This window comes from Cornus florida, unplaced genomic scaffold, assembly GCF_030987335.1.
Source record: "Cornus florida cultivar Cherokee Brave unplaced genomic scaffold, ASM3098733v1 CherokeeBrave_3.0.0_Hap2_Chr11, whole genome shotgun sequence".
Classification (NCBI taxonomy): Eukaryota; Viridiplantae; Streptophyta; class Magnoliopsida; order Cornales; family Cornaceae; genus Cornus; species Cornus florida.
In genome coordinates this window covers 119531326-119660628 of record NW_026775581.1, presented here as the reverse complement: position 1 = coordinate 119660628, position 129303 = coordinate 119531326, and the positions used below count along the sequence as shown (strand labels likewise).

Below are 129303 nucleotides of genomic sequence, written 5' to 3'. Positions count from 1 at the left end.
AGGCCGTGTAATTAATACTTTGGCTGATATCATTAACTGCGCTAACCTTGGTATGGAAGTTATGCACGAATGTAACGCTCATAACTTCCCTCTAGACCTAGCTGCTATTGAAGCTCCATCTACAAATGGATTAGACTTAGGAAGGAGGGGACCTAAAGGAAGAAATAGAACAAATAGATGAATAGCGAACTGCTGTTTAAGTGCAATGAATGTGAATCCTCAGTTCCAAATGAGATGCCTGCCTAAGAGCAGGAAATGAAAATCTAGTTCTTCTCGAAAAGATAAAGTCAACGATGAAGGGGCACGCTCTTGCTCCTGAGGGTCATATTTTTGAATTTCTCCGTGAGGCTAGTAAATGGATTCCTGAACCAGCTGCTGCTTGTGAGGTGTACCTTATTAGAAGATCTAAAATCATGCTTTTCATTCCAAGTGAGATGCCCAATAGAAAAGGAACGAGGGGAAGAATCGACGAGGAATCCAGAACATCAAACGGGGAATTGGAATTGAGAAAGAGACCTCTCTCTCGGAGCCCATAAGTCAAGAAGGATGACCATCTTCTTCACTGTTAGGCCATCGCTCAGGGGGGGAGACAGTCAGTGGTCTTTGCAACATTTCTCCCGTTTTGGGAACTCGACATACATGGAAGAAATGGAACCGGTAATTCGATACATTAATAGTAAGCAGAAAAAATTCCTCAGATAAGGGGGGAGAAAGCTCTCTTTTCAATCGGTCTTGAAGGCATAGAGACAGAAGATCTCAGGTAAAGCACTAGCTCGGCTAGAAGAGTAGAGCGGTTTATGAATGTCTACGCGGTGGACTTGATTTTACCAAAGATGATGAGAATGTGAACCTCCAACCATTTATGCGTTGGAGAGGTGGTTCTTCCTCATTGTTCATATATAATTCTGATAAGAACCCATTTATTGAATTATTGAAATAGAAAATTTAGGAAGAATTAGGTTTGAAGTCCTCTTCTTTCTCCCCCCCCCCCCCCCCCCCCCCCCCTCTTCTCTGGATTTCAAGCTGCTCGTTCTGGTCTTTACGTGGAAGCCTCGTTCCCTCTTTTGCCCTACCATTGCCTTCAGAAGTTCGGACCGAAAACAGACCTTGATTCGACCTGTAGCTTGTGGGATTGACCCTTACCTCGCAACAACTAGTAGTTGCTTCTGATCGTTTCACTCAAACAGATGTTGACTCAAACCTATGTTGTGATTCGCTATCTATTACTCTGTCCTGTTCGTCTCCTCCGTGGAAACTTTGACCAATCGATTTTTTGGGGTGGACTACAGATTAGGCAGATGCAAAGCCCCGCACCTCATTAAGATCATATTGGCATACTCTCCCAAAAAAGAAAGAGCAGACCCCATTGAAGACGGGAGTGATTAGGCAGCAACTTCTAGTCTTTCTTGATTGGCCAGGGTTTAGAATTCTTCCACCTCGAGGGAGGAGGATAGAAGAAACCGCCTCTGAGTTTGTTCACAGTAAAGCGCGTCGTGTTTGAATTCTGATCGCTTTTACGCGAGAAAGGGGTCAATCAAAAGGTAGGGGAATGCGGAAGACGCTATCTACAGAAAGAAATGCCTTAGCAACATACACCTATTTGGCACTAGCGAGGGAGGGTCAGATACCTTGCAGGTGATTTGTTAACAACGACTCTTGTGCCAGGATTGATAGCAAACAGTCCAAGAATTTGTTGGCTACGGGAACCTTGTTCAAGGGAAGCTTGGAAAAGACACAGTGAGGAAATTTCCTATCCTCCGTATCCCCCTTCCTTTCAAAATACAAAGATGGAAATCGTTGAAATATTTCATTGATTGAAAGAGTCCCTGAGGCTTTAGGTATCGACACACTCCTCCTATGCCTTTATTTCCATATCAATACTTCTTCGCGAGGTCAATCAAAAGGTAGGGGAATGCGGAAGACGCTATGAGAAAGCTCCGGAAGATCCGTTCCAATTATGAGAAAGTCGTTTTTCTTGCTCGTTAGCTAGGCCGTTTTCTTGCAGGACCCCTATTCCACTGTTTTCTGTGCAAGATTCTACATCCCTTCAGATTGTCTGGTGAGTTATCCCAGCACATGAACCTCATAACTGGCATCACAGAAGGCTCAGAACAATAGCATCAAAAACACTTCACCCGGGGAAACTTTTTTAGCTAATCAGCATTTCCTCGATAGCCGTCATCTCATCCTGGTCGACCTCTGCCCCTCCTTTTGTTGGTGCTGCAGGCAAGGCATTAGATTCTACCTCGACCGATCAACAATTCTTTGCAAGCGAAAAGCTAAAGAAGTAGTAGTTGGTGGCCTTACCTTTACAGAGCAAGCCTTGGCTGGTGGTCCGGTCGTATTTATCAAATGGAATTTCGAAGAAGAGGTTAAAATCTCATACAAATGCAGTTTAAAATTAAAATCAACTTAGATAAACATCCATTGGTCCTGGCCTTCCCTTTGTCTGATAAATGCTTTCTAAATTCATCTTCGTATATTTTCTGCTTAAACCTGTTTTTTTTGCGCTTTATTATACTTTTTCATAATACATTTACCATCCTAAAACCATATTAGTATAATAAATGCTGTAATACGAGAGAAATTATTCATTGCAACTGTTGCAACGATGACTTCTGTTGCAACGATGACTTGATACGATGGTAATGCTCCATTACACATATTAATTTTGCAAATACTCCACTAAAACAAATATATTAGTAATTTTTTTTGTTCTATTATAGGTCCGTTTTACTTTGGTGGAGTGTTTGTAACCGTCCGTTCATAAAGGCAAAGACTGAAAATTGGTAGCTGGAGATTGGTTCCTCTTGTTTAAAAATAAGTCTCCTCTACTTGTATTTTGTCAAAACTATTGATCCTATTTTTAATCTTGAATTAAATTCAAATCATCATGATGAATAGAAATTGCGTTGACAAATATTTGGTGGTTTATAAATTTATAGTGGCACCAATCAGGAGGGAATCAAGAAATGATAGGCAAACTAAATCATTGTTGATCCTGTGTAGCAAATAATGTTGCAAAAATCCCGGGACATTCATTTGCATATAAACTTCATTTCAAGACATTCAGCTGGAACTCCTCTGGTATCTCGGAACCGAGGTTTCACACATTTGTGATCTTGGTTAGACCAGTAGTGTCTTAACCAGATTGAATTTAACACGTATACATTAGACAAATAACTTCGGCAATTTCTGAAAACCAGTCAATATAAATAATACAAATGTACAGAGATTACAGGTGGTAGCAATTAAATTATTAGAGCTTTATGTTAGCTGAAAATATAATTGTGACCAAGGCTTCACAGTAACCGTGTCTTCTCCTCAAGTATGGATGGATGTATTCTCCAAAAGTTCATATCAATTACATTACAGTATTCCACAACAACTTTCTTCCTAGATTTTTCGCCAGCATCTCCATCTTTATGAAACACCATCTTTTCTTCCTGTGTACAAGAGTTAATATCTCAGCTTTGACAGTTTTTTAAGGCAGGATGCAAGAAATCATGCACGTTAGTAGCTGAAGCCCGCTAATGGGGTCGTCCTCACAAAATCTTAGCCAGAGTGCACATCTTTTAAGCTTGAAACCATTATTATTTATGAACTTAGCTCTATAGGGACAAGAAAGCACATCACAAAAAAGAGAAGGGGCAGTGCAAGATTCAGCAGAGCCAAACATGCCCCAGATAATAGGATTGGATGAGACAAATTACTAAATTAGCTAAAGGGCTTGAGTCGGCTCGACACCTTAGCTGACCCCAATGAGGCTTTGTTGAGTGGATGTCCGGTGGGCTTTTCTTCATCATAATACATTTTCTACATCATAACTTGTTGGTCGATTACCCAGAACATTAGAAGAATAACAGGAATTGCAGGCTAGCATAAAAGAAAGTGAAGCAAGCAACTCGAACAACAAAACCACGGAAATGCATGTACTCAGTAGATAAGAATGGTTTCAGGATCATATAGTGAAAAGCAACATAAACCATCTAATAAATACCATAGATTAAATGATTATTTTGCATGGTTATATGCAAATGGTAAAATAATATAATTTATCTGGTTAGACAGGTAAGGTTCCAACTCCCAGCTAGCATAACAATTTGCCAAGTCCAGGGGAGCAAGCGCTAAATAGCAAAAAATGTTCAGTGCAATTGTTGAAGTCGATGGTAATGATGATGTGATCTGGTTCGATTTTGCCATATGGCATGTCCTTAAAGTGGAGTCTAATTGCTAGCAATGTCCATGACCTGAGCTAATCCAGTGGGCTTGTATATTAAGTGCTGGAGCAAGATCCTGAATCCAGGTAGGCTTGGGAAATCAGACCCGTCAGGCTGCAGACTAATGGTTTAAAAGTCTGGATCAACCCATTTAAAGGCCAGAGTAGGATGATCGGTCAGGTGATCAGGCGGTTGTTTTACACATTCAAATTGGTGTTGGATTAAATAGTAAATAAAAGTCAAAACCTCAAGTCTTGTATATGTGCTATCCCCAACAAGGATAAAAAAAATAACATGATCAAATGAGAGCAAGGAACAAATAATAATATGATCACTTGTGTGTGTGTACGCGCGCGCGAGAGAGAGAGAGAGACCTTGTCCCAGAAAACAGAGGATCCCTGGCGGAACATGATTGGTAATGTGTTGTAGTCAATGCCAAATTGCTGCTTAAGCAGTTCATTTTTCTCTCGTGTTTGAGTACCCTGCATGAAGAATAAAACAGCAAAACAGAGGGCTGAGAACCACACTTATAAGGATTCTTAGTCTCACTAAATCATTCAATTTGCAATTACAAATTTATGGCTCATACATAAGCCAAATGTGTAGAAGAAGGGGATATTCTCCAGTCCTAGCCTAATGTTGTCTGCATTAATGAATTCAAATATTAAGGTTCTGAAGTCTAATAGTGTAATTTAATATCCATAACATAAGATTGCCCCTAGCATGATATCCAAGGACAAGGTTTTAGTAAGTATTGAAAAGTGTACAAGTTCTTGTTTCCACAGTCAACTTCATCATGTCGAATATTTTGGTCTTTTGAACTCTTGATGTATTTATTTTGAAAAGGATTAAGTTTAAGATTGAAGGGCCCGAGAGCCACCCCATATAATACTGGTATATACATCATTGATATCAAAGAAACTTCCTATCGTGTACCATGCTTTCTTTGCATGATAGTCACAATTATCAGACCCCGACTTTAAACCAACTTGGCAACTTTATCAAGATGGTTGGTCAAAGTCACTATATCAACTGTTGGGTCAACTCACTGAACCAATTGAAACTAGTACAAATATTTTAAATGTATAATTAATTCATGCATATAATAAATATAATAATGGGAAAATTAAAATTTCTTTTATTTTTTTTCATGACGTGACATCTTGAGATTGTGCCACATCAGCAGTAAGGAGGTTTCTTCTCACCGGTGAGGACCCAAGTATTGTTCGAAAAAACAACTCCGAAATCAACACAATAATGATCACATCTATACATAATATGATAGTGATTTGTTCACAGATGAGGTAGCCCGTGGACTTGCGCCTCCAAGCTTACAAAACCAATTTTCAATTCCTTGGTGGGCATTCCTTTGAAAGAGAACGATTAAAACCAATTTTCTACTTCCATGGAGTGAAGAATTCAATGGAAACAACATTATACGTATCGCATGGAAAGGACAAATATATAGAGATAATTTGGAAAGTGAAAGGACAAAAATGAAATTCTGTTGAAACATGTACATGAGAGGAATTAAATTCACGCTTTGGTATTAAAAACAATAACATTCCTTAGACAAGATAAATTCTTGTAATCAAGTCAGAGAATTTAGCACCTTTAAATAGTCTTGAGCTTCGCTTTTGCTCTTTCCAGACTTCACAAGCATCCAGAAACAAGTGTTATACTGATTGTTAATGTGGCCTGCAAATTCACAAAGATAAAGTACCGAGCTTACAAGGATGTCCTGGAAATGAACAGATTTTAGCACACCACAGAGATAGAAATTAAAACTTTAAAGGAATACTTAATGAATTACTTGGTCCTCCTTTACAAAAGATAATATAAAGAAATCTCAATATTCAAAATTAACCCTTTTTTTTTTTCTTTGGACAAAAAAAAAAAAAAAAAAGGTTGAGAAGATAGAACTAACAATCCACTTGTCTCCATGCTATATAATCTCGAACAATCACAGCTGATGGGTAGCATACAGCTCGTCCATCAAAATATGGCGGGTACCTCAACTGTTTATGTGGAAAGAATTCTTTCCATTTGAGTACATATGTGGAAGAGAAGAATGATACAATGAGGGACACTATTTCACTGCAGAAGTGATTATAAGAGTAAGTCCAACATAGAATAAGCAGTCAGATTGATCATTTAAACAAAGTTTCCCAAAATAGTACTGGGACCAGTGAGGTCATGTTTGACACGGCATCCAGAATGTGCAGAAAGTACTTCTAGGGTAAAAGTCATTTTATGCCCCCCCACCCCACCCCACCCCCCGGGCTCACATGCGCACACCAAATCATCCCCAAAGATCAGTTTGTTGGAGGAGGGAGACCTTTAATCATGATTGTAGGTGGCTCCTAAATATCAGCATGTTCTCAACCTACAATTTCAAAATTCTACTAAAAAGATGCCGTAATTGTTAGTCTAATCCTATAAGAAATGTTTTGAGATTATCATGCTAAACTCAAACCATTATCTGTGTAAAAGAGACTACTTTAAAACCACGTAAGGAATAAGGTCAAAAAGCACCTATCACCATCTGCAGTGATTACATGGAAGTGTTTCACCACTTATCACTTCTGTCATTCAAAAACAGATACACCACAGAAAGTTCCCATCAAGGGAATCAAATGTCGACTTTGACAAATAAGCATAATCTTCTTATCCTTGGGACAATATGTAAAGTGCTCTCAGATCTTCTCAGATTGAAAGGGATTTGGCCAAAAATCAACTAACAAAATGTATGCCTAAAGTGAGGTATCCCGTGTGGAAGATATATTGGCATCCAAACTGCGGTACATATATGCTATGAATACCTTGCATATATTCCTTGTGGAAGATGGATTTCTCCAGATCTCCCATCTTAACTTGAGTGTTACCTGACAAACAGTATAATACGGAGAGTACGAAAATTTTAGGAACTAGAAGGGAAATTCTGGAATAGAAACCTGGCGCGCCTTTGATAGAACTGAGTATCCTTCTTCAAGATGAAACTGACGTCACAAATATAACAATTTAAGTACATAAATGCGTAGAATCAACGGGTTGAAGCTGACACAATAACTTAAGTACCTGTACTCATCACTGACCCCATATGAGAAAACTATATCCTGAAACTCTTCCACCACAGCCACTGCACATGAATTCATAAGGTTCAAGGCTTGCTCATCGTTCGGCTTCTCAAATTCATGAACTTCAGAAAATCTACCAAAAGTCATAAAACTGAATTACTGAGTTCCAATTGCAACATCTTAGCAGACTAACCAAGCAACAAACCTTGCATCACATAAAATAGCAACATGGTCTAGGAATAAACTAATTTCCATAGTTGGAATAGCCCTTTTTCTTCTCCTGTAAGAACTCACACACCCAATTAAATACATGCACCCACTGTGCCCCCAAAGTGGACTTGAACCCTCAACCTCCCATAAAATAATGAGGAGACATTAATCCCGCAGTAATCTCATGGCTATTTTTTATTTTAACATTTGATTGTAAAAAAAGTGGTCATTCAATATGGTCATTCTTAACTTTAAAATTTCAATGCTCAACAATCTAAAACTCTGGCGTCATATTCCAAGATATAGTAACAGAGAAAATTAAACGGAGCAAACACATCTTCCTGCACCATAAATTTGATACGGCCTATAGCAACCATTTTACATATGGAACATCACCGCTGAAATATACCAAATAAGAGCGATTCAATTTCAATTTGGAAATCTTTAGGACCATATACCATAGATATTTTTCTGACATTTCAGAAAAAAAGAAGGAAAAAACTAATAGAGAATTGGTCAGGGTTATCATATGTTCTTAAAAAGGAACTCAATAGGTCCAATATTGATAGACTATCAACACGGATAACATCATTTGAGGCACTTGAAGCAACAAGAATTATACTTTTAAGCATATAGGGAGTTTACCTGTGAAAATGGCAGCCATCAATTCGAACCACAATCCAAGTAGATGGCATCAACTTGCTCTCGAATTGGAAAGACTTAACATATTCAGGTTTAATTTTGTTGATGTCTTCTCCAAAATATCCAAGTTCTTTAATGAGACATGAGTGCTCACTCCAAAAGCTTCTTGCGGCTATATTTTCTGAATGGACAACAATCACCTTTTTTCGCAGTCTTCTAACAGGAGTTCCATTATCCTTGTACTTTACAATATCTTCTGCCTGAATAACAAGATAAAAAAAAAAAGGGTTTCAGCTTGCCAAGTTAGAAGTCATACACAAGGTCATGTGAAGAAGAGCATTAAAGGAATTTTAAGATGCAACATATTTTATGTTTCTGGTCATATCAAATGATATTTCCAAGAAACGAAACGGACTCCAGTTTTTGTAGTTAAAAGTAAATTGTTGATAAAGCCAAGTTCTCTAAAATCCCAAACCAGCATTAAGATCTTGGTCTTGCATTCTGGATTCCAAACCTGGGTGGAGTATTAATGTGTTGCCAAGTAAGTATATAATTTTGCCAGATGTTATCAACTTATCGTAGATTCTTGTCAAGCTCCAGATATGACCGAACAGCAAAACATTTTAACAGGATAATTTCACCCAATCTGGACTTGTCCTGTAAAAATCTTCGCAAAGTTGATTAAATAGATCTAAATATATTGATTTATTTATATATATATATATATATATATATATATATATATAGTTTGTAATGAGAACTTTATGAATTTTAAAAGGGATATAAAGGAAAGATCATTGCAGAAGAGATCACTAGGGATGGTAAGGGGCCGGTTTGGGATGAGGAACGCACCACCCTGTAAGAGGAAAACGTTTCCCAACCCATCCTAAGCCTGAGACATGGTATAACTTTGTCACTTCCAAAATCCATGCTCTAATGCGGCATGGAGAACACTAGGTGCAGGGTGCAGTTAAAACTGATCTCGGTCTGTACCAAATACAGGTTTATGATGATTCCTGAACCTACCTCTAATCTGGAAAATTGCCTCTCAAACCCATCTCAATGCATAGTTACTCTTACTCAATTAAGCGAACCCGTTACATCCTCAATTCCTTTATCCATGCACACACACAAATGGTTCACTATGAAGTACTACAGAGTTAACATTCAGATCTGCCAACATGATGTCTAAAATAGGCCATGTTAGTTGCCACTATTTGTCTAGAAGTAACTTCTGAACTTTAGTTAATGAGTTATGTTGTTACTTTTAGAAACCAAATTATATTCCTATTAATCAAGCAATTCATAACTTTAATGCAAACAAAAGAAGGATAACAAAAAGAAAAAATGAAAAAGCAAGTACACTAAAGCCTTGGAGAACTTGTGTATAAAAGAGGGATCCTAGACTACTCTTTGTGCAACTCCTAAATTGTAAACTATTTCCAATGTATAATATTTGAGTTTTCTAATCTGAACTTGTTCCAACACAGCCAGGAGTTAAATCATGTCGCGATTGTGGTTGTCACCAAGATTATATGAAGACACACAGAATTGCAGTTTCAGAGAATAGGCATCACTTGTTCAAAATTTTGCAACTAAATCACATCAACTATGAATCTTCTGGAGAGAGAGAGAGAGAGAGAGAGTACGCATGTTAGGCACTCCACTATGGGAGCACAAGCATCATTGTTCATGCATAGAATTTGTTCACTTCATGGTGCTTACACCACATAATTAAAAGCCACGGGGTAAAGTGGATAAAGATGGAGAACAAAGGGAGATGGCATGCAGCGCAGGGGAAAGTGGAAGAAAGGAAACATGTTCAGAATTTAGGATTGACTCTTAAAGGGTAACATAGGAGAAGCTGACTCTAACAAGTGGTCCTTATACTTGAGGCGTAGAGGTACTGGTCACCTGGAATCAAGGAAACTATGAGCTAGTCATTTGTATATAAATCTTGGTCAAGAGCAGGATTCTCTATCCAGGGATACTCTAACTCAGAAGTTCTAGTAATTGTCATTAGTTGCAATTTTTCTGTTGCTTGCAATTGAAATATACATAACATGGTGTTTCCCTTCTCAAAACCAATGGGAACAGGATATGCCACTAGAGCTGAAGCATTTAGAAGGCCTTTAAGAGGCCTCAAATTTGGGATTCTAGTAGTATTTGATTGAGGATAATTCTAAGATGGCAGTCAGATGTGCTACAGTTCACTGGATGTTGGCAGCACTGACTAATGCATGGGATTGTGGATTTCTTGATTTCCTTGGAAGCTGAGATAGAAGTGGAACCTTCTTTCAACAAGATGGTTGATGTTCTGGCCAAACAGGAACCTATTAAAATGGAGGGTTTTAGAGGTCATTTCCACCCTCCTTGAGGGGTTTAGATCATTTTGTTTCGGCAGGGGTTGTATCTTAAAATTGCATTGAGTGGTTTTCTGTCTTCTTTTTCTTTGCAGATCCTTTTTCATTCCCCTTTCCCCTTTTTCAATGAAGAATGATTTCTTATCCGTTACGCTTTGTTAAGTCCTTATATTTTAATAATTTTGAGTTATTCCTATCCAGAAAAGAATAAATGAGTCTGTTTTAATTTAAGGCATAAGTTATATTGCTTCAGTAGGCTCTTTTGGGATCCGCTCCCCTTTTGAGCGCTTTTATAAAATTTTACTTATCAAAAGAAAATATATATATATATATATATTGCTTCAGTAGGCTATATTCACACATTGGCTGACATGTTTTTTTTTGGGTTACATAACTTCATTTTCAGCATTAGGCTCAGTTCTTAGAAATTGAAGTCCTCGGGGCGAGGCAAAAACCCAATTACGGGAACTGCCATCCCTTTGCCTGACCATGGAAATTAATTAGTTCGGCTTATAGGACATACTTGGGGCCAAAACTAGGGTGAGAAAAAAATGGTCCGGTATCTGACATGAGAGAACAACAGGATTTGAGCAATAGCACATCGGACTAAGGAGATAACAAGGACCATCTTCAATGAGCAAATTGGAATGGAGGTCCCAAGACCAAGGCATGGGGATTTTATCACTCAAGGCACACACCTGATATTTCAATTATACCTTGGTTCAAAATTTTATTTTTCTAAAATAAAAATCTAAAATCATATTTAGTTGCAACACTAGAAGAAGTAATTAAATCCAATAATAATTCATGGAAATTTCTAACAAGCAGTAACTAAATGTCTGAATCAATATGCTTGTATCTACGATAACCTCAAAAAAGAGTTGTAACAGAGAGAAGAAAGAGAAGGGTGTAAATGATAAATATTTTCAAGACCAAAAACTAGATTTGAAAAAATGGAACTAAAAAGGTAAAATTATTTACCACTGATTGCATATGGGTAAGAACATTTGATAGTTTGTATTCTATATGTTCCAAAAGTTGCTATTTATGTCCTAAGAGAGTATCATAACCATATATGCCAATTAAGATGTAATTTCAACTCAAATTTGACTTACTAGATGATTGTAGTCGAGATATGAGAATGTAGTATGGAGTAAACATCTCTTTTTCAACACCTTCTTCTAAATAAACTACAATTGGATTGTTGAACAATTTTCGCACTTTCAATTTTCAAAAACTATGTCAATTCAAAATCTTTATCCATAATTAAAATTTTGATGATTTAAAATCTATTAGAGACGAAGTGCAAATCCTGGCCACATTTAGATAAATAAATTGAAATGACTTACAAGAATGGATATTTATCGAAACCAAAAAAAAAAAAAAAAAAGGGAAAAGAAAAAAGAATGGATGTAACCTGTGTCTTGAGAACACAAGACCCTTGGCGGAACATGCTAGGGAGCTTTTTGTAGTTGATACCAAACTGTTGGAAAAGCAGCTCATTTTTCTCTTGTTTCTGTGTGCCCTGCAGAAATGACAGATACAACATATATATATATATATATATAGAAGGCTTAGAAACAAAACATGGTGATCAGTTTACTGGTTAAAGAGGAAACTTCAAAAGATGAACAAAATGTATCAAAATTGTCATCTCTTGGGATATAGACTAAAGAAAGCATGACAGAGTTGCCTTCTCTAATTGTCTTTTCCTATAGATGTTCATCCAACAGATCATTGTTAACGACAAAGTTGCAAAGTTTGAAATTGAATTATGCTTTGACTACAACTCTATCTATTTTGAAATCATTTTAACAGTTGAAGAGAAACAATGTGCTTGTCAAGTTTGATTCATCGACCTATCAATCAAAACTCACTGGAGTAGGTTCGAGTATGTTCGAACAATCGATGCTTCACTCAACGTTTACTGTTTTCTAAGTTGTTTTCCTATTCAAATTTTGATCAATTGATGAGCTTAATTTTTTAAAACATGTTTAGACATTACTTTGAGCCTTTTAGATATCAAACATAGATCATAGGAGGTTCATCCATCAATTCAATAATCTAACTAGATTCCTATTCTGCTAAGGTCTCTTCTTACCTTTACCTAAATATGTGATTTTGCTAGACAAAAATATAGGCATGTTCTTCATTCTTCATCTTTGTCATTTTTTTCGGTTGTAAACATGACTCAAGACATTTTGCTCAACTTACAACCCTAGTTTTGCATAGGAAATTGCCAACTCCTGACTCAATATCCTAATACATATTTTATATATATATATAAAAGTGCTCCCTAAACTTGTCTCTTGAAAAGATTGAAATGTACAAGATCACAAACTTAACCAAATCGCATTTACACAAGATGCCAAAAAGTTGAGCACCCTCAAACAAACCTTCTTAACCTCTTCCATTTAAACGCACCATAGAATATAAATTGAGTTATATGTTTTGCTTTTGGTCATATGATAAAGGAAACAAATTACTATCCTTATTTCTGAAGATCAAAATAGATCCTCTCTGAAAGTACATATACAGAATTTTCCTAGGAAATCAACGAGAACAATTATATAACCCATGCAGTGCTACCCATTATAGAGAAGTAAAACTACATAAAGGGGAGCTAACATGAAAGAATTGCTAAATTGACTACATATAAACTATATGTCAGCACCTTCAGTATCTCTTGTGCTTCTTTCTCAGCCTTTCCACATCTAATCAGCATCCAAAGACAAGTACCATACTGGTTTTTTGTATGACCTGTTAAAAGAACATATGAGTGATAGGTTTAAATCCATCAAAATAAATAAATGTTATCATCATTTTCATGTTTTTGTTAGAGTTTAGGCACCTAAATATTTTTAACGAAACAGAGTGCATAAGACATGATCATTGCTTGGTATAATGGTAAAAGCTCAACTGAGGACATGAGTTCGAGTCTGAGAGCAACCACTTTATACAAAGTAATGCCAGAGAGAAGGTTTGTTTCTAGTTCAATCCTAACACCTCACATGGATTGGATCAACACTGGTAAATGGTCCTTTTAGAGTTTATAAAACATGAAATCCAAATTTAGATGACAAGTTTGTTACAGATATACTTAAAGTTGTGTAATTAGTTTGTTAAACTAGCTATTACTTACACTCGTTTTGTCTCCATGCAAGATATACTTGAAGAACCTCCATTGATGCACAAGTTATGACCCTCGATTGAAATGAAGGGGGAAACTTCAACTCCTTTTGAGGAAAGAAATATTTCCATTTTGTGACGTATACAGAAGTGAAGAATGATACAATGAGCGATAGCATTTTGCTGCAAATTCAATTCAAATAATGAGCTAATAATTGATATTTCACCCAAAAAAAGAAGAAAAAGAAAAGATAGATCTAGAAGAATCTCATTAAGACGAGCTGTGTTTTAAGGGGAAGCAATACACCAAGATGTGGGCCTAGGAAAAGTCTAAAAATAAGCCTTTAGAATGGCTTGTGCTCATGTATGGAAATAAAAATTATAATTTAACGATTAGGCTAGTTATGTTTTATAAAACAAAATCTTCGGTAGTAAGAAGATATATTCAATAAGTGAATCTAAGAAAAATGAGGATGTGTGAAATAAATTGAGGTAGTACAAAAAACAACAGAACAAAAAGAATAAATGTGTGAGAATAGAAGCACCTCTAACAGTCTAACCATAGATGAGATGATGGAAAGTTCTCTAACGTGGTTTTACCATGTGTATTATACAAAGATGAATGCCCTTATGACTTGGTATGGTGCAGTAACTTGATCCAAGTTCACGGCATGAAAAGGATGAAAGGCCTAAAGAACACAGGTCAAGGCTGTGAGAAGACAAAACTGCTTAAGATCTTTTTTTGGTAAGGCATAACTGCTAAGATTGAACATAAATGGTAAAAACAATTCATGTAGCGAACCCCAAGTACGTGGGCTTTATTGACTGAGTTGAGTTAAACTTTGTGAAATTGGAAACAAAGAAAAGGAAGGAAAAAAAGAAGAAGGAACTTTTCCAACAAAGCTCCAACTAGGAGAAGAGTTGCCTCAATCGAGGGGAAGAGCTGAAGCCTCCTCCCTTCCTCTCTCAACCTGTTTTTGAAGGTTAAGTTCAAAAATTGATGCAGTCGTTACCACTTATTAAGTAGATAGATATATTTTATTTTTTGAAAATCTCATACCTTTAGGCTGGGATCAAACTTCTGATACCTATAATTGCTTTTCTACATAAAGTTGCTTTTCAGCTGTAAGCTGCAAATAATTCCATAATATGGCAGTACACAATGTAAGAAGTGTTATGGTCAAGCCATCTCCTAATCTTTGGGACAACAACAGTCCTAACAGCTACCCGCATCACACCCATAAATGAGACTCTACATTTCTATATTTGATATTAAGATCTTACTTTACTGAGCCAATAAATCAGAACAGCCATTTGACACTAACCAAGCATCTATAAATATAGCTGCTAAACCAGATGATTGCACAGAGTTCATGTCATACATGATAAGCAATATATAGTTTTGTCACATTTGTTTTAAATCAACGAAAAATTATACATCTATAAACGATAAACAGAGTAATGTAAACTTTAAGAGTATGATTGGGAAAAAAAAAAAAAAAAAGAGGAGAAAAAGAAATAAATTCAAATGAACAGCCTTGACATTATCTATATCTAGCACATAAGATAAATAACTTCCACAGGAATACGCATTTTAGAATTTAGTCCACAAGGCACATGGAAATTTTAGAATTTAGTCCACAAGCAACAAAAACAATTGTTATTGAGTTCTATCAACCTAAATGTTAAAAGATTAGAATAAAACCTGGCACGTCTCTGGTAAAACTTGGATTCCTTCTTGAAGACAAAACTGCAAGTCATATGACAAAAAAAATATACAAGGCCTCACATAACAAAGTTAATGGTCTGTGAAAGAATCATAAAGTTATATAATTTGAGATAAAATGATGAATAAAAATGTGTCAAACCTATACTCATCACTGAATCCATACGAGAAGACTACATCTGGATACTCCTCTAAGACAGCAGTTGCACAAGAATTCATCAGATTCAAAGCTTTTTCATCATTTGGTTTCTCAAAATCATGAATTTCAGAAAATCTGCAACCCAGCATCATTGCATTTAATACTTACAATTAGGTACCAACTCAATGCAGGTTTGACACACGCACATGAGAGAGAGAGAGAGAGATCTATGAAATAAAATATCAAATGTTTGGGGCTACATTAGGCACCTAGGGTGGCGTAGAAGAAGTAGAGATAAAAACAAAAGCTGCACTGTGGATGAACAATCACTCCGCAATTCCAACAATATTAGGCATTTCATATCAAAATATTCATCGATGAGTAATAAAAGAATATCTTACGCCTAAACTATTAAAATTCACCAAAGAATCATAAAAAGTAAACTATTTCAAGTTCCTCAACACCGCTACCCCTTTTCACCACTGTATATTTACAATACAAATGTCAATAGAATTTTTATTCTTTATATACCTTTTACAAAAATAAAATAAAATATATTTATTTATTCAAAAAGTTAGATCTTTTGGTAAATTTTAAAAACTCACATCTAATCCCAAAAAGAATGTTTATTGATGGCGTCGCAAAAATCATATATCATCCCAAATAGTTACTGCTTTCTCTATTTATACAAAAAAATAATAATTGTTCTGGGCATTTAATATCTAACAAAAAAATGTGATGTGCATCTCTCTTACAAAAGTCTTCTTAAAGAGAGACTTTTCTAAATATTTTGAATATATTAGAACTTAGAAGGAGTACTTTTCCCTATTTCTTCATATTATGTTTATTTTTCTACTAACTGTGTTTTTTGTAAGTAGGTAGATCATTTAGAAAATTGCCAAATTTTGAAGATACAATAACGTGGTGGCATTTGGGATACATTTTCAATTGAAAGACTTATTTTAATCAAATCTACTTATACTTTGATGGTTGTTTGTATAGTATAAAAACATGCTTACTGCATACAATTTTTTTTTATTATTGTTGTTCAGTTGGACTGAAATTCATTATCATGTGAAGTTTATAAAATTTTTGATACACTTCTAAGTTTGATACACTTGTATACTTAGACTTTTGAAAACACAATTGAGACATAACTCAAAATGATTAATTTTAGATTTGTTGCAAATAGATTTTATAATTGCATGCATTGCATGTGCATTTTTAGTATGTGTGGGTCCACATAAAATTTCAGAGCTTTAAATGTTAAATTTTTTTAAGGAGAATCCAACCACTAATACCAAATTTTTGCAGGAGCCCGATATGGGTAATCAAAAAAGGGATAGATCGTTCCCATATATCACATCTTAGAGTTCACATGCTCACATTGTGGCTCAAGGAGAAAAACCACACCTCCACCACTCACACCAACATCATCAATCAAATATGTTACTGACCTTTTAGTGTTTCCATAACCAATTTCTAACTCTTCTTGTCGAACATAGGACTTGTTTTAAGTAACAGTTAATTCTCTAAATAATTAAAAGAAAGAAAAAAAACAGCCAACACGAATCACATCCACTAAACTCCCTATAAATCAATGCAACAACCTTTTCTCAACCACTAAGTACATACATATATATAGTCAGAAGATTTGCTTCACGAAAACAAAGTAAACTACTGTTTTGATCAAGACAGTGGTTTTTACCTGCCAAAATTGCAACCGTCGACTCGAATAACGATCAAGTTGGGCAACATCACTTCGTCTTCAATTTCGAATGACTTCACGTACTCGTACTTGCTGTTTGCCATCTCAACAAACAGAGGTCTCTACTTTTGCTCTTCTCAGAGAACAACGAACAAACACTTGGAGGGCAATGCCGTTAAGCTATATATAATAGTAAAACATATCCATATTATTATTGGCATAAGTTGCAGCAGTTCTATTTCTCCCGCCTCTCCTCACTCTCTCTCTGACTGTGCGTGTATACGTACATAGATTCTATATATATATATATATAAGCCTCCCTGCGTTGCAAGCAGAAGCAGGCCTCCCAGGAGTGTGTTAAGATCTGATCCTCGATGGGATTAAAAATTTAAAAGTCCATTATTAAATCTCTACCCGAATAGTTGCGATAAACCCACGTTATCAGATCTGCTAAATACCCTACCCGCAATATGAATCCAATAATGTTCGGGCTTTTTCTTTTCGTTTCTTTTCTTTTTTTCTTTTTTTTTTTCAAAATTTACTACTTTAAACATTGAATTATGACAATGAAAATTCGAAGTAAATATAGAAAGTTGCACAATGAAATAGTATAAAAATGTGCTTTTGATTTTATTAGTAATTTAGGACCTTGGAAATTTCAAAGTAAATATAGTACAAAAGTGTACTTTTGATTTATTAGAATTCCCGATTTATTAGAATTCCTCTTTGCCTATAGTAGAGACCAATGAACCAAATTAGACAAATTTAAGCCGTTTTCCAAAAATGAAATTTTCATATAATTTGAAATATCTAATCAAATAAATTTTATAAATTATTATTTTATAAAATTTATTTTTGAAATATGCTAAAACCCATACTGTTGAAAAAATATTTACAGAGGGGAGAGATTAGGGGTGGGCAAAAAATCAACGAATCCGTGAATCCGATCCGATTGGGCAAAAAATCTGTGAATTCATGAATCCGATCCGATCCAATCCGATCCGTACGAATCAGATCGGATTGCCAGTCCCACGGATTGATGGCGGATTCAAAAAATTGAATCCGTTGTCCCACGGATCAGTGGTCAATTAGGCTGTCAAAAATCCGATCTGATCCTGAATCCGTAATATATATATATATATATAATATTAATATTATAGTAATATCTTTACTCTTTGGTAACTAGCATATATATATATATATATATATATATATACACTAGTAAAAGGCATGTGCGATGCACATGATGAATGTTTTGTAATTTATGAAATTTTTCTTTTCATATATTTTTTAATTATTTTATATAAATTATTTTATTTTATTTATATATATCCTTATCTAATTAGATTTTTTTATTAAAAAACTTATAATAAATAGATAAATACATAGGTTATATGTGATAGAGTTCTATTTTAAAATTAATTAATAATTTTTTTATATTAAAAAATAAATACTGAAATGCTAAAATCTTTACACTTTTATACTTTATTTATATGTATTATTATACTATTATATATTTTCTTTAAATATATCATTGTCTAATGTGATAGAGTTTTATAGAAAATAAAATAGATAATTTGTAGTAGAGTTTTATAAAGTAGAGTTTTATAGAAATTATTTTATTTTCTTTAAATATATCCATATATAGCTTGTTTTTATTTTCTTTTATTAAAAAACTCATACTAAAAGGTAATTTGAGGTGGAGTTTTAGAAAAATTATTTTATTTTTTATATCAATTATTAAATATTTTTTATATTAATAATTCTTGTCCAGTTATTATATTTTCTTTTATTAAAAAACTCATAATAAATACATAAATAGGTTATTTATATTAGAGTTTTATATAAACTCTTTTAAAAAAATATTTTATTTTCTTTAAATATAAATAAATAAATAGGTAATTTGTGTTAGAGTTTTATAGAAACTCTTTAAATACATCTTTGTCTAATATGATAGAGTTTTATTGAAAATAAAATATGTAATTTGTGATAGAGTTTTATATAAATTATTTTATTTTCTTTGAATATTTCTTTCTCCAATTAGATTTAATTTTATTAAGAATAATAAAAATAAAATATGTAATTGGTGATAGAGTTTAATAGAAATTATTTTATTTTTTTTAAATATATCCTTATCTAATTAGATTTCATTTTATTAAGAAACTCATCAAAAAAGCTAATTTGCGGTAGAGTTTTAGAAAACAATTATTTTATTTTATATATCAATTAATAAATATTTTTATATTAATAATTCTTGTCTAATTATATTTTATTTTATTTAAAAATTCATAATAATAAATAGATAAATAGATTAATTCGAATTTTATTAAATAGATTTTAGAGTTTTATAAAGTTCTTTTTAATAAAAAAAATAATAATAATAACTCTTTTCATATCAATAAATAAATATTTTTTTATATAAATAAATAAGTTCTGAAATACTGAAACTCTTTGCACATTTAATAATAAAACTCTTTTCTGCAATAGCTTCTCTATTTTATTTTATAGATAAAAACTATTTTTATATCAATTAATAAATTTTTTTTTATATAAATAAATAAATATTGAAACTTTTTGGCAGAACTTCTATAATTCTTGGTCTATGCCCCCAATGAATCTCTAGAATTCTAAATTTTTTTTAGGAAAAACTATTTATAACTATTTAAAATATTTTTACATTAATAATTCTAGTCTAAATTGATTTTCTTTTATTAAAAAACTTATAATAAATAAATAAATAGGTAATTTGTTTTAGAGTTTAATAGAAACTCTTTTAAAAACACTTTTTATACCAATTAATAAATATTTTTTATATTAATAATTCTAAATGAATATTTTTTATATTAATAATTCTTGTCTAATTAAATTTTCATTAAAAAAACTCATAATAAATAGGTAAATTGTGTTAGAGTTTTATAGAAACTCTTTTAAAACCACTTTTTAGATCAATTAATAAATAATTTTTTATATTAATAATACTTCTCTAATTAGATTTCCTTTTATTAAAAAAACTCATAATAAATATATAAATATGTAATTTGTGTTAGAATTTCATAGAAACTCTTTAAATATTATATCTTTATCTAATGTGAAAGAGTTTTATTCAAAATAAAATATGTAATTTGTGATAGAGTTTTTTATAAATTATTTTATTTTCTTTAAATATATCATTATCTAATTCGATTTAATCTTATTAAGAAACTCATAATAAAAGTTAATTTGTAGTAGAGTTTTTGAAAAATTATTTTATAATATACCAATTAATAAATATTTTTTATATTAATATTTTTTGTCTAATTAGATTTTCTTTTATTAAACAATTCAAAATAATAAATAGATAAATAGGTTAATTTAAATTTTATCAGATAGATTTTAGAGTTTGATAGACTTTTTTTTTATTTTCTAAAAAAACTTTTTGCATATCAATTAATAAATATTTTTTTCATATAAATAGACACTTAAATACTAAAACTCTTTACACATTTAATAATAGTATAGATAAAAGCTTTTTTTATTTTAATTAATAAATATTTTTTTATATAAATAAATAAATACTGAAATACCTTGGCAGAGTTTCTGTATTTTACTGTGAAAATTAGATTTTCTTTTATTAAAAAATTCATAATAATAAATAGGTTAATTTGAATTTTATTAAGAAGATTTTAGAGTTTTATAGAGTTTATATATATATATATATAAACTCTTTTCATACCAATTAATAAATATTTTTTTTATATAAATTCATAAATACTGAAACTCTTTACATATTGAATAAATATTTTTAAAATAAATAAATAAATACTGAAACTTTATATTCACTTTTATTAAAAAATTGATAAAAATAAATAGATAAATAGGTTAATTTTAATTTTATTAGGTAGATTTTAGAGTTTTATAGAGTATTTTTTTCTTCTATTTATTTTTTTATATATAAAAATGCTTTTCATATCAATTAACAAATACTTTTTATATAAATAAATAAATATTGAAATACTGAAACATTTTACAAATTTAATATTTTATTTTCTTTAAATATATCCTTATCTAATTAGATTTAATTTTATTAAGAAACTCATAATAAAAGTTAATTTGTGGCATTTTAGAAAAAATATTTTATTTTATATATCAATTAATAAATATTTTTTATATTAATAATTCTTGTCTAATTAGATTTTCTTTTATTAAAAAAATCATAATAATAAAAAGATAAATAGGTTAATTTAAATTTTATTACATAGATTTTGGAGTTTGATAGAGTTTTTTTTTTTTTTTTGGAAAAACACTTTTCATATCAATTAATAAATATATTTTAATATAAATAGATACTTAAATACTGAAACTCTTTGAATATTTAATAGTAGTACAGATAAAAACTCTTTTTATATCAATTAATAAATATTTTTTATATAAATAAATAAATCCTGAAACACTTTGGTAGAGCTTCTATATTTTACTCTGAAAATTAGATTTTTTTTACTAAAAAATTGTAATATGTAATACGTGTTAGAGTGTTATAGAAAAAAATTTTAAAACTCTTTTTATATGAATTAATAAATATTTTTATATTTTAATAATTCCTGTCTAATTAGATTAGCTTTTATTAAAAAAAAAACTCATAATAAAAGGTAATTTGTGGTAGAGTTTTAGAAAAATTATTTTATTTTTTATATCAATTAAAAAATATTTTTTATAATAATAATTCTTGTCTTGTTAGATTTTATTTTGCTAAAAACTTATAATAAAGAAATAAATAAATAGGTAATTTTTGTTAGAGTTTAATATAAACTCTTTTAAAAACTCTTTTTCTATCAATTAATAAATATTTTTTATTTTAATAATTCTTGTCTAATTAGGTTTCCATTTATTAAAAAACTTATAATAAATAGATAAATAGGTAATTTGTGTTAGAATTTATAGAATCTCTTTAAATATATCTTTGTTGATAGAGTTTTATTGAAAATAAAATAAGTAATTTGTAATAGAGTCTTATAGAAATTATTTTATTTTCTTTAAATATATCATTGTCTAATTAGATTTAATGTTATTAAGAAACTCATAATAAAAGCTAATTTGTGGTAGAGTTTTATAAAAATTATTTTATTTTATATATCAATTAATAAATATTTTTTATATTAATAATTTTTGTCGAATTAGATTTTCTTTTATTAAAAAATTCACAATAATAAATAGATAAATAGGTTAATTTCAATTTTGTTATGTAGATTTTATATCAATTAATAAATAAATACTGAAACTCTTTGCACAAAGGCCGAGAAAGTAGTACTACACTTGATCTTAGCCAAAAGACTAAGAAAAGTTAGCTAAAAGGCCGACTCAAAAAAGATTAATACTACACTTGATGTTAACCAAAATGCCGAGAATGTATGATTATTATTTCTTTAACTCTGTAGTTTTATAAGAGGCTTTTATGTAATCTTTTTTACTTAAAACCAATGTGGGACTTTGTAATTTGAATTAAACTCTTTTTATATTTTGTTAATTTGAATTAATTTTAATTTTATTAGGCAATTTAAATACTGAAATACTATTCTATATATCATGGGATATAATAATTAATGAGAGCTCTTTATTGTGAAATAAAATTTTTTTATATTTTGTTAATTTGAATTAATTTGAATTTTATTAGGTAATTTTGAGTTTTATAAAATTTATATCAATTAATAAATAAATACTAAAACTTTTTTTACAAAGGTCAAGAAAGTAGTACTACACTTGATCTTAGCCAAAAGACCAAGAAAGGTTAGCCAAAAGGCCGACCCAAAAAAATTTAGTATTACACTTGATCTTGGCCAAAAGGCTAAGAAGGTGTGATTATTATTTCTTTAACTCTATAGTTTTATAAGAGGCTTTCATGTAATTTTTTTTACTTAAAACCAATGTGGGACTTTGTAATTTGAATTAAACTATTTTTATATTTTGTTAATTTGATTTAATTTTAATTTTATTAGGTAATTTTGAGTTTTATAGAATTTATATCAATTAATAAATAAATACTGAAATACTGAACTTGATCTTAGCCAAAAGACCAAGAAAGGTTAGCCAAAAGGCCGACCCAATAATTTTCATCAAAGAGAAATTCTATTTAAATAATAATAACTACAGGATTCTAGTTGTGCGGCAAATGGATTGAAAACATGATTCAAGTAAATTGTTTTCTTGTATGTATATATCAAATATGGTGAACTTTTTGTCCATAGATTTTTCCCAAAGATCTTAGTTAGTTAACTGCGTTAGGTACGAGGCTGCGCCATATATAACAGAACAATATTTTAAACAAAATATCTACTTTTACAGATTTTATTCCAACGATCCTGAGAAGATTGTAGGCTTGAATTATTAGAGTCTAGTTTTTGTTTGCTTTAATTATTGGAGTCTAGTTTTTATTGAGATATTTGAAAGAAATACAATCTTATAGTTGTCTCTTCTTCACCAATGAGCATCTTTCAACAAGGGTACACTTGATCTTAGCCAAAAGGTCGAGAAGGTGTGAATATTATTTCTTTAGTTCTATAATTTTATAAGAGACTTTCATGTAATCTTTTTTTACTTTAAACCAATGTGGGACTTTGTAATTTGAATTAAACTCTTTTTATATTTTGTTAATTTGAATTAATTTTAATTTTATTAGGTAATTTAAATACTGAAATACTATTATATATATCGTGGGATATAATAATTAATGAGAGCTCTTTATTGTGAATTAAACTCTTTTTATATTTTGTTAATTTGAATTAATTTGAATTTTATTAGGTAATTTTGAGTTTTATATAATTTATATCAATTAATAAATAAATACTAAAACTCTTTGCACAAAGGCCAATAAAGTAGTACTACACTCGATCTTAGCCAAAAGGCTGACCCAAAAAAATTTAGTACTACACTTGATCTTAGCCAAAAGGCCGAGAAGGTGTGATTATTATTTCTTTAGTAATATAGTTTTATAAGAGGTTTTCATGTAATCCTTTCTACTTAAAACCAATGTGGGACTTTGTAATTTAAATTAAACTATTTTTATATTTTGTTAATATGAGTTAATTTTAAATTTTATTAGGTAATTTTGAGTTTCATAGAATTTATATCAATTAATAAATAAATACTGAAATACTGAACTTGATCTTATCCAAAAGACCAAGAAAGGTTAGCCAAAAGGCCGACCCAAAAAAATTTAGTATTACACTTGATCTTAGCCAAAAGACCGAGAAGGTGTGAATATTATTTCTTTAGCTCTATAGTTTTATAAAAGGCTTTCATGTAATATTTTTTACTTTAAATCAATGTGGGACTTTGTAATTTGAATTAAACTCTTTTTATATTTTGTTAATTTGAATTAATTTTAATTTTATTAGGTAATTTTGAGTTTTATAGAATTTATATCAATTAATAAATAAATACTGAAATACTGAAACATTTTGCACATTTAATAATTTCATGTAATCATTTTTACTTAAAACCAATGTGGGACTTTGTAATTTGAATTAAATTATTTTTATATTTTGTTAATTTAAGTTAATTTTAATTTTATTGGGTAATTTTGAGTTTTATAGAATTTATATCAATTAATAAATAAATATTGAAATACTGAACTTGATCTTAACCAAAAGACCAAGAAAGATTAGCCAAAAAGGCCGACCCAAAAAAATTTAGTATTACACTTGATCTTAGCCAAAAGGCCGAGAAGGTGTGAATATTATTTCTTTAGCTCTATAGTTTTATAAAAAGTTTTCATGCAATCTTTTTTAAATCAATGTGAGACTTTGTAATTTGAATTAAACTCTTTTTATATTTTGTTAATTTGAATTAATTTTAATTTTATTAGGTAATTTTGAGTTTTATAGAATTTATATCAATTAATAAATAAATACTGAAACATTTTGCACATTTAATAATTTCATGTAATCCTTTTTAGTTAATTTTAATTTTATTAGGTAATTTTGAGTTTTATAGAATTTATATCAATTATCAATTAATAAATAAATACTGAACTTGATCTTAGCCAAAAGACCAAGAAAGGTTAGCCAAAAGGCCCCCAAAAAAATTTAGTATTACACTAGATCTTAGCCAAAAGGCCGAGAAGGTGTGAATATTATTTTTTTAGCTCTATAGTTTTATAAGAGGCTTTCATGTAATCTTTTTTACTTTAAATCAATGTGGGACTTTGTAATTTGAATTAAACTCTTTTTATATTTTGTTAATTTGAATTAATTTTAATTTTATTAAGTAATTTTGAGTTTTATAGAATTTATATCAATTGATAAATAAATACTGAAACACCGAAACACTTTGCACATTTAATAATAGTATAGATATAGATAGATATGAACTCCCAACATACCGTTATTTTTGTGTTTTCTTTTTTTAATAAGTATTATACAATTAGTTTTATAATAATTATTACTCAATCAATAGTAATGGACCACAAAGTATTAAAGAAGAGTATAGAGAAAAGCGGTCGCCTCACCTATTATGCATTTAAATTGGTTTTATCTATGTTCTGTTATACAGCTTTGTAAGTGAATATGTACGCGGATTGGATCCGATCCGATCCGTTATTTCACGAATCCGATCCGATCCGTTAGCTAATGAATTGGTGGCGGATTCAAAATCTCCTAATCCGTTGCGAGTTGATCGGATCAAGATTGATGCCTAATCTGATTCGATCTATGGCCACCCCCAAGAGAGATACACCATGAGACTATAAATTAGGAAAGCATAAAAGCCTTCTTTCTCAATTTCTTATGCTAGCTAGCTTGAAACTTTACTTGACCTCTTAACTCAACAATCTTGACAGATATGAAACGATGTTTTCAATTTATCAAAATTTCAAAAATCCGTCTATTTTACATTGGAACACAACAATATTCTCTTCTTCTTCTTCTTCTTCTTCTTCTTTTTTTTTTTTTTTTTTTGTACCAACAATAGTATTCATTTATTATTATTTGTTTCTTTCTCTTTTGTATAATGTATCACCATTAGAATATGGACGAACTTGCTATGTACATTTGACTATCATTAATTTAGAAAAAAAAAATGCAAATGACAACAAGACCTAACAAGATAGGTTGAGGGCACAGTAAGCATCAGTGAACTTCTTCTCCCTCCAACCCATCATCATCCTGCTTAATTTCCAGGATGGTTCAAACTTATACAGTCACTATATATAATTACAATACATTGTCAACTTTTATTTGTTCCAACATAAAAAGAAAAAAAATGTAGTACACAACAAACAAACTAGTGTTCAAACGTTGAACCCCATCTCCATTCATATCATTATATGTATGTATATATTATCATACTAAAACAATATTGCAAACAACATCAACAGTCCTGCAACAATGCTCGCTGCTGCTGCAGACACCACCTCGAGCCTCTTTCCCGCGCTCTCTATCATGACCGGGAAGAGACAATTCCCACGCGATGCATTCTGCTTGACTATCTTGGCCAACCCATTGAAATTGCAAGACTGCACATCTTGATCATTCATCTGGAAGAACATGTTGAAAGCATAGGAAATGTTCTCATTCTGATCCAAGGAATTGCATGATGATCCATATCCCAATCTGGTGCAATCCGACAATGAGCAGGCATAGCCAATTTCTTGAGGCCAGGAATTGAACTCCTTAGAATCCTTATCAACCACACACCATTGTGATGGCAGGTACTTGACTCCCTTTGCGGCTACAGGGTATACTTCGCGGCCTTGTCCCGTGAAGTCCAGAGGAAACTTGGGCAGCCCATCATACCGGAAAATCCCCCAGTGACGCTCAAAGTTACCAGGTTCAATGCTCTTCTGGTCCTCATCCAACAGACTGAACAGATAGGTCTCAATTCGCCCAGGGCGTAGTGGTGTTCCTTTGTTGGCAGCCTGTCTCTTGAGGAACCCACTGTAGAACCTCTTGGCAAGCTTGACATTGGCATTTTTATCGCCATCCGTGGGCCATCCAATCTCCCCAACAATGATCTTCAAGTTTGGGACACCAGCCTTCTTGAGTGAATGAACAAGTGTGTCGAAATTCGCCTCAAACACACTGTTGTATGTGTAACCATTGTCATTAATTGTTTTTCCGCCGCCATCAAAGAAGGCGTAATCAGTAGGGAAATCCTGGTTTAGGTAGAGGCTGAGGAAGGGGTATATGTTGACTAGAAATGGTATGTTGTTGGAGTTGAAAAAACGGACCATCTTCACCATGGTGTCTCTAATGTCCTTGCGAAAATTGCCTCCCGATGGACCATCTTTTCCGGAGTCATAGACATCCGCATTCAGAGGGGTGGTTGCTTTGATTTTGTCTCCGAGCCCAGCATCATTAAGTGCTTTTTGGATGTTTTGAATTGCTGGGAATGTTGTTTTTGTGTATTCTCCTTTGTAAGCTGTCAAAAATGGCTCATTACCCACAGCTATATACCTACAAAAACACCCAATTTTTTTATTTATTTAAAAAACACATAAATATTTAAGAAGCTGACATTCAAACATATATAAATATTTACTACTTGACAATGAATTAGGAAGAAAAGAGGTCCTTCATTCCTCACCTACAAAACCAACCAAACAAATTGAAAAACACACACATAGAGGACTCAAACATGTGTGTGTATAACCTATTATGTTGACTCCTCACCTACAAAAACACCCAATCATATGAAAAACAAACATACATACTCATAACACCTGGATCCTCTACTGTAAATTACTATAGTGACGATGTAGTGATTTTCAATACCATTACATATATTTTCAACACATTTACATCTACGTTTTCAGTCAGATGTAATGTGTTGAAAAACAGATGTAATGTTTTGAAAATCACTATATTGAAAAATAGGTATATTTATATTATGAGTATAAGTTGGGGAAAATAAATCCTTTTATGTTGACTCCTTATGAACATATAAAAGCACCCAAACATATGGAAAAAAATATATACATCCTTGTATATGATGGAAAATGATTTTTTGAGCATGAGCTAGGAAAAAGTTGCTCACTTAATAATGATTTTTTTGTCTAACTGTCTGGTGACATTCTCTTTCACCCATTTCTTGGCATTGTCAAGACTGTCGCTAAATCGAGATAGCTCGTTGTTTGGGATCCCAAGCATGACCTCAATGCCGGTATTAGCGAAGGCCCTGACAGTATAATCATCAGCGTCGAAAAGCTTGACCTTGGCAATGCCATTGTCTTTAAGCAACTGAGCCACAACCGAAGGGGCCAGATTGTGAGAGGTTTGCGAGCCCCAGTTCACGCCTATATTTAGACCAGAAGACTCGGCTATATTGGCCGTGACCAGAAGCACCGAACAGGCCCATAACAGGACCTCGGCGCGAGCCATGGTTCAGGCTGGTTCGATGGGGGGAGTAAGTGTATATTAAGGAACCAGTACTTTTCTAATGGAGATTGAATTGGGAGGTTTTGTAATAACCCTTTTGAGAGAAATATGAGAATTAATGGGGATTGCGAGATTTAGAGAGAGAGAGTGAGAGAGAGGTGGATGATCACAGGTTTTCGTTGGTTTTGTAGGGAGGAGAAGAGTCCACTTGTGGCTCTTTTTTACCCGCCAAAGAAGCATTGATTCAGAAAGTCGTTAGTCCACCAAACACATTTCTAATTTTAGTTGGTTCACAAATCACACAAATTGACATATAGACCCCATTTCTTTTATTTAAATTACGGTTATGGCAAATAACAAATAACAATGAGGGTAAGAAATATTGCAGGAATTGGGAATGATGCTAATAATAGGTATAGCAAATAACAATATGGTAAATGTGACTGAGAGTGTGCTGGGTTGCATGTCATTAGAGTCTTAAAATTAGAATTAGTGGAATTTGAGAAAAACAACTAAGAAAATTGAGCCAAAATTTTATCAAACTCTAATTTCGTACCGCCGAACACACCTGAATTAATTTCCTATGGACTTACAGCTTGCATGAATGTCATGGAATAATTTTTTATTTTTTTTAACTTGAGTTGATGAACCATGATCTTATGGGTTGTACTGCTGTCCATGAATAAGTATGCTCCGGTGTGTCGGGTGAATTTTCAAAGCTTATATGACAGAAACTAAATTGTATATTTTGTAATTTTTATGAACAAAAGTTCAAACTGAGTTTGAATATGAACATGAGATTGAATTCCGCTCATTTTATTAAACAAGTTGAGCCTGAGCTTTTCAATTTTTTAGCAAAATTGAGCTTGAACACAAACATGAGATTGAATTCAGCTCATTTTATTAAATAAGTCGAGCCCAGGCTTCTCAAATTCGTAGCAAGGCAAGCTCGAGCCCAACTCCTTGAGCTCGACGCTATCCCAAGTTGAGCTTTTTGAGCTCATCACAATCATGAACAAACTGTTTTGGTTTGTAACTCGGAAACAGTTTATTTTTTGAATTCTTGAGAATTATTCTCTTTTTAAACAGAGTTTTCAAAAAACTGTTCTAAAAAAAGAGTCAATCAAGCAGGTTTTTTTATTTTATTTTTTATAATTTTATAATTTTTAGTTCTCAGAAAATTAAACTAAGGATCATTTGCCTATTTTCGATCTGTGGTATGATACTCTCCCATGAGTTATAATGGTGTGTTAGAAAGGAAAAAAAAACAATGGAAGTACATGTGCCTTTCTAAAAAAAGGAAATGTATTTGCCTTTTCATTTTGACAAAGAAGCTAGATTAGTCTTTGAATGCACTAGGCTTGCAAACAAAACTGTTATATTATTGCTGTGTTAAAAAAGAAACCAAGATTTTATACAACTAGAGCACTATACAAAAGTTTTCAACAAAAAGTCAAATGATTAAAAGCTTAATTGTTGTCATTACTCCCAATAGTTCACAATCCCAAGTTATTTAAAGCGCAGCTTTTCATTGTTGGAATATTCTTAATTATCATTGTCAAAAAAACAAAACGACCAATGGACATAATATATTCTGTGAGCTTCACAATTCAAAATTTCACCGTAAAAAGAAAATAATGATACAAAAAAACCCAAAGTGTACGTTTTGTGCCCTCATGACATTTTTTAGAGATTTAATTTTGGTTCTCAACTAATGATACCTACACTTTTATAAAGTTCATCTAAATTTCTCACTGGACATGAGATATTTTGAGTGCCGACATAGAAGATTAGGAGGTCTGGAAATGACTTCTATAAAACATCATACACAACACAACACACACACACACACACACACACACACATATATTTATACAAGTATTTTAGGACCTCAACAGTCAACAATATGAAATTGTATAATACATCAACAGTAGCAATAAATGAGCTGCTTAACAATAAAAATAAAAATAAAAATTGAACTGTTTCCAGTTTTCCCAATTAAACGGATTTTGAAATTCAAAAAACTGAAAATTGTTTTCTATTCTGATTTTCGGAAAATTGATCCACAATAGTCCTAATCTTTCCACTTCTTTCTCGCCTTGAACCCATATAAGCACACGCTGCTTCCAATACGATATTTGGTTCTTCAACCAGAAATAAAAGATATTGATTCGGACTTTGACAATAACCTCAATATATCAGTTTGGGACTATAATACCTTACCCTAAAAAAATGTGGACAAGCTAGACAAAGACCAACAATAATGCCCTAGAATTGCTGCTCCGGTACTCTGTCTCAGGCATTACCTATATTGGTAATTGGGAAAACACATTCACCCTTGGAGGGGTCATCTAAGACTACCACGCCGCCTAGCTTTTCCGTACAAAGGTTCTGCCCATGCATTTGATAAAACATATTAAAAGCATACGAAACATTCCCTTGAAAATCCAAATTATTGCATGAAGATCCATATCCCAAGCTTGTGCAATCCGACTTTGAGCATGCAAGTTTGAACTTCTCTTCCAGATCTTTACGGTCCTTAGTCTCATTGTTAACCACGCACCACCGGCTTGGCATGAACACGACGCCCTTTATAGCCTCCGGCTCACGCCCTTTTCCCGTGAAATCAAATGAGAACTTAGGCTTACCATCATAGGTAAAAAGGCCCCAGTGCTTCTCGAATGGTCCCCTAGCTATACTCCTATTGTTCTCATCAAGTATAGTGTAGGCATAGGCGTCGATAGTGCCAGGACGAAGTGGAGTCCCTGCTTTGTTGCCAGACACCTTCTTTACCAAGCCGTCGTAGAACCTTTTAGCATTCTTGACATTGGCATTTATGTCGCCATCAGTTGGCCATCCAATCTCCGCAACCACTAATTTCAAGTCCGGGACACCGGCCTTAGATAGAGCCGAGACAACGGTGTCATAAACTACATCAAACGCATTTGTGTAGGTGGTCTTATTGTCTGTAATTGCACTCGCATTCCCATCAAAAAAGGAAAAATTTAGAAAGGAAACAGGATTTTCATACACACTAAGGAAGGGAGACATGTTGAGGAAAAATGGGGAATTGTTGTTGTTGAGGAAATGTACTATTTGGACCATGAGGTCCTTAATGTCCGGGCGAAAAACACCCCCCGACGGACCTTTTGTTTCGGACTTGCATACTTCTGCATCAAATGGTATGGTTGCTTTGATCTTGTCTCCAACACCAGCCTCGTTAAGAGCTTTTTGGATGCCTTCCAATGCCGGGAGAGCATTTTGTATGAATGTATTATTATTGAATCTCTTCGAGAATGGATCATTCCCAACAGAAACATACCTATAAAAACATCCCAAATCATACATCAAGAAAAAGGCATAGGAAATAATAAAATCTAAGTTTTAATACACCCCTAATTTCTTACTTTATATTGACAGATCCTTCCTTTACAGGTTTTGCGACATACTGTCTCACCCATTCTCTGGCATTTTCGGCCTTGCCATTGAATTTTGGTAGCTCTGCATTTTGGAGCGAGACCATGACCTCAATGCCGGTCCCTGCTAAGGAAGCAACCACTGCAGGATTGGCGTCGGAAAGCTTAACCTTATCGATGCCATTCTCCAAAAGCATCGAAACTACAGCAGATGGGACTATGTAGTTTGTTGTTTGAGCCCCCCAATTTACTCCTATACCGTTGGTAAGATTGGCCACCACCAAGAGAACCAAACATGCCCATAATAAGACCTCGACTTGGACCATGATTCGAGCTGATTCAATTGTAATAGAGGACTAGGGTCTTGAAGCTTGGAGATTAATGAAAGCAGTGATCAAAATTCTGATCATGTCGAGAGTGGGTTTCATGGTGTTTAGGGTGAGAATTTTGTTTTTGCCAGAACAAGCACATTCAAAAAGTAGGTAGTTGTTTAACTTGTTTTTACTTACCGGGAAAATAAAGTAGTTTGTTGTTTAGTGGATTTTCCAATTTTAGTTGGTACACATCAAGAAGAGGTGTCAATCCCCACATTTTCGGAACGCACATACCTATGTGTTGGAGGGGGACAATAATTGGACACAAATTTGTAAGCATGTTTTACCTTAAACTTGATTCTTATTGCGTATTACCTAAGCCGAGTATTAATAAATCTAAACAATTACTAAAATTAAAATTATATTGTCAACTTACATGATATTTTTCTCATTACATTAAGTTTATGTTTGTCATTTGAGAAATTATATTTTTTTCTCCTTATGTCAAAGTTACTCCAGATTTGACTAAGCGACACAAATTTTTCATTATTTTAGAATTAAGATATTCACTTATTCGATCTTTATTTTATTATTTTTTCTTCTTAGACAAAGTCCTCCCTCTAGATGAATTGCTATTATTGTCCTGTGAGGTGCTTCAAAATACGATCTCTTGTCCAAATTAAATGGGATGGAATTTCAAATTAGCCTCTTGGATTACCTACAAAATTCATGAACCTTTCGTTTATATTGTCAAATTCTACATAGATTGTCAGGTTAAGCTAGAAAACCAAAAAGGTGTGACTCACATTTTTTTTTTTTTTTTAATGCAGTGTCAACTAGCCTAATTGAATATGTGAAAACCTATTTTTGATTGAAAATAACTCAAAATATTCAATGTTCACAAGTTATATTTTGTAATATGAGCTATTTTTTGGCTGAATTTAATTGTTTCAGGTCCCTTTTTTTTTAGTCCTATGGAAACACTGTTGAATTTTTTGGAGATGAAAACGGATGCGGATTGAGCTAAATTTTGGTAGTTATCCTAGTTTAGTTACTAGTGTTTTATTCCTCTCTTAAATTTTAAAATAGTGTCAAATTGAACTGCTTTTAATATTTTTATTAGAATTTGTTTTTCCAAACTTTATGAATTCAAGGTTAGTTGTGTTCTATTCTTATCATGATCTTGCTTCATTGTGTAATAGGTAGGGCTGCAACTCCGGCGAGCTTGACACTCATCTCGGGTTAGGCCCATATAAAAAATCTTCAGCCCACCTTAAGCCCGAGCCGAGCTGTCCAAGCTCAGCCCATACATAATTTGTCCAGAACCCACACTAAGTTCACCCCAGAATAATTTGTATGTAAAACATAAATTAATTAATGTTGCACTCATAACTTGAACGTGAAACCTTAAACATAAACCTCAAGCACACTACCAACTTAGTTACTACACTCTTGTGACTTTAATATAATTATAAATATATATAATATTTTCAGTCTTGGGTTGGGCTTCAGGCTTCATTCATATCAACCCAAGCCCAGCACAAATTGAATTCGGGCTCAAAATATATAACTCAGGCCCAAATCGAAATTAGAAAAACATTGTCCAAGCCCACAAAATTTCGGGCTGGGCTTGGGTTTTTTCGGATTAGACTCGCCCGAATTACAACCCTAATAATAGGGAGTGATTCAATGTTCGAATTTGACAACTTATCAACTATTAATTACAAAAAGCACATGATTAGTCAAAACCTTTTACAAAAAATTAAGAAAAACATGAATGATTTAAAACTTATTAAAAAAGGGGGGAAAATTCATTGATTATAATATAAAACAAACTCGTTTCAAAGTAAAAAAAAAAAAAAAAAAAATTCAATTAAAAAAAAAAAAACTGAAGCCAAGCATACTGAAATAAGATACAACGATTTTCATTTACCGAACTTTATTCTTTAATATCAGCTTTTAGTAAGCTAATTGCTTTAACTGTAACAAGTTAGTATGAACACATTTACATATGCAAAAATAATATTCTACCATATACAAACATACATATTGAAAGACAGGACAAACAATAAATAAATAATAATAATAAAATCCAACGATACTATTTGCATTTAGTAAGCCAATTGCTTTAACTGTACTAAGCTTATACGCAGTATATACACATACCTATGATGGCTACAAGATATATATATATATATATATACTGTATGAAAACAACTTTTTGGACAGACTGGCCTGGACTGACCCACTCACAAGAGTTAGACAGGCCGGCACAAAAAAAAAAAACTCTTAAAATTATAAAAAAATCTTGCTTTTAAACTGAATTGGACCAAGCTGTTGCAAAAATTAACAATCTCATATTTTACAATATAAGATTACATAAATGAATGAATATAGAGAATTTAAAATTAATAAATACTCTTGTATTAGGGCAATATTTGGGTTCTTGTCACGCTCTCAAACTCAAAAAATATTTAGTATGTTGGATATCATGTACTGAACGAATCAGACCTGTGCATGATATGCACAAGTTGGCGCGTATTATGCGCCTACGACTTTGATTAATTCGATGCACGGTGCACTAGTAATACTTAATCTCCGAAACAACCCCCACCTACCCCACCCCACTTTCGAGTGTCCCTGCAACCCTGATAACTTGTCGGACTACTACGTATTGATTTTACATGCAGTATTTATTAGCTCCTTATTTTCCCATCACAAGTAGGGCTGCAAATGAACCGAACCGTCCATGAATAGATCGAGCTCGACTCGTTAAAAGTTCGGTTCGGACTTGTTTGTTTAGTAAACGAGTCGAACTCGAGCTCAATTTTTAGACTCGTTTAGTAAACAAGCTGAGCTTAAACAATGTTAAGCTCAGTCTGTGAGTTTGTGAGCAGGCTCGTTTACATAAATATATATTTATAATATAAAATATTATATTTTAAAATTAGCTCATATATATAATTCCAGCCCCAAATAACAAGAATATTTTCATTAGCCCATTAACTAATTAAGTAGCCCACTAACGAATCATAGATTCGTCTCAGCCAATTGATAATAAAGAAACCCTAAAAGTAGCCGCAAGATGTTGCAACGGCTTCTCCAATCTAATTGGCGGCAATGGAAATCCAGTCAGTACAACATCCTTCTACTCCTCAGGCGTCTGTCTTCTACTTCTAAGGCGACATCAGGTTAGGTTTGAAGAACGGAGAAGATAAGTGTTTAACATGTGAATTGATAGTGACATTTTTCTAATTCAAAATGGTTCTCCTCCATCCATTTGATAGATAAGTGTGTATACAATAAACACACTACAAAAATTTACCGGCCGAGCTCGAACCTTGCTAGTCTAAGCTCGATCGAGCCTGAGTAGCACTCTGACTTAGGCAAGGCGAGCTCGAGCAGCCTAGAGCTCGGCTCTGGCTCTGGCTCCCTCATTTATGTGGGACCCACTCATGCAGCATTCGGCTTTAGTCGAGTTGGGCTCAACAGTAATTTTCCAAATTATAAAACTCTACCAAGTAAACGCCCTCTATCTCTTCCCTCACCTACAATTCCAAAGAAACTCGCATTGCATTACAGTACAGCACTGCTCACTAGTACAATCTCTCTCTCTATATAAACACATATGCTATGTGGTTTAATGTTTATTCTTTTCGTTTAAAATCCTTGAAATGGTTGCTGATTGATTTACTAATAATTTCAATTAATTGTGTAGACCTAGATGGGTCCTTTGACACTGGCAGTCAATGCGAAAAGCACTTCAATAACGTTTTCAGGTAATTCACTAATCTTAGTCCGTCTCAATTTGATTTTCAGAGTTTTTTTTATTATTTTTTTTATAATAATTTTTTGGGGACACTCTGAGTGTTTTGTTATTTGTGGAGTTATGCGATTGTGAATTTATTTTAAATGATAACCTAATTTGTGCAAATGGGTCAAATCTGGCTGCGTGGTTTCGTTGTAATTTAAATTTTAAATTGTCTTATGTAGGGTAAAAATGTTGATGTGATTTAGATATGCAGAAATAGCATCGTAGTATAATTATACATGTTTATGTATGTGTCCCCATGCACAAGCATATGTTATATATTAAGAACGCTTAGTTGTTCGTTTTTCTTAGTTATATTTCTGGGTCTCAAAAGAATAAATTTCAATATGTGATACATTTGACGTTTTCAGTTCATTGATGTACAAAAACTGACCTGGATGCTGTGAGGTATTTTACGTCCACATTTCATAAAAGTTTTTAGCATCTCATCCTTGGACCGATAGAAGTTTTGATGAATTCCCATTAAAATAAAAAACATCAAAATAATAAAGAAAAAAAAATTAAGATAGGAACATGGAACATAGGTACGTTAAAGGGTAGGTATAATATACTTGGGATGGAGTACAGACACATTAAAAAGGAGAAAAGTAAATATATTACCGAGTTCTCTATTCTTTTGGGTAAATGGGCGAAATTGTAAATCTGTGGGGGATTTTGTTGATAGCTTGGAATTATAGTTGGCCGCTGTCGGCATTTTGTGTACATTCTTGAGAGTTCTCCCCTTTTGAGCGCCTTTAATGAAATCTTACTTATCAAACAAAAGAAAAAAAAATAAAAAATTGCTTACAAGAAACAAAATGAAAAGGTGAAAATGCTAGGGAGATCAGGGAAGTGTACAGACTTTTTTATCCGGTAAGGATAACCAAAAGAATGGAATAGACATAGTTGTAGATCATTGCATGAGAGATAAAGTGAGAAGTAAGAAGACAAGAGGACAGACTAATAGTTATTAAAATTATTTCAGATACGAGTATTTCAAATATAATTAGTGCACACACTCCTTAAGGAGCATTAGATAAAGCTACCAAAAAACTCTATTGGGATTCAGTAGATGAAATAATGCAATTTATACCTAATCATGAAAGCATGTTCACGGGAGAGGATTTTAATAGACGTGTAGGCGTTAATCGGATAGGATACACATGAGTTTATGAAGGATATGCTTTTGGAGAGCAAAATGAGATTTGAGAAACCTTATTAGGATTTGCAAATGCATTTGACGTAGCTATAACAAATATATTTTTCATAAAAATAGACGGTATGATCAGTTTGACTGTTTGAGTTGGGGCTTCTATAGAGTAAGAGGGTATAAAATATACATTGACTGTTTCTCCAAAAAAAAAAAAAAACATACAATTCAACTTATGCATCTTTCCATGAGAAATGATCTCGGATTTGAATAAAAGGAGAACCTTTGTAAATCTCCTTTTGGCATGAGTCATTCGTTGATGTTGTTTCAAGTTTACCTCAGTAATTTTGTGCTGTATTTTGTTGCTTCTTGGTTGAGCAGGTGATCTGGTTTTGCAGATGCATCCAATAGGAAAACAGGAAACCTGCATCTGGAATCAAAAAAGTTTTTTGCATCTGTCAGCACAAGAGAAGAAAAGCCATTTGATTTCTTACGTATTTTATTTGGTATGATCAATTATTACTATGATTATTTTCGAATTGGAACAATTAATGTATATTGAATATCATACTGCTTGATTGAGCATGATTTCTAGGTCAAACTTCATGACTGTTTTAAAATTTAAAATTTTAAAAGAAGATCATTACCTGTTGTTGGTCCGACAATCACCTGGATGCTGGGATGGTTGGCTGAGGCAAATCTAACCTCCAAGCTTTTGTACCAAGCAATGGCAAAAAAGGAGTTGTAAGGGAAGAGTATTTTACAGGAGGAAGTTTTATTATTGGTGGATATTTTTGTTTATGAAAAGTTGAATCTTATAATACTGTGTACATAATTGACATCAAACCACAAGAATAGTTGACCAAATTGATTTCAGATCTCTTTTCCAACATGGGGATGAAACAATTGTATATTGATTCGTTTCTTCGTTAATGAGTGATATCCTTGCATCAACAAAGACATTAATGTATGAAAATTCACATGAATGAAAAGGAGAGCTGATTTTTAAAAAATTATATCCTTTCAGTCCAAAGCATGAAAAGAGAACCAATTATCAAATATAAAATGATGTCTCCAACTCCAAGGGCTTAACTAAGTGGTATCTTCTCTTCTTTCCAAATGGAAGGTTGAGGGCTGAGTCCTGAATGGGAAAAATAGCGGGTGTGTGTTTGCCTTACCTACAAAAATAATAATAATATAAATAAAATGATGTCTCATTCTGTTGCTTGAACATTTAAAGAACTGATATATGGCAATGCAACAATAAAAGTTTATCTTTTCTCCAGCATTATCTATGCATATATCTATGTTCATGTGGTTAGGAACCTTGCTAGGTAACCTTTTAAAGTTCTTTGAGGGGCATGGTGGCTGGGTCTTAAAAGGGAGCCATCAGCCTAGAAAATGAGTATTTAATTATCACAATTTCATGTTTTCATGTCTGCTAAAATTTAGATAAATTGCATATGTGATGCTAAAATATGTTGTTCGGGATATGGGTCATGTGTTGGTAATTTTCTATTCAAAACTCTAGTTGTATTGTGTCAATCTGTCTTGAATCATATGGTTACCATTGAAGACAATTCGGACAGAGATTTGCATTGAACACTATAAATTCACAGCCTCAATCACTTATGCAGGGCACAGGTAAATTGACTTTAAAAAGACTTTAAATGACCTAGATTGATATTGATAAGGATCAAAATTTTATTTTAAATATGTTTTTGTAGTGACTTTTCAAAAGTAAAGTATTTTCAACAAATTTTTAAAACTATGTTTTTACTGAAAAACAGAGCACACCGATCATCATACAAGATCTAGAGACTATCAATCGAGATATTTGTAGAAAAATATTTTTGAAATCTAGATTCAATTGAAAGGTTGATCCATTGAAGGTTGTCCAATGGGTGTTGATCGATCCTTTTTTTTTTTTGATAAATAAAAATTTTTATAAAAAAACACTCCAAGGGGGAGCGGAACCCAAGAACGATACAAAAAGCCACTCAATCCTTCAAAGAGGCCAAAAAATCAACAATTTCCTCCAGAGATCTATGATCTCTCCCTAAAACCCAACAAAAAAGAGTGGAAATAATCGAGAATTTAAGCACCGAAATCGACATCGCCTTTCCTTCAAAATATCTCCTATTCCTTTCAAGCCAAATGCACCACCATACACAAAGCAGCGTAGCCCTCCACGCATCCTGACTGTGAGTCCCCACAGGGCAACCTCTCCAAGCCTCAATCAACCCTCTTGTAGATCTAGGCATAACCCAAAAAAGCCCAAATAAGCCAAGCATCAAATCCCAACACTCTCTAGCCACATAGCAATGAATGAGAAGGTGATCCACTGATTCCTCATTACGAAGGCACATAAAACAACGATTGATCACCACTTGGCTTCTCCTTCGCAAATTATCCTGGGTTAGGATCTTTCCCAAAACCGAAGACCACACAAAGAAAGCCACCTTGAGAGGAGCCTTGGAGCGCCAAACAGACTTCCAAGGAAAACGAACATCAGGATCAAATGAGAGACACTTGAAGAAGGACCTCACCTCAAAACGCCCATGAGAGTTTGCTACCCAAGACCAACAGTCCGAATCCTCCTCCACAATCCTTTGGCGATAAAGCAGCTCCAAGAAGCGATTGACCTCCTCGATCTCCCAATCCTGAAAGTGACGCCTGAATTGAACATCCCAAACCAGTCTCCCATTATCAAGATGATAACAGTTGACCACCATGGCCTGCCTATTCGAAGCAATCCTGTAGAGCTGAGGAAAAGCGAGAGCGAGAGGAACATCTCCACACCACACATCCTCCCAGAAGCAAATCCTCCTCCCATCTCTAAGACGAAATCGAATGTGTTTAGAGAATTCATCCCAACCCTTCCGAATCACTTTCCAGACCCCTACCCCCCGAGGATCCCGCACTTCCAAGGAACTCCACCCTCCTCTCAATTCCCCAAAACGACACGCCACAACCCTTCTCCAAAGCCAATGTCTCTCCACACCAAATCTCCACAACCATTTCCCGAGAAGGGCCTTATTAAATGGCACCAATCTACGGAGACCCAAACCACCATTTCGAATAGGCCTGCAAACCTGATCCCATCGCACCAAATGGAACTTAAACTCATCAGCTCTACCTCCCCAAAGAAAATTACGCTGCAATCTCTCAATCCTCTCCGCAACTGAAGAGGGAATTTGAAAAAGAGAGATAAAGTAAGTGGGGAGGCAAGAGAGGGTGCTCTTAATCAGAGTGACCCTGCCGCCCTTGGAAAGATACTGCTTCTTCCAACCCGCTAGCCTTCTTTCAAATCTGTCCACCACTGGGTCCCAAATTCCTACACATCTCGAAGGAGCACCCAGAGGTAGTCAGCTTAGGGGATTATAGAAACTCTGTCAAATCAGAATCCTAAAAGGATTTTACTTCCCATACTACACGAATCTCTTATATTGGCTATAATAGTCAGCTTAGGGGATTTGTCACAGGAGCTTTCAGCTCTTTACATATTATTGAGAGAACTGAATTTTTATAGAGAGAAAACTTTGAGAATCAATCTACGGTTCATTAAATTAGCAGAGTTTATGTGATTGAGAGAATCAAAGCAAGGTTTAATATTAAAACTATTCAGCAGACCATCAAATGAGTGGTTTGCAAAGGACAAGATGATTGGGCGTCACTAGTCGTGGAGATTTGAGGTCCATGGGGGAGCAGATTGCGCGAGGAGTGAGTCTGTGGATGAAACAATGGTGAGATGATTTGTGGAGATCTTGTGCAAGTCTGAGTTGGCAGGGACTACGTGGTTATTGGGTTAGAGTGTAGTAACTTAGTCTGTAACCTCTTTCTCATGTAATGGATTTTGATCTTCCTGGACTAGATCTCGTGTTTTTTCTCTGTTTAGGGTTTCCTTGTAAAAAATGTTGTCTCTTTGCTTTATTTTATTTATTATTTATATGTTCATATGATTGTAATCGAGAAACGTAATCAATTAATTAATGAAATTTTAAACAAGGGTTAAACGTAATTTAAAAACTTAGTTGCAAATTAATATACATAATTTCTATTCACCCCTCCTCTAGGTCTAATTGAATGTACTCACTATGACATATTGGAGGCTTGGGTAACAGTACCTATATCAATCTAATAGCTGGTATTAGAGCGTATCGATTGTAGACTTAACATATGAAAATATTGTCTTGGAATAGGCAATACTTTGCTTCTGAAAATCCCATGTATCGGCTCTTTTGTGATGAGAAAACTTGACAAAAAAATCCACTTTTTCTAACTGTCCTGGTGAATTTTGCAGAGGGTGTTATAGCTGGGGGCACCGCTGGTGTTGTTGTTGAAACAGCTTTGTACCCAATTGATACAATAAAGACGAGACTCCAGGCAGGTCAACCTTATGGATAAATATTTATATTGATTTGAAATTGAAGATAAAAGTTTTCTTAATAATGTGATTTACTAGTGAAATCTTGTTGTTTAAATGTTGAGTCTTAGCTGTACTTGTGAGTTAGCAGACTATTACTATCATTTCCACCTACACACTTTTTCTACCAAATTTTTCTGAGCTGCATTACCAGTGATTTGACCAGACAATTAGTACATAATGTTCTTCTCCTCAACTGAACTATATTTTATCCAATAATAGAATCTGATTCTTCAACTTAATTGGATGTATACCATGGATTAATTTGATGTGTGCCTCTATTCTCTTGATTAGACTGCATCTTTAATACTTGGTCAAGGATGTGAGATGCACCGGTCAAATTTAGTTTTTATCATAGGTATCTTTAAATATATATATATATATATATATTGACCGTTAATCTCTTCTTTCCTTTTTTCTTTTTAATTTTTGACTCTTTTTTATTTTTATTTTTATTTATTTTATTTTTATAAAAAACTTAGGCAGAAAATGATTGTATCTTGTCATGACTATTTCTTATGCTATTAGATTATTAGCAGTAAAATGGTTAAAGAACTCCTAAGAGGATGTTTGTTGTACGTCTCTATATATGTATTCCAGAAATTTGCATCTTCTTATTTTCTATAAAAATTGTGTGAGACATGAAGTTTTTTACCCCGAATTGTTATAATAGGCAGCTCACGGTGGAGGAAAGATAGTTCTGAAGGGGCTTTATTCTGGATTGGCTGGAAATCTTGCTGGTGTCCTACCGTAAGTACAATTTGAACCGTCTCTTCATCTCTAAAGGGAAGGCTTGATTATTAGCATTTGGTCTAACCAGAGTATTATGGATTCTATAAAGAAGTTGTTTTAAATCAACAGGATCATGGACCTTCAACATTCAATCAGTCTTAATAGAAAGGCTTTCAGGAATCAAGATCACAAGCTTGACGTGCTTGATGCACATATCGACCCTTGCTAGTTTCATGAAGAGATTAGTTTACTTTTAAAAAATTATACAGCGGGATGGTTCTTTGCATTGTAGTCTGCACATTGCAGAATGTAAAAGAAATACTTATGTGATTTTCTGTCTCTTCATAAGAGTGTTTTTTTTTTTTTTTTTTTTTTTTTTTTTTTTTTTTTTCATATTGTTGGGAGGTGGGTGGGGGTGGGGGTGGTCAGGAATCTAGATTTTGCATTCACCTCTTGTCAGTGTTTGGGTTATTTTGATGGCAATAGTCCCTCTGTTCACCCCTATGCAGTGCTTCTGAACTCAGTATGATGTGAGATACAGCAATTTCTTGTCAATTCTGTTTCAGAACTGTCAGTCTTTTTAGAAAGAGTGAAATAATTTTAGTGATGGTGGTATGTTGGGTTTCTTTGGTTTCAGTTCTCAAATGTTACCTACATGGAAGGAATAGACTTCATTGCTTTAATCTGATTCTAAATAATTGTTGATTTTGTTACTTATCAAATAAAAAAAAAAATTAATTGTTGATTTTGTCAAGATTTGTTGCTTAATCAAATATTTATAATCAAAGAATGAAGAATCTGTGGGTGTCAAGATTAGTTCTTACCAGTTTTTCTATGTTTACAGTAAACTTGAAAACAAACAAATAAATAAAAGAATGGAATAAAATGAAGTTCAATCGTTAAGTCTGATTTGGTATGGCTTCAGTGATAAGCAAACCTCCATTCTAAGTATTATTGAATTCTCCTTCTTCTCCTCCTTCGTTTTTTCTTTTTTTGGGTTTAACTGTTAAGTTAAAGTTCTTCTGAAAGATGAATGGTTTTAAACCTTTTCAAGTTCACCTTTCTTTCTTTTTCTTTTTCTTTTTTCGAGTTCACTTTTCTATCTAGTAATGTTATGCCCTTACCACGAATTTTTACCAGTTAACCACCATCTACTCTAAAAGCTTAAGCTGTTATAGAGGGTGTAACTTTAATGTTTGAATTCTTCAACATTATTTTCTCAAGCTATAGTGTGGCAAAGATAGGGAATATAGAATAGTGATGTTTTTGACGATGATTTTTTTATCTACAGGGCTTCTGCCATGTTTGTTGGTGTTTATGAGCCTACAAAGCAGAAATTGTTAAGGATTTTTCCTGAAAATCTTAGTGCTGTGGCTCATCTGGTATGCTTTTCTTCTATCTCTCCTTCCATGATATGAATTTATTAAATTTGGCACAACTTAGATTGCCGATATGGATCATACTGTTTACCTTGCACTTGAGCAGTTCGCATAATAGGTTCTTTTTTCATACTGCTCGCCTTACAATTGGACAATACGAATCGCCGATCTGAATCATATTGTTCAATTGGTTGATTAGTTTATTAGAATGTTCAAAGCCATTGCACTTGAGCAGTTTGCATAATAGGGTCTTTTTTATTTACTTTTGCTTTCCCCCACCCTTTAGACTTTACCCTTCCCCCCCACAACACAAAAAAAAAAAAAAAAAAAAAAAAAAAAAAAAAAAAAAAAAAAAAAAAATCATAAATTAGAAAATATGTACTAACATGATGATTGCCTTCAAAACATCCAAGGCACATTCCTTCTTTGATGACGCATATAATAGTTTCTTCTGGGTAAGAAATTTATCTGTCATATAGCCTCCATTCTACTGTCTATAACAATATAACTCCTGCATTCTTATCAGCCACCGATGTATTCTTGAAAGCACCTTGTTACATGTCCAGTAGCATAATTTGGTTGCTTGAATATGGAATTTGGTTGCATAATTTGTGTGGTCTCACACAGTAGCAGGAACATAGATATGGGTGTGGAGATGTCATGATACAGACATGTTGATATGATAAACTCTGAGAAAATAGGATAAGATAGGTGAGCGACTATAAATAAGCTAAATAAACAATTTTTTTTTTTTTTTTTTTTTTTTTTTTTTTGTGGGGTTAGGAAAATAAACAAATAAGTAATGAACAGTCTTTTTAGTGAATTTTATTGAAAATTTTAAGTTTATAATTAAATAGCATAAGGAACTTCTGAGAAAACTGGAGTTGTTCTCATATCTCACTTAATATTCTGTAAACTACAGTCCATGTAACCCTTACTGCTCTGTCTTGCAATTACACAACTAGAAAGGCCACACTTCAACGTTAAAGGCATGCCTGACATGTGTCTCAGAATATCCAAGAATTATTGGGTACACATGTGAGAATAAAAAAATTATTTCAAATATTGGATAGCCTTTTCTTGTTTCTTCAAATGGGTTTCATATTTTATTCAGACAGCAGGTGCCATTGGAGGGCTAGCTGCTTCTCTCATCCGTGTTCCAACAGAGGTACATAAGTTCACTTGCGCATTATCATGTTATCAAATTTCTTCATTAGGCCTTTTCATGTCTTTTATATATGTATAATTACACATACAAGTTTTTCCGTCTTTTTTTATTTGACACTCTGCAGGTTGTCAAACAAAGGATGCAGACCAGGCAATTTGCTTCAGCTCCTGATGCTGTCCGACTTATTGTTTCTAGGGAAGGTTTCAAGGGTCTCTATGCGGTATGAAAGTTTTCTGTTCATCATCTCTTGGGTGCTATTTAAGTTCCATAACCATTTATGTTAGCGATTTTCTTCTCTCTTGCAGAACATTAATATTTTTCATTTTTATTTTTTGGTTGATTAGAGAATTGGTCAGTGAGTTTGCAGATTTAGTGTTTTATGTGGATATTTCATGTAACCTGCACGTGCCATTAGTTATTGATTTTTACCTTCTTTTTTTTTTGCACATGCATTGACCTTAATTTTAATATTGCAGGGATATGGATCTTTTTTACTGCGAGATTTGCCATTTGATGCAATCCAATTCTGCTTATATGAGCAGCTTCGAATAGGTTATAAGCTAGCGGTAAGGCTTTTCATTTCTTTATTATTTTTTAAAACTTCTCTACTTCAATTGAAATTTATATTAGCATGGTGCACTCATGGATGGGATACATGTTTTGGTCATCATGGGTATTGTGGCTGCACGTTTGTGATTCTTGGGGAAGGGATTTTCCGAAGTAAACCTAAGTTACCACTGTGACCAGTGGCTGTGCATACTGCCTGGGGGTATTAGACAGCAAATTCCTTCTTCTTCTTCTTCTTCTTTTTTTTTTTTTTTTTTTTTGTAGTGGGAGTTATTTATTTATTTATTTTTTTGATAAGTAAGATTTTATTAAAAACGCTCAAAAGGGGAGCGAAGCCCAAAGAAACAAAAGGGCCAAGGGGCGCCTTAGACCTTCAGAGAGGCCAAGAAAACAATAATTTCCTCCATAGATCTATAATCTCTCCTTGAAACCCAACAAAAAAGAGTAGAAATAGTAGAGAACTTAAGCATAGAAACAGGCTTCTTTTTTTTTGTCAAAATATCTCCTATTTCTCTCAAGCCAAATACACCACCAGATACCAAGCGGCGTAGCCCTCCAAGCGTCCTTAATGCCAGCCCCAACAGAGACGCCTCTCCAAGCCTCAATCAACCCTCTAGAGGAATAAGGCATGGCCCAATGGACCCCAAATAATCGAAGTGGTTAAGTTTGTACAGTTCCTTTTTTCTTTGCTTTATTCCCTATTTTCTGAACTTCCCTGAATATTTGTACAAATAGTTCCTAAACTTGTCATGTAAAATGGAAATTTTAACCAAATCATTTAAAAACAATGAATATCTCAAGTATATCATGATGTGACTTAGACATCCTATATAAACACAAATAGTCAATTAATCTGTCTTAATGCAAAAGTTACTAGCCATGATCTACATCCTATGCGCCTTTCATAAAGCAAGTTCGTAGTACCTGCTGTTGGGGCCAAATTGTGTGAGACAATGATAGGGTTTTTGTAATTGACCATTTTAGGTACTTTTCAATAAAGCAAGGACAAATGTGTCACATGGAAAATGGTTTAGGCATCATGATTTATTGTTGAATAACTTGAACAATTAGACAAGAAGATATGTAAGTTGTTGTTAGGGGAGTTCTTTGTTCTCTAAGTACATCACCACGTGAAGGTTGCCCTAAAATTTCAAAATACGACGTCATTAATGTACCAAACCAAGGACATGAACCTCTTGAGTTTGACTTGGGTTCATGCTAGGCACATAAAGTTTGCTGAGTTTTGGGATAGACCATCCCACATCATCATAAAGAAAAATTATTGAGACATATAATTTAAGGCTCCCATTTGTTAGATAAAATATATCAAGAAATTGGATCACCTTGTCTTCTTAAGAAATAAGAATCAAATGTTATGGCAATTATTGTTTAAAAATGCTTTTCATCATGTATGTTCAAAGGAGATGGTCCAAAGGCTTTTTTTTTTTTGATAAGTAAGAATTTTATAAAAAAGCGCTCAAAAGGGGAGTGACGAGATAGTCCAAAGGCTAAACGCATTAATTCAGATGTAATTGTTGCTAACTTGATCCACTAAATTGCATCTATAAAATTGTGGCTTTCAATTTATTTACACTAAATTGCATCCTTTAAATTGTGGATTTCAATTTATTTACTTATTGTTGACATGACACTATTGACTGAACTGCGGGCAAGTTGCAGTCACCCCCATCTCAATTTTAAGGTTCTCCTGGTTGGAGGGAAGTGCCTGGTCAGTCCCTCCTCTTGTTTGCTTGTGGCCGTAACATGAAAAGTTCCCTGAGTGGAATCATTATGCTTTGTAACTCCTAGCATGATTGCAACTACATTGGTCATTGACAAAATTCGTGGTTGTCCATATTAAATTATTAATACTTGTTGAGTTGATGAAGCGGAAGATCAATTGGTAATGGGACTTTAAAAATACCATCTAAGCAGTTGCACTTCTATCTGTGGACGTTTACAAAAATAATAACTTTTGTCTGCTTTTGCCCTTCTGCCAGGCAAAGAGAGATTTGAATGATCCCGAGAATGCTATTATCGGTGCTTTTGCTGGTAATTCAACACCTGTCATCTCCTCTTTTTTTTTTTCGTTTTTTTTTTTTTCCTCTCACTCTCCATGCATACATGTTTAGTTCCTTAAGGCTTAAGCCATATCATGGCAACTTTTCTAAATATATTTAAAAAAAATTACACATTCAGCTTTATATGAATGAATGGCTTTTTATTTCTTTATTATTATTTTTTTCTTTCTGCTACCTTTCACTAAAGAAGGGTCTTTTTATTTACTTTAGCTGTTAATGTATTTCATCTGTTATGAGCCTCTCAAGTTAGACTTGGATTCGGCACCTAGTCATAACCTAGCACTTCCATTTTTGAGTCGTGTTACAAAATGCACATGATATAATGTTGGCCTGCATGATATCTGGATGATAGACAACAATTTTAGTTTTATTTAAATTTACAAGTGAATAGTAAAATAGCTCACACTTGAGGGTGGTTTTCGTTACTTATGTTGTGAACTTATAATTAAGATCATCATTGTTGTCCTTGCCTTAATCTCATATGAATAGGATTGGCCACATGATTTTGTTTATGTAGTATTTAGTATTTATTATTATTTTTTTATTACAAATCATTATTTCTATTATGTTCATTTTTTTAAAAATTATAATAATTTATAATAGCTTCATCCCATTTACTTTTGTTCTGCCTTTGTGTCTTGTACCTTCTATGCAAACTAATCTTACTGTTCTTATTGGTGCATCTGTAGATCTTTGTTTTATGTCTATACCACATGAGTCTCCTTTCTTTTATTTTATCATCAACAGGTGCCACTCCTAATTTCTCCATCTCACATTGATTAGGAACCTTATCTCTTCTAGTCACTCCTACCATCCATCTTAACATTCTCATTTCTTTTTAGTTGGTATTCTTATCTCAACAACATAGATATGTTATTCTTATTCTTTTTTAATGTTCACCACTCCATATAAGATAGCTGGCCAAACAACTATCCTACAGAAGTTTTCATTTGACTTATTTGATATTCTTTTATTATATGAAACACCACTGGCCTCTCTCAATTTAGTCCAACCTAATCCAATCTATTAATTATATCATCGTCTATCTCTCAGTCCTTTTGTATTTTTTATCCTAAATATCGAAAATGGTTAATTTGGGTAATGTTTTTAGTTCAGAATTGTTCTCGTTATATTGTCAAAACTATGAACTCACTAAATTCCATTCCATAAATACTGCTTTAGTCCTACGAATTTTTAATACTTTTGACTCTAATGCATTTTTCCACATGTCTAATTTTTTTTCTCTTTTTTTTTTTATTTTTATTTTTATTTTTTTGGATAAGTTGCCCCTATGGGGATTTGAATCCTCAACCTTCCACTTTGGGAGGTAGAGAAGATAATGCTGGGCTACAAATCTAGGTCGCATGCCTAATTTCATTTCTACATTTTCGTTAGAAGTATCCAGTAGCATTATGTCATTGACAAACAACATGCACCATGGATGTCTTCATGCAAGTCTCTTGTTATTTCATCTAATATTATTGTAAACATATATGGGCTTAAAACTGATCCTTGGTGAATGCCTACTTTTATAAGAAAATCATTAATCTCTCCACATTTAGAACAAACTCTAGTCTTTGTATTCCTATACATATCTTGAATAATCTCTATAATATTATAGGGATTTATTTTCTTTGTAAGGCCAACTAAATTGTTTCGCCTGGTACTTAAACATATGCTTTTTCTAAGTCTACAAAACCATATGCAGATTTTGTTTGCTCCTATATTGTGTTATTAAGTAAATGATATCTACTGCGGATCATCTTCTTTATCTAAATTGGTAATGAGACATTGTGGATCCTTCCTCAATCTTTGTTCTATCACCGTTCTCCACCGTTGTATTGTGTGACTTATTAATTTAATTTATCGATAATTGCTCCAATTTAGTAAATCCTTTTTTTTTATAAAAAAAAAAAAAAAAAAAAAAAAAAAAAAAACTGCAACTATAGTACTTTTCCTCCACTCATTTGGTATTGGGACCTTTAGAATTTTGTTGAACAAATTTTAAGTCACAGTTAAGGGATTCTGCTTCCACTTACATATAATTGAGGGGTTTTTAAACTTTTTCATGCAGAACTGTGTAGAGTCTCTCTCAAAATTATATATACACATATTGTATTATTAAAGTAAAAGCCTTTATTAGTTATAACCGGAGGCTGGCACATTGCATCACTATAAAAGAAGCTCTTCATTTATATTGGTGTTAGTTTTTTGTAACAACTTCTCTGCTCTTGTCATATTGTTTATTATTGACTTCCCATTTCCTCGACTTTCTGACTTCCCTAACGATTTAATTCAGAGGCAAATATTTAGAATCTCAATAGTACTATCTACTAAATGCCCTCACTACATGCTACTGCTTGTAGCAAAAATGAACAAAGGCTATGAAAGACGTCATCGTAGCATCAAGAAGAAGATCAACTCTTTTTTGACATAAATCATAAAAACTACTCAGATATCTTTTTATTAGGAGGCATGAGGATTTAAACTCTTATCTATAACAAAAGAAAAATAAACAAAAAGAAAAAACAAATGTTTCATTAAATGTTGGTTCCTATGAATCAGATATTCAAGTCTTTGTTAGATGATGGCTGTGTTTATACCAGGAATGTGTGATCTTACCATTGCCAAAGAGATGAGTGCCTCTGATAGTGGCTCCTTTTGTAAATGATGTTTTGAGCTAATTAACCATCGAGAGAACATTTGACTTTTAATTGATCTAAAAGTCCGTCATCAAGTACTGGTCCTGCCTACATGGGATGCTAGAGGGGAGGACTAGAGACAGTTGATATTTAGCCATTATTTTGCATAAAGTGACTGCTCTTGAACTTGGACTTGCATCCTCATACTTTTTAGCATGAACTTTTACCATCGCACCAAGTGGTGGTCCCTACTTTTTGACTGATATGATTTCATTTAATGTAGCATGTTTGATGTATCTTCTTTTGGTTTCAACTAAAACCAATTTGCAATGAATTTTTTTTAATTCACTTGGTAGAAAGTATAGGCATCCCTAGATAGTTGGCAAGTTCTTTTCTATCCATATAATTCTGGCTTTTATTTTAATTCTTAAGAGATCTCACGTCATTTGGTTACTGTCTTATATAATTACAATTTCCACATTGAGTGTTCAAGAATGTTTTGTCGCTTTTTTCTCTTAAAATTTATATTTTTCCCTATATATATGTATTTTAAAATTCAAAGTTGCAATTTTGTCCATATGATTGACCTTGATTTTACCATTATGCATTATCTTAAATTTTGTCTTATTTAAGTTAAGTAGATAGTAATGCTTATTATTGATGTTCCACGACACTTGTAATGGACATAGATTCTTAATGGTGTATATGATTTATTTTGAGTTACATTTCAATAGATAATGGTTGTTATAATTTACACAACATATTTACACAAGGAAATGAGAGTTTTGTGTTGAACTTATTCGAGGTCCCTTTCAACATAGATATTCTAAAATAGAAAAAACATTATTTATCTTTTTGTTAGAATTACTGATAGATTGTTTCATTATAAAAGGGATTTATTTGATGGGGTTTCTGATTCCTACTCACTCCGCTGCCCTTCATGTACCTGTTTTTATTCATATTGCTAATTTTATTCCTTTCTAGCAAATACATGTATTCATGTAATGTGGTTTATATTTTTCATTTAAACCTAAGCATCTATTTTTTTTTTTTGTTTGAAAAGTAAACCTAAGCATCTAATTAGATGCTACTATTAGACAATAAGTTTCATTTCTTTTCTTCAAATTTCATATTTATATACATGTATATTATTTCTAAACTATTACGGCCATGTTATTATATTCCATGTAAATTCATGAAAGCGAAAAGAAAAAAATAGACAAATAGTTGTACAGACTAGACACTTCTCGAAGTTACTAATTTATATGAAAACAAAACAATATTTGAAACAAAGTGTAATATAGAAAATTAAAGCACATAATGCACAGATATCTGTTTGATTCCATTTATTCAATCTCTCTTTTCCTTTTGTATTACAATCATAAAGGTTTGTTGTTGTTACTTTTTGTCTTGCCATGTTTTTATGATTTATTCTTGGAAGAAAATTGTTTCTTGAGTTATTCCTATGTAGTGTGCTTCAAGATCTGAATTGTTCTACATACAACCTGAGTTACTGACCTTTACTTGGAAGAATCTTCGGCACGCTTAGAACTATTTTGCTCTGCTCTTTTTATGAACTTTTTCGTTAGTTTAATATTAATTTTTGTAGGTGCCCTAACTGGAGCTATAACGACTCCCCTCGATGTGATTAAGACTAGGTTAATGGTTCAGGTTTGGCTGATCGGGCTTTTTATTCTTCTAATGTCATTTTTGTGTGTGAAAAAAATAATGTTGGTCATGCACTACATGTTTACACTAGCTGGCAAAACCCTATACTGTTCCCTTCTTCTCTGCAGGGATCAGGAAACCAGTACAAAGGGATCTTTGATTGTGTTCAGACTATAATCAGGGAAGAAGGTCCTCCTGCACTCTTGAAGGTATGAGTTTCTCACATTCTCTTTTATTCCTGGCAGATAGAAAATTGAGTTAGCTATCCCTCCCCTTGCATCATCTTTTTCTTTCTTCAGTTGGGTTAAATTTCTCTCCTTGTGTAATTACAGAAGGGATGTATATAAATATGAAGAATAAGTAGTTCCTATATAAAGTTGAAAACATTCAAATACTAGATAGGGAGAATATGACAGTAGTCTGGAAAGTTTAATATTGAAGGACATGAACTTTTGAAAAAAATGGGTGCATTTACACAGCTAGTTATTGATATATATGGTGGGATAGTCTGCACCTCTGTGTTTTATCCTCATGCTTTTATATGAAGTATATAGTAGATTTTGGGTTAAAATATGACCGGACATCACCCTTTTCAGACTACATAAGTTCATCTGAAAATCCAATCATGCACCTAATTTTTGTAGTGTATACATGTATTCACTCATATATGCTGGGAGGATGGTTAGATATTAATTAGACTTTGAAACTCAAAAGAAAATTTGACCAAGTTTGAGAACCATAGCATTCCATATCTTTGAAGCAAGATATTTACAAGTTCCATATTTTGTTGTTCGTTGTAGGGCATTGGGCCCAGAGTTCTATGGATAGGCATTGGAGGTTCAATATTCTTTGGTGTTCTTGAGAGTACTAAGCGATTACTTTCCGAGAGGCGTCCCAACCATCGTCAACACTCAGACTCCTCAAAGCAGGATTGATAGTTAACTGAATTCCATGGGACGTGTGTACCTGTATATTTTTGCAGTTTCATTTTTAGGGTCCGTTTCTTTAGGATGAGAATTCTGAGGGAAGCAAGATTTTAGGTTCTTCATTAAGGTTAATGTATTTTGTGACATTCAGAGGAAACAAGTAGGGAATGTGCCTTAATCTTCTACTCTCCGGGAAAGTTTCTTTTCTGACGCATTCATTCAATTCTTTGTCTTTTAAGAATGGATTTTTATAATCCGAGAAGAGAAGAGCCAAGGATGACATCTACTTCAGCTTCCTGTTGCTGGTTCTGCTCAAAGTCTGCTATCAGTAAGAAATGTGGGACTGGGTTTTATTTGTACCAATAATGTAATATACATTATTCAATAATGACTAAAGACTCTCCTACTTTTTATGAAAAAATAAATTAGCAGTTTACCACTATAAATGGTGTTTGCAGGCGATGTCTTTTGCCGGACTAGGAGGGCATTTTGGATTTTTATTAAAAAATTGGTCAAAATGGCTGATTATTTGGTAATTTGCACCAAAAAAATAAAAAAAAGGGTAGAGATTTTTTTGCACATTTTGTATATAGTGGTGGTGTTTATTGCACTTAAACCATATGTATTTATTTATTTATCTCTTAAATCTTAATCTTGCAAGTGTTTTGTTGTTACAAGGGGGACTTGTTCCACATCGGATCCGGATGGAAAGTGACATGGGTATAAATGGGTGGATATACAGTATTACTCAACAATTCGAACTTTTAGATAAATGGGCAAGCGTCCACTCGTTACAGTTAGTATCAGAGCCAGACCCAATCCTTGATTCGGTGTCACGCCAAGCGTTCGCCCGCAAGGCGTCCGGGTGAGCCACCCCGGGGTGTCAGGGTAGCCTGACCGCAACGAGGGCGTTGTGAGTTCGGGTGGGGGAAGAATGTTACAAGGGGTATTTGTCTCACATCGATCCGGATGAGAAATAACATAAGTATAAATGCGCTACCTAGCAGTTCGAACTTTTGGATAAATGGGTAAACGCCCCACCCCGTTACACTTGTCTATTCTTAAATGAAGTATTTATATTTTGTTGATAATGGGGGTAAAAGTGTCTACAACAGATGATATCCACCGTTCATTACTCAATACAGCCTATATGAAATATGTATATTTTTCAAATTATAAGGTTTAATGTTTGCTATTAAAAGTTGTAGATTGTAGTATTAATCACTTAATCTAATCGAGAGAGAAAAAATGCTGATGTTTGCGAGTTACCTTAATGGAGGTTAAAGACTGACAATAAATAACAAAATGCAATGTTAAAATTAAAAACAGAAACAAGGAAGAAAAATTCTCAATTGCACAATAGCCATCTCATACAGAGAGATTGAATACCTAATAGAGGTAAATTTTCCAACCGTACGCTACACTTCAAAATGAAATTGACCAGAATGTAATAACAAAAATTTACTGAGCGCTTGGACTTGGAATCTGTTACAATACAATACAACAAAATAGATGGAAAGAATCAGGCTCTCACAAACTGTTTTGCTATACAGATTGTATTCCTTGTAAAAGAATGATGTACATTTCTTATGAAAAAACATAAAAACTAAATCAATACGCTCAAATCAATGGGACAAAACTCACGGGGGGGGGGGGGGGGGGGGGGGGGGGTGTGGGGAAAAAAAAAAAAAAAACCATGATTCTTACAGGACTAATTTTACAGTAACCTAACCTACCTATATTCTCTAAATCAAATCGTATCAGCTTCAACTTTTCCACTGAAGCTGGTAAAGAACACTTACTACCTAATGTACAACAGCCCCCGATTTTCACATGAAATACTGGCACCACTTTTTCGCGAAACTTAAGGAGTGTTCATCATCGTCATCAGCACCTGTGATGTTATGATCAACAGCATTCAGTCAGAATCAACACTTTTATGATTCAAACCTCTTTTTACATCAGAGGGAGGTAAGCCCCTCCATGCCCTTTCCTCAGCACTAGTGGTCCAGCATTATCGGGAACCTTATCCAATGCCTTCGTGCAAGCATCAATTACATCAGCAAACCCAGTGGCCACCGCACCCAGCTGCATCCGCAATCTCAAATCCCTAGTTCTCTTCAACAAACATCTAAATGATCTCCCTAGATACTTTTGCCACTCTGCCGGCAGCCCTCCTCCTGTTAACCATACTGAAAACTGGGACTGGTCCCCTCTGGCTGCTACCTCAGCTCTATAAAATCTTGCAAGATCAGCAAGCATCGTAGATTGGAGAGAAAGCACGGCCACAAATTCAGCCACAAACTGTTCAGTAAGCTCTGGTTTGAGCATCTGATTCCAAAGTACCAGGGCCCACTCACTTGGCTGGTTAAGACCATAGGCTTCTGCAACAATAAGTGCCTCCTGGAAACGAGACTGCTCAACAAGGGCTCGCCGGGCATTTGTTTCAGATAGATTGAGCCACTGGAAATCTGGCATTCGAATTTGAAGGGAGACAAGGGATGCACGCGCACAAGCGGTACGTGTTTTATTGCCAGCGTCAATAGAGGAGTGAACTTCAGCAGCTTCAATGAAATAACGCATGGATTCTAGGAGGTCCTCATTCTGGTCCTTGTCATAACGGAGGAACCACTGCTGAGATGATTGCTCAGCTCGTGACTCTAGAAGAGAAGCTGTTTCATGTTTCATGTCAAAGTGATTATAAACCTGCAAAAAGAGGAAAACACGCATGTGATTATAGACCAGTAAAAGAAGTAAAGTTGATAAGCTGTAAAGAACTTTAGAAAAGAAACAATACAGTAGTCTGATGGTCTCTCTCTCTCTCTCAAACACCCCCCCCCCCCCCCCCCCCCCCCCCCTATATATAGATATATAAGATGTCATATCTAGGCAAATTAACCAAAAAAAAAAAAAAAGGATATTGCATTCTATACTTTCATGTGAACAAATGCAGCAGAAACAATTTCAGTCTTTGAGCTCCAATCACTTGAAAAATGAATTGGATGAACCAAAATCAATTGATGCGTGGAAAAGGTTTACAGACTAAAAACCTTCAGAAGGAACAGCAGATAAAATGACCAACTAATTGTTAGCCACCACGTCAACCAAGTAACCAGATTTCAAAGCTTTCCTCATAGCACCCATAACGTGTATATACAGCCAAGTATTCCTAGTACTTCTACAGAACTTGACATGAATGACATTTAGGGAAGAAAAAAAAAAACCTTAAACAGGAATGACCAAGCCTTTTCCCAATTACTTGCTACGCTTTTTCTATAACTGGCATTTAAAATTATTCAATATTGTAGGTGAGAATCATGGGTGCATATACGAACCATAGCAAATGCATCGAGATCGTTTGGGTTGAAATGCTTCAGTGATGTGAGAACAGCCATTCGGAATCCTCTTACAGCCTCAGCAGTGCTCGTGTTTGCATCAGCAGCAGCTGAATACTTCTGGAGAAGAAGATCCAGCTGACCGTTTTCTATAAGAATTCCAAGTATGAAATTAAGGGCATGGAAGTTTCCAACTCCAGTTATTAGACGAGCCAAACATGGAAAATCACCCTCAGACACATAAGCCTCTACCCTGGTTGCTGCAAGGGCCACAAGAACATCAACTCCATCAAGACAAGCTGATGACTTGTAGAAATGGTGGGACAGAATAAGAAGCTCAACCTGAACCATCATATTTCACCAACACTGCATCAGCTCATTTAAATGAAATGAAGTAACAAGAAACAATTTAAATGGTTAATTTTCTATTTATTTAACAATATCTAAGGAGGTGGTAAAGCATGAGCACACTTTACCATAAATAGATAATGATACAATAAGCATCATGTTCACTTATTCATTTAATTGAATTTCCAGCCAAAAACTCCAACATGGTCTATTATGTTTAAGAATATTTGATTGTTTTAGCACATAGAACAGAAACAAGAACAACAATAATACCTCACAGGCATGCGGTATTTCTTGTCCAGTAATCACTAAACGCATCAATGCATGGCCAATTTCCGGTTCAGAGGGACAAAGCTCTGCCCACTTCAAGAAATCTGAAATTCTCCACAATAGAGGAGCAGGTCCTTCCTCCTTCTGTGAATCCATATACCCCCCACGATGTGCAGCTAGTAAACCCTGGAGTGCATCAGAGTTATGTAATTAATTTTTCTCTTGAATGCAGAATAGTTCAGATTCCAATATGACAAAACAAATGTAGCTTTTGTTACATCCAATTCAAATCACATTATTTGTCTAAATTTCTCTGACCAAACTTAACAGTAAGTCTTCAAAAATAAAAAATAAAAATAAAAACTTAACAGAGCACGGCCAAATGTAGGAAGACTGGTTTTATTTAAATTTCTCTGACCATGTGGGAAGACTGGATTTAAACATTTTTTTTTTCCTTCAAAATCTGAATTTGGCTTCAGTCTGGACAAGACAAGCAACAGGTGCCACTTGTTCGTGCAAGGTAAAACCTAGCTATCTTCCATCCGAATGCAGAAGCCAAATGTCTTGAAGAAGAGTTGAATTGTTGAAAGCATCAACAACTTTTCTGTACCTCTTAATTGTCAATCTTTAACTACATCCTCATTTGTATTTCTAGGTAAACTAAATTTGAAAGCATCAACATGCTAGTGAAATAAACTTGAGAAAGAAACCAAACCTTTAAAAAGGATTCTGCAAGAATTTGAGCAATACTGGCGGCTGGCATAGAATGAGTTTGAACTAGAAGATTTGCTTCCTCAAACGAATCTTGTGCTTTAAGAGAAAGCAGTTGTAGCAATTCAATTGGTTGCTTATCAAAAGCCTCCAAGAATGAAAGACCTAACACATTTGCAGCTTTTACAACTGCTACTATTCTCTTACATAGTCCACGCCCACTACCTTCGGTAAAGATGGATGTTAAGCTCTCCAATACCTGTAATTGCACAAGAAACTAATATAATAGTTCAAACACTGATACCAGAATTTTATGAGCATCCGCGAGGGTAAAAAAATAATCAGCTGAAACGAAAACAGAGAACAAAACACAAATCGGGCTAGACAGGGCAATAGAATATATTTTAACTTTGGAATCTGATTACAAACAACAATTTATGTTGATGATGCTAATATTTTGTTTTAAGATACTGTAGAAATGATGGCACATGAGTTTATTGATGTTTGTTGCAAGTGTTATTTATTTATTTTAATATTTCTAAACCATCACTACTTCATCAAAGGAACTTAAGTAAAGAAAAAACAAGAAAGAGCTTTGTATAAGAACCTGCAGTGGGTTAACCATATGGTGGTCAGTCAGTATATTGTACGACTGAACAACTGAATGTACTTCCTCATCCACCAGTGATATGGATACTTCACTACTAGGAGTTGAGATAGCTGCAAGTTTTAGAGCAGCATCTACCAGTACAAATTCAGACGGTATGTGTGCAGCAGACAGCTTATGTTGGAGTTGTTTGGCAGCTGTTATTTGGCCAAACTCCAATAAAGAAAGAACAGCCCTTTCTAGCTCTGCAGGCCCAACCCTTTCCTCCCACCTTGAAAAAGATGATTCCATTCTACCGTTTTCATCTTGCAAATGCAAGTCATTCCTGAAACTGAGAGGACCAGAGCTATCTTCAAAATCAGCACTTTTATCCACTGTGTCAATTAAAGGCCGTCTTGAAGACACAGTGCCTTTGGCTCTCCGTTTCGTCTTTGCACTCCCCACGACAGTAGCTGAAAAGCTAGCATCGACAACCTGTGGGATCCTGTGATGTGTCTGGTTATTTTCTCTCACATCATTCCTCTCAGCAGTTCTAATCCTCATTGAATTCATATGATTGTCCATTTTTGTTATAATGCTAGCCGTCCGGTCTATAATATTGGAGCTCTTTCCAGTTCCAGGTTCACGGATGGAATTGGTCAAAGTGAAGTCTCCTTCACCCTTCACCTGAGCTTCTGATTCCACTGCTAGGAGCCACACTCTAGTCTCGATTTCTCGCAGAAGATGCAATGGATAAACTCTGCGGATTTTTTTTATAGAGGTTCAGAGAACAATTTTTATACAAAGATGTGAAGCAGTACTGCGAATTTGGAAAAGATATACTTACGGATTAGACAGGGTTATCATCCCACTTAACCATTGTAGAGAAAGAAGCAACAATTCGTGGAGCTCTCTTGCTGGGAGATCTTTCTCCACGGCTTCTGCATGTTTAAGAAAAAATAATCCTGCCTACAAGCCAAATGATGGCAGCACACACCAAAAAATAAGCTATTAAGTTGCCAGATGAATTTCCAGCAGGTAAACAAGGTCAATTATAGAATGAAGGAAAATATGATTTTATTTAGCTGTTGTAATTGTTGCAGGTACGGAAATGAACATACCTGTAATGCAGGGAAGGAATATCTCAGAAACAGTGTTTGGCAGTGGCCCCATAAAGCAACCCTCTCTTCTGAGACATCCCAAAGAAACTCCTTCCACTCTGCCACCATCGACTCAGCCTGAAGAGAGAGAGAGAGAGAAAGCATTAGAAAATTATAACATAGAAGTTCTAGGGAGCAAAACCATATAAGTGCATGTTACACACTGTATAGATATCTAGTGTATAATGCTGATGACCCTGGCAAGACTAGAATAAAGGGTTAAATCTAACTAGACTATGAAAAAACCCTCCAGGGTATGAAGGATTTACAAGCAAAAAAGGAAAAGAAGCAAGTGATCAGTGAAGATTGTTGGCTAGGATATACCTTCTTAAGATTCCCAGTATCTTGAATCCATCATCCACTCAAAATGAGATTAGAGAGCATTAAATAAAATCAAAGCAAGATGGTTGAAGCAGAGTGCATACGGAGTGTAGTGTCGATTCAAACACTAAGAAAATTTTGTATAACTCAGAGCTGCATATTATATTGATATATAGTGTATAATACCTGATAATATACCTAAAGTGACCGTTCCCATTTGTATTGATTTGGTTATCCACTCAAAAGGAAATCAGAGAGGATGCTCTCCATAAAATCCAAGCATGATGGATACTTATAAAAATAATAAATAAATAAAAAAAAATCAAAGCATGATGGATGAAGCAGACTGCTTATAGAGAATCAAGCATTATGGCTATGCCACAACCTATTTTGTTACTTCTGTATGGTCAAAAAATGCTTGAAAATCAAGAAACACCATTTCCAAAACATGAGTGCGGCTGAAATGAGGCTTTTAGAGACCAAGCCAAATTAGAACTGAATGCATCCCTTGAGATGATGAAGCATATAAAGGAAAATAATGTAAAATAATTAAGGTATAATATAACCTCTTAAAATCATTTCTAATAACTTTATCCCATGTTAGTTTTGCTCGCCTTTTCTGTCTCTTACCTTCTATGCAAACTAGCCTTCCTCTTCTTATTGGCCCATCTATAGGTCCTCTTCTTATTGGCCCATCTATAGGTCTTTTGTATATATACATAACAACTAAGTCTACTTTCTCTTATTTTGTCACTAATGAGCGCCACTCCTAATTTTTCCTTACCATCCATCTTGACATCCTCACTTCGTTATATGAATGCATTGTTCTTGTTCCTTTTTTAAGACCCAACAATCTGGTCCATAAAAAATATATAGCCAAATAACTGTTCTATAAAAAATTTCTTTTAAATTTTTTCTTATTCTTTAATCACATAGAACGCCACTAGCCTGCCTCCATTATATCCTCCCTGATCCAATTCTACTATTTATATTGATATTTACCCTACATAATTTTATATTGCTGATCCTAAATATCGAAATTGGTTATTTTGGATAATTCTTTGGTTTTAAAGTATGATCACTATGTTATCAATATCATAAATTTTCTATTAAATTGACATTCCATATATTCTGTTTTGGACCAACTAATTTTCTATCCATTTGATTCTAATATATTTTTCCACATTTCTATTTTTATTGTCAAGTTATCATTAACAGTATCCAATAACACTATGTCATCGGCAAACAACATGCACCATTTAATGTCTCCTTGGAAATCTCTTGTTATTTCATCTAAAGTTATCGCAAATAAATATGGGATTAGTACGATATGAAAAATTGAAAAATCAAAAACTCTAATATGAAAATATCTATAATATCTATCTTGGATGTCCATACAAAATGCAGGGGTCCCATATCATGGAACAAGAGTATGAAAGGATGTTAAATACAGAAGCATTGTCCAAACGTAAAGACTAAGAAAATACTTCATTAGCAATTTCTTTACAGACTTTGAAAAGCAAATCATAATTCCTACACCAAAAGCACAGCAGATAAGTACTATGTAATTATTTATAGAAAAACCAGAGATTTATATATGTGAAAAAGATTCAATATACATATATCTAGTTTCAATCACAAAATAGCCACTATGTGAACATAAGATACACGAGCATTATAACCATTAATGTTAACATTACCATAATCAGTAAAATTTGACAACACTAATATGATATAGGAGACACAGAAACAGGTTGGGTCATAGAAGGTAAACTGAGTACCTGAGTTTCAGTAACATGGTGTACAGCAGACTTCCAAGGCCCACCACTTGCCTCTAATTGCTTGGCCCAATTGCGTGCTTGTTCCCAGTGCCCATTCTTTTCTAAAGCAGTCAGAAGTGAAGCATCATCTAAAGTCTCATTTCCTAGTTGTAGACCTTCATCGTTGCGTAATGAAGGCTCTGCTAAATTAATTTTCCAGTACAGTTGTCGATAATATGTTGGAGCAGATCCCCCATCACCAAAGTCGGTTGCAGCAAGAAGTTGTAATAAGCATCTTTTTTCATAAGGTGATGGACATGTTGAAAGCATCGCATCAGCAGCTTTCACAGCAGTTGAACTTATCCATGAAGTTCCAATCTGCCCTTCTCTTCCTACGTTTGTCTGGATATGTGGAAATTCTTCCTTAATTCTTGCAGAAAAGGATCCCAGATGTGCAGAAGCTTCAGACAGGCGCATTTTCGAAAATGCCTGGAAATTAAAAAATAAGCATTAGAATTGGAAGTTGAAGAGTGATGACATATTCCTTCTCAAAATTCACATTCAGAATTAAGCCAAAGAAAGTCACCAAAAATGTAAACACAACTAAGTTATATGTAAATCTCCATCTCTCTCTCCCTCTTTTTCTTCCTTTTCTTTTTTTTTTCTTTTGTTTTTATGTTAAGCTCGGTTGTCCCAAACTCATTTTTGAGTGAAGACAAAAATACTGTGATGTACATAATCAATTACAAATCACTATGAATTGCAAAATATGGTTCAAAACAACTTAGCTGTAAAAACTTATGTAACTGTTATATAAGTTTACTTCAAAAAACATTTTTATATGGACTTCCTTTTTACTTAATAAAGGCTGCCAAAGAACATTTTTTAACTTCTTTTCAAGCCCTATGACCTGGAGCTGTGTCCATATCAGACACTGTTTAACATGACAATCCTAGGACCGTCGAACATTTGTTTCAAAAATAGGAAAGTACTATTGTACATATGGAGAAATAATAAAAAAACACGCAAAGGACACTTTAAATTTGAAAAAAAAAAAAAAAAAAAAAAGTCAGGAAAGAAATATGACAAGGTAGTAATTGATGAATAATGCATCTTATAATCACTGAATAATGTATAAACAAAAAAAGGCAGAAGTTCAAGAAATAATGACCAATTCATAACCCAATTTACTAATATAATGAAGTATTAGGTAATTTTGGTTTAAGATAATGCACTCTCAGGTAATAATTGGGAGGCTACGGGAAAATCTAAGTGGTTCATCCAGATGGAAAACTGGCAATTGGTAGAAATGGAATCTACAGCTTGCTTCAAAAAATAAATAGTTAACTAAGGATCAATGAGCTGCTGATTGGACGAAGTTTCCTTGCAGCAAGACGACGGTATTAATTTTATATCCCTAAAGGAAAATCTACTCTGAAAAGAAGAATGTTCTCTCCAAGACTCCAATTTGAAGAATCAAGCAGTTTTGAGAGCTTATTTAGTTTGCTTGATGAGCTACAAGAAACTGATCAAACAATGAATGTCATGCTATGCTATTTATCAAAGAAAAAGAAAAAGAAAAAGGATAACATGCTAGGTCATCAAAGTAATATTTTAGTCATAAAAAGGAAAGGCTTGGTTGTAATATTTTATGCCAACAAACCTGAAGAGCACGAATAAAAGGTAAAAGAGAACATGAGGGAAGGAACATTTCAAAAGCCCTTAGCAAAGGAAGAAACAAGTGTTGTTCACACAGCACTGCAACCATCCTCGACAAAGAAATATGCACTTCATCAGAATCACTTGAAACTTTAAGATCTTCACCAACTTGTTTTTTCCTTTCCTCGTCAGCAATAATGCCTTGGGCAGCAAATACTTTAGTACTATCAGAAGTACAAGAAACATCAGACGCAGAGGAAGTCAAAGAATCCATTGACAATGGTCCCATAAGCCGCCTACGTTTTGGATTTCTCCTGTTGTAATGAAATGTAAGGGCTCTACTACCCGTTGGAAGGGAATTTGTAGCTTCCACAGCTGCACCAACATTATTTGCAATCTGGGAAGCAATGTCATTCACCTTGATGGATGAAGTCTCTCTGAAAAGAAAAAACTTACAATGAGATCTAAACCCCAAGTCTATGGACACAATGTACTAGTGACAAACCTTTAAAAACTCAAGAGGTAAAAAAATGTCAATACTATAATTCAACTTCAAGAAAATGAATGTAGCATGAAAGCTCAAAGTTTTCCAAATTTGGGGAAGCATAAAAATTGTAAAATAAACAAAGAAGAATCTGATGGCAACCTTGCAGCAGTTATTTCCAGCCAAACTGTTAGGCAGGACATTGGAGAAACATCTGCAAAACATGATGCAATCATTGCCAAAATAGACCAGCACAAGTCCTTCGCTTTCAACAGAAGGGCCTGTCCAGGATTTATCTGGTTTTCACACTCCGCAAGAATTCCAAAGAGTTCAACAGGGATATAAGTATTTTCATCTGAAAGGGATAATTCACTTCTTTTTTCTGCAGTATCTGGGCTTGATGAGGAGTTAACTTTCTTTCTTGACTGCAGTCCTTTCAAAACTGTTAATATGTGAACTTTTAGACGTGGATCACTAAACTCTTTTGATGCCTGAAACATACGATTAAACAAATATAATTGGAAAATAAAAGGTCATTTTTCTATTCATAAGAACAGCAGTACAATCTAGTTATAATAGTTACTAAAAAAAAGTTAAAAGGTGCATGAGACTTACTATTTGGATTACTATCTCAAAAGAATATCCCCCAACCTGAGCTTCTGATAAAAACCCAACCTAGCAGAAAATAAAGCAACTTTAAAGAATTATATAAATATACATATACATGAGATGAGTTAAAGAATCGTAATATTCATGATCCAAAACTTAAAAAAATAAAGAGACATACCCAGTCATTATCCCTTGCTAATACAGCAAGGTATTTAATGCTCAAGGGAATCTGATGCATCTGACAAAAAACTGTAACTAAATTCCAGTGCTGGCTTTCAGCTTTTTGCTGACACCGTAACTCAGGTCCATCACCATTGCCATTTAATAACCAAGAACCACATGTCTTCCCTTCAGCCAACTGCGGAAGACTCACTTTTTCCAAATGCTGCAGGACAAGCATGAGAGTTTGGGAAGGTTGTTTACTAGTAATGGTATTTAGATTTCCTTTTCTTTTAATGGTGCTGGAATTATCATGGTGCACATAATCATCAGCCAATGCCCGAGCAAGAGAATGTGCAATATCACCCTCATGGAATATTGAATGAAAAGGACCCTTAGGTGAAAGTTGCTTGTAATGATCAGTGTAATCACTGGACTTGTAAAAAGAAGATATTCGCCTTAAAGCAGCCACGTCTACTCGGAGCATGCTAGCAGATAAACCACATAGCTCCAACAGAAAAGCACATGAAGCCACCAAAACAGAATCTTCAAAATGCGCAACAGCAAGTGGCATGACCTGAACATTGAAGTGGCACAAAATCAGAGAATTATTTACATAAAATCAATATGTTAAGGTCATAATGTGTTATAAGTAACAAGACCTCTCTACACATGCACAAGACTCAAATATGGGCCCTCTGGTTGCACTTTTTTAACACATGCTATGTATAAGGACTCTTGCAATATGGTAAAGGGAAAAAGACATGTACCCAACCCACCTGCTGTTTGAAATGTACTCAGCATGCATGTCCAACAAAGGAAGAGAAAAAACATACCATAAAATAGAAATTTCCTCTGAAACTTCACTTATTTGTCTCCATCACATTATAAACAGAGAAGTGTCCAGGTAAATTATCTTATGATACAAAGACACCTGTGGGGTAAGGTAGGCTGACAACAATGGATGGCTAGCTCGGGATAGCCGACGTCGGAAATGCTACATGTGGGGACTTACTACTTGAACTTACCTAAGGTAACAAGAAAAAGTTTATATACATTGAACAAATATTCATAGCCATATGATGAACAAAAACTCATAGATTTGGGACCTGAGATTGTATGGAGTATACAAATTTGAAAACTAGACAGAATCCTATGTACCTTAAAAACTTGTATAGCAGGTCGATTTTGTTCCTTATCCATGTAAAACAAGAAAAACAAGATTCTACTGTGAACTAAAGAGGAAAAAGACAAAAAGTGAAACACAGCTCATGCTTCATTGTTTGAAAGAAAGAGTTGCACCATCAACATCACAGTTACTGCCTTTTCGTCTTGGAAGACCACTACAACAAAACACACCCACCAGCATCACCTCCACCAACACCTCACCAGATGTCATAAGTTTGTCACTTGCATGGTACAAGTCTTTCCATCATGCCCATGACTCTGGTAACCTTTTTTTTCTTGTTTCATTTTAACTGATCAGGCTAGTATTACGCTAAGTGACGTCCAAACCCTTTACTACTATTTATAACCTGTTGTGAGCAATGTCAGCAAAATGAATCCTCTTGAATATGCATTTCAATCCAATTATTACATTTCCTTGTCACAAACATGTCTTAGTTGCTTGCCACATGCCATGGTATTAGCAAGAGTCAATAATCAATCATTGAAATTGGTTTGGACCAAATGAGACAGCTTCTGACACACTATGATGTTCACCATTCCACCCCAAATAACCTGTTGCTGACACCAAAAATCACCACTGGCACCCCACCACCATCAGCAGTGCTGCCCCCATCAGCATAGTGGCTCCACCTCACCACCACTTCTGTCACCACACAACCATCTTAACCTACAACATGCCACAGAGGTGGAATGGCTGGAGATCCAACTGCCAGGGTCCATATAATGTAGGTTTGAATTATGGTTCTGGATCCAAATAAATTCCAACTCACTGTAACCATAAGCTGAAGTAGGTTCGTCCTGGTCCAATCTCGGTGGTCAATCCAAATGATTCCTTACTGATTGTCTCAACATTATGTTTAGTTTCATTTGTGCTAATATTATCATTGACTACCCTATAGTTTATGACAAACATGCACTGCTGTTTATCACCCTAATCAGATACATTTTCAGTGTTCGATACCAGTGGATCAGAGTTATATTTTGTGCAGAAGTACATTGAACAGATCTGGTAGCAGAATCTACAGTTAAGATCAAAAGCAAATCATACACCATATGTATGCAAAAGAGCACTAATAAGACAACTGTTACTCCAAAAAATAGTATCATAACCAGATCATACAATCCAATATGCTCTTTTTTCTTCTAGACCACTAAATGTCGCAATCTGAAAATTTTCTTTCCGACCCATCAACCCACACATTAACACAAAAACAAACATAACAATGTGAAAGCTAATGCCAAAGAGAAACAAAATCAGTTTTTAACTGCAGCTGCCAAAAACATATTTCTGTTTTTAGAATTCACCAAAAAGTTCTCTTGCGAAAGTGGCAATAAATAGATAAATGAAACATTATCAATTCAGTGCATCTTAAGCAAGTCCCAATCAAGTATAAATAAAAATGAAAAGTGATCCATACAGATGAAAGAAGAGACTCTTCACTTTGTGTTATAGGTGTAAGAAGTGATTGCACATCTAATTGCACATTTGTTTGCCCATGCAGTGAAGTGCCGGCTTGTCCTCTGTGGATATTTTCTAATTTCAGCTTTTGAACTCTAACAGCAAGGAGATGGTTAAAAGCTGCCAATGCACGTCCACGATGCAAGTGGTGCTCAAGTCCAAGTCCAGTTTCCTGACAAGAAAGAAATAAAACCAGACACTGAAATGTTAGGAGAATTCCACGAAAGCAAGGAGATGATTGAAGACATAATCAACTTTCTGTTTTGCACCTCTTAAATAACACCAACACTTCTGAACAGCACAATATTTTCAAACAGTTTTTTTTGGAAACTGGGAAGAATAACATAAGTTTTGATGCTAACTTTGAAAACAGATTATTACTTGGAATAGTGCTAGAGGTTTGGTCTACGAAGCGAGAGAATGGGGTCCCAGTAAGGTGGCAGCCATTTTTTACAATTAATGTGAAAGGTCAGATTTTTTATCCAATCTAATCCTCCCATCATGTACTAAGACACTAGGAGTCTCCAACCAAACTTAATTAAGTAAAACTGAGGTCTCCTTAACTTCTCGCCTGGTAATAATGCAATATTGTGTAGTTCTCTTGGGATGCGCTCCCCTTTTGAGTGCTTTTATACAATTTTACTTACCAAAAATAATGCAATATTAAAAGTTGCATGATTATAAACATGAATCAAGTTTTCTGCAAAGAGCTGTAACTACCTCAATTGAAGAAGAATACAGTTCCTCTTCAACATGTTTTTGTATAGCAGCTTCCCAGGACATGGCAGTGATGTCAGCATGTTCATTAGCATTAACAAAAAAATCGATGTCCCTGAGTAGAAAAGATTCTCCTGTAGTCAGACCTGCAAGTGATTGCCAACCAAGAGGACCCTGCAGTAGCAGAAGAAACATATGACAAAATCAAAAAGAATAAAGTATTTATTGATGCTACTTATCCTTTGAAGATGATTAATGAACATAATGTTACCAGAGGGCATTAGAATATATATATATATATATGTTGGAAATCTTATCTATAAGTTGACTCAACGATTATGGCAGATTTATTGGGTCTTCAATATAGGCTAATTTTTAGGGATTTTATTTTTATTTTGATTTGATTTGATTTGATTTAATTTTAATCTCTTTATTTTGATTTGATTTCATTCTCTTTTCCATATTTGTAATTTTCCGCTTGTATATAATAATAGTCAGGCTCTCAAATTGAGAACGCCAATTTTACCAAGTTACTTTTTGGTATCAGAGCCTCAAACCTACGCCTCCCCCATCTCTCTCTCTTTCACCGCTTCTTTTAATATCTCTCTCTATCTCGTTACAGCCCCTTCCCTATTTTTTTTTTTTTTCACAGACCTTCTCTCTTTTTCAGGTTGCTGTTGCGACAATCCTAGGGGGAGTCAATGTCCTCTAGGTTTGACCCCTGTAGGGGTTTTCCCTTAGTCCTTTTCATGCACTAATGGTCAGAAGACGTGTTTGTAATTTTTTGGGGCTGCCGGGATATTTGGCAGCATTTTCAGATCAGACCGCCGTGTCTCCAGCTTCTTGGTTTGATCAAAATCAGGTTTATTCCTCCTTTATTTGAAATTATTGGTAATCTGTTGAATTGATCTATTTAATATTATGCCTGAATCAAGTAATAATAAAGAAACTCTCTTTTCGGTGCAACACACACCGGCTCAACGAGTTACTAGTGTGTTGTTTAACGGCCGTAATTTTGCATCCTAGGCTCGTTCCCTCTGCCTCTATGTTGGTGGAAAAGGCAAATCAGGGTGGATTTTGGGTACTGAAAAGAGGCCAGATATTAAAGATCCTAAATATGCTCAGTGGGATATGGACAATTGCACCATTTTAGGATGGATGTTTAATTCTATGGAGGAACGCATTTATAATATATTCATGTTTTATGACACTGTTAATGACTTGTGGACTGCTTTGAATCAAATGTATGCTCATTCTAGGAATGATGCTCGTATTTTTGAATTATATCAAAATATTGCTAAGGCCTCGCATGAAGACCTGAATTTGTCTGTAACTGATTATTTTGGGTATTTGAGATCTCGTTGGGAGGAACTAGCTCAATATGAGCCTCTCAGTGAATTTCCTTCTGAGGTAGCCTCTCTTCTTGTCAAACGTCTTGATCATCAGCATACCTATCAGTTTTTTATGGGATTACGCCCAGAATTTGAACCACTAAATTCTCAGATATTGAATGAATCACCAATGCCATCCCTGTTGGAAGCCTTTGCTACTATTGATGGTGAAGCACGCAGACACCGTTTAATTCAGCCCTCAATTGTTCCTGTACCAGTGTCTGAGCCTGCTGGGGATAGTATGGCTTTTGCAGCCAACTTTAGATCACGAGCTTCTGGAGGTCAGATTATTTGTCACCATTGTGGAGGGGTTGGACATGTTAAGGCTCGTTATTTCAAACTTCATCCTGAACTGAAGCAAAAATTTTCTAGGAACCATTTATCTGGAACTGGTTCTTCTCGTACTGCGGCTGTTGCATAAACTCCACTTACTACTGGTGCATCTACTGTATTTCCTGGACTGAGCCAGCTTCAGTCTCAAATTGGGCATATCCAGGACCAGCTTGGCTCCCTTGCTTCTAGAGTTGGTGCTCCTTCAACTGCTCCCACTGCAACTATTGCTACAGGTACTCCTACTGCATTTCATGTTAAGGCCAAGCAGCCCACTTGAGTTCTGGATTCTGGGGCCAATGATCACATGACTGGTGAGTTATCAGTTTTTTCTTCTAATGTCATACCTGTTACCCAATCTGTGTATCTTGCGGATGGCTCTACATCTTACATTCACAGTAAGGGTGATGTTTGTCTGTCTCCTGATATTACTCTTTCATCTATCCTTCATGTACCTAAATTTGCCTTTAACCTTTTATCTGTTAGCCGGCTTGCAAAAAACCTCCAATGTGCAGTTATATTCTTACCAGATCACTGTTTGTTGCAGGACTTTTGTTCGAAGAGGATTTTTGGTAGGGGTTATGAGCGTGATGGGCTTTACTACTTTGGGGAACCACCAGGAACGAGTCTTCAAGCTTCTGTCCTACCTACTTCTAGTGTTTATGATGTTTCTTTTCGCACTTATAGTCTGTGGCATGCACGTTTGGGGCATGTAAACTTTCAATATCTATGTCTATTGTTTCCTTCGTTAAATAAAGCATGTAAGGACCATAAGTTTCAATGTGAAGTTTGTGAGATTTCTAAACATACTAGAACTAGCTATGTTTCTCATATGAGTCGTGCTCCTAGTATGTTTGATTTTATTCATTCTGATGTCTGGGGCCTTCCCCAGTTACTGCTTTCTCTGGACATCGATATTATGTGACATTATTCTCGTTGTACTTGGGTTTATTTATTGAAAAAGAAATCTGATGTGTTTCTTTTATTTAACCAGTTTCTTCAAATGATCAAAACCCAGTATAACACTGTTGTCCGTAATATTCGTTCTGATAATGGACGAGAATATGTTTCGAATGAGTTCCGGTCTGAACTTAATAAAAAGGGGATTTTACATCAACTCACTTGCCCCTATACTCCTGAGCAAAATGGCGTGGCTGAACGCAAAAACCGTCATCTTATGTCTGTGGTCCGATGTCTTCTGAGTGGTATGCATGTGCCTAAATTCTATTGGCACATGGCTGTTCTTACAGCTGCTTTTATGATTAATCGTACTCCCAGTCGAGTTTTGGGTGGTAAGGCACCACTTTAGATTCTCCAGCCTGATTATACATTGTTTCACCTTCTGCCTCGTGTTTTTGGCTATACTTGTTTTGTTCATAACCGTAGTCCTTCTCGTCATAAACTTGATGATAAATCTATTAGGTGTATTTTCTTGGGGTATTCTGCTATGTCAAAGAGCTATCGTTGTTATGATCCTGTGACCAAACATATGTATCATTTTCTTGATGTGACATTTCATGAAACTGTTCCTTTTTATAGTACTAATTCTGTAGTACAGTATTCTCTCTCTTGTGATCTGGAGAAGGAGATTTCTCCTATTGCCCGTCCTGTTCCTCTCTTTGAAAATCACACTGTCCTGGAATCTCCTTCTCCATCCATGCAGGGTTCCCCTCCACCTTTGCAGGTCTACTCTCGTCGCCATCGCACTCAACCTCCCCTGCCAGAATCATCTTCAGAACCAGGTCCAGGTAACTCTCCTTCTCCTCTTGCTCCTATAATTCCTGAGCGTACCTCCCGTTATCCTACCCGTGATCGTCATCCTCCTAATTGGTATGGTTTTTCTAGTAGCACTAAACACCCTATTTCTCAGTATGTCTCCTATGATGGTCTTTCAGGTGCATATAAATCCTTCCTGGGCAAGATTAGGACCGTTTCTATTCCTCGATTTGTGTCAAAGGCCCTCCAGGATCCCAATTGGGTGTCTGCCATGACAACAGAAATGGATGCTTTACACCATAATAATACATGGGAACTTGTTGCTTTACCTTCTGGGGAGAAAACAGTTGGCTGCAAATGGGTCTTTAATGTGAAGTACTTAACCGATGGTTCTATTGATCGGTATAAGGCTCGGTTGGCGGCAAGAGGCTTTACTCAGATTCCGGGCAAAGACTTTAGTGCTACCTTTGCTCCTGTGGCTAAGTTGACGTCTGTGCGACTACTTGTCTCCTTGTCTGCTGCCCATTCTTGGCCTCTGCATCAGTTAGATGTCAAGAATGCATTTCTTAATGGAGACTTACTTGAGACTATATATATGGATCCACCCCCTGGATTTCGGGCTGAGGGAGAGTATGCTGGGAAAGTCTGTAGGCTACGGAAGTCTCTTTATGGTCTGAAGCAATCTCCTAGAGCTTGGTTTAGTCGTTTCAGCGATGTTGTTTTATCCATGGGCTTTGTGCACTGCCACTCAGACCATACTTGTTTTATTCGACATCGCTCTAATGGTCGTTGCATTATGTTATTGGGATATGTGGATGATATCATTATCACAGGTGATGATGCTTCAGGGATTGCTCAGGCAAAACTTCATCTTCAAAAGTCCTTTGTTGTGAAGGACTTAGGTCCTCTTCGATATTTTCTTGGAATTGAGGTTGCTAGATCCCGTCGTGGAATTTCTTTATCTCAAAGGAAATATGTTTTGGATCTTCTTCAAGATACTGGCATGCTTGGGTGTCGACCCGCTTCCACTCCTATGGACCCCAATCTTAAACTCTCTATTGAGTCAGGGGAATTACTTCCAGATCCATCCGTGTATCAACGTTTAGTAGGTCGTCTTATCTACTTGACTAACACAAGGCCCGATTTGACATTTGCTGTTAGTGTGATTAGTCAATTCATGCATGCCTCTCGCTCAGCTCATATGGATGCAGTCTACCATATTTTGAGGTACCTTAAGTCGTGCCCTTGTCTTGGTCTGTTCTATGCCTCAGGAAATCAGTCTAGACTCTCATGTTTTACTTATGCAGACTATGCTGGATGTAAGACAGATAGACGTTCTACCTCTGGCTTCTGTACTTTCTATGGTAATCATCTCATATCATGGAAGAGTAAGAAGCAGGCTGTTGTTTCTAGATCCTCTGCTGAAGCTGAATACCGAGCTATGGCTCAAGGTACTTGTGAGCTCCTTTGGCTTCAATCAATTTTGGGAGAGTTGGGTCTTGTACAAAAAGGTTCTTCAAGGCTGTTTTGTGACAATAAATCAGCCATTATGCTTGCTTCTGATTCTGTCGAAACATATTGAGGTAGACATTCGCTTTATTCGAGAGAAGGTTCGATCAGGTATCATTAATCCTATTTTTGTTCCTTCTTCAGAACAGACTGCAGATGTGTTCACAAAGTCTGTTGGGCCTTCTCTTCTCCAGTCTTCCATAGTCAAGCTGGGCTTAGTCAACATATTTGCTCCAGCTTGAGGGGGAGTGTTGGAAATCTTATCTATAAGTTGACTCAACGATTATGGCAAATTTATTGGGTCTTCAATATAGGCTAATTTTTAGGGATTTTATTTTTATTCTGATTTGATTTGAGTTGATTTTATTCTCTTTATTTTGATTTGATTTTATTCTCTTTTCCATATTTGTAATTTTCCGCTTGTATATAATGATAGTCAGGCTCTCAAATTGAGAACGCCAATTTTACCAAGTTACTTATATATATATATATATAATTGTCTAACCTAGTTCCTACTTTCTAGTCAAGCACAAAGTTCAAAGTTCAGTAACCCCATCGTACACTGTATTTTCCTACATAGCTAACAAGACATAGTTTGTAAGTGACAACATGAATGTAAGAGATTCAGTGGGGTGAAGGCAACAAAGTAACCTGAACATAAAGCTGAATTAGTCTCCGCACAGCCTTAGAGAACCAGCACGGGAGCATTTGTAGAAGTGAAGTATCGCGCCCAGCAGAGAAGAATATGTTGTCACGCCAGTTCAGGTAGTCTGATAAATTAGAATAGCCAAACACTGTATATTGAAAAGTAATTAGAAGATGATTTGAAAAATATAATGCCACAAAAAAGGAGATACTATAGGACAATTTCATGCATGAACATGAAAAGGAGAGAAAAATATATAAATAAATAAGAGAAATAAAAACTAACCATTTCTGGCTTTAGGGCTTAGAAAATTGCAAGTTGTATCTTGTCCAAAGCATGCTGATACAAGTGTGTGCCACAGCGTAGGGAACCGTTGGAGGGCTGGCCTAAGGTTCTCTAACGTGCACTGGGCCGAGGAGCTACGGTGCCTGTTTACACTACCACAGCTCAGGCAATCCTGAACTGGTATAGGGGCAAACATTAAGGTGGCTAAAGCTGTCATTTCCCCTCCTCCTTCTGCAATGTCATCGACAGTATGGATTATATCATCAATCTCCAAAATGTTGAGACTGTTACCAGGAACCAAATTACGTGACATAATCGAGCGAGCATTAGAGAATGATGCATCATATTCATGTCCCTTAACCCTTGATAAGAGCAACCATTTTGCCCATTCACTATCTCCCTGTAAAGACACAAAACAAAGATGAAGTGAAATCTCACAGCATTTTTTCATTCAACAAGCTGTAATGCTGTACAGAAAATATTGCTATTAAGCTCAGTTATATAAAAGAGATCTTAGCATGATAGCACAAAACTTATACTTAAATAATAATTAGCTGCTTAAAACTGCCCCGTTTGCTGTGGCACGGCCCCAATTTTTTGGTTCCAGGCTGGAGGAAGGCCCGCCCAACCCAGCATGAGCCACAAAAAGTTAATAAGTATTGCAAGTGATTTATGAACATGTTATATGTAAAACACTAATTTTTTTTTTTTGATAAGTATCAGTAAAACACTAATATTAATAAGATAGCACTTATAACACTCCGGGCAGACTATGGGCCTCAGGACAAATGTGACCCCTATGTACAACCATTCTTTTGCCATTATCAGATGCAGAAATCACAAAAGCTTATACGGTCGGATAAGATGATCAATGTTCATAAAGTATATTGATATGCTGTATATTCTAGTTATGTTTATGCACTAATCTCTATCTAACTGACTCTCTTTTTCTTAGAGGATTAACCAGTCACTATTAAAAACATATTTATCTGCTCTGGTCTTCTATTATAGAATCATAAAGCATTAAAGTCAACACTTCAACTTGACTGATCATATAAGTTCTCCATTTGAATGTCTTCAATAACTTGAGAGAGAGAGAGAGAGATGTCTAGACAGTTCTCGTATCAGAAGATCCACATACTCTTTTATAAGACTGAACAAAAAGGCATAAACAGGTGAAAACAAATAAAAGAGATGAAAAACAGTGTGTAGAAAATATACAACCACGGTACACGCAAACATAGCGAAGAGATAGTCTCACTGAAATAAAGTATACTTACTGCAGCATCCTGCAACATAGAAAGTGACTCATTATCCAGTGCCAACTTGTGGTGATCAAGGTAAAGATCCAGAAGGTTTGGCAAGTTGCATTGCACACAGTGACGCACAACAAGTTTATGCAAAGCTTGGAAAGCAACTGGGTGAAATACTCCGCCAATATTTGAGAAATTAGGATCTGATGAACTATCAATGGATTCGTCCATGGATGAAGTTTCATTTTTGCTGGTAATGAAACCTGATCGGGCCAGAAGAGGTACTATCTCTGCAGTGCATTCCCAATACTCTTTCAGAAAAATACACTTCTTAGCAAGCTGCTGCTCCACAAGTCTTCTTAACCAGATGGAGCACATATTATTGGATGAAAACCTAAAAATTCTGACATCTGGAACATCCATGCACACATTATCTAACTCTTCAAGAGAACCTATATAGTTGCCATAATCAGGAACTTCTCCTTTGCATCCAACACTTGTAGCAGATAGTAAACCATCCAAACAAATTTGGAGGTTCCCACCAGATAATGAAGATGATGGAGTCATGTCTAGGAGTTTTGAAACTTCCACCCAGTCATTGTGACACAGCTGGTACTCAAGTTGTGATTCCCACAGTACATGAACACCCATAAGAAAAGGTTGGTCCAACACTATCTGTGAAGCAAGAGATTTGTAAAATTTTAGTCCAATTAAGAAGCCTTTAACAATAACAAAAACAAGTTAAACAACTGAGCTTGCTACTTACTCAACTAGAGTAAAGATATGAAAAGTTTGAGAAATCATACTGCCATGTTCAACACAAAATTAAACAATCACCACCCAGCACAAAGGTCAAAGACAGAGATGGAAGAGATGGTGGCACTATTACTTGGAAAAATTTCAATGGAATTGATTTTAGAAGCCTTTTAATTGTTTAGTTCAACTGCAACATAAATTCAGATGGTTCAAAGAAACAACAGCTGTGTAACCAGTGGTTTCTGAAGGTAGTCCCAATATAATAAGTAGGGTATTAAAGCCCCACCGAAGTTGTTTTCATTAAAATGTTGTAACAGTGATCTTTGAACTACAACTTTATAAGAAAATGTTCTTTGAACTACCAAAAGAAAGAGGGGATGGAGAGAAATGGCTCAAAAAGACCAGTTATGATCTCAAAAGGGGTTGTAGATTTATATTCCATCTTTTCTAAGTGTAGAAATGTGGAATGATAAGCTACATAATGCCCTGAGATTGGAAGCAATTAAAACTTATTTATAATAAATAAATAAATAAGTGATATCTCGCATGTCTGCCATCTTCTCCTTGTTCAAGCGATCAAACACAGAAGTAAGAACAACAAAATAGAAACTGCTTCAGCAGCAGCGGTCAAAAGTAAACACACAAGAATTAAATTGTTAACAAAGCATATCTTTATCTCTGCTACCACAATAAGATGGAAAACAATTTCCCTATCACAAGTTTGTAAACAAAAGAGGGGACGGGTGGCGGTGGTTGGTTAATTACACTGACCTATCTCGAGGTTTGGCCAACTTACATGGATGTCCACTGTGATTTCAAAACTTACAATGACTCACCTTAAAAACAAAACTTGGTAACAGTTAACTCCCTCCATTGTCGGTCAACGTCCTTCTATGACGGAAAGTGATGATGTCACGCCACGGAAATTGTTTAAATTTTAATATTGCCATCATTTTACAAGACATTTATTAAACAACAAATGTTGTTGTAAATTTATTAAGCAGATGCGATATTATGAGGGCATTTTAGTAATATCACACCAACCATTAATCTCGTTAAAGGGACGTCACTGACAAGGGATCTCAGTGTAATTTTTGAAACCATAAGGGAAGACCATGTCATTTTGCCAAATCCTAGGGGACATCAGTGTAATTTACGCAAAAGAAAAAGAAATATATGAAAAATGATCAGAATATATTTAAGATATTCCACAATACTGACAACAAAAGAAAATGGCACTACATCCAAGGTTTTAGGGAAAAATAGCGCCCTTGCAACCTGAGAAGCACACTCTCTACTGTTACATGCAAGAATTTATAAAATCCTGCATACCAGTAGCAAAAAATAAACGTGGCATGGCAAAGATCTAAAATTTCACTCAAAATAAAATCTAATGTATGGCCCATTATAATCTAAAGTCTCACCTCATTGCACAACTGTAAAGGTACCACTGTGTACAATGATTGAGCTTTTTAATGACCCTTGAGGTTTGAGCAAAGCTCCTTAATAAATACATTTCATCTGTAAATTAATATTTTCTCCATTATATTTGACAGAACTTAATAACCAAAAGCGGACCAAACATTGACCCATTCCGGTAGCCAGTCATAGGTCAACAGTTTTACTGCAGATGGACTCCATTGATCCATACTGGCTTATCAAGGATAAAAAAAGGTATGAAATAAGAATATATGTATGCTTAGAAATTATAGTATCTCAATGGAATTCAAAAGGTTTAGGATTCAAGCCATCCGACTGCCATGTCCCAACTCCTAATCTAAAGACCCAGCTCAAAAGGCAGGATTGGACCGTTGGAGTGCCTAGTTCACTGCTTTAATGGTTCAACTGGTGGCCGTGGAGCTGGTCCAGTTTTGACAGCATTAAACAAGGAGCCATCTTTTCACATAGTCAAAAGAAGTTTGTTTCTGTTAACTCCGTTTAAGGTTAAGTTGATGTTTCTAAAAGAACCGGAAAAGACATAGCAAAAACTAGCATTTGGTTTAATAATGTCGAGGATTCCTCAGAAGTAGGGAAGCAGGGACCGTGTCCCATATTAGCACGAAGTCATCATTTGCCTTTCATTTTGATTACTCAATTTTGTAAATTTAGAGGATAAAAATAGTATTACATCTCTTCCTGGTGATATAGAAGAAAAAATGATTGACTTACACGATCAACAGTTCTTTGATCCCAAGAATCAGACCAGATAGCTGCAGCAGCCCAGTAACCAGCAAGAGTGCTATCGTCATCAACCGGAGGAACGACAGAAAGTTCATTGACATTCGCCCAAGAACCTAAAGCGACTCCGTCAATCTCACCACATTCAATGCTAAGATTTTTTAATAAATTTGAATGCAGTAACCGCAAATTTATTTCTCCTCGTGAATCTATACTGGGAGATCTCATGAATTCTCTCTGTCGGCCATGAAACGTGGTCCAAAAACTACTGCATGGATAAACCCTCTTTTTCCAAAAAAAAGAACCAAAGATCATCAGTATGAATCTTAATACTCACACCATCTAGGCTTGTAAGATATGTAAGACAAAAAATCTCACTAAATCCCACATACCTCAATAAGTGATATCCTCTCCAAAATCTTCCAGTCATGTGGTCCAAGATAACCATATCTTTTCATCTCCTCAGCTATTTGCATCCGTAGAGACCTCCTAACAGTACCAAAAACCAACTGTTTAAGGCTGCTTTCAATGTCCTCGCCAAGTTTTTGCAAAGTCACCACAGCAAGTCCAGTTTCACCCTGTTAATCACAGATTATTAGTTCAAAACGAAAAATTGACTTTATTCTGTCTAAATAACTATCAATAAGCAACCTTTAAGAATAGATCATAAGCAATAGCTCTTCCAACATCACGAACTTCAGTGAAAGTATCATGAGGCTCTTCGTCAGTAACCGAACCTCTTAACCTATGAAGATGCAGTTGGAGAACTGCTAAAGGAACACGACCAGAGTGTAAAGCATCTTTGACTATAGTTTTTAAGTCCAAATTAGCTATTTCCCAACGTGTAATCATATCCTTAGGATTTTCCAAGGAAAAAAATTTCCTCCCCATGACACTTCCTTCTGACACAAGGACAGATACTCCACCAACATTCTCTGAATTCAAATGGGCTTTGAAATCCATAGGCATTAAAGCAAGATTTTCAGTGTTGTCAAAGTCCAAATTAGATGCAGGAATAGGAAGTGCATGTTGGTTTGATGTATCAAACAATAATGTATCTGCAGATTGAAATGTAGTCTTGGAGATATCCTGTGATGAATTTGCATCCACCAAACATAATGACCCCGCACCATCCACCTGTAAGAAAAGGCAAAGGGATTCCTTTATTCTAGTGAAAACATAGATGCAGTAAACTAACATTCAGATTAGTGGAACCACACAACACCATACCAATCCTTGACCTGGTCTTTTGAATTTTGCACTAAGCCGACATTGCAGATTGCGGATTATCTCCAAAAAGTGAGCCATCTCCCGAAGCCTTCTAGAATTTCTGGCTTCATTACGTTCTCTCTCTGGTAACACCAATAGAGAAGAACAATTTCGCATACCCTTAATTCCCTGTAACAGAAATGCATCTTTCTTATGCTGTATCGACCCATATTTACGTATCATTTTGGTTGCAAAGGAGGTGGCCAATACGAGAAGCCTGTATTACAACATAAATATAAGAGAACACGATATGAAAAAGAAAAAGAAAAAGAAAAAAAAAAAAAAAAAAACTTTGGAGCACTTTCATTCTATTCTTAAGCAACTAATTTGAGTTTCAATTATCACTAGCAACATATTTTATCATGACTAAATTAAATTGTATTAAGCAAACAAAAATACACAGGCATCGTACAAGAGAAAATAATCTACCAATATTCAGTAGTACAATTATCTTCAAATTCCTTTAAGAAGCTTGACCTTTAAAATCTTCCCCATCTGGCCATCCCTAAAACTTAATATTTCCCAATCCTTGTGATTGGATCATATTTTCACTGAGCTCTATCATAGGCTGAGGGATAAAGTCCTATCAGGCTCTTTCAAATCAATTAATAGAAATGGCATTTGTAGGACTATAAAAGATGAAACACAGGGTTTGGCTGCCACATGCCATAAACAAAACTTTCAACGGTGTGGAATATAGGAAAGTAACACCCATTTACCTGAAGTGCCCTTAGAAATATATTAGGATAATGTGTTTCCTAAATAAAAAATACATATATTAAGACTAAGATAAGAAGGGAATTGAAATAGAAAGGAAGACTAAGATAATATTATTATCATAATGTGTTTCCTTCTTTTTGTCCAAAGGGAATAGAAATGATTCATGGTTGGGATTAGACCAGCATAATATTTCCTCCACCAAAGCAATTGTTTTATCACGTCGAAGGTGACCTCTGCCGTGCTACATGTAACCTCTACCATGCAATTCCCATGTAAATTGGTCACAAAAAAATGTTGAGGAAAGCAAAAAGAACGCCCGATGTAAAAGTCCATCATTTGTCTTGTAGGCCTAGAAAGGGATGAAATACGTGGGTAATGAGATAGATTAAAGTAATTGACGTATTACACAAGCCACAAGGCATGACTAGCCACTGAAAATTTATTGCTAGTTTTGAAAGCCTTCCATTCATCTCTAGGACAAATCTTAAAATAAGGTAGTGTCCACCATCCACCATCATATCCAGAAGACCTTTGTGTTATGGAATAGAAAACCGATACCCACGCCCCCCCCCGGGGCCCGGGCGGGGCCCTGTCTGTCGATAGTTGATGGTGATTATATCGATGATGCAACTGTCAAAACACATGTGCCAACTTCCATCATTGTCTGCTGTTTACAAAGCAGCAAGTGATTGTTTACAGTCTTTTGCCAACACATTGTCTTTGATCATCTTAACAATGTTCATGCATTCTTAAAAGAAACTGACTGTTTATAATATTTTTCAAACCAAAAATATATATAGCAGACATGGTTGATTGAGACTTGATCATTGAAAAAGTTTTAAAGATTATTAGAATATCAGTCTACAACAATAAAAGATTAATTGATGTTACTTCGATTATTACACTAGTAACAAGGGGGGGAAAATCAGAAAAACTTGTTCACCTATTAACAAATCTTATCAAAATATGATCTAATTGATAATTCAACGTTTAAAGCATAGTTATTTCTTCCTATTATAAACAAATTCAGAGAGAACTATCCATCAATGAGCCCTAAGTTAGTTGGTCAGGGTGTGGTGAAAACTTGTGAGGTAAAGAGTTTGAAGTCCTTGCAACAGAGTTCTTATTGTTTTTAAGCTTATCAAAATCCAGATTCCAGAAACATTTATTAACTCCATTTAAGAAAAACAGTGAAACACAGACTATATATCGATATGATTTACAGTAAATTTTCTAGCTGTGTAGAGGTCTACAAGAGCGCTATTAGGATTTTCTTATAACTCCATCAGAAACAGTTAGCAGATAAAATTTTCAAAATATCCAAGACAATAAATGATAGATATGGGGAAAAAAGGAAAAATAAATAAAATAACACACACCTTGATGCAGCAGAAATCTCATTATCGCTGCTAACTTTATGGAACATCAAATAAACAGCAGCAAAGAGTAATCTCAATATGCCTTCCTCTGCCAGATTGATACCAGCAAGCATTTCTAAAGAACTGTTCATACGCCCAAAAAAATAATAATAAATTCATATTTTGTGTCAAACGTATATATTGTATTAAAGCATAACAGCCAACTGCCATGGTATGCATTAAGCGATCAGGACAGAAGTAAAATGGAACAATAAGAACCACAATAGTTCCAAACATAACAAATAATTAAACGAGAATTTAAAAAAAAAAAAAAAAAAAAAAAAAATCATTATTGCTGGATAATCCCAGAAACTTCAACATTTTTCAAGATATATGGCAATAACCATGGAATATAGAATTAAATACTGTTTGACATGTCATGTCTAGCAATATCCATAGATAAATAAAATTAAGGGTACCTACAAAAGATAAACTAAATATTCACACCATTTTCTTTCTGTCATTTTTTCTTTTATGAAAATGGATTCCGTTTATGTTGTTTGGTTTAATTTCTTTCTTTCTAAATTTAAATATAGGCGTGCAAAATTTTTAAAGCATATAAAATTTTAGTATATAATAAAATAAAATAAAAACCAACAACAACCAAGCCTTTTCCCAATTCTTTGGGGTCGGTTGCATGAATCCTCTATTTCCATTCCGCTCTATGTAAGGCCATGGCCGCAGTCAATCCACGTGCTATCATATATTTCTTTACTAACTCTACCCATGTTAACGTTGGTCTTCCTCTTACCTTAGTATGTCCTCAATATGGACTATGTCACTTTTCCTAACCAGCGCACTTAAACGTCTTCTTTGCACATGTCCAAACCATCTTAACCGATTTTCTCTCATTTTATGTAACTGTTGTTTCCTAGCTGCCCAACATTTAGTACCATAAAGTATGGCTATTTTTTATCAAAAAAGATAAGTATGGCACCATACCTTAAAGTATGGGTGGTCTGATAGCTGTTCGATATAACAAAAAACAAAAACAAAAACAAATAATAATAATGGAAAATACCAAAGGGTAATATTCTTAATACGCAATTTATTGTAAAATTTCTGGTGGAATAAAGAAGGCGTAATGTAACGTAGAGTTTCTTGAACAATCATTCAAGGTGATAGTGTCCCCCTTGGCAAGCATGTTAGTCATGGTCAAAATGACAAGTGAGGAACTATGGTGCTGTTGAGAGTCAAAGTGCGTGCTTGACGAAGAGAGCTTGACGTGGTAGAGACGCAATCAGGGTTTACTACTCCGACGAGTCACCAGAGTCATAAACTCTGGTGACATCCTCTACTAATTTTGTTTTCGCTGTTCTCTCTCTCTGTTGGGTCTGTGGTTTCGTGGTTGCTGTTGGGTGTTTGACTTGTTTGGTTCTTTTCTTCTTTGTCATGCGCTCTTTCTTGGAGGTCGCTAGGTTGCCCCGCTTGTTCCAAGGTGGATCTGCTAGATCTGCAATTCCGTATAGAGGACCATCGATTTTCTTCGAGGATGACTCGGTACGAAGGAGAAGAGAAGACCTTCGGTCGTGTCTGGTAGGGAAATTTGATAAGGAAGTGGGTGATGGGGCTCAAATTGCAACTTGGGCTTCGCGTGCTTGGAAGGTCTCCTCTGGTGTAACGGTCTCGCCTCTGCCGGATTCTTTGTTTCTTTTTCGGTTTCCCTTTTCAACGGAAGCATATCTGTGGAGAAATGAATTCAATTATATTGAATCTGTTAATTAATTTTACAAGAGCCTCTGTTGGGCTATATATAAGAAATTACAAAGAGAAAAATCAGCAACTAACTTAATTTTGAAATCCCTATAATCAGGAATCCCTGATTCTCTATCAATCAAATCCCTAAACTCTAGGAAACAAATATTTACACAAATCCCTAAACTCTGGGAAACAAATATTTACACAATTCTAGTGCTAACCTACCACTAATCAAGGAGGTATTTTTCCACACTCCCCCTCAAGTTGGTGAATAGGTGTCAACCATTCCCAGCTTGAAAATAATTTCTTGGAAGATAACACGGTTGAGCCCCTTTGTAAGAACATCTACCAATTGACCTCCCGTGGGAACGTATGGTGTGCAAATTAATCCGCTTTCTAGTTTTTCCTGGATAAAATGCCTGTCTATCTCAATGTGCTTAGTTCAGTCGTGTTACACTGGATTATGTGCAATGTTGATTGCTGATTTATTGTCACAGTAGAGTCTCATTGGCCCACTCCATTTAATCTTCAAGTCTTCCAGTATAATCTTCAGCCATAACAACTCACAGACACCTTGTGCCATTGCTCTAAACTCAGCTTCTGCACTTGACCGGGCTACAACATTTTGCTTCTTGCTTCGCCATGTTACCAAATTGCCTCCAAGGAATGTACAATAACCTGAAGTAGACCTCCGATCCATAGGGGACCCTGCGTGATCTGCATCTGTGTAGGCTTCAAGGACAAGCTCAGAATTTCTCTTGAACATTATCCCCTTCCCACGATTAGCTTTCAAGTAATGAAGCACACGGTAGGCAGCTTGAAGATGAATCTCCTTGGGGTCATGCATGAATTGGTTGATGACGCTAACAGAATATGCTATGTCCGGCCGGGTGTGTGCAAAATAAATGAGTTTTCCAACTAATCTCTGGTACATCTCTCTATCTACTGCTTGATCTCCAATAGCCTCTCCAAGTCTATGGTTCGGCTCTATAGGTGTTGCAGCTGGTTTGCTTGCGAGCATTCTTGTTTCCTTAAGAAGATCGGTGACATACTTTTGCTGCGAGATGAGGATACCTTGTCTAAAATGAGCCACTTCTATCCCTAGAAAATACTTCAATCTCCCCAAATCTTTTATCTCGAATTCTTTGATCAAACATTGTTTCAAGGCTTGCTTCTCCTTCTTATCATTTCCAGTCATAATTATGTCGTCCACATAGACTATCAAGGCCGTGACTTTCCCTGAAACTGAGTGTTTGATGAAAAGAGTGTGATCTCCCTGACTTTGCTTGTATCCTGTAGCTAACATCACCTTAGTAAATCTCCCAAACCAGGTACGAGGCGATTGTTTTAAACCGTATAAGGCCTTCCTTAACTTACATACCTTGTTCCCTTCAACTCCTCCAAATCCTGGCGGGATGCTCATATAGATTTCTTCTTCCAAGTCACCATGTAGAAAGGCGTTCTTCACATCGTACTGCTGTAATTCCCAATTAAAATTGGCTGCTAATGACAACAAGATCCTCACAATGTTCATTTTTGCAACTAGAGCGAAGGTCTCTTGGTAATCAACTCCATATGTCTGAGTGTACCCCTTAGCAACTAGCCTTGCTTTGTAGCGCTCTAACGATCCATCAGCCTTACATTTCAAGGTAAAAACCCACTTACACCCTACTGCCTTCTTTTCTTTTGGTAGATCAACCACCTCCCACGTCCCATTTTTTTCCAATGCGTCCATCTCAACTCTCATTGCTTTCCTCCCTTCTTCATTGGATAATGCCTCAGATAAAGTGTTTGGCATAGAGATTTCATTTAGACTCGTGAGAAAACTCCTATGGGTTGGTGAGAATTTCTTTAAGGACACATAATGAGATAGAGGGTATAATGGTCGTTTGGTACACTCTCGAGTTCCTTTCCTCACGGCTATGGGCAAATCCTGGTCAGTTATTTGAGGTCCAAGGAGCTGGTGTTCTATAAGTGGAGTAGGTTCAGGTACTGTTATCTCATTCTCAGGAGTCAGGTTAGAGGTTTGGGCCTACATCGGATCAGGAGCTAGATCTTGCTTCCTCGAGTACACCTTCCCTTTCCCATTCCATACGTGATCAAGAGTCATATTATCCTTCACAGGAGACACAACAGGAGATATAGGTGACAAAACAGGTAATTCAGGCTCAGGTACTGAGTTGGATGGAGTGTTTGATACAGGTAAGAGAGATGGTGATGGTAAAGCGAGCTGGAAAAAATCCTTATCTTCTATGATAGATGACTCCCCTTGAAGATAAGGTTCAATAAAATACGGTTTTCCTTCCGTAAAAGTGACATCAGCTGAGATATAAAGTTTCCTGGTAGGAGGATGAAAACATTTGTAACCTTATTGTGTGGACGAGTATCCTACAAACACACACTTAATGGCTCTAGAATCTAATTTACCCGGTTGTTACGATGGACATGAACAAATGAAGTGCACCAAATATCCTAGGGGTAAGGTTGTTTGTGGCACTAAGGTCAGGGTAGAATTTAAAAAGGACTTCCATTGGACTTCTTGACCCTAAAACCCGTGAAGGAAGTCTGTTTATAATGTAGGCAGATGTAAGTACTGCTTCCCCCCAATAGTGTTTTGGTACATTTTGATGAAACAAGAGTGCTCTAGTAGTGTTTAGGAGATGACCGTTTTTCCTTTCAGCTACTCCGTTTTGTTGTGGAGTATTAATGCAAGATAACTCATGAATAATTCCTTCCTTTTGAAAGAAGGGTGACAAGACTTGATTGAAGTAATCCCTCGCATTATCAGACCTAAACCTCTTTATTTTGGTACCAAACTGATTGTGGATCATTGTATGGAAATTGAGAAAGATATTACTCACATCTGATTTGTTTTTGAGTAAAAATATCTAAGAGACTCTAGTGCAATCATCGATAAAGGACACAAACCACCGTGAACCAGAAACATTTGGGACTGTGGAGGGTCCCCATATATCACTGTAAATTAAATAGAAAGGGGAGGAACTTCTTTTATTGCTAATGGGAAAAGCTACACGAGTGTGTTTTGCATACTCACAAATATCACAATGAAATGTCTCAATATTTAATCCCTTAAACAAAGAAGAAAACATGATTTTTGGAATTGCAAAAGAAGGATGTCCGAGACGAAAATGATGCAACCATATGACATCTTTATTGGAAGAAGAGAGAAACGAAGAGGATAAATTTGTCCTGATCATACTCGGAAGGCTCAGTGTCTCAAGGTAGTAGAGTCCTTCCTTTTCCTTAGCACGTCCAATCCTCCTCCCCGAATCCTGGTCCTGAAATTCACAGTAAGAGGGATAAAACGTAACATGACAATGTAAGTCTCTAGTAAGCTTTTGAATGAACACAAGGTTAGCGGACAATTTAGGAACATGTAAACATTTTTAAGAACAAGACTAGGGTGAAATGGATATCTCCTACACCAGCAACCGTGGTTGTGGTTCCATCAGCAACAGTGATTTTCCTATTGCTAGGACATGGGGTATAAGTGTTGAACTGGTTTGAGGCATGTGTCATGTGGTCTGTGGCTCCCGAGTCTATGATCCATGAATCCACAAACAATTTATCAGAAACATTTAATCCAAGAAAGAATAAAGACTCACCTGAGAGGGCTAAAGAACAAGCACCAGAAGATGGTTTCTCAAGGGTTCCCAGCAGATTTCTTAACTTCTCTATTTCTTCACCGTCGAATCCTCCATATTCTTTTGCCTGGTCCTGACCCACCTGTGAGGTCATATAGGCTTGTCCTTGTTGTCGTTGTTGCTGTCCTCCTTTGTTTCCCCATTCTTGGCTGGATGTGGGTGGTTTCCCGTGTAATTTCCAGCAACGATCCCTGGTATGTCGCGACTTTTTACAGTATGTACACCAAAGATTATCTCGGTTTGCCCCCTTCGATAATTCCGCCTTTCCATGTTCAGCTTTTTGCGTTTGTTCTAGAGTGAAACCCCGCTTGTTGTCACCAGAGACTACGAGTGCTGAGCTGTCAATCGACTGAGGTTCAAGCATGATTCCTCTCCGACTCTCTTCAGCCCAAATCAATGAAATCACCTCATTAAGAGATGGTACCTCCTTCTTGCCCAAAATTTGAATTCTGACTTGATCAAATTCAGAGTTTAGGCCAGCGAGAAAATCATAAACTCGATCTTTTTCAATGAAATTTTTGATAATTACAGCGCATTCGCTGCACTTCAAATCAATCACCCGGTAGTAATCCAGTTGTTGCCACTAGTTTTGCAGAAAATTGGCATACTTAGTCACGGACTTGTTCCCCTGTTTTGTAGATGTTGTCTTTGTCTTGATCTCGTATACTTACGCCGCATCACGAACCTTGGAGTAAGTCTGGTTGAGAGCGTCCCAGATGGCCTTCACAGTTGGTAGGAACATGCATGTATCGCTGATTTCAAGCGTCATGGAATTCCACAACCAGGACATGACCATTGAGTCCTCCTCGTCCCACGCTTCGAAACCTGCATCACCTTTCTTTGGTCCCGTTCCCAACAAGTGACTTAGTTTCCCTTTTCCTTTCAGAAAAGTTCGAACCAATTGAGACCATTTCAAGTAGTTCCTTCCATTAAGTCGGTACGCCGGTTGAATATTCTGCAGTTCACTTGTGGGGCGCTGAACCTGCTCTTCCTCAGGTGATTGGGATGGTTGAACAGTAGTTTCTGACATTCTTCAACAATCGGCTATGAAGGCAGGACAGAAGGGTTATGCGAAAATTGGCAAAAGAAATTGCTAGAGAATGACTGCGATGAAGGCAAGTCACAGAAAATTGGCTATGAAGGCCTGAACAGAAAAAATAAAAATAAAATAAAAACGCTGAATTTTTTTTCCTTCAAGAAATCCAAGCCTTAAAGCTCTGATACCATGTGGAGAAATGAATTCAATTATATTGAATCTGTTAATTCTATTTTACAAGAGCCTCTGTTGGGCTATATATAAGAAATTACAAAGAGAAAAATCAGCAACTAACTTAATTTTGAAATCCTTATAATCAAGAATCCCTGATTCTCTATCAATCAAGAATCCCTAATTCTCTATCAATCAAATCCCTAAACTCTAGGAAACAAATATTTACACAATTCTAGTGCTAACCTACCACTAATCAAGGAGGTATTTTTCCACAATCTCGAGTGCTCAAGGGGGGTCGCCGTGACTGGGGAACGGCAACTCTTAGTTTGGATGCGTGGAGTTTCAGGGTGGGGTGTTCAGAGGTGTTGAAAGAGAAGGGGCTGAAGAAGGTGACGATGTACGGTCTCCCTCTCCACCTTTGGAGTCATGCTCTGTTCATAACAGTCAGCTATCTTTGTGGTGGGTTTATTTGGGTGGATGCTGATGAAGCTTTGGACGCTGAAAGAGTCCGAATCACCGTTTCTGATGGTAGGGTTTGCCCTTCGTTTGTGTTCATTCATGATGACCAGTTCTGTTATAAGGTGACTGTTTGGGAGGAGAAGCATCCCGAGCTTGTTCCAACGACTGACATCTTGGAAGGAGGTGATGGATCGCACTTGCTTAAGGAGAAAGAATGGCTGAGGTGGGAATCCATGAGAAAAAAAAGGAATGGCAAAGTTCCAGGTATGGAAGGAATGGAGAGACGCGCTTCCTAGTCGATTCGCCGCCGGCAAGAAGGGTTTCGAAAGATGCAGTGCGGTGGAGGTCTCACCGGAAATGGTAGTCGGCCTTTTTTGCAGCAGTGGGAACAGAGAAGACAACGTGGTGATTTCCACACTCAGCAGGCACATGAGAGGGGGAGCAATACTGACCATACACGTGGTTGGCGTTCAGGCCTTGCCCGTTCCCAATGGAGAACAGCTGTACCCACGATTAATTCAAATTCGGCTCCCCATTCTTCTTGGGTTAGGAAGACTCTGAAGCACACGTGTTGTTGGGCCTGATGTTGGGCTAGGTAATGGGGCTTTAGCTTGTGATGTTTTGCCTTTGTCTGATGGGCCGCTTGAAGGGCCTTCAGATTTTAAAAGGCCTGTTTCTGGATCTTTAGGCTTGGTCAGTGGTGTGCAAGTTTCTTGTGTTGTGGATGGTGGGCCGAGCGCCCAATCCTCTAAAGATGTTTCTGTTGGTGGGTCTTTAGGGTTAAAGAGTGGGTCGAGTTGTGGATCTGGGTTGGGTTTGTCAAACAGTTTTGAGCCTTTGTCTTCCTCGATAGATGAAAAGGATTCTGGTGCTACTGGTTCGTTGAGAGCGAGATTCAAAGATGATCAACGAGTGAAGGATCCGGTGCAGAGACATCGTTTGCCTAAGAAAAAGATTATCCTTCCCGCTCTTCGCAAAAAGTGGAGACGAAAGGATAAGCAAAAATGGGTGGCATCCCTACAGTCGGGTTTAGATCCGGGTATGTTCTCAGTTCCCTCTGAAGCTTCTCCTCCTAAGCCGTTCTCTTCTTCTTCTTTTTCTCCGTCTTTGTTTTGGGGGGGGGGGGGGGGAATGGGGTGTCGAGGAAATCCTTGGGACGGAAGAAGGGTGGTTTCTCATTCCTTAGCACCGGTTGTTGAGAGGGACTCGGATTTTGCTGGGAAGCATGGTGGTGGTTCTAGGAATAAGTTTGGTTTCTCCGGCCGAAATGAGGGTAACTATGAGGGGGTTACGGTATGTGTAGGTCGGAATGTGAAAGTGAAGCTTGATGATGAAACGGCCTCTGTTCTGTTGAAGGAGATACGGGACCATTTGGCTTTGAAAGGTTTTCTTTGTGATTCAAGGGGCGTGTTGACAGAGGAGGAGCCTGCTTCGCAGTTTTGCTCACATTCCTCTTCTGTTCTTGATGATTGGGAGGGAGCTGCAGGTTCTTCCTTTGATGAGGACTTGGGCATGATTCCATGGGAAGACTTGGAACAAGCAATGAATTTGGCTGTCCCTTTGGCTGTTGTTCCGCCGCGGGGGAATTGGGTTAAAGACTCGATTGATGTTGTTACAGTGAATGACCTTAAGGAGGATTGGGTGAGGGAGAAAGGTTTGGAAGTGGGCTCTTTGTTGGGTGTTTCTTTTGAAGGTAGGGTGGATGAGGCGATATGTTTGTTTAATGATGTTCTCAATTCTCATTTTAAGGAAAAGGTGGGTGGTAAGGAAAGGTTGCTGGAGGGGAAAGGGGAGATAGTGATGCAAAGTCCCAATGATTTTATCACGTATGAAAGGAGAAATAGGGGGTCCAGGTCAGGAGAGAGAGGTAGTGGAAGGAGGGGAGGGTTTGCTTCTTCAGGTGTTTCCCTATGAAGCTACAAATTCTTTCATGGAATGTCCGGCGTCTCAATGACCCGGACAGAAGAAAAGTGGTGAAGTCGGTCATTCGTAAAGGTGGAGGTCATGTGGTGTGTCTTCAAGAGACCAAACTTGCTTCGATGTCTAATAGGATTGTGAGAAGTCTTTGGGGAGGGAGATTTGTGGAGTGGATTGCTTTGGGTGCTGATGGCTCCTCGGGGGGTATCTTGATCATGTGGGATAACAGATGGGCGTCTAAAGTGGATGCCCAGGTAAGGCGCTTCTCTGTTTCATGCATTCTTGCTTTTGGTGGAGGATGGTGTTCATTGGGTCTTTTCTGGTGTTTATGGTCCTTTAGAGGACGGTAAGCGCCAGTTGCTTTGGGAGGAGTTGGGGGAGATTAGAAGTCAATGGTTTTTGCCTTGGTGTGTTGGAGGGGATTTCAATGTTGTTCGCTCTCCGTTCGAGAGGTCAACGGGAGGTAGGTGGCCTTCTCGAAGTTTATTGATGAGTTTAGGTTGGTTGATTTGCCTTTGGTTGGTGGGCAGTTTACTTGGTCTAGTGGCCGCTCTCCCCCTAATATTTCTCGGCTTGACAGATTCCTTGTGTCGAGGGAGTGGGAGGAGAGGTTCTTTGATGTTGTTCAGGCTACTTTGGCTCGTCCTATCTCTGACCATGTTCCGTTGATGTTGGATTGTGGCGGGTTGCGTAGTAGACGTTCTCCGTTCAGATTCGAGAATATGTGGCTGCGGGCTGAGGGTTTTCTGGAGACGGTCCGCCTTTGGTGGGAGGGGTACAGTGTGGTTGGCACCCCTAGTCATGTGCTTGCAGGCAGTTTGCGTCTCTTAAAGGAGAATCTTAAGACTTGGAATAAAGAGGTCTTCAGGAATCTGGAATAGAGAAAAAATCGGGTTCTTGCTGAGATTGCTGCTATTGACCGGATGGAGGGTTAAGGGGATTTGGTGGACTCTTTGAAGGTTAGGAGGGCAAAGTGTAAGACAGAGTTTGCTGAGATTGCAATCATGGAGGAGATCTCGTGGAGGCAAAAATCTAGAGCCTTGTAGCTTAAGGAGGGGGATAGAAACACAAATTTTTCCACAGATCGGCCAATGCCCATAGAAGGGGCAATCATATAAGGAAGATTCGAGTTGAGGGGGTTTTTTATTGCAAGGAGGAGGAGATTTGCAAGGGCTTTTCAGAGTTTTTTGAGAAGTTGTTCACAGAGACTGTTGTATGGAGACCTTTGCTTGAAGGGCTTTAGTTTGATTCTATTTCTAATGAGGAGTGCTCGGGTTTGGAGTTGCCTTTTTCTAAGGAGGAAGTTCTGATTGCTTTGAAGAGTTACAATGGGGATAAAGCCCCAGGTTCGGATGGATTTACCATGAGATTTCTTCTGGAGTCCTGCTGAGAGGTGAATGTTGGAAAGAGTATTTTGGTGCCGGTTGGGGAGGTCCCTGAGATTGAGGCTTTTGCTGACATTCTTGGTTGCCGTACTGGTTCCTTTCCCATTTCTTACTTGGGTTGGCCTTTGGGAGCTCCTTCGAGGAGTGTGGGGGTTTGGGACCCAGTGGTGGATAGGTTTGAGAGTAGGTTGGTGGGTTGGAAGAAGCAGTATCTTTCCAAGGGAGGCAGGGCCACTCTGATTAAGAGCACTCTCTCATGCCTTCCCACTTTTTTTATTTCTCTTTTTCAGATTCCCTCTTCAGTTGTGGAGAGGATTGAGAGGTTGCAGCGTAATTTTCTGTAAGGGGGTAGAGGTGAAGAGTTTAAGTTTCATTTGGTGCGATGGGAACAGGTTTGCAGGCCAATTCATAATGGTGGGTTGGGTCTCCGTAGATTGGTGCCTTTTATAAGGCCCTCCTTGGGAAATGGTTGTGGAGGTTTGGTGTGGAGAGACACTGACTTTGGAGGAGGGTTGTGGCTTGTCGTTTTGGGGAGATGAGAGAAGGGTGGAGTTCTCTGGAAGTGAGGGGTCCTCGGGAGGTGGGGGTTTGGAATTTTATTCGGAAGGGTTGGGATGACTTTTCCAAACACATTCGGTTTCGACTCAAGGATGGGAGGAGGATTTGTTTTTAGGAGGATGTGTGGTGTGGGGAGGTTCCCCTTGCTCTCGCTTTTCCTCAGCTTTACAGGATTGCTTCGGATAGGCAGGCCATGGTGGTCAACTGTTATCACCTTGATAGTGGGAGACTGGTTTGGAATGTTCGATTCAGACGTTTGTTTCAGGATTGGGAGATCGAGGAGGCCATTCGTTTCTTGGAGTTGTTGTATCGCCAAAGGATTGTGAGGATTCGGATGGTTGGTCTTGGGTTGCAAACTCTCAGGGGCATTTTGAGCTAAGGTCTTTCTTCAGGTGTCTCTCGATTGATCCCGGTGTTCGTTTTCCTTGGAAGTCTGTTTCGCGCTCTAAGGCTCCTCTCAAGGTGGCTTTCTTTGTGTGGACCTCCGTTCTGAGTAGGATCTTAACCCAGGATAACTTGAGAAAGAGAGACCAGGTAATGGTCAATCGTTGTTATATGTGTCTTCGTGATGAGGAAATAGTAGATCACCTTCTCATTCATTGCTCTTTGGCTAGAGAGTGCTGGGATTTGATGATTGGCTTATTTGGGTTTTTTTGGGTTATGCCTGGATCCGCTAGAGGGATGATTGAGGCGTGGAGAGGTTGCCCTGTGGGGGCTCACTATCAGGATGCGTGGAGGGCTACGCCACTTTGTGTGTGGTGGTGTATTTGGCTTGAAAGGAATAGGAGATATTTTGAAGGGAAGGCGATGTCGATTTCGGTGCTTAAATTCTCGATTCTTTCCACACTTTTTGTTGGGTTTCAGGAAGAAATCATAGATCTTTAGAGGAGATTGTTGATTTTTTGGCCTCCTTGAAGGCTTGAGGCCCTTTGCGGTCTTTTGTATTTTCTAGGGATCTACTCCCCTTTTGAGCCTTTTTTTTATAATATAATTTTATTTATCAAAAAAAAAAAAAAAAAAAAAAAAAAAAAATCTGGTGGAATAAATAATAATAATAATAATAATTAGAAGAATATAGATTGTTCATGTGTAGAAGATTGCATTATGGATTGGTTAAAACTAGTGACGACAGTTTCTAAATGCTGTTGAATTCTGAATCGTATTGACCAATTGTTGTGCAGTATATGTTTGTATATACAATTATACTTCTGCACAGCCAAATTTCAATGGTCCTCTACTTGTAGATGATATCTATATACTCCACCTGCAAACTAATTTGCCCCTCGTACATCGCATCCTCATAATGTCTACCTTTTGTCCATAATATTTACTTTGCCAGCAGCCACATGTGTAAAATAATACTTCTCCAGTCTTTCCCTTCCCGCATCCTGCCAATTGCGTAAAATAATATTTCTCCAGTCTTCCCCTAACCACACACTGGGTAATTCCCTTTTTCTTGTATTTCACCATAGTTCTATTCTTACATCTTCAAAACTTACATTGCAGTAAACATATGATACCGATATACTCCTACTTTGTAAGCTACCATGTTGACAATCCCAAAAAATGAATAATTAAGTCTTACACCCTATATAACATAGAACTGGGTAGTGTGCTGGATGTTGGTATTTGTTTAAGAGTCAAATTCATCAAATTCCCAAATCCAAGGGCACTTTTAATATTTTTATTCTATTTTATAGGGTAAAATTGTACAGTATATGAGCATACAGATTTGTAAATGTACACAGGACACATTGCTAGACAAGAAATGGTATATTAAAAATGGATGAATCCATGAGTTGGGAGTAGAATATTAAACAAGATTAGAGAAAAACGGGTTGTTACGACAACAGATCTCGACAAAGATTTATCACAACATGGAGGTCAGCTATATGAATCCTATCTCAATATTCTGTTATGTATTAAGTCATAACTGCAGTCATGCCCATATATTGTATGAAAATCTCAACATATTCTGATAATTGATACGTTAATCTCATAATATATATAAATAAGGAAACAAAATCAGTCGTGATTCCTTTTACCTTGCACTTAATATTTTGGCTTCTACATTGTGGTTCAGGCTCAATTAAGTGCAACGCTTCAAGTCTATGACTTATTCACATGCTACAATATCGAGGTCTATATACCCTTCATCGCCAGTGTTCTGAGATGTTCAATTTGCCATAACTATATTGGGGATGCTTATATAACAATATCATTTACCTTGAGCTGAAGCGAGTATCTTTTACCATAAGATTGATGGTTCAAACGCATTTGTTGTAACTGCTTCCACTGGGCATTATTAAATATGGCTATCAAGTATCCAAGTTGTTTCCCTCTCAACAATGAAGCTTATCCCCCATCGTCTCACTGCCGTCCTTGACAACTGTTATTTTATTTTGAGGACATATCTGTATTCAGAGTGTACCATACACTCGTTAACATGCAAGTGTTATGGAAGCAATTCTTCATCATAAGTTGGTCTTACGCAATATTTCAAGGGGACTTCTAGGATACCTTGTATCTCTACCAATCAACCTCTACCTGGTGACCTCAACCTTGCCATGAGGCATCAAGGCACAGTCTGCCCCCTTAAAGAACTACATATTTTCAGCTGGTTTATCATATCAAGTGTTCTCAATCGGTTTATGCTACATTCTCTTATAGTCTTGTATGTGCAAAAATCATCTCCAATAGGCTTGCTTAACAAGGCAGAGTTCTGGCCCTCAATGAGGCCGTATCATGCAATTTGTCTCTTTACAAACATCCCCCAATCTTCAAATTTACTACCTATATGGTCAGTGACGGACCCAGGAATTTTATAAGGAGGGGTGCCGTTGAAGAATAAATAAATAATTAAAATTAAAACAATAATTAAAATAATTAAAATTAAAACAATTGACGATGATTTTTTTTATAAAATAAAATAATAAATATAATTGACTTGGCCATCACGAGTCAAGCCGTGTCCAACATGTGTCATGCAGATTCTTTGACCTTTTAGTTGTGTCTATGCTTCCTAGATTACCATAGATGGGGGACAGTAGAGAGTGAAGAAACAAGAGAAGAGAGCCGATTACTTTACTTTCTTTTGGATCTAAACATATAAGTGGGTGCAAAGATATAATGGGTATTTTCAAAATTTGAGTGGGACTATGAGGGTGAGAGAGAGAACTTATTACCATGAATGTGGGGGCGGTATAGACTGAAAAGAGAGAGATGATTATCTTTTGGATCCAAAAAAGTTAGTGGGGGCAAAAATGTGAAGGGTAATTTTACAAATTGAGTAAGGGCGTTTTAAAAATATTAACAAAAAACATAGGTAATAATGCCCTCACTGAGCCCTTGTTAGGTCCGTGCCTGTATACGGTATGACTGCAGATAGACCTTGGCACCTTCTTTACAAGAACTAAGTTCTTCAATGGAAACAAGGAATCTATACATTACTGCAAGAACATCATCTCTTCAAATAATCCTCATTGCTGGGATAACATGACAAGGACCTCTTTCCTCGTAACCTTGCTGGAAGAAAAAATTTATTTTTAAGTAAGCCCCAATGCCTTCTCTAGAAGCATCTTTGAAGTCTGTTGTAAGAACCTAGACTTGACAACCAGAGGTACCCCGATGCACCTTGTGCAATGCCTGAATAGTAGGGGTGGCAAAGTTCGACACGACCTGCCAACACGACACGTACACGACACGAGTTAAATAGGTAATGGGTTTACCATAAACAAGTTCGTGTCGTAAACGGGACACGAATAACCCGCTTGGTTAAACGTGTCATGTTCGGGTTTTGTGTCTCAACCCGTGTAACCCGTTTAATTAAATGTGTCACCCGTGACCCCGTCTAACCCGTTACCTGTTTTGACCTGATTATTAGGGGACATTTTGGTCATTTCATGATTACATCAGAAATCCTATTAAGGCTATTATACAAAATATATCATACTTATGCGGCGCCTTCTCTTCACTCTTCAGTCTCTCCTCTTTCCTCTCTCTCTCTCTGAAAGACTGCCAGACAACTCCCTCTCTCTCTCAAATCCACACCACACCTCAAGCGACCAAGAACACTACAGTCTACAGTTCGAGCGACCAGCGAAGAACACAAACCTTGAACAATCGAAGTAAGTTTTCTACTTTTTCTTTAATTTTTTTGTCTTTTCTCTTTCAGATCTACTTTGAAACAACAAGAGTTCGATTTTTTTGTCTTCCCTCTTTCAGATCTACTTGAAAACAAGTTTTCTTTAATTTTTTTCTTTCAGATCTACTTTTAGACAAGTTTTATCTAATTTTTTTTTTTTCCATTATTATTGTTGTTTTTTAGAAAATTTGATGTATATATGTATTGTGCTAGATGCTTCTGTCCTTTCTAATTTGGGGGTGTTCACTGGTTTGTAACTTTGTATGGCTCTTCTGTTTTATTTTGTTCTGCTGATTGTGTTGTTTGGTTTGATCTATTTAAATTGCTTGACATAGTGTGCTACATATTCGATATGGTTGTTTTGGAAATAATTTGTGTTTTGCATTGTTTGCTCAATCGAACACTCCATTTGTCATCTTTATTTCCATTTTGATTTCCTTGTCAATTTTATGTCAATCACTTGTTGGGCAAATTTCTAATGATCGATCTGTGTATTGTAGTGACTGGATCATCGGTTAATATAGCAATGTGATTGCATTTGCATTGTCCTTTTGATTCGGCTCTATATGTTTCTCTTTCACTTGAAAATATTGTTATGAGATATTGAGATAATGGTGTTTCACCCATATAAATTGCTGTCAATGTGGTAACAAGGTTAAATTTATGAAGTGATTTGATAAAACTGGTGGCGGCTTGAATGTTAAGTTTCAATACCAGACACTAAATAAAGACAGACACCCATTATGAAATTGAAAACATGTATTCTTATGGCGATGCCTGTGATTATTTCTAGTTCCTAATTTTGATAATTTTACAAGTGGTAAGGATTTATTTATTATTATTTTTTGTTTATCAATTTAATAGTGTGAGTTACATGAGTAGTGCAGTGTGTAAATTGTTATGTTGATTAAGTTGTGATTCACACTTTAATAATTTAGAGGGGGTGAATAGGTCAACTTGTTCAATTTTTGTTTGATTAATTATTATATATGTCCTCTTTATTAATTATTATATATGTTCGATTTATTTATTTATTTATTTATTTGGTAATATTTAGATGGATTCTACCATGAGACTTGACGAAAGTGGATCAAAAGATGATCTTGATTTGATTGACCTTGAAGTGGATCAGAATGAAAATGCAGATGTGCAAGTACAACCGAAAAAGAAACAAGACACGAAGCGCAAAAGAAAACTCACATCAAAAGTTTGGTTGCAGTATGATATACTTCCACCCGGCAAGGACAAGAGAAGATGCAGATGTAAGAACTGTGGGACTGAGTATATTGCGGAGGGCAGGTATGGCACTGGTAATTTAAAGAGGCATATAGATTCGTGTGTTAGGAGGGATACACGGGACATAGGTCAGTTGCTTTTATCTCAGTCATTTAGATCCATATCTATGCGTGCTTCTAAGTTTGATTTTAATAAATTTCATGAGTTAGTGAGTGCTGCTATCATTATGCATGATCTGCCATTTCAATTTGTTGAATATGAGGGCATTAGAAACATGTGTCGTTATTTAAATGAGGAGGCTCAACCCGTAAGTAGGAACACAGCCAAGGCTGACATATTAAGGATGCATAAATATGAAAAGGGTAGGCTTCGACATATGTTGGAATCAACAAATGGTAGGATTTCTCTAACATCTGATTTGTGGTCTTCTCTGACTACCGATGGGTACTTATCTCTTACTGCACATTTTATTGATGTAGATGGGCGCTTACAAAAAAAGAGTTTTGAACTTCTCTTATATGCCATCTCCACACAGGTGTTGCTTTGACAAAAAAGATTTATACATTGCTAGCTGAATAGGGGATTGAAAAGAAACTATTTTCAATTACTCTAGACAATGCTTCTTCAAACTGTTCATTTGTTGAATTGTTGAAGTCTCAACTCAATTTGAATGATGCTTTATTAAGTGGTGGGGAGTTTTTTCACATTCGTTGTTGTGCACATATCTTAAATTTGATAGTGCAAGAGGGGTTAAAAGAGGTTGATGAATCAATCATAAAGATTCGTGAGAGTGTTAAGTATGTCAAAGGTTCTCAAATGAGGAAACAAAAATTCTTGGAATGTGTCTCTCATGTTTCCTTAGAATGTAAAAGAGGGTTAAGGCAAGATGTTCCTACAAGATGGAATGCAACATATCTTATGCTTGAGTCTACCATTTATTATCATCGGGCTTTTTGTCATTTGCACTTGAGTGATTCAAATTACAAGTTCTGCCCATCTCAAGAGGAGTGGAGTAGGATAGAAAAGATTTACAAGTTCTTAACTGTTTTTTATGATGTTACAAACATCTTTTCTGGATCCAAGTATCCCACAGCAAACTTGCATTTTCCATCTGTGTTTTCGGTTCAATTGACATTGCGAGAGGAAATGGATAGTAAGGATCAGTTTATGAGCAAGATGGCAACTCAAATGTATTCAAAGTTTGCAAAGTATTGGTCTGATTATAGCATGATCCTTGCTATTGCTGTGATTTTAGATCCTAGATACAAGCTTGGGTTTGTTATTTTTAGCTATAACAAGCTTAATGGTGATAACAACATTGAGAGCACACTAGTTCGTGATGCACTGTTTAACCTTTTTGATCAATATTTGTTGAATTCTCCTATGGCTTGTACCACCAAATCCACATCTTCACCAAATGATGAAAGTGGGCACCGGCAAGTTGATGAGGGACAATTAACTAAAAAGTTCATTGATGTTATGAAGGTGAATAATACTTTTGTGAGACATTAAATTCCTTTAATGCCTATTTTATTCATTACATCTATTTGTTTTTCTACTTTTTACCATTGATTGATCTATTTGTTTTTCTTAATTACTGTAATGTAGGAATTTGACTCATTTGAGAATGATAAATTGCTTGGAAATGCCCAAAAATCAAAGTTGGAACTCTATTTAGATGAACCAAAAATCAATAAGAATGCGAACCTTGACGTGCTTACCTATTGGAAAGCCAATCAGTTTAGGTATCCAGTGCTTGCTCAAATACCTCGTGATATATTGAGCATTCCAATCACTACAGTTGCTTCTGAGTTTGCATTTAGTGTTGGTGGTCGGGTTCTTGATCAATATCGTAGTGCACTTAAACCAGAAAATGTGGAGGCTTTGGTATGCAAGAGGGATTGGCTTTTTGGTTTGAAAGGTAAATGACTTACAATAAATTTCAAACTATATTTTTATTATTGCAGAAAATAGTGAAGTAATAATTTTTTTGTGTATGTTTTACTATAGATACAATGAAGCTTCAAGTGGATGCCTTGATTGATAATATGATGAAACTTAATATCAACAATGATGACCCTGCTGAAGGCCAATGTTCCACCAGTGTTAGCGTGACCGAACATTAAAATCTAGCTAGGTAAAAAAGCCCTCTACATTTGTTTTATTTTTCATATAATTTGTTACATGCATTCTTTTATATTTCAATCTGTTTTTTTTTTTTTTTTTTTTTTTTTTTTTTTTTTTTTTATCTAAACTTATTTTACACTTACCTATTTTGTAGGAATTTCTACTTTTGGGTGTTTCAGAAAAGAGTGCATGCAAATTCCAAAAGGAAGTTTTTGAGTTGTGGATCTTTGGCTTTTAAGAAGATTGCATGTTGCCCTGACATTTCTATTAAATATTTTTATTTCGGTCTGTAATAACTTATGATTTATCTTTATTTCGGTCTGTAACTTATGACTTGTAACTTAATCTTTATCTTTGGCTTTTAATCTCTCTTTTGGACTACATCACTACAAAACAAAATTTCTAGTAATGTTTGATAGTATTTTAATTTGTTAGTATTTTAATCTTTGGCCACTTTAAACAGGTTAAGTGGGTAAACACCTTAAACAAGTTAAGCAGGTAAACATGTTAAACAGGTTAAAGGGGTAAACATGTTAAAACAGGTTAAATGGGTAAACATGTTAAAACAGGTTAAATGGGTAAACATGTTAAACAGGTCATGTTTGGTGTGTCTAACACGACACGTTTATTAAACGGGTTACACGTGTCGTGTTGTGTTACCTGTTTAATAAACATGTCATGTTCGGGTTTAAGATCTGTGACACGATTATTAATCATGTCGTGTTCGGGTTGACCTGTTTAGTGTTATACCCCTAGTTCGACACGACACGATTATCACACGCGAACCCGAATTGCCACCCCTACTGAATAGGCGGAATTGGAAGCATGACCCATCGGCTAAGTGGCTGTCACTATAGCCCACCATAGTGTACACGAAAATGTCACAACCCTCTAGAATCCAAACAATACTTGGTTTGATAACTGGACCTTTCCTGCACATACCTCAGCGAAAAAAAAAAAAAAAAAACAAAAGGCAGTCTCAATCTCAGATGATATATGGCCTGCAGTAGCACCTTATAAACCAATAGAAGCTTGTTAGGTACGCCTAGCAACTCACCGTCTCAACATTCTCACGGTCTCACCCTTATATGCCTTTGTCATCTCTATAGTTTTAATGAACCCCAAATACTTCATCCTATCAAACAGCCTTAATGCACATGGTGGCATCCTATTAAACTGCAATAAGGACGCATGATATGACCTTATTAAACACGACGTCAGCATGAGAACCGTCTTGTCCTAAGCTATGAATAACAAATAACACTCTACTACACATTTAGAAGGAACACCTTTTAGTACAGACCAAGATTTTAACAACCTTGAGACTTAAGAGTTGACAAACTTGAGGGAGACGCTCTGGTATATTTTTGCCATCTTTTTGAAGAGTCTAAGAAACACTAGGCTAGGCCTTGACTTCTTTAGTAGATTGATATCAATCCCTAACTTTGAGAAGTCTGTGGTTCTCCTCCCTCTCTCTTTTACAAGTCAATCTCGAATTCCACCTAGCCGACTCCACTTGGAGGCCCACAATATATAATGTAAGACATGCATCTCCTACTCATTCATAAGAACCTACTGTGAAATTCTAAATGGATCTAGTATGTTGTACCCTCTCCTTGTGAAAATCAATTAAATGACTTTGTTCTACCAAGTTCACCCTAGATGATGCCTCCCTCACAAGAGGATTCCTCACTGATGAGCCAGTTAGCACCATTGACATCCTTATGACAAGAATACTTTCTCCTACACGGATACTTAATCGAAAAGCATGCTAAGAGAAAGTCGATTTTATTATTTTCAAAATAATGTCCACTCAAAAAACACTGGCTTCCAATACTGACCACACGCATACTTCTCTTTGATGTATTATTTAGTAAGTTTTCAAGTCTATTAAAGAAAAGGTAAAAATAAAGAGACCAAGATAAACAACAGAATCTTACTTCTCAATCTCGTCAAACTTCAAGTAGTCCAAAGCCAATTGCAAGCGACGCATCCGGAAAATTTTCAAGTCCCACCCTGACATAATATCAGTCTGTATGTCATTATGCAATCAAAATTTATTTCATGAATGGTAAACACGCATTGATTCCCAAAAGAAAAAGAATGCCACGCATCCATCACAAACAAATCAAAAAAGCAAATTCAGACAACAGTTCATTGTATTATTATGTCTCAAATATAGGCATAGCTTGTACCGACAATGAGAATTATAAGAGCCAACATCATCTAAATTTGGAGATGATTGACCATTGGACCAGACGAGTCAGAATTAACTAACAGCACAAAATGGCTATTGCCTTTAAGAGGCCCATTAACAAAGGGAGACAGATCTCTTTCCATATCTTAGCAAGCCAGAAACAAATAATCTTAGCTGACTCCCACCAAAAACAAGTAGTTGATTAAACTACGCCTTTCCAACTTACCATACCATAGGAAACTCAACTCCGGATTAAAAAATGCATTCCCAGCTTTCATAGTGCAGAGAGCTTGACCCCCAATTAAACAAAGCATTTTCTCTATCATGCAGGGCACATATTCCTTAATATTATGACTTATAACCTTATCAGTGCCAAACATCTAGTTCAGTTGACCAGAACTTTGAAGTCAGATTTTTACAGCATCTATATGTCTTTATTGTATATGTCCATACTATGTAAGTCTTCTTTCTCTTATTTTCTCCCTAACGAGTGTCAATCCTAATTTTTCTCTCTCTCTCATTAATAACCCTATCTCTTCTAGGCACTCCGATCATTCATTTTAACATCCTCATTTCTGCTACAGGAAGGCATTGCTCTTGCTTGTTTTTCAAAGCCCACATTCTGCCCCATATAGAATAGTCGGTCTAATAACTGTCCTATAGAATTTTCCTTTAAAGCTATTTGTGATTCTTTTGTCACAAAGACTGCCACTAGCTTGTGGTAAAAAAACTTTTAAAACTAATTCTTTATTTAGTCCAGAATCCAAAATTGACTAAATATTCCTACTTTTTTTCTTTCTACTAAAGGATTTGATTCAAAAACCCACGGATAGTGTGGTTGGTTTGGGATGTCAGAACAGGGATTAGCTTCATTAAACTGACAGGGCTGATCGAAAGCCAAAGCAGTACGAGAAAATTAGAGAAAATGGAAAGTCATCTCACAGAGAATGCCAAAGGAGAGCTGTCCATCTGCACAAAAAGTAAATACCAAGAATACAAACTTTAAAACTTCTTTTCATTCAGAGAAATTACAGAAGAACTAACAGAAATGAAACGTCATTTTAGCTACCTAACTTTCAACTCCACTCAGAAGTGTGCCCATTCCACTCTTTTTATATGCAACATCAGAAATATAATGGTCCCACCTGCCATACAGATCAAGCTCTCTTGTTCACCTTACTCCACCCTCTATATAAGAAAGTCTCGCAAGCTGTATCGAGCAAACAAGATGGAATCCAAAAAAGAGAATGGCAGAGGGCTCATAGATCCCCAGCCACATTGCAATAATCAATAAATTATTTAAAGACTATCACTCTTTCACATGCAACACCGATTAGAAGGGAACTCCCCCCTAAACCAGTAATTAACAATGGTCAATATTCTCACTGAAACATGGTTTTTCCAAAGAAAGCCACATTGATAGGTATACCCTTCCAATGAAAGGACTAGGGTCCCCATCCTCCCAGCACCTTATTAACAATGTGTTTGGATAAGAAGGAGAAAAAAGGAAAGGACAGGATAACATTTATAATGACAGAAAAGAAAGGAAAGGAGATGATAGTGTTAACTGCTCCTTGTTTGGAAAAATGAGAGAAAAGAAAGGAAAAGATATTGTTAACCATTCATCTTATTTGAAAAATATGATGGAAGAGAAAGGAAAGGAAATGACTGACTTATTGTGTGTGAGAAATGGGGGAATAATATGAATTCACTTGTTTTAAGAAAACAGACCAGAACGGCTAGTCACTACAATTCAATGGGTCATCCCCGCACTAAGGATTAAGCCAAAACCCTCACGCACTGCCCATTGCCCATAACATATCCAATCAATTTGGAGAACTCCTACCAACCTTTCTCGATGCTCCCAATAGCTCAACTCTATAAGAAACTCGAAATTTGTTAGACAACCAATCTCCCATCGTAGTTTCATACATTCTCTACCATTTTTCTCCATGAAGAATCCATCTTCTATGTGTACACGATCATTTTCCAAAACGATCTTGATTAAACATCCTAAACTTCTTGATACCACTCCTCCATTCATAAGAGAACATATCGTATTCCCATATCTTAGATGGTACTTAAACTCATACTCTAGTTCCCAATAAAAAGTCCGAATAAAGCGTCTCAAGCCTTTTCCAAACTAAAGTTGGAAAAGGAAATATGGAAAAAAAGTATGTTACGGATAAGAAGTCTAGATAAAGTACATATTAGTTATGACATGAATAATCCTGCCTTGCATTAATAAGAATCTTCATCCAAAGAAATGAGATTATCGCGGATATAATGTACAACTGCTGCATAAATGGAATTGTCCCCTCGTTTCTCTCTCCATTGAATCAAATTAGACAAATACCTCTTCTGTCCACCAATATACTCTTAAGACCTTCTAAACATAGAATACACAATGATTTTGCCTTGTAAGAAGGCCAACACTAGCCACAAAAAGAACACAGGGAAGATCCGACCTTCCACCTAAAATAGCTGCCAGACTAGTCAGTAGTCACCTCTTCCATTTCCCCATCAAAATCATATCATTTTTTCCAATATTTACCTCCAATCCACATAAAGCTCCAAAACAGACAGTGAAGCTCCTTGAGTACTCAATTGCTCTGCATCTATGCCACAAAAAAACAATAGTTTCATAGGCAAATAAGAAGAAATAATACAAGGAGACCTCCAGGAGCTGCACCGACCTCAAAGCCCCTCAAGAAATATCCTTGCATCCTACTGAAAGCATCCATCCCCAAAATGAAAAAGAAAATATAGCGAAAAAGAAAGAGGAGATCACCTTTCCCGGTGATCCTGATTTCATGACACTAGTTACACACATGTGCATGTGTCAGACACAACACTCCCGTAGAATTGCCCATACTACTTAGTTTTTCGTTATTGATATACAAGATTAGGCCACCTCATATCATTTTTCCAACTGACACCTGTTCGGGCTACCCGGAATTGCTTCTAGGGCTAGTTGGCTACTAACTAAAACAAGCAAATTGATAGTTCAACTAACACAATAAAGCGCAATGCTTCTACAATAAAAGGTAGTAGTTGATTCCTTAATTCTACTGAACCAACAGAAGGAAGAATCGTATTTTCGTATATAAGCTTTTTTACTTCAATAAAATTTCATATCAACTCCAATTTCAGAGAAATAGTGGTCTAGCAAGAGTACCATCTTCCATATGGTTTGAGCATATGGTTTGAGTTAATGTTGTGGCTTTAAACGTCCAAAGTTAATCCAACTTATAGCAGTCCAATACAAAGTTTAAAGGCAATCAATTATTAATTTGTAGAACTAATGTGCCAATTAATCACCTTGCAAAGTAACTTAAGCTTCAATCTACAAGGATAAATTACAAAGAGAAAATAGATATACGATGGCAAAGAAAGATGAGGAATCCTTCTAGCAAATGACTAGGAATGCGACAAAAAACAACAGTCCAGACACATAAACAAAAACAAGCCACACATGAACCAACACACCAACCCCTAAAACAACAGCCTATATGCCAAGAGAGTTATCATCAAGATAAAATTTGACTCTCTCCAAAAGCAAAGGCTTCCAAACAACTGAAGCAAGATTCACTTGAGAATGAGAATAAGTTATGCCTATCCGGAATTGGTATGTAGCATTTGCAACAGTAGTCCACTATTAACTATCAAACTACTCATCATGGACGTCACTTCCGTGGTGAACCGAATAGCTGGTAATTTTAACTGCCAAACTACCCCTAAAATATAAGAAACTACCAGGTCTCAAACTTCAAAATACTATTAATTTGAATTTTGATTTTATTACAGTTGAAGAGTAAACATATAGCTTCTTCTTTTTCTCTTTTTTTTTCCATTTTCTTTTTTCTTTTTTTTCTTTTTTTTTGAGTAAAAGCATTAAAAATCATCAATTGAAAGTTCATCACTTGCCATGAGAAAAGAACTCAATGCAAAATTAATAAAAATAAATAACAATAGGACGTGGAGAAAAAGGTAAAAGCATACCAAATTGAAGTGCTAGAAATAAAGCCTGAAGCAGCATATAATTATGAAAAACACTAGTCCATTGCTAATGAATACAATGGCTACCATTTAATAGCAAGTATGTTTCGGCTGGCTATAACACTCTTAACTACATTTTTAAAGATTCTTACCATTTTCCAAGCATAAGCAATCTGCCTCTTCCGGACCATCGAATAAAAGAATTTTATCCAAAACTTCTACTTTCCAAGGTGACCAAGGCTGTTTCAATCCCTTCACTTCCAAAAGGTCCCCAATTTGATGCCCAGTGTCAGTACCGATGCTTGGTTGTCGATATCCAATAGCTTCAACAGGAAGAAAATTTTTAGAAACTGGTACTGAAGGAAGAACTACTGAAAGACCAGCCTCTGTCACCAAATAAAAACATCCCAGGAAAGTGCAACCAACGGCTTCTCCAATAGAGGCATCCCAACCTTGGAGGTTAAAGTACTGGTCATCATTCACTACTGAGTCTACATGCAAATGGGAATGAACAATCTGACTTCTTTTGTCCTTTCCATTTTGCTTTCTAATGAGCCGAGTGATTCCAAAAGGAGAAAAACAAACAATATCATCTTCACTAAATTTATCTGTTGGAAGAAAGATTTCTCTCATAAGGCGTGATGATAACTGAGAAACACAAAACCTTTGATCCATCATTTGGGAAGCAGAAGAAAAACCACTCGTAAATGAATCACGCTGACAGCCCTTCTCCTTAAGACGCTTTTCCTGGATTTTGTAAAGCTCATTAAAGACATCCATAAAGGATGAACTTTTATTCCTTATGGATTCCACATTTGAATTATGACAACCTGAAATATCAGAAAATAACCTTTGGTGGCTTATTTCAGCACCACCAACCTCCCAACCAACCAATGTTCCAAGACCTATATGCTGAAAATTGGGAAGCAATTTCTCAAATGAATAATACTTCTCTGGCATATGGTCGCCGCCTCGTATTACATAAATTACACCATAATCATCAATTACGGCTAAGAGTGAGGTGTGTGAAGCAAAAAGCAGCCTTCTAAACATTCTTTTACCAACAAAATCACCAGTTTGACAAAATGACTTGCTATTAACCGTATCTTGTTTATTTACAATATCAGCACCTCTGGAAGCCAAATCACCTTCCGTAACTAATTTTTCTTGCTCCTGAAAATTTAATTGAGGATGACGTCCACAAATTTGTAAAATATCTAAATGCGCTACATACTCACCAGTCATAGCACCATAAAATAAAACTAATCCAGCAGCATTAAGACAAATAAGAAAGGTATCAGAAAATCCAAAGTCCGTCCACTCAACCACTGGGTCCCTGTCTATAATTTCATCAAGCTTCACCAAACAAACCCACTGTATGCCCCACCTCTCTAATTTGGCAACAACAAGTAAATTTTTGTCCCAGTTCTTTTCACGTAAATCACTTGTGTTGACAGATACAGGATCCACCAATTTTAAGGCAAATCCAATAAAATGATGTGAATTGCTAGAGAACACCCGAGAGCATTTGTATGAACCACTAATTCCACCACTCAAAGAGTCAGACAAAGCATCAGGTTTAAGTACTTTGCTGGAGGAGCTCGTATCTGACTTTGTAGATGTATTATTCACATGATCTAAAACAGATTTACTACAGCTCTCTTTTTCATGCGACACAGTACTGCCATGACAAAGTAAGTCCAAAAGAGGCGAATTACTATCAAAAATGCTAAACGAAACAACCATTGCTGAGGAAGGAAATGACGACTTCTCTGGGAACCTTGTCCAAATTTTACCATCAGATTTCATAGTTTCAGCTTCGATCAAAAAAGTTTGCAAAAATCGCTTTGGAGGAACACTTCTTGACAACTCATCGTCTTCAGCTTCCGCACAAAGACTATCCAGACTTTCCTTAGTTCCATTGGTCCTCTTTACATCCAGGACATCTCCAGGGGCTTCACAACCCACGCTAGAGTGTACCGGTGCCACCTTATTGTGGGGTAAGGCAGTAGAAGGCCCCCATTCCACCCACATCCCTTCTCCAGTCTCACCCTCTGATGAGGGTTTGATCATCCCACTGGTTCCTTGGGATTGACGAAAAGCATGGACTGTCACACCATGGTTGCCAGACACGAAAAGTAATTCTCTAAATGAGGCCTCCTCATGCTGATTATAGTTATCCCCACATATACCCCAAGACAATGAGTTTACATCACCAAGAAAAGGGTAATTATTAGATCTTGAAAAATTAATGTCAACAGAAAAATCATTTTCAGAAACCATCTTTATTGATTCGGAAGTGCTTGAAATGTTCTCCCTTGGAACTGACCTACTAGGCGCGGCCAACTCTGGTGAACCAGAAGCTAAAGAACCAAGATTCTGAATATTCTCATAACAACCAGTTTCAGAATTCTTACTATTTATAGATTCCCCTGCAGATGCAAAACAAGATAATCAAATATTGGCAACTTACCAAAAACTTGTGCAAGCCAAGGGAGGCAGATGACATTAGAAATTCACCATTTACTAGAGGAAGCAGCAAAGCTTCACATTGATAGGAAAGCAATAACAAAAGCTCCCTTGTTGGAGAAATGAAAGCTTCACGGAATTCTGATAGGTTTAGTTGAACTCCAGGTGGGTCCCATTTCCGCAACTGCAGTATAGCAGGAGCCTCGCCACCGGAATTAAAATCCATACCGGTCCTATGAAGGAAGACAACAAACAGTACGAGAGAATAAGAACAGTGAACTCGTGGTTGCACCAGTAGCAAGTTCATATATGCACGCACCAGAATGAAATAAATTAGAAACCCAAAACTACCATAAGCAAACAATGGCATCCGCAAGAATTCATTGACTTCTACTCGAATCCCCGTACTTAATCAAGCAAATTTAACCAAGACAATTCAAATTTGCATACCTAGATACCAATAAATTCGTAATCCCTCAATTGCCAGTTGGCAATCACAACGTTAACAAAGAATGAGCATAACTTTACCTTTTACACCTAATACATGCTTTGAATCAGCGTCTTGCAAGCCTGTTCTCTGCGTTCTTCACCTTCAAACCTAATCTGCCATTCAATTCATCTATTCATCAATCGCTTTTGGATATTGCATGCAGGCTCAATGCACATATTATTCACAAATCCAAGAGATCAAGGTACGAAATCCATATGTATACGCTCGTGTGTGTATATATATCTTTAGGTCAATTCATTAAATGAGTGGCGGCCACTAAAAACAAACGCAAACTTAGAAACAAGAAGAATTATATATATATATATATATGCGATAATTTATGTACATGACATCGAGATCGATTGCAAGAAAACTCACCTGATAGTTGTGAATGAATCACTACTGGTAGAGAGAGAGAGAGTGAGCTTTAGTTGATCGATTTAGTCCCAACGGGCGTTGGGCGTAATTTGGGCGTAACTTCTTTCTGTTATGCAGAATCTACTATCTGATTTAGCCCCCGTTTTGCGGAACCTTTTGCACCACTGGTTGAGTACCGGGACGCACAATCACTGCAACGGGAACGGGCTTGTAAGCCACTTGTCTCAAAAGCGCTTTACATTGAGGTGTGTATGAGTTTTTTTTACTAGTTTCTAAATTGGACTTCCTGCGAAGCCGGACCAAAAAAATTTTATTTATTAAAATTTCTCAATTAAAATTTGTTTATTTATTACTGTAGTATTATCCACCATTTACGAGGACTACGCCACGCCTCCATTTTCTCAAGAGGGTTGGTTCTGATAGTTTTTGTCTATGTTTATGAGTGGTCCTGAATTTATTTTCACCAACCTTTTACATTTTTTTTTTGAGGATCGTCACTAATAAGGCGTTTCAAGAATTGTTAATAGGGTGGATTAATATTTTTTTGAATGATAATTTTTTTTAGCTAGATTAAAATCGCCTATAGCAAATTATTTTTTGTCTTGGACCCTCATAGGCTTGTGCATACTCTCATTTTCGATTAAAAATTCGCTCAAATGTCATTTGTCAAGACTCGATCCACACCGTAAATATTACACTTCTTGCACACTATTCATGCTCATGATTTTCAAAAACAAGTATGTACATAAACATAGATATACTTAATGTGTGTGTTTTTTTCAAAACATGTACATAAATTGTGGAAGAGACTTTTTCACCCTTGTTTGTCACCCAGCACAGGTACATAGAAAAAGGGTTTGTAAGTAACATGGGAACGAAAAACACACACACATTCATACCTATAAGTGTCGACAAAATGATATGGAAAGTCACAATTTATCGATAGTCTAATAGTAACTCTTATTTCAAAGTGAAATATAAAGAGTTCAAGTTCTTTCAACATAATTGTGGGAGTTATTTGTGAATAAAAAAATATGTATATTAATTATTTTTTTACCATAAATTTTTAATTAATTTATGTGTGTGTTTTTTCTTTCCCATGTAATTTCCAAGCCCTTTTTCTGTGGTAGGTGGCAAAGAAGGGTGAAAATGTCTCTTTCACAATTTATGTCGTCTCACTAATTGGACTAAATTTGATGCCAAAACGAGCTAACCTCAAAATGAAGTAATCATTTCATTTTTAATGCATTATATATGTTAATGTTTGGGTTACTAACAAATAAAATATTTATCATTTTGAATGGATAAACGGTAACATCACTGAAAGAGTTTAAGCCAAGAAAGGCGTATGGAAGTTAAAGTCCAAAAAGGAAATTATGTTCTTTTATGGAAACTTAGCCACAGCGGCTTTTTTGTTATAATAAATTTGAATTTTGAACAAAGGGAGATGGTAGATGATGATGGCCACCTTTAACGTGTGCGGAATAGAGATGAACTCATCGAACATCTCCTCTCAGGGCTTACGTGTGTGGAACCGAGATGAACTCATTGAACATCTCTTCTGGCGGAGTCAGGAATAATATTTGGGGGGTCAAATTCATTAATATAAAATTAAATTTAAAAAATAAAATAAAATCCTTGTAATTTTTGTAGTTCATTTTTAATGTTAAGGGCATGTGTTTATAGGTGATATTAAAAGAAAAATAGAGCAAATTAAAAACAGTTAAGGTTTTCAAGTGTCAATTCCATTTTTTTTCTTCTCTCTAATTCATAACAAATAATATATGTGTGTGTGTGTATAATTGTATAAATAAAATATGTTATAATAAGGATTATCATAATAATGGTTATTATTATTATTATTACTATATTTTGAATTTATTAAAGCAATAAGTTTATTCAAATTTGAAGGGTTATAATTCACAAACCGTATCTTAAAAAAAAAGAAAAAAGAAAAGGTTCTTTCACAAACCACATTCAATAATCATAAGGTAAACCATAAATATAATTTTTTTTAGAATTTGGAAAAGGCAAGATTTAATTTTTATATAAAAAATCATCATTAGTAACTATGATAATGGTTTTTTTTTTAATTATATTTTGAATTTTTTGAAGCAAGATGTTTATTCGAATTTGAAAGGTTATAAGTAATTTCATTAACAAACCACATTCAATAATCATAAGGTAAACCATAAAAATAAAAATAAAAAAATTTAGAATTTGGGAGAGACAAGATTTAATTTTTATATAAAAATCACCATTAGTAGCTATAATTTAGTACCTTAAATAGAGTTTTACAAAAATTTTGAAGAACGAACTTTAGTTTTTAGAAAAATTACCATTAAAAACTATAATTTAGTACTACAAATAGATTTTACAAAAAATTTGGGGGGGCCCATTTAATTTTTATATAGAAAAATGTCTATTAATATAAATAATTTAGTACTAGTACTAAAATTTTACCAAAAATTTGGGGGGGCCATGGCCACCCCTGCCCCCCTCTCCCTCTGCCCGTCTCCTCTATTATTGTCTTGGAATAGATATTGAATCCGTCGAATACACTATGCATTGGTTTATTCGAATTGCACATGCACAACAAGCGTCTGCACATGCACAACAAGCGTCTGCACGTGCACAATACGTACGACTTGAATAAGTCTAGTGCACGATGCGCCAGACAAACCCAATACCTTCTCCATTGTCCCATGGCCAATTTTGTTCAGAAAGGTGAACCCCTCGAGGTTAGATCACAGTTTTGGCTTTGGCTAACAATTTTTTAAGTGAAACCCCCAAGACTTCAGAGTCTCCCTTTATTTCTTATCTTCTTCAATGGTTAGTTTTATTCTATTTTTTCCGAGCATCTCTAAATTTACAATATACTATTAGAAATATGTCAAATAATTGTAACATACGTCTTTTGAAGATTGTGAATTAAGCATGGTTGAATTCATTCCAACAACAAAATGATGACCTTAGAAGGTGTAGTGAAATTTAAGAAAAAATATATATATCTTTCAAGAATAACAAACCAAATCAAATAAATTTTATTTTAAAACTCAGCAATATTCAAAATACATGGCTTTACTGTGTTGAAGATTTAGAGTAATTATCATTATGACCCACCCCATAAAAATCAAAAACAAAAAAACGACTTTCCAAAAATATCAGAGACCTTTCACAATCAGAGAGATATCCTATCACTTTATCAATATCTTTTATCTTTAGCACCCAGAAGATGAAGAGAACATGCCACAAAAGTCAGAAAATCAGCTGTTTTATTTATCTCACGAATGCACACACCCATCCACAGTCTATGTAAAAGATATTAAACTAATTAAAGAGCAAGCACGTAAGATTGTACCAAATCATGGTTTTAGATTAAACTCCAAATTCATCAAAATATTAAAGCAGCTTTGGAACAAAGAGATGTCATAATTGGAAAAATTACATTTTCTTGAATAAAACTGGATCCACTGGTACTTGTCAATATTTTTGCGCGCACACAGTGTTTACAAATAGAGAGAAGACAAACAAGCAGTTCAAGAACGTGTTTGTCCGTTGTATGATCAAGGCCTTCATTGTCGAAATAAATCACAAATAACAGAACTTTAGGATGTTTCAAACCAGCTGAGAAGAATATCAAATTCTAACCTTTGGAAGACAAATATTGCAATACTAATTGAAGCAGCAGGTCAGGCAAAATCATATTTATCATCTTAAATGAAATCACCATCATCGTAATCATCATAAGCCATCCAGCCCAATGCACAATTGAGTTTGCATTCACTGGTTTCATGCCAAAGCTGTATTATTCGAAGCACACAATTAGGTTTGAAAACAGATGAATTAGTCCCCATACAACCTTTTCCATTTCTGAAATCTCTAATCTAAATCTCTCTCAGAATTTTTTCTAACTATAAAGTGTTCCTAACCCAGGCTAAACCTACAGGCAACCACTACACTAACCCAACCCCATCCTACTGTGCCCTCTTTCCAATAGGCTCACACACCACTGTGTGCCCTCTCAATTTTTTTGGACGAGTCCATGTTACATGAGGCACGATATGTTAGTCAGGTTCCTGTCTAGACATTGAACTCATCCAAACCCTAAATCTTTAGGACACAGTTGAATTGTTTTATCTTACATGTCTTACTAAAAACCCGAAGTTTAGGACACAGTTGAATTATTTTATCTTACATGTCTTACTAAAAACCCGAAGTTTAGGACACAGTTGAATTGTTTTATCTTACCTGTCTTACTAAAAACCCGAAGAAAGTAGAGTATCTACGGAACAAAGCGCTGTCAACGTTAATGCTCTGTTATTTTAATCTGATAGAAACATAGAAAGCTCATCAGAAAACAGCTAGTCAATTAAAACTATAATTCTGATATGTTTGACATCCCAATACAAGTACCTCCAGGAATAGGAGCGTCGGACACATTCTATACCCAACCTCCATAGCATCATTTCAAGGTTGGTACCACACAATTTTGTATGCCCTCTACCTCTCAAACACATACACAACCCAATCCTCTTGTATTATGTATTCTTTTTAAAGAAAAATGTGAGCAGTCCATTATTCGCACACAAAATAAACACATGAATCAAGCACAAAGATGGAAAATAAAAAAAATGAAGCACCACGGAAAACTTAAATCCAATGGAAATTTAGAAAAATATGTACCTTTTTTAAGCAAGTAAATTCCCAGAAATTTCCTGCCTAAGCATAAACAAAAGGAAATAACTCAAAACTCAATTGCCTTTAACATGCCACACCATTTTATATATGGCGATCAATTTGAATATAACATTTTGTCAATGATTTGAAATTCATGTTGAAATAAAAATAGCATTGCCAATACCAATTACCAAGTTAAATAAATTATTGAATTATACGTTAAACCATGAAGTAGCAGGTCATAATGAAAAGGTTGCATCCTGTTCACGACTTGCCAAAAGATCCAAAAAGATATCTCAACAAACGACGTCAAGTTTACACCCATGAGACCACTTGTGAAACTAGCAGCCAGGCACTATCTTCTTGATGTTTCATAACCTATTAATACTACCATTCAAAATAGAATTATTGCTGTTGATTGAGAAGCTCACAGTAATTAATATATTTTTTTGATAAGTAAGAGAACTCATAGAAAGTTCCATAAGTTACTTTTTATTAGTTTGTAATGCTAGAGATCAACAACAGTTGATGTGAACAAGTTCTAGGATGGTGTATCAAATCGTAACCACGGTAGCTCTTCAACATTTATGGAATGTCCAAATGTACAGAAACAAATTCTGGGAATTTTGCAAGCAATTGATATCAGACTATCAACAATTGGATTCTATCCTTCTTCTCCTTTCTCCTCCCCTCTTACAACAATTAGCATCAGAGCTTCGTACATCATATTCTCACGTGTTATCTTATAGAGTAATAATACCTAAGTTCTGGATTAGTAGCTTGCCAAATATACATTTGAGGCATGTTCTATAGGAGAAAAAGTAATTTAAGTTCCATTCACTGTTGATTCTTGGTTGAATCCCTTACTCAAGTCAACCCTTATTCCTGTCATTTTTCACCTCTGTGAGGTCAGAAAATTATCTTCCGCCTTGCGGTAGAAGCCTCCTTTTTCGCTCAAGCCCTAGTTTTGAAAATTTAAAATTTTCCCGTGTCATTGACTTCTCATTGTTTGTTTTCATTCTTTTCAATAGAAATTGTTGTGGATCTATTTGTATTCATTGCATAGATATCAAACATATCCAATTTCTCTTATTGAATTGCACATTCAGTAGACACTAAATATTGTGCTTTGAAAAGGACTTGAATCTCCCTGTTCTTTAGCACAAGACAAGCCACACATGTTTGGACAACATTGGTGTGGCTCAATAAATGAAGGTTTCATGTGCAAGAAGGGATTGCTGTAAAAAAGAAGGAATTGCTGTAAAGCAATAGGAATAATTGTCCTACTACCAACGAGTGAGCCCTATATGGGTTGTATTATAAATTCCCTGCCTAAACCTATTAAACGATAGAGATGTTATTTGAGCTTTGAATTTCAGTTTTGCTTAGGTGGTTCAAACCATACATACCTATTGTGATCTAATTTCAATTCTTACATGTTTCAAGAGTACCATTTGCCTTCCTCAGCGGCAAAAATAAGTAAATAAATTTTTTTTTTTTAAAAGATATATTAAATAAAAAGTCTTTCCATGACTATACCAACCAATTGTAATTGCTATATATGACAATCACGAACCCTCCTCACTATCTATCACCTACGTGAAAACTCACTTCACAAGAGAAAGAATGACAAGGACAAGACTAGAAGATTCCTTTAAGCAAAAGAAAGGGAAAGAGAAGAGCAACAACCATATATGAGCAAAGAACACATAAAAAAGAAAAAAAAAAATTAATAATAAATAAACAGAACACCACTAAGGTAAGACCACCAGGCACCCGTTCAAGGAAGAGCCTATCAATCTGAACATATGACTAGTAGCTGTTTGATGATTTTCAGTCCACCGACAATTATCCTACTCCACGGTTACTGTGGAAGCTTCTCTATTCCATCAACTTACGAACTCATACCCAAGAAGCTTCTCCTGCCCCCATCTAATTGCATCAATACTAAATTTATGTATTTTTATATGTGTATATGAAAAAATTCATTTTATTATTTTCTAAAATTAACTCTTAAATTTTGTATTTCTTCTCTTTGTTACTCTTTAAATTTGTTTAATTTCCTTAAAAAAAAGTCAAATTTTCCTCTTTGAATCTAAATCCAATTTTTTCCCCTAAAGAACCCATTAATTGACATATTATTTTGAGTAATTATTTTGATTAAGTTACATCAAAAACACAAATTTTATTTTATTTTATTTTTATTTAGTTGTGCACCTATATATCAATAGGGTTTTCCTTGAAGTGGTAATATGTCCTGATACGTACGCACACTCACACTTGCCTACGCAAAACAGACACTGCAGGACAAGGCAACAAAACCAGCACAGAGAAATGCAAGGTACAGAATCAAACAAGCACCAAAGAGAACTCGGGACTAGAAAATCACTAATCAAGATTTGAACTCACATTTCTCACATCAAATACCATTAATTGACAATGCATTAAAAACAACCAAACTGTACATAAACAGACACAATAAACATAGATATTTATTTCCTAATGCATCCCATTATACTTAAAACCATACTTTACATAGCTGATATCCCCACGAACGAATGAGCAATCCACCATCACCATCAGATCTTCTCAACCTTGTCTGGCTTCACAACCGGGTTCGCCTTCGCAATAGCATCCTGCCCAGCACTCTTGTAATCAAAAACACAGTTGTGCTTGTCCGAGTATCGATGAATCGAGCAAAATGTCAGCCCACACCGACACTTGAACCCAGTTAATCCAACCCTCTTCCTACAAAAACTGCACCTATTCGCAGCCCGATTCTCCGAACTACTTTCCTCCTCAATCTCCACAACCTTGGCTTCTTCAACTCCTTCAACCAGTCTCGAATTTTCATCTACTACTTGATCATCCACACTAACTTTACTTTCTTCCAACACCGAACAGGCGTTGGATTGCTTCAAAAGATATTTTTTGAAACATTTCGAGCAGAGATTATTCGTCGCTGAGCTTCCGAAAAACCCACAATTATTCGCGCAGAACATAGGAGAATTCGAGGATTGGGTCAAATTCTTCTGTGATTCTTGCTCCATATTATTGATGACCAACAACAAACCCAAAAACGACACAATCAATTTTGATTTGTAGAATAAAAAAAATAAAAAATAAAAACCCTTCTGAAACTGCTAAACAGCTCAATCGAAACCCCTAATTTGTTTATTGATAGAGATTGGGGGTTGACGAGAGATCAACACCGTGGTATAGAGAAATCGAGAGCATCCATGAGTGTCAGAATCAAAACCCCGAGCGTAATTTACGATGAGAGAGTTGGGGTTTTGTAGAAAACTTTGATGGTGGGACCTGAATCAACGGTTGTGATCCGCCGATGAAAGATTTGATTTGGTTGATTGATAAAAAGAGGTGCGAATATTATTGAGGTTCGGTGACTCACTGACTTAAGAGGAGAGGAGATAATTTAGGAGCCCATCAAATCGAGTAACAAAAAGTATAATCTTTATATTAAAGTTCCAACAAATCTACTAGTATAAAATAAATTTAAGTTTTATCTGCTAATCTCAGAAAGCAATTTTTATAGAAGCACATAAAAGGCTATCAAATCTGAGTAACAAAAAGGTTTAATATTAAAGTCATAACAAATCTACTATAAAATCAATTTAAGTTTTATTTTCTACTTTTAGAAATCAATTTTTATATAAGTAACTTTATACAAGCAATTTCTATAAAATAATCACAATTCCTTCCAAATTAAGCTGAAATCCCTTCAATATTATTCAAAGCAAATTTTTTTAATTTGATAATGAATGACTGAAGAGTCCCATTTTACAAAGTCACAAATACATAAATAATTAGTAATTACAAAAACATGAAATGATAAATAAGGACAAAAAAAAAAAAAAAAAAAAAAAAAAAGAATAAATTCAGCCACGCTCTCTAATTTTCTTATAAAATATATTAAAAATAATAATAATTTTGTAAAATGACCTAAAATAACACTATTGGAGGACGTTAGAAATTGATAAATAAAGATGAAATAGAAAATAAAAATAAAAGTATAAAAGAAAAGTAAATATAAAAATAAAAAATAAAAAACGAAAATAAAGTGCAAACTGAATAAAACAAATATGTTCCAAACCCGAATAGTGCACGCTGATATTGGGAATTTTTTTCCTTTATCATTATTTGTTTGACAGTGTTGGTATTAAAAATAAAAATAAAAAAAAAATTAGTAAAAAATAGTAAAATGAAATCTCAAAAATTTCAAATCCTTGTTCTATAAATTCTCAAAGTTTCAAAAAAAAAAAAAAATGTTTAGATATATATATATATAGAGAGAGAGAAAAAAGTTTCAAAATAAAAATTAAATGTGAGGTAATGTGCACATAACACTCCTATACTATGAAATTAGTAACATATACACCCCTTTGACATTTTTGAAATAATAAAAGCGCAAAACGAGTATTACAACACTAATTTATGTCAGATTTTTGATTGAGAGGTATTTTTGCACAATGTAAAAAGAGTGAGGGTATTTTTTGCACACTTTTTCGAATATGGTAAAATTGCTGCGCAGAGTATAATTTTGGAGTATTTTCTGCATTTGTCTTATATTAATATATAGGATTAAACATTCCTGAATGAAAAGCTTAAAAATTACATTATGTAGGAAAAAATATATATATACAAAACTGGGAAAAAAAAAAAAAAAACTAAACTAAACTCTCAAAGAAAGTAACAATTGAAAATTTAACAAAGCAATAATTATGAAAGAAAGCACAAATAAATCAATAAAATAAGAATTTAGGTTCTTCAATCATTGATTTTTGTTGATATTCAAAACTTCAAATGAAATTTATGTTCTAGATTTTGTAGAATTTAATTTCTTATAGAAGCATTCCAATACATTTCAGAGATATGAAAACCTAGTTTGCGAAAATGAAAAAAAAAAAAATATATATATATATATATATAGAAAGAGTTTGTTTTTCTATTTTTCTAAATACAACAAAATAAAAAATATATATAAAAAAAAAAGATGGAAAGAATTATGTATGAGCTGGAATTTTAGGATAACCAGGTTATGGAAAGAATTGTGGTTAAGATTTTTAGATAATCACATTATAAAAAGAATTATGTTTGATTTAAAATTTGAAGATAGCCACATAAGATTTTTATGTTAGATTTTAGGATAGCTATATAAGATTTTGATGTGAGTCCATTTTTGCCAGGATTCTATAGTAATCAATTATATTATTTCCCCAAAAAAAAAAATATTATAGCCTTGTAGACCACAAGAAATGACAAGTACAATTTTATTTCCTCAGCAAAGCATAATCAATTTTTACTTTACTAAACCAATGAGCCTGCAAAACAAAAAACGAAAAAAAAAAAACAACCACCACCACCAATGAGCCTGCATTTGTAGTGGAACATGATAGATAGGTGGTATTGGGTTTAACCCAATTTAATCAGATCATATTTGAACTGGACAACCTTTTGGGCCCAATCGAATTCAACAAATATTCCCAACAGGGAATCCTATCCATATTCCACATGTTTTACTTTCAAGTTTCAGTTGGGCTTTACAAGTTTCGGAAATAGGCCCAGTATGGTCCGTGTTCTATGTAAAGTTCTGAAAGTAGTCCAAGTTTTAACCTGAGCCCAATAATAGTTGGGATGCAAATAAGGTGAATTGGGTGGGTTGAGAGTATGGGTGCACACGGTCAAGGGCGAATCCAGTAATTGTCAATGGGGGCTAATATTAGGGATTTAGGCGTGTTTGGTTGGCCTTTTGATTTAAAATTGTGTCTTACCTCTTGGGCTTGTTTGGATGGGCTAATATTTGGGGTGGCTAATATTACTACTAATTTGTTTTTTGTTTTTGGATTGGACTAAATTTACCTATAGTAATAAAAAAATATATATATATTTGGAGGAGCTCAAGTCCACCCGAGCCCCCCTGCATCTGCCCTTGCACACGGTTCCGGATGAAACCGGAACCGATCCCAACGATTCCTAAAAATTGGAACCAGAACTAGAATCGTTGGGACATGGAATTGGAACCAAACCGAACTGGTTTGGTTTCCTGTTTCCTTTTTTTGAATTTAAATTTAATGACTCTAAACCCATTCATAATTATATAATATTACACATGGGAACATACTTTTACTATAAATATCTCTTTGAATGCATCAATAAACATATATATTAATAATTATATAATAAAAAACATAATATTTATAATTATTTAACGACTCTGGTTCCAGTTTCGAAGTCTGAAACTGGAACCGAATCGTTATGCAGCGGTTTCAAAATTTTAGAACCGGAACCGAATGTTAGTTCCGAATCAGATTAATCCAATGAGTAAAAAATACTCCACAAAAAAACACATTTCATCAAAGATTTTCCAATGTTGCTTATAGTTGTTGGAGGTTTTGAAATGCTCTTAAATGGTCTCTCTTATGATTTTCAGAAATTTTCATCCTAGTTTATGAAAATGAGTCTCCTCTCTAGAACCTAGTTTTCAATCAAAACTATGGTTTTGGGGCTTACTCTCTTGGAGCATATGAATTTGGATTGAATCATGCATGTGCCAATAATGTCAAACCATAATGCAAACTATATCAAACAATAATAACCATGCTAGAAAAAGTAATACATAGTAACTTTGTCATGACATACAAGGTAATAATACCCATGACTTTTATGGCATAATTAGTCTATTTGGGACACACAAAGGCTCCTCCTCTCATACCCTAATTATTTGTCCAAAACTAAGATAAAAAGAGGTTTGATTTTGTTGCTGCATCCAATCATTTGTTTGTGCCAATAAGTCCCAAATTATATACAAAAAAGATAAAAATTAAATAAAGGTGAAAAAAAAAAAAAAGTTGCTCAGATTCATTGAATTTTTCCTATGAGGTTCAAATGTTCAATGCGAGACTACAACTTCTAGAACCAAGACATATTTTCTTCCTCAGTTTGTTGAACTGCAATGACTACTTAATTCATGTCAATGTTGAACAACTTTTCAATCTAATTGTGTTATTTCAAGGTTTAACCGATTTGAATATTATACTTTGAACTTAAAAAAAAATATATAAATCGAGTTTGTCCCATTCATTTCAAATTGAAACGTTAAGAGTTTTAATCCATGTGAGATAAAATGAGGGCAAGTCATTTGTCAAAACCCCTCCCCTACTAAAAAAAACAAAATAACGAGAGAAAGTTCGAGTTTTGAACCTCACAAATTCTTTACGTCCTCACTAGTTTTGGTAGATCCACAAGAGACTTATGAGTGTCGAAAAATTTGAATTCAGGCTCTCCATCATTATTTAAAAGAAAATAGAATTTGATGCATCAGCACAAGCTTAGCAAGTCAAGGGCTTTAGAGTTTAGATAGATCCTCCTAGAAAGAATACAAAACCTATATCCTAATTCTACATACAATACATTAATTTGTATTCATGAATTACAATTTTCTCCTCCTTTGCGAATACATTCTCTAAAGCAAAATAAAGTAAATCCAAGAGACTAGATTTTTTTTTTTTTTGGTGAGCATCCTAGAGAATAATGAGCTGACTTAATCACAAAATAACATGTTTCTGGCTTTATGTGACAATGTCAAACCTTATTATATCTCCAATAATCACATTCATAGAAAAGTGGCACATGGTAACTTGTAATGGCGAACATGGTAATAATGGGCATGACTTTTATGGCATAATCAGTCACTTTAGGGTAGGTCCTACGTCTTGTAATCTTAATCATACCCTAAACCAAAATGAATTGGGGTTTGATTTTGTTGCTGTCTCCAATCATTTATTAGCTCCAATTAGGTCCCCCCTAACTTGGTTGATTTTTCAGTTGTAGGGTCATTATATTGACATAAGAGATATATAAATTGAGAGAACTGAGATTAAATATTTTCAATTCAAGTGGATTAATTAGAGGCCAAGGTCCAAAGAAAAGTTGCCATTTAAAATGATAAAATATGTTTAAGTTACTTATATTCCCCTAATCTAACACTCATTACATGAAGTCCCACAAAAATAGTGACCCAGATCCAGTGTGATACAGTGGAATCAGTAGTAACATTTTCCTAAATCAAGCCAAACTATGCCCTGTTTAGGCTATTATTACGCAAAATTAATTATGCTTTAGGAGATCCGCACGAGAGCGTTATTTATAATCAGGGTTTTGTGTGTGTGTGTGTGTGGGTAATGTTTTACTATTTTAGACTTTGGTCCGATAATATCAGGTGTGTGTTGGGTTGCATGAAATTGGAGTTTTGAAATTGAAATTTGTAAAATTTTTAAAAAATAATTAAGAAAATTGAACCAATTTGTTTTTTCAAATTTTAGCAATTCTAATTTCAAGGCTACAATTTCATACAGCCGAACACACTCTAGAGGTAATTTCACTAATGTTACTCTTGCAGTTGGAAATTAGACACTGAATAATCCCTTCCAAAGGTACAACATGTATGTAAAATAATATTAAGGAAATGATTACATTATTATTATTATGGTAAGTCGGGTAGGCTTTTGGGCTTAAGTTTCACTGCTCTAATAATTTTTTTGTTTCATATAAAAATGTCTTTATTTTTTTATTTTTAGCCGTCCTAATTGAGAAGTCAATTACCTTATTAATTTAATATTTTTGTATTGAATTTATAAAAAGTAAATTATTACATCATTGTGGATTCAGTATGAGTAAAATGTTCATTCACTACCAATATATATATATATATATATATATATATATATATACACAAAACACTAAAAATTATTAAGTTACAAAGTTAGATTCTGAAACATATTGTGGGAGGGAGGGAATGAGTATTAATTATTAAAGGTTAGAATCGTATTTCACATTCTTTAGATTGCTCGGATATTTTTCAATGCAAGCAGATACACTACATTTGAGAAACATATTGGATAATTGGACATGCTAGATTTATTCCACAATAAGATGATATATATTTTTTTTAATGATGATGATATCAGACTTTTTCATAATTTTATCCATTATTAAAAATTAATTCTTTAGGGCTATGTTTGGTATAGTGGAAAAAAAACTATATAACATTAATTATGAGAGAAAAAAGAAAGAAAGAAAAAAAGAAAGGTTATTGTTAATTACTTATTGAGGAAAATAATAATGATAGTAATCATATTTTAATGAATTTACTATTATATTCATTTTATAGATTTTGTCTTTTATAAAAATAAAGGTAAAATTGATATTAATAAAAGTTTCATTAAAAATGATTACATTTTCTTTCATTTCCTCCTACTTTTGAAAGAATAACAAAACCAATACATGAAGCCTAAATTTTGTATCAACAGCCATACTATTCGAGAATTGCCCAATAATAATAATACAACAATTAGAGGATACAAATCAATTTTATAATTAAACCTGAATTCTTACAAGGCGAATCGTTGGAATTCCACTTCTAACGGTCCAATAAGTTACGAATTTAGTCCTTAAAATAGAAATGGTTGGCAAACTAAGCACTAAGCCAGCGGTCTTCACTTAGGAAGATGGGTATGAACAAGACAACGACACAATATATATATATATATATATAAAGAATATGATATTGATACATCAAACAATAAATATATAATATATATTATTATATATAATATAATTTTATTCATATAATTGTGATTAAAATCACTCTTTTAAAATTTAAAGTTAGATGTTCGTTAGTGATTTTTTTTTATTTTATAAAATTATATTATTTTTACTTAATTAATAATATATTTTAAATTAGATTCAACTTTATTTTTCTTAAAAAATAAATGTTCGGTAATATGTAATTATCAAATCCTGTATTTCAACCGTACCTAATAAATAAATATAAATATATATATATATATATATATATATATATATAAGGTAAAATGTAAAAAGAAACCCTTGAACTATTGATGTATTGCAAGAAATTTCCCTTAACAAAAAAAAAAAAAAAAAAAAAAAAAAAAAAAAAAAAAAGAAAAGAGAAATTCTTAAATTATTGTTTTGTTGCAGTGTATTCCTAAGTCACATAAAGCAGAAGTTGGAGTGGGAGTGAAAGTGAATTTAAGAGTTCCCAGCGCGCTTTGAGTGTAAGAGCAAAACTTGTTGAAAAGAATTGTGTAATTTAGGTTTACTCCATTGGTTATTGAAAAAAGTAAAAAACCATTTAACTTGCAAAAAAATAAAAAACCATTTAACTTTTATTATAAAACAATGTAGTTTTAAACATTACATTTTTTAAGTTATTGGATAAGGTTAAGGAAAAGTAATACTCTCTTTATCCAAAAAAGTGACATCTTTTTTGGAACGGAGTTGATATAAATTATAAATTACCGAATAGATTAACAACATAAACAGATTCAACACGTGGTTGACCCGATCAATAGTTATCTACCAAATTTCCCTCCCAAATTAATAGCATTGTTCATCTAATCTATCATCCACGCTTTCCAGACTTCTCTATAAGGCTCTCGCCATCGCTTTAATCTCTCTCTGGCATCGTCACCATCATTCCAGAACAAGTTTCCTCTTACAGGGTAATGATGGTCGTCCTATATCGGAAGGATTTGCAATACCATATGAGTTGCTGAGAAGAATTTGCAATACCATGTATTTTGGGAAACAAAAAAATAGCTTTCGGCAAGATTTTTAATTTTTATAATTGATCAGAAAGATGCGAAGAAGATGAACATTATTTTAACACACTCGGGTAAGGGTGTGTTTGGGCGCAATCATAAGTTAGGTTGGTGGGTGTCATGGTCTTTTCAAACTCAGAAGGGTATTATAGTCATTAAAAAATATATTAAGTGTCACATGCGTCACATATGATCACTTTAACAATACACCGTGCATGGAACAATCTGCAACAAAAATATATAATTCAAAACTTATTTGTAATTTTTGTAATTCAGAACATTTGTTACTAATGGTCCATAGTTTATTTTTTTTTTATTATTTTTTTTTGGCATTTTACCCTAAAATATATTTAGTTATAGTGTCCAATATGCGTATTTAATACGTGTATTTGCCCATGAGACCTTAAGAAAAGTATATTGGCTTCCTAGATTTTCATTTTTCACTCTCACTAGTCACTCCGCGGCTGAACTGTGTCAACAAAAGAGCCAAGTTCGTGAGTTTACACCCTTCTACAGTTCATCATGGCCAACCTTATGCTGGCCCACCGATGAAAACGACCATGATTTGTTGATGTGATGCTTTCTTTCAAAGTCCACAGCAATTTACTTACACTAGTAGGAAACTTTCAAATGTCTGTTTTTGTTTTTCTCTTCAACTCTGAAATTGTTTAATGCTCTCTATAGATATATACATATATATATATATATATATGGAGTATATATAAACATAGACAGTGTTACATATACATGTGAAGCTAGCGCGTGGAAAATGGCAATGCAGCAGCGTAAGTGGCAAAAGCTGCTTTTTGCTGGGAATAGTCTAGTTTAAACATGCATGCTCTGGACCTCTGCTAGTATGGGCCAACCTTTTAATGTTGATGCTGTATCCTACAATTGTCTCGAACTCCACGCGCTTCTGTTACACGTGAATTTACCAGTTCCGTGTTTTAGCTGCAATTTTTTCATCATGGGGATATGGTAGCACCCTAGTACTATATATAAATATATACTATATATATATATAAAATATTTAGAGAGAGAAAGGGGTCTTGTCATGGCATGTCTCTGCTCATGGCATGTCTCTGCAAAAAACAGCAGATAGAGATAGCAGGGAGGGCGTGGTGTAATCATTTAAGGAATTGGAGGTGATTGACGCCTTAAATCTGGCCATAAATCCATGTTCTTTGTTCACTATATGCATTTCACTGGTAATTCAGATTATATGTGTGTGCATATATTTATATACGTAGTATTTGATTCCTCCCTCTCTCTCTCTCTCTCTCTCTCTCTATATATATATATATATATATATTCCCTGATTATGGTTGCATAATTAAAGTGAATTCCAGTTAAATGTGTCTACAATTTAGTGGGACTTCAATATCTCAACATTTTGATTCCTTTCAATATATATATATATATATATATATTTGATTTTTTTTTTTTTTAAAGCGATAGTCTCTGAAACCTTACGAAGCCCATTTAATTAAATAAAACAAATACATAAATTCTTCAGTTTAACATGTAATAATTTATTATCAAAATAACCCTTTAATTAGAGTACGTGATGAGCATAATCACAAACTGACTTTGAAGTACAAAGAATTATTACGTTAGACTACAGCCTTCGGACTTTGACTTAGGTACACTAGGATTGAGGACCTGAGATTCGTTTTGAGGTTCCATTTTCTGTTATATAAATAAACTATAAGCTACAAGTTTAATAATAATACTATTAACCTAAAAGAATTATAAAGCCAAAATAAAATTATAAACCAAAATCCTGTCCAAAGCGTACTTTTTTAAAATAAAAAATAAAAAAAGAACTTTTATGCACCGGTGATATTATGTAATACCTGCTAGCAATGAATTTTTGTTATTTTCTTTAATAATAGAAAATAATTATTAACAATTAGCTTTGATACTAAATTCTTATTGCTCTAGAGTATCAAATACTTTCTCGGTGTAACTAGTGGTGTATTTTATTATTATTTAAAAAAAAGAAAAAAAGAATTATAATCAATCTATCTTAAAATCTGCATCATCGTCAATAATTTTTTTTTTTTTTTTTTTTTTTCACAAAAGCAGCAATTATTTTGAGCGTATATAATCAAAATGAGTGTTAAGGAGTAACTCGTACCAGTTGAGACTCTTGAGAGTGAATTAAAGATGAGAGTGTGATTTGGCCCAAAAGCTGGAAGGGTTTGTTTGGTAAGGAGGAAAATTTTAATGAAAAAGCACTAGGATAAGTTGGAAAAAGAAAAGAAAAAAGCGAATTGGGGTTAATCTGAGTGGCATGATGGACACCTATACAAACAGAGACAAAAAGAAATGATGTCGTTTGCCACCCCCTATAATATATCCAACTTAGAGAGAGAAAGAGAAAGAGAGAGAATTTTAATTTTTTTTTATTCCTTGTGTCCCTATTAGCGATGCCCAACATCATTCCGCCAAAGTACGTAATAGGGTGACATCATGCGCACGTTAGTGCCTACGTCACAATTGGGTCTACTGGAGAGAGTAGAATTTCAATTATCAAGTTAGCTTGGTAATTAAACTTGAACATATATCTCCGATCAACACTAAAGCCATGAATTTCTGAATTAATACACACACACATATATATATTTAAAGTTCTATTGCGTAGCTCGAATTAATCACGGATAATATTAATCAAATTCAGCTGGTATAGTTAATTTTAAACTTTGACATCAAATTGACAAATCTTATATGGTAAATTTGCAAGCAATTAGTGAATCCTCCAAAGTCTTCGAACAATTTTAATTAAAAAAAAAAAAATTTGAAATAAAGTATCTCATTATTTTGGTAATTGTTTTGGCAACACATCATACGAACAAACTATTCATGACCACTCTCTTAATTTGCAACCTGCATATAATGTTATATTAGCTCTACTACTTGTTAGAACAGGCATATTTCTGTCAAAAATTAAAATTATGTATATAATTATCATAAGGGATTTTAATCTTATAAAAAAAAATAGAAAGTACCACCTAATAACTAAAAATTTTGAGTCAAATAATAAATATCTCACCCATTACAAACTTGATAATTTGAATTATGCTTCCTCTCTCGATTATTTTCGGTCATTATATATGCTTAGCTTTCCTCCAAAGACGTCCTTCACCTCCCGATCCATCCATATTGGAATGCAACTAGGAGCATTCGTAATGCAGCATTTTGTGGCGAGTGTTTGGCTCTGTAGCGAGCCCTTTGGCTACCCAGGAGCAAGCACCATAGGTTCCCATTTTAAAACCTCTAACATAAATGGCAAGGCAAGTAGCGAGGCAAACAATTATGACAATCACTCTCTGTATTTATAAATTGTGGAGAGCTTAGTAAGAGCAACATAATTAATACTCTATACACAGACTATTTTTATTTTTTATTTGACTGGTACCAGGTCCCTTCAGGACTCGCCTTAAACCATAAATTTGGGAATCAAGTCGACAACCCCACATCTCAGCACTAATTTCATTCAAGAAATATAATAAGAATGAACGAACTCGAACCTGTGACATATGACACCTCATACCGTTGCCTTACCAACTCTACCAAGCTCCCGGAGATTATACTGAGACCATTTGATCAATAATGAAGTGATAAAACTACCTCCGAGAACTTATGACATAAATTGGATTGCTATAATGAATAGCTAATTAATAAAATTAAGGGGCAATGGAAAAGATAAATTATTGTTAAATGAAAAAATGCTTCATCAAAGGCTAATGTTGTGCAATCAACGTACATGATGACAAAGCTATGGCCCACAAACAATTTTTGTTAAAAGAAGCTAACATTGATTAAATGTGTGTAATTGAAGAGATCATAACAATATTATAGGTTGGTTTGGAACTTGAGAAAAGTGGTGGGTAGATGTGGGGTTAGGAGGAGGAACTATAAAAAGCTTATATAAATAAGAGAGAGTGGAAAGATAAGAAGCTTTTTCTCTGAAAAGTCAAATAGGCCCTCTTTCATTAATCATAATCATATCTTCACCGTCGATTCGGAGGAATAGATTTGCACCTAAGATACATCATCATTGCTGCAGATATTTCTTTCAGGGTGCCCAAAAGAACCCTAGAAAATGACATTTCAAAAGAAACCCTATGAAATTTTACAAAAGAAACCCCAAAGAAATGTACACTATTCTCTGTCTTTTTTATAGACTCATTTGAAATTTCGAAAGCCTTTAGCAAAAATTTACCACTAAAAGACTATACTAGGGGAATATATTCCGCCTTTTAATGTAAAAGGTTGAAGTTAACTACGAATATTTAAGTATGTGAGTTACTTGTTAAAGATTAATAATTAGAAAAAGTTTAATTTTTTGAAAATAATTTGAAACATTATTTAATTATACAAAATTTAAAGGAAACTATTCCATTCAGACAAGTTTAAAGAAACTCCAAATGCAAATAACACACTTTAGATTTTATGTTCTCAAAATTTTTAATTTTTAATTTTTTTTTTTAAATTCTGTTTGATTGATAGTTTTTAAAATTTTTATAAGAGAATAATGCTACTATGGCGAAGTATTTAAGGGAATCCTTCCGATAAACCACTTGCATCTATAAGAAGCATGTGGTGGGTGTAAGTTGCGCAGTGCAGAATCAATCTATTACGGAGGCCTTGCCGTCTATGGCGAAATCAGTCAATTATGTTGAAGCAAAAGTACAAACTTTGACTCACACTCGTTCCATTCTACCAAGAACGAGTTGTTGAACACTTTTAGCTTTGTGACTCTTTGTCCAAACACGTACTTTTGACTTCAAGCTTATTTCTTAATCCTTGTAGACGAGTTGCTAGAAGAATACGAACACTCCTCGAATGATCTATTCCATTCGTAGTGATTGGTTCACCTTACATTCAATAATATGAAGAATTATGAAGGAATTCTGCTAGTTTGGTCGAATTGAGTAAATCGATGTAGACCATTACTATGTGTTGAAAT

General features: G+C 35.1%; 6 protein-coding genes across 11 annotated transcripts; 1 reads left to right on the top strand and 5 right to left on the bottom strand.

The window, feature by feature from the left end:
- Positions 1–3193: 3193 nt before the first annotated feature.
- LOC132284494 (tRNA(His) guanylyltransferase 2-like) lies at positions 3194–17855 on the bottom strand. Its single transcript, XM_059786605.1, has 13 exons — positions 17215–17855; positions 15510–15641; positions 15347–15391; positions 13655–13824; positions 13187–13272; positions 11930–12037; positions 8153–8409; positions 7299–7430; positions 7175–7219; positions 6148–6317; positions 5833–5918; positions 4595–4702; positions 3194–3446 (listed from the first exon to the last, which is right to left on the bottom strand). The coding sequence occupies exons 1-13, from the start codon at positions 17316–17318 to the stop codon at positions 3303–3305; spliced, it is 1587 nt and encodes a 528-aa protein (XP_059642588.1). The 5' UTR covers positions 17319–17855; the 3' UTR covers positions 3194–3302.
- Positions 17856–26393: 8538 nt separating this feature from the next.
- Positions 26394–28624, bottom strand: LOC132285375 (glucan endo-1,3-beta-glucosidase 8-like). The gene is made up of 2 exons (XM_059787555.1): positions 28219–28624; positions 26394–27638 (listed from the first exon to the last, which is right to left on the bottom strand). The coding sequence occupies exons 1-2, from the start codon at positions 28560–28562 to the stop codon at positions 26531–26533; spliced, it is 1452 nt and encodes a 483-aa protein (XP_059643538.1). The 5' UTR covers positions 28563–28624; the 3' UTR covers positions 26394–26530.
- Positions 28625–30854: 2230 nt separating this feature from the next.
- LOC132281985 (glucan endo-1,3-beta-glucosidase 8-like) lies at positions 30855–32301 on the bottom strand. The gene is made up of 2 exons (XM_059783629.1): positions 31967–32301; positions 30855–31881 (listed from the first exon to the last, which is right to left on the bottom strand). The coding sequence occupies exons 1-2, from the start codon at positions 32299–32301 to the stop codon at positions 30855–30857; spliced, it is 1362 nt and encodes a 453-aa protein (XP_059639612.1).
- A 3055-nt stretch (positions 32302–35356) lies between these two features.
- LOC132284281 (S-adenosylmethionine carrier 1, chloroplastic/mitochondrial) lies at positions 35357–54508 on the top strand. 4 transcript variants are annotated; one of them, XM_059786372.1, is made up of 13 exons: positions 35357–35480; positions 36008–36068; positions 37649–37756; positions 41554–41640; positions 42354–42426; positions 43700–43790; positions 44902–44955; positions 45080–45175; positions 45432–45521; positions 47523–47574; positions 51855–51916; positions 52042–52122; positions 52714–54508. In XM_059786372.1, the coding sequence occupies exons 2-13, from the start codon at positions 36014–36016 to the stop codon at positions 52846–52848; spliced, it is 984 nt and encodes a 327-aa protein (XP_059642355.1). In that variant the 5' UTR covers positions 35357–35480; positions 36008–36013; the 3' UTR covers positions 52849–54508. The 4 variants fall into 4 exon arrangements, with proteins under 4 accessions (XP_059642355.1, XP_059642356.1, XP_059642357.1 ...); XM_059786371.1 differs by lacking the exon at positions 35357–35480 and adding an exon at positions 35633–35888; XM_059786373.1 differs by lacking the exons at positions 35357–35480; positions 41554–41640 and adding an exon at positions 35628–35888 and having other exon boundaries at positions 37632–37756; positions 42350–42426.
- A 9-nt stretch (positions 54509–54517) lies between these two features.
- On the bottom strand, positions 54518–109260 carry LOC132284280 (uncharacterized). Of its 3 annotated transcripts, none has more exons than XM_059786368.1 (27): positions 109009–109255; positions 108669–108743; positions 108192–108373; positions 105824–108103; positions 101416–101491; positions 81038–81160; positions 78900–79155; positions 78321–78806; positions 78062–78247; positions 77661–77954; positions 74763–75410; positions 73483–73882; positions 73203–73345; positions 67609–67779; positions 66848–67060; positions 64261–64818; positions 64089–64148; positions 63636–63964; positions 62994–63426; positions 61352–61819; positions 59211–59327; positions 58937–59058; positions 58111–58849; positions 57508–57762; positions 56796–56978; positions 56175–56516; positions 54518–55545 (listed from the first exon to the last, which is right to left on the bottom strand). In XM_059786368.1, exons 3-27 carry the CDS (start codon positions 108364–108366, stop codon positions 54796–54798), a joined length of 9807 nt encoding a protein of 3268 aa, XP_059642351.1. In that variant the 5' UTR covers positions 108367–108373; positions 108669–108743; positions 109009–109255; the 3' UTR covers positions 54518–54795. The 3 variants fall into 3 exon arrangements, with proteins under 3 accessions (XP_059642351.1, XP_059642352.1, XP_059642353.1); XM_059786369.1 differs by having other exon boundaries at positions 108669–108738; XM_059786370.1 differs by lacking the exon at positions 54518–55545 and having other exon boundaries at positions 56282–56434; positions 109009–109260.
- Positions 109261–116073: 6813 nt separating this feature from the next.
- Positions 116074–116979, bottom strand: LOC132282981 (zinc finger A20 and AN1 domain-containing stress-associated protein 9-like). The gene has a single exon (XM_059784837.1). It carries the CDS (start codon positions 116736–116738, stop codon positions 116268–116270), a length of 471 nt encoding a protein of 156 aa, XP_059640820.1. The 5' UTR covers positions 116739–116979; the 3' UTR covers positions 116074–116267.
- Positions 116980–129303: the final 12324 nt, after the last annotated feature.

What these genes read in the sequence shown, in the direction of transcription:
- LOC132284494 (XM_059786605.1), bottom strand. Translation starts at nt 17,318, where the DNA reads ATGGCAAACAGCAAGTACGAGTACGTGAAGTCATTCGAAATTGAAGAC. An exon ending in TTTTACCAGAGACGTGCCAG is followed by an intron (nt 13,825 to 15,346) that starts GTTTTATTCTAA and finishes TTGAATTTGCAG; the next exon opens with CAAAATGCTATCGCTCATTG. An exon ending in AGCATGGAGACAAGTGGATT is followed by an intron (nt 5,919 to 6,147) that starts GTTAGTTCTATC and finishes GTGAATTTGCAG; the next exon opens with GCCACATTAACAATCAGTAT.
- LOC132285375 (XM_059787555.1), bottom strand. Translation starts at nt 28,562, where the DNA reads ATGGCTCGCGCCGAGGTCCTGTTATGGGCCTGTTCGGTGCTTCTGGTC. An exon ending in GACAAAAAAATCATTATTAA is followed by an intron (nt 27,639 to 28,218) that starts GTGAGCAACTTT and finishes GTGTTTTTGTAG; the next exon opens with GTATATAGCTGTGGGTAATG.
- LOC132281985 (XM_059783629.1), bottom strand. Translation starts at nt 32,301, where the DNA reads ATGGTCCAAGTCGAGGTCTTATTATGGGCATGTTTGGTTCTCTTGGTG. An exon ending in GAAGGATCTGTCAATATAAA is followed by an intron (nt 31,882 to 31,966) that starts GTAAGAAATTAG and finishes ATGTTTTTATAG; the next exon opens with GTATGTTTCTGTTGGGAATG.
- LOC132284281 (XM_059786372.1), top strand. Translation starts at nt 36,014, where the DNA reads ATGGGTCCTTTGACACTGGCAGTCAATGCGAAAAGCACTTCAATAACG. An exon ending in CACTTCAATAACGTTTTCAG is followed by an intron (nt 36,069 to 37,648) that starts GTAATTCACTAA and finishes CTGGTTTTGCAG; the next exon opens with ATGCATCCAATAGGAAAACA. An exon ending in GTTTCAAGGGTCTCTATGCG is followed by an intron (nt 45,176 to 45,431) that starts GTATGAAAGTTT and finishes TTAATATTGCAG; the next exon opens with GGATATGGATCTTTTTTACT.
- LOC132284280 (XM_059786368.1), bottom strand. Translation starts at nt 108,366, where the DNA reads ATGGATTTTAATTCCGGTGGCGAGGCTCCTGCTATACTGCAGTTGCGG. An exon ending in AGAGGATATCACTTATTGAG is followed by an intron (nt 77,955 to 78,061) that starts GTATGTGGGATT and finishes TTTTGGAAAAAG; the next exon opens with AGGGTTTATCCATGCAGTAG. An exon ending in TAATTCAGCTTTATGTTCAG is followed by an intron (nt 67,780 to 73,202) that starts GTTACTTTGTTG and finishes CTGCTACTGCAG; the next exon opens with GGTCCTCTTGGTTGGCAATC.
- LOC132282981 (XM_059784837.1), bottom strand. Translation starts at nt 116,738, where the DNA reads ATGGAGCAAGAATCACAGAAGAATTTGACCCAATCCTCGAATTCTCCT.